Source organism: Podarcis vaucheri, assembly GCF_965113315.1.
Source record: "Podarcis vaucheri genome assembly, chromosome: 4".
In the NCBI taxonomy this organism is placed as follows: domain Eukaryota; kingdom Metazoa; phylum Chordata; class Lepidosauria; order Squamata; family Lacertidae; genus Podarcis; species Podarcis vaucheri.
The window spans coordinates 27,038,006-27,182,184 of record NC_138762.1 but is presented as its reverse complement, the minus strand read 5'-3'; the positions used below and the strand labels follow the sequence as shown (position 1 = coordinate 27,182,184).

General features: G+C 44.1%; 5 protein-coding genes across 16 annotated transcripts in view; 3 read left to right on the top strand and 2 right to left on the bottom strand.

The window, feature by feature from the left end:
* The window catches only part of ATP8A2 (ATPase phospholipid transporting 8A2), a 325,713-nt gene extending 291,456 nt beyond the window's left edge, over positions 1-34,257 (top strand). For 7 of the 9 annotated variants that reach the window (XM_082220253.1, XM_082220252.1, XM_082220251.1 and 4 more), the window contains 4 exons: positions 9,507-9,595; positions 14,382-14,486; positions 29,219-29,310; positions 33,453-34,257. In XM_082220253.1, the coding sequence (XP_082076379.1) occupies positions 9,507-9,595; positions 14,382-14,486; positions 29,219-29,310; positions 33,453-33,550 (384 nt within the window). In that variant the 3' untranslated portion in view covers positions 33,551-34,257. The remainder of the gene's footprint in view (positions 1-9,506; positions 9,596-14,381; positions 14,487-29,218; positions 29,311-33,452) is intronic. The other 2 variants (XM_082220254.1, XM_082220250.1) reach the window with 1 other exon arrangement.
* SHISA2 (shisa family member 2) overlaps positions 1-67,337 on the bottom strand; it is a 455,435-nt gene extending 388,098 nt beyond the window's left edge. Inside the window, exons 1-2 of one of the 2 annotated variants that reach the window (XR_014219008.1) lie at positions 66,308-67,337; positions 56,901-59,279 (exon numbers count right to left, since the gene is read on the bottom strand). Coding sequence is in view for 1 of the 2 variants with exons in the window: in XM_082220341.1 (XP_082076467.1) it covers positions 58,726-59,279; positions 66,308-66,626 (873 nt within the window). In the remaining variant the exon portion in view is untranslated. Of the gene's footprint in view, positions 1-55,373; positions 59,280-66,307 lie in introns of those variants that run through there. The other variant, XM_082220341.1, reaches the window with a different exon arrangement.
* Positions 66,757-73,316, top strand: LOC309531605 (uncharacterized protein; the record flags this gene model as incomplete). The annotated part of the gene is made up of 3 exons (XM_082221194.1): positions 66,757-66,851; positions 67,376-68,773; positions 71,618-73,316. 2 exons carry the CDS (start codon positions 66,757-66,759, stop codon positions 68,445-68,447), a joined length of 1,167 nt encoding a protein of 388 aa, XP_082077320.1. The 3' UTR covers positions 68,448-68,773; positions 71,618-73,316.
* Positions 73,317-83,192: 9,876 nt separating this feature from the next.
* NUP58 (nucleoporin 58) lies at positions 83,193-121,838 on the bottom strand. Of its 3 annotated transcripts, none has more exons than XM_082220285.1 (19): positions 121,660-121,838; positions 114,612-114,748; positions 113,461-113,496; positions 109,482-109,631; positions 108,614-108,745; positions 107,858-107,968; positions 105,726-105,750; positions 104,468-104,533; positions 103,479-103,653; positions 102,814-102,893; positions 101,678-101,796; positions 100,917-100,999; positions 99,217-99,418; positions 93,927-94,025; positions 91,808-91,903; positions 85,657-85,746; positions 85,429-85,515; positions 85,217-85,297; positions 83,193-83,362 (listed from the first exon to the last, which is right to left on the bottom strand). In XM_082220285.1, the coding sequence occupies exons 1-19, from the start codon at positions 121,731-121,733 to the stop codon at positions 83,283-83,285; spliced, it is 1,923 nt and encodes a 640-aa protein (XP_082076411.1). In that variant the 5' UTR covers positions 121,734-121,838; the 3' UTR covers positions 83,193-83,282. The 3 variants fall into 3 exon arrangements, with proteins under 3 accessions (XP_082076411.1, XP_082076410.1, XP_082076412.1); XM_082220284.1 differs by lacking the exon at positions 121,660-121,838 and adding an exon at positions 117,180-117,519; XM_082220286.1 differs by lacking the exons at positions 83,193-83,362; positions 85,217-85,297; positions 85,429-85,515; positions 85,657-85,746; positions 121,660-121,838 and adding exons at positions 87,531-89,765; positions 117,180-117,517.
* Positions 121,839-122,808: 970 nt separating this feature from the next.
* On the top strand, positions 122,809-143,175 carry MTMR6 (myotubularin related protein 6). The gene is made up of 14 exons (XM_082220288.1): positions 122,809-122,983; positions 128,792-128,908; positions 130,489-130,651; positions 130,921-131,078; positions 132,264-132,392; positions 133,226-133,360; positions 134,329-134,461; positions 134,950-135,059; positions 136,046-136,171; positions 136,798-136,847; positions 138,452-138,652; positions 139,374-139,508; positions 139,621-139,747; positions 140,610-143,175. Exons 1-14 carry the CDS (start codon positions 122,960-122,962, stop codon positions 140,862-140,864), a joined length of 1,863 nt encoding a protein of 620 aa, XP_082076414.1. The 5' UTR covers positions 122,809-122,959; the 3' UTR covers positions 140,865-143,175.
* The last annotated feature ends 1,004 nt before the right edge of the window (positions 143,176-144,179 follow it).

Genomic DNA, 144,179 nt, shown 5'->3' with positions numbered 1-144,179 from the left:
CCTCCTTCCCTATATCGCTGACTCTCTTAATAACGGGGTCTTCATTGCAGTTCTCTGTTAAGAAAATCTTACGGCGCATCGTGCTCTTTGCAAACACTACGCACAAGCAAAAGGGTACATTCTATGACTCCTTTAGGATTCTGTGTGTCTACTTGTTATAAGCCATGACAAAAACAGCCCAGTTGCACATTTTCTCCCATAAGTGGAGAAAAATAAAGTTGGGGTTTTGTTCTATGCTTCAAATTCAGTTCAGCTATTTCAAATGGAAACGATACTCCACACCTGTGCAAGAAGAGGGTATGTGGGACAACCAAAAGGGCTGGAAAGGGAAATAAAATGAATCCCTCTTGAATTTTGTCTCCTATAGGGCTTTCTTTATAATTGCCAAACTCCAAAGAATAAAAAAGTAAAGACAATCTTGAGATACTGCTTTATGTCTCTCATGGGTGGGTTTAATAGCTGGCTAGTTCTTTCCTGTGCATTAATATTTAAAAACAGATGTCCGGACAATGTGGTCACTCTTTCCCTCAAACTTGGTTACAAAAATGAGACTAAAAGCCTTTGAGGAACTTGTAAGGAAATGAGATGTTTTTCTTTTAGATTTAGCAATGCTCTTTTTAGGCCTTCTTGTCTTCTTCTTAGCTTGCTTGTGGATGACCTGGTCCTGTGAAGCTACTTCAGCTTTTCCCTTCAGTGCTCTTGTAAAATCCATATTTGGTTAAGAACTGACAAAGTGTTAACTGATGCGTATTCTGTGGTTTCTATTTTGCAATGTAGAAAAGAAAAGAAAAGGCTGTTTTACAAGCATTTTCAGTAATGTGCCCTTTCAAGATACTTGACACTCCTTAAAAATCCCTGGTTTGCAAGGGTTGTTGCACTACAACCACTTTTTCCATGATAAAATATGCATTTCTAGCTCTCCAGGTGGCAAGGGAAAAGTGCAGGTTAGATTTGTGAGTCCAATAAAACAAAGGCTATAAATATATATATGGGACACAGCTACCTTCTTCGACATCTTTATTGTTGAGAGGGATCAAACAGAAAATAGAAAGTATAGTTCTCCCTGGAACAAAAACATTCAAAGATTCAGTGGAACAAAAACATTCAAAGATTCAGTGGGATAAAATATGGGGAAGAGCCATAAACTCAGCGGTAGAGCTGCTGAACTAGCTGCAACCCTCTCTGTGTGGCGATAGCTTGGCTTCACTTGTCTAGGTACTGATCACCTCCAGGTTAGACTACTGCAATGCATTGCACATGGGTCTGCCTTTGAGCAGCAGCTGCTTTCACAGAGTGGTCTAGACCAGGGGTCAGCAAAGTTTTTGTGGCTTGGGCCGGTTCACGGTCCCGCAGATGCTGCAGTGTGTGTGCATGCATGCGCAAACGCTATTTCCGGTGCTCCTTCCGGCGCGGAGGAGGCGTGCGCAGCTTCCCATTGGCTGCAGGAGCTTCCTGCAGCCAATGGGAAGCCAGCCAGCTTCGCGGAAGGCGGTCCCCGCTTTGCTCAGTGCCGCTTTAGCGCGGCGCACGGGAGCCGACCGAATAGGTGGCAGGGGTCCATGGGCCAGTTAAATGACCCCCCATGGGCTGCTTGTGGCCCATGGGCCTTAGGTTGCCGACCCCTGTTCCAGAGAATGTACATTGTATTTTGGGCTGCAGACATCTGCCACAAAAATTATGCACTGTTAAAACTGATTCCAAGGTTGGAAGTTGTTTGCTTCTTGCTCCACTGGGTCCCAAAGTATTCATAAATGTTCAAGCAAACAGCATATCTTACCTTTTGTAGCTCTGGAAGATTTACCACTGCTCTGCCATGCTGGCAATTGCGTGCAGGATTTAGCATCAAAGAACTGATGATAAATGTGTTGAAATAGCACCTGTCTAGCAGTTGTCCTGCTGCGACAGCTTTGTTGCTAAATGCAGTTGAATTTCAAAGTGTGACCACCAGCAAAACATCCAAATAGATCTGTCATACCATAAGACATATCAGTCACAGGGACCAAGGGATGCGTTTAACATCTATTCTGGCTTATCCAGCCTATGCCATACAGCACTGGTCGCCAAGCTTTTGGCAACAGTGGACACATTTCAGCATTAAGATTGGCACTTTCTGATCTTAATACAGAATTTATATTCCTTTAACATCTGCCAAATCAAACTCAATGCCAAAGGTCACCTCTCTTCCAACATCCCTAATGCGAAAGGTGTAAAACATGGGTGTATCCTTTTCTTTTTAATTTATTTTTATCAGATCTTCCAGATCACATGCCCCCAAAATCAGTCAAAACCCGGTTCCACTGTTACTGTATGTGGATGATGCGGCCTTATTATCACTGACGAGGTTAGGCCTGAAATGTCTTTTACGCTCCCTGGTTTCCTGTTGTGAAATCAATAAACTCTCAATAAATTATGAGAAGACAAAAATTCTGGTCTTCTCTAATTCCCAGAAATTAGAGAAATGGAAAATTGCGGTTCAAGGACCCGATCTCCGCATAGTGGAATGAAAACACAAGGACACGTGATATAAGGTTAATGGGCAAGAAAAGACCACAACTTTATTGGTTACAGCAAGTGAAAAGGTATTGGCTTAGGCATTGGATTACATCAGCTGACTCCACCCCCTCAGAGAGGGGGGGGGTCTGAAACAAGGGGGGTTTATTCACCAGTAGGTGGAGCCTGTTGATGCTAATCCAACTATAAGCTCTCCCCTGATGTCACCGAGGGTCGTGCCATGGCCTCTCGCCACGCAGGCATCGGACAGAATACATGACTGCCGGATTCCTTTAACGGAATACCCAAAAATTGAAGGTGTAGGCGATGGCCACACCTAGCCCTTCGACACACCACAACACATTATTCCAATGCCTAAGAGGCTCGCCGCCAATACCCTCACAGCTGTAACCAATCCCTGATGCTGCTGCTGATGCTATTTAACCAAATGGGTCCCTTGGTCTGAAAGATGAACCCCATCATTCCGGTACAAGGCCTGGTTGCCAATCCGGATATGGTCATGAGAAATGACTCGGCCATTCACCCAGCGGGCTATTGCACGATTTAAGAGTTTCCTGGATTTTTCAATGGCCATACAGTTCTGCACACCGCGCCAAACAATTCTCTTCAGGAAGGAGGACCAGAACACCGTTGTTCCGGGACACAAGGCAGCAGTCTCATCAAGATCTCTTTTTATGTTCCACGACAAGTCCGCACTTCTCCTGTTAACAAGGTCATTTTCCCCCAATTGAAGGATAAGGATGTCAGGAGGGCCAAACACGGCAACTCTCTCTCTCAGCAACGGCATAAGCTCCTCCCAACGCATGCCTCGCCTCGAAAACCAGGAAACTCGCACTCCAGGTGGCAACCCAAGATTAGGGGTGAGGCTGCAGCAAGCAGACCGCATGCGGGCCCAATGGACTATACTGTGGCCGCAGATCCAAACAGTTTTTCTGAGAACGACTGAGAATGAAGGAAAGAAAGAGACGGGTAAGTAGCGGTAAATGCAGAAGAGCGCATTCTAGCGAATGTAACTTTTATAAGCATCGGATTTTCACCGGCCCATTTCTTTAATCTTATCCGCCGGCAGTCCCAAGTGCGCAGCTGTTGTGGCGGCGCCAATCCTGAATGAGTGTGCTGCATAATCCTGGGAAGATAAACCACAGGCATTAATAGCTTTGTGGAGTACCCTTGTGAAGTGGTGTCTCGACAAAGGTGACCCATCCTCGTGAACCAGGAGCGGGCCAGGACTGGGTGGTCTGGGGTAAAGGTACCTATTAGTGTCCTTGACCGGGCATGGGCCCTGCTGCGCTGAAGCTGTAAGTTTAACAAAGGAACCCCTACCAGCCTGATCAGTTTTGGATTGACGTATCCGCACCGTCAAGCTAGCTTTGGACAGCTGCACGTCCTCCATGAGGAGGGCGCGCGTTGAGCCACTTGCATTAACCTCGGCTACCACTTCACCAACCCTAAATGCACCCAAAAAAGGCGATAGCATAAGCGGCGGAAAAGAGGCGGGCCTCGAACTTGGTCCAGCAGATTGACCTAAGCTTTGTGCGTATCTGAGAGAGCAGCCCGTAAGAAATTGGCTTACGGCCCTCGGCTCTAGGGGGTTGTAGCCTGCTCCAATTCTCTATGGCTCTGCGGATCGGGAAGTCACTGCACGGGTCGGAGGAAAGCTTAGCTTTAGCGAAGAAGCTGATGGCGGCTACGTGTATCTTTAAAGTTTTGGGGGCCTGTCCCAAATCGTCAAGATGGGAAAGGTATTGCAGAACGTCATCCGTGGTGGGTGGCACGCTAGGCGAAAGCCCCAATATCCCTGACCTGCAGCCCATGAAATCACACCACGCTTTTTTGTAAGATCTGAGGGTGGAGGGTGCGACAGACGCCAATACTCCCTTAATCACTTTGCGTCTCCAAGGTTCCCCAGGTGCCAGGGACGCGGACTTATAAAAAATATTGGGGGGGCCCGGGAAAGCTCGTGAAATGTAAATAAGCTCATGAATATGCAAATAAGCTCATGAATATGCAAATAAAGTGGCGCAGCCCCCTCGTGAGCGAATAGGGGAGAGCGTGCTGCTGCCTATTAATCAGCTCCGGAACAGCTGATATGCGGGAAACCTGGGGCTAGAGGCAGGAGCCCCCGCCCCCGGGGATTCCCTAATCTCGCGGGGGACGGCCGGGGCTCTCCGGCTAGGGCGCGCGGCTGGCTGGCTGGCTGGCGGGGGGTGGCGGCGGCGCTCTGCTGGAAGGGCGCCCGAGATTATTGGGGGGGCTGAGCCCCCCCCAAAATTTTTTTGAGGGGGCTCAAGCCCCCTCAAGCCCCATGGAGTCGGCGCCTATGCCAGGTGCTCCAGAAAGGGTTTGGGCAACAGTTGAGCTCCAGGGTGCTAACAACCGGAAGGGAGGCATCGGAGGACGAACGACTGTAGCAGGGACGACACCCTCTCAGAACAAGATGACTGCCTAACCAGTATGTTCACCACCGCCTGGTTATCAGTTCTGAAACACACCCGGCGATTCCGGAACTCCTCCGTCCAGATATTCACGGCCACTACTGTGGGAAAAAACTCAAGAAAAGTGAGATCCCGTGTGATAGCCTCGCCCCGCTACCCCGCTGGCCATTGTTGAGAGCACCACCGACCCCTGAAGTACAAGCCAAAACCCAGGGACCCTGCTGCATCTGATTGAATCTGGAAATCTGAGGACAAGTTAAGGACCTCCTGCCATAAGGATACTCCATTGTAGCGGTTCAGAAATGTAATCCAGATCTCTAGGTCAGCCTTGGCTGACTTTGGAAGTCTGAATTGTTGGTAAAAGGTTTGAAAAGCAGAGAAAACACTGACTAGGCCTGTGGTTTGCAGGGCACAGGAGGCTACCCTGACCCATCTTGAACACAGGACCCACTTGTATTGGGGAGGAACAGAAGATTGTACCTGATGGGTTCTCTTGGAAGCCATTATATCGCCCGCACATTAACCCTTGTACGCTAAACTTCAATTGTGCAAATTGGTCAAGCAGGCCAGGCACTGTTTAGAACCGCCAGCCTGTGTCTTTCCCTTTTAACTTAAGCCTTTCTTACAAGAGGACACTTTAGCCCAGCCGGCCTAGTTCAGCATTGATTAAACAGACCACACTTGGAAAGAAATCGGATTCAAACCACTAATCCCTAATGGCAAATGAAACTGGGATCAATTGTTTATTATTTATGTATTTTAAAAGGGTCCTCTAGTCCAGCCCCCTGCAAGGCAGGAATCTTTTGCCCAATATGGGGCTCAAACCCACAACCGTGAGATTAAGAGCCTCATGCTCTACTAACTGAGTTAACCCAGCTGCTTCGAATCTATAACAACTCAATAATGAACAGAGTTGTATTACCTTTCCCCCCCAAAAGGGACGTGAAAGATACTAAAACAAACACCAGCCTTTAACAAATAACTCAAATCACTTAACATGAATTAATGTATTCAAGTAAACTGTGCTGGGCGTAAGGCAACAAAATTGCAATGAAATAATTATATTATTATTATTATTATTATTATTATTATTATTATTATTTTATTTTATTTTATTTTATTTTATTTATTATTTGTTTGTTTGTTTATTCATTTTTATGGTGTGCAGTCAACTGCGTTCGGTTCAGTAGACATGCCCCTAATGACTACGCCCAACTTCGGAAATAAATTGTAGAAAACAAACTAATTAAAATGACCCTGCCAACATCAATTAATGAATGTATTAGATTAGGTTTGGTTAGTGATTACTTTGAATTGCAAGGAAATAATGTACCAAGCAACACTTGTGCTGTGCTCAGCTGTACCCAGACCAGTGTAACTTCAATGCAATAAAGCCAAAAAGTGCAGCAAAGCCATCAAGACTCACGAAGACAAAGTTACTAGTTCAAATATACAATCCCCCCCCCACTGGTCACGAGGTTACTATAAAGGGGCACGCCGCCTTTTAATAATATACCCGAAAACTTAAATAAGCTGCATGAGCAGTCAGTTGGCTACTATGAAATGATAGATGTATGAGCAGCCACTCGGTTTCCTTTAAGCAACAACGCTGAAGCACTATATAAATCTTGCCGCAAAGTAACAAACCGAGGAGCGGATGCTGCGAAATGTGACTGGGACCTAGTCCGGACTGGCTCTGCCCTGGTGCTTGCACCCGCCCTTGTCGGTTGAGAGTCACCAGAGAGTGCAGCCGAGGTGCCGGGAAGAGTCATCCCGCTGAGAAGGAGGAGGGCTCTCTGGAACAACCTGAGAATAGGCTCCACTCTCTGCGATTGTATCAGGAATGGCATCAGGGGATGGGGGTGGGCTGGGGTTTCGATCGGGAAAACGTTGCTCATAATCATCTATAAATGACCTAAATGCCTTGAGAAAATGGGAAATGGGCTTTGGTTATTATTCCTTCCACGCTGCCCCTGTGATGGATTTCCCGTCACATTTCGAGTCGCATTACGTGCTGTTTCTGATGCGCACTTTCTTTACGGCGCCATGAGCTGTGCTGTGCACTAATAAAGCATAGTTGTTATTTATTGAGTTGGGTTGTTATTTAATATTTATTTATTTATTTGTTTTACTTTCTATTTATTCTTTATTTTTTATTTATTTATTTAATTATTCATTGATATTTATTATTTATTATTATTATTTATTATTATTAATATTTATTTATTACTTTGTTGTTGTTGTTATTTGTTCTATTATTTATTTATTTATTATTACTATCATTGTTAAAATGATCAATATTATTATCAGCAATCAATTAATCACTTGATTGTAATGTTAATATGTGATTACTGTATAGCCTATAGCATCCACAGCAAGGTAGATGAATTCAATATTAAACAATTGTTATGAGTTCCTCAAGTAACCCCCAATGAAATTGTATCTATGACTTGGTTTTAATATTACTGTTATCAATTGCAAAATTAGAGAAATTAGAGAAATGGAAAATAAGAGGACAAGAAATCCAGCAAGTAAAGATGCATAGATATCTCAGAATTTTATTCCAGAGCAACTCAGGTTGGTCAAAACATCGTACAAGCGCTATGAAACAGGCAAAGTGTACCTCCTCAGAAGTAGTTCACTTTTACTTTCAGAAAGGTAACCAATTTATACCAGCTGCTATTCTAATTTTTCAAGCTAAATTGTCGTCTCAGCTACTTTTTGGGATCCCAATATGGATACAAACATATAATAGTCATTTAGATAGGATACACTCAAGTTTCTTGACGTATCCTGGGGCTCCCAAATTCAATCAAGTATGAGACGATGTGTGCAGAGCTAGGTATACACACGATGGAATACTGGGTGTGAGGTAGCACTATAAAATGCTGGTTGCGTTGCCATTTCCATTGCCAACCTTTGCGTCTGCTTTCTGAGTTACTTAAGGACTCTTATAAATCCAGATGGTTCCAACTCTTACATAGCAAAATCAGATCTATTGGTATTGACTTGGAACTTTTGTATAAATCAAGTGAGCAATATATTTATCATAATATTCAAATCAGATTAAGGGAACTGAAAAACAAAACATTGAGTCAGCTGTAAATAAAATTTGCTCCAAGTTTTATGGTTTAAATACAACAGATAACAGGGTCACTTATATTTCAAAATTAATAATTGCCGTCCAATGCAGGGCCTTTATGTTAGACCAACTGAACGTTTTCCCCTCAGCTTTTGTCAAGGGCAGATATTTAAACTTCCCCAGAAATGATAGACATTGTGGGTATTTTTTGAAGTGCCAGACACAGTAGAACATATTCTTTTCTACTGTCCATTGTACAACCAGCTACCCAAACGTGTGCTATCCCCTTTTTTTTTGGTAGTCTAACATCATGGCACAATGAAAATATCAGATTCTATCTGTCTGACATTAACCCAGAAGTAGTTACAAGGGTGGCTGAGTTTTTATCAGTAGTATCTCTTAGGGTGATGAATGGCACTATTTAGCAGGAAGAAACTCCAATGAAAATCCTCATTATTACATATTTTTACATAGCTGTTCATTTGTTTATGTTTTAAAATTTTATGTATGGATTTTTTATGATGGCCTATATTTGTAATGCCTAACAAAGGTTTGGCAAAGTACGTAAAAAAGATTTTGAGAGAGTGTATGCGGGAGAGGAACTGATGATAATATGCGTTGGGCCTCTGAAGAGCTATACCTTGGTGGTGGTGTTTGCTTTGCATGCAGGAGCCAAGTTCAATTGACTTGGAGAGCCACTGCCAGTCATTGTAAACCAGGAATAGCCAATGTGGTGTTCTCCAGATGTTGGACTATAACTCCCAATGGCTAGTGGTTAGGGTTGATGGGATTTGTAGTCCAACAATGTCTGGAGGGCATCACTTTGGCGATCCCTGCTGTAGGCCATGCTGAGATAGATGAACCGATGGTCAGACTTAGTATAAGGACCACTCCTCTGTTTCTGAAGTAGCATTAAGCAACCTAGCATTTCCTCCTGAAGCATGCATTTCCTTCTGAAGCATTAAAAGGGAGGGGGGTCACCAGATGCTGTTCAATTCCAACTCCCATCCACCCCAACCATCATGGCCAATGGCTATGGATGGTTGGAGTTGGAGTTCCACCAACATATGGAGGACCACCACTGAGTTGCAACCTAAGAGTAGCATCAATCACACAATGCCATTGAATGTCAAGAAATATTTGCGACAGTTATTATGGGGAAATAATAAAGGAGGCAAGTTGTGTTGTGCTGTGAGAACTTGTAATGTTTGCCTTGTAATGACCATAAGCTTCTCTGAAGGCCCACTGAGTTGAAAGGTAGGGCTTGCGAATGAATAACCAACAACAGTAATTGGGTGGCAATTCTTGGAATGAAATAAAATCAGTAGATCAACATGCAATACATTGCCTTTCAGTTGCTTTTATTATATTCCTTTTTCACGTAATGTTATTAACTTACCCTTTCATTTCAGCCAGTGCCTGCTACATTGTGTAACGTGATCATGATTAACTCTGCATTTATTTCTCCCTCCTTACAGGCAGGAATGGTGCTGAGGTGTGGATACTTCTGGCTCGGTTTATTTCTGGTGCCCACAGCGTGCCTTGTTAAAGATGTGGCGTGGAGAGCGTAAGTTGGGGAAATGCCTCATTAACTGCACCTCTTGTCGAAAAGAATGTTGAAATTCAAAATATGAAATTCTCTCTTTTAATCTTAACAGCCACTAATCTTAATCTCGGTGAAAAATTGCTGCACATCTGTTGAAGTGGTGGTTGCAGCAGCCATACAGGTTGCTAGCCAGCTTCACCAACACAAACAATAAAAATATTCCAGTAATGACAATAGTCATAAAGGCGGATGTTGCAACAAGACTGAAGACCAGTTTATATCCTGATTAGAAATAGTCATATCTACTTGCTACGCTTGTTGTGACAAAGGGCTGCACAGAGGAATATGTTTGTGTGGGTGTTAAAAGCTTATATATGTAGCAATTTATTTTCTTGGGTCCATCCACTCCTTGTCTTAAAGTGCATTTTGAACCACATATGGTTCACCACGCACATTAAGCCAAGGGGTGGATAGGACCTTACATAGCACAGAAGTTCACCTTCACATCTTATTAAAAACACTGCTATTAAGATGACTGTGAACGTCACACTCCCATCTAGGACGGTGCCTAATGATAATGAATGTTTACAGCTTGAACAACAAAAATATTAACATGAAATCCTGAATGGAGGAAAAACCTTGTTTACTTTTAGCTTTCTTTCTCTCCCCCCCCCACTAGAGCATTTGTCTCTTTTCCTCTCTTTCTCTTTGCTACTGTTTTATCTGAACTAGACAGCATGTCTTTAAGCCCCATGGCTTTTCCCTGCTTCTATTTGAAGGGATATGTCAAGATGCTCCTTGATAGACTGAGCAACAGACATCCCAGCTGTTGCAACGGAATAAGGGGGCTGTGCATAAAAAGGGTTGCACATGTAGCTTCCGTGCCATGAAATCAAAATATTATAACCCATAATGCTGTCATCTCGTGGCAAGATACATATTTAGTAATCTTATGAACTGATCCTTCTGTCTGGGTTCCTTGCCAACACCCCCAGCAAGACCATTTTTTGGCATTTTCCGGTGAAGACAGAATTGTCTTTACATTTAAGCCTCCAGCTATCCTTCGCTCTGCTTGTTGGAGGAAGGCCTTCATAAAAAAGAAAGAAAACACAGCCAGGACGGAACAAGCCGTTTCCTCCACTGGGCCGTTTTTCTGTGGACATGTGTTGACTGGAGTAAGGAGCTAAAGGTTTCTAATTTAGTGGGTTGACAACATTGGGCTTACGAGGAAGGAAGGAAAAGACCTGTTGGAGCAAAAGCTGTGCTTTACAGATTACTAGCAAAATGGCTGCTGTTCTGATAGGCATGACGTACCTGGAGGGAGAGGGCTTTTATTTTGCAACGCCCACTGGTGGTGTGTCCCTGTCAATGGCAGTCAGGCCAGTCAGGTAGGTTTTGCTGCCACTAAAACGACAGTGTTTTATCTTCCCGCCTCACTCAGAAGTGAAAGGCAGTATTTAATATATATGGAAGAAAATTAAGGAGTGCACTTCAGGCCACTGTTAGGGTAACCAGTTTCTTGCCCCTCATGGCTCCCAGTCACCCCACCCAGTTACAATAAGCCTGGGTCCATCTGTATAGTTTCATTGAGGGTTTTGTTTCTTGGCTGGGCTAGACTCACAGCGTTCTTCAGCCTTAGGTCCCCAGATGTTGCTGGACTACAACTCCCATCATGCCCAGCCAGCATAGGCAATAGTCAAGGATGATGGGGGCTGTAGTCCAACTCCATCTGGGGTCCCAGGCTTGAAGAACCCAGTGCAAGAGGATAATGGAATGTCACCATGTCAGGAATTTTGGCTATTTCTAATATCTATACTGGTGGATGTTCTGCTACAATATCAGTATTGATCCCATATGAAAACACCAGTCGTCATGATAGGCAGGGCATGTCTCTATGAAAGGAAAGTGTATGTATTGCATGGGCTTCGGAGGCTGGAGCTGCAATGTATTTGTTCTAAACATAGGGACATGTCACAACCTTCTTGGGGCTGGTGCCAATATCATTCATCTCTGGGCCGCCACCAGGACTCCAGTAGGATTCCACTGCTTATGCCTCCTATGACCACCTTTTTTAAAAAAAAACAAAAACAAAAACCCAGCATCCACACTGGGTCCAGGCGACTGCCATATTTATTTTTGAGAATGCCACAGGAGAAGATGAGTTGACTTCTAAGGCAATGTGTGCTTATTTAAAAAACAAAAAATAAACATACCATGGCTGCCGTCACAAAACTTGGGTGATGATGTCATTGCCTGGGAATGCTCCAGTCCTGAGCCTCTTAGCTGGAAAGAGTTTGGCTCATTAGGCTAAAAGAGGTTTGCTGCTCTGATCAATGGATTTCATTTTAAGTTGACTGGAGTGCTGATAGTGAGAGACGGCTATATAACTTGATAGAGGGGCAAGATTCAGCTGTTACCTTTTAATTGGTCATAACAAGTGCCTCTTTTTGTATTCCATTTACATACATCAGTAGGATTTTTGCAAGGACTATTGTGGAAAAAGGAGATCAAGCTGTTTTGTAGTAAATACCGATTTGCCTCTTGTGCTGTTACAGACAGGAGATGGAGCAGTGTCTCCCTCTCTACAGAGTTTACAGCTCAAGATCTTATCTGATAAACGGACAGTTTACAACCCTTGTAGGCAATCACCAAGCTAGGTTTCTAAATAATGGTTCGGGACGTTTTATTGCTTTACTTACAAATATGATCATAACATACAAAATAAAAAAATTGTTCCCACCTTTTCCTGCTCTTATAATTTGTGCTTATCCAAATGCATTTCTTTATGAACCCATCCTTTGAAAGTTGAACTGTTACATCTAAGATGATGTGTATGTTTTATATTATAAGTCTGCACAAATGGTGACCTGCCAAATCAGATACAGCCCATTGAATCCAGCCCTGGATGTGTGAAGTGACTCATTGAAAAGTATTGCGTCCACAAACATATGAAATGCAGGTTGTGGTGCAAACAATAACTTCATCTTGCAATCATCAAGTGATAACGTGAATCAGCCTAGCAAATACCCTCTACTTCTATACTAATGCACGACTGGTGTTATAAGGGTGACCAAACTTTATTAAAACCAAAGCATGAGAACAGTGTCTAAATTGTATAATCTTTTTTAAAAAAATATATGAATGATGTTGGCAGCATGTGAGCAGAGATGGGGAACCTCTAGCCCACTAGACATTCCTGGACTACAACTCCCATCACCCCTGACCATTGACCATACTGGCTGGGGCTGATGGGAGTTGAAGTCCAAGAGTGTTTGGAGGGCACCAGGTTTGTCACTAGGTAAACACTACTAATACCATTTCAAGGCATTATTAAGATTGGGCAGTTTAGATAGTGGTCCTTTTGCCTACAGTTAGACACTTTCAGGACATGCTAATGTTATTTGGTCAATTAATAGTTGTGACTGAGCCTTGAAAAGTATGTCACAGAAATCTAATCATCAAGTATATTTATTTACAGAATAAAGTCTTGGCTTACTGATGGACAGTTGATCCCACATGTCCATGCAGTTTTCCCACATGAGATTTAAATAGACATCATTTGAAATTGGCTCCTCTTGTAAGTGGAAAAAACCCCTGGCTGTGGTGGCCCTTCCATTTCTTTTCTAAATTCTCTCCTGCATTAACAACATTCACGCCAGCCAGGGGGGGGAATTGAGGAAGCTTTCAAGTACATAATAGGGTGTCGTGAATGAAAATGTGGATATTCTTTTGCTGGTGCGACAGTAAGCTGAAACCTGACACAGATGAAAATTCTATAATTTGTGTAGTCCAGTGAAAATCCTTTCATGGCTTGCTTGTGACTTTCCCTTTGGAGAAAGGTGAGGGAGCAACAGCTAGAGATGAGCTCTGCTCTTTAGTGAGAACAATGGATTCTTTCTGAAAAATAAATGAATCCAGGCATTAAGGTTACCAGTTGCTCTGAAGATGCAGATGTTTGCACCTATTGTTATTGTGTGCAGTTAGTGAAAAATGGTGCACTCTTTCTGCACAGAAGCAGAAAATTCTGGCTGCAGACACCCTTTTCTCTCTCCCTCTGCAAGTGGCATGTTGTTAAGGGAGAAGAACCACCTTTAGGAGGCCGTGATTTAGGGAAGAAAAGGCCACGTAAACCAGAACATTTGATTGGCCATTCGTTATCAACGAGCCTCCTAAGGTTTTCTGTGCTGCTCAAAGGACAAAATGGAATCGGGCTCTGCTTCTATGGATATTCAATGAATTCCTTCTCTTTCTGTTGAATGGCCGACTCTTGATCAGTCCAGTGATGGCAGTAGCAGATCCCTGCTCTGTAACCCATCCGTTAATTGGGCACTGGGAATTATTTTCTGATCAAAGTCAAGAAGAGCATTCTGTTAAAGCAAACTGCTTTGTCGTCGCTACGTGGATGCTGTCCCAGGTACTGTCAAGCTGAAAAGTGCTAGCATGCTATGCTACTGCACTCTTTCTTTCCCCAATCTTCAGTGCTCACCCAACTGCACACACAGCCTTTGCCAACCTGGTGCCTCCAGGTGTGCTAGTTGGGGCTGATGAGAGTTGAGATCCAAACATAGGGAAGGCACCAGATTGGTGTAGGCTGGAATAGCGCCACTGAGAAGGTAGCATGCAACCCATGCTTTGCAGTCCAGCGTCCTCTGCTGGACTGCATCCTTGAAAAAGAACCTGGGGCGGTAGGGTCTTGAGCCAGCCCTACTGACTGTCTAACTCCGTGTGGGGAAATTGGAGTCTTTTACATCCAATGAAAGTTGATGTATTGGTGTCTTTGTTTTTGTGTCTTTCTCCTGCGATACAGGGCCAAGCATACCTACCATAAAACTTTGCTGGAGCAGGTTCAAGAGTTGGAAGCTAAGTCCAAAGAGCTGGGGAAATCTATGCTGCGTGATAGTAATGGAAAGAGGTGGGGGCAATTCCATCTTAACTGGAAGCATGCCAGATCAATATTTTCCCCCTTCCCCACCATCATTATTTTTTCTCTCCTCCGTGCATGGGAGATCCTCCAGACTCCTCAGCAATTTTATCCATTCATCTGCTTTATTTTAAAAGGAGGAAAGAAGAAAAAAAAAAAGCTTCCATCTTTCACTGCTCCATCCATCATAGTTTGGTGCTTGTGGCTAAGGCCCCATTTAGTGCTTCTCGCATGATGGCATGTAATGTTTTCGTTGGGTGCTGGGGCCGATCCAAAGATGTGCTTCAGGTGGCTTCTTTGTTAAATTGATGCCTTGCCTCGTCTTGTTGATTTATTGTACCGACTGACAAAAAAAAAAGCGTCAAGACCATATTTTTACAAAATTAGGGATAACAGAATCCAGTGGGTTACGTCAACTCAAAGCCTTTTGTTCCCAGGCCCCCTTGAAACGAGTTCAAGTTATGAAAGGGGTGTGTCGATCCACTGAGTTACTGGTGTAGCTCAGTAATAGAGCATTTTCTCTGCATGCAGAAGGTCCTTGGTTCCATCCCCAGAATCTCAAGATAGGACTGGAGATGTCCCCTTGTCTGAAACCCTGGCAAGCTGCTACCAGTTAGTGTACTTCTCTAGATGGACCAGTGGCCTCACTCCATATGAGGCAGCTTCCTACGTTCTTAATTTCCACTGGGCCTACAAAGGAGAATTTCTCATGTTATGCCAAAGATCAGTAATAGTATTGGGCGCTATAGTTCATGGTCAAAACTCTTGGTGAAAGTTACTAAGTCACGCCTAACCCCTTATCCACAGTGCCCAAAGAGATCCAAAGAGCTGCTTTTGGCAGGACTTGGTTGTTCCCAGTAGGATCTTTGACTTCCCCCCATTTAATCGTAGATTCCACCATGCCATATGCTTTTATTTAACCTGACTACTGAATCCGATTTACTATTCTTCTTTATTTATTTACATAACTTACTTACTGTCTGTTTGTCTTCCTTTTGAGACATGACTGCCACCTCTGCCCCCCAAAGCAGCTCACGTCAAAGAGATTCCTAATATACTGGGTTGGGGCATTTATGTTAGTATCTGATTGCTGTTTCGATTGGGGTTTTTATATGCCGTAAGGCGCTGCAATAACCATTGGCTGGTGGGGGTCGCACAAATATTTTAACTAAATAAATTCCGTAAAACGCTTTTCAGGCCTCGCTCAAAAGAGGCTTGTTGTGTAACGCAAGGAGCTGGGAGCTGCACAGAACTGCTGGACCAGACAAAAGGGGTCAACTGCTCCATCACAGTGATGAGCTAGATGCCTTTGGGAAGCGAGATGTGAGCTCAATAGTTCTCTCCCCACTTGTGATTCCTAGCAACTGATAGTCATGAAGTTTTTTGGATCCAGGGCAGTGTTCATGCATTATCAAAGGTAGTATTCTGCCCCCCGCCCCCCTCTTTGTTTCAAGCATTCACAATCCTGCTGGGCTTTGTTAACTGTCACAAACCCAGTGTTTAAGGGCTGCCGTGCAATTGTCTGGATAAAGCAAGCAGTGATTACCTCTGCTATGAATGGAATGCTTCGGCACAGCAAACAACATCCTGGTCTCACCTTGTGGCTTGTTACACTTTCAGCCTTAAGCTGTCCTCGCTTGTCCATTGTGTGGCTAGACCATATGGAACCCACCGCTATTATTAAACGCCCCATTGTACAGGAGTGTTATGTGCTCTGTGGGGACTTTTGTCCGGCCTGAAAGGCTTGGGAGAGAATTCTAGCGAGGCTTCTCCCCTCCCTCTCCCCCCCCCAATCCCACCCCACTTTCAGAAGGGTTCATTTAGCCCTTTTTAGAATGCAATTGTGCGTCGGCAAATCGAGGAGCTGAACAAGTTCAAAAAGGTTTTATAACTAACACTTGTGTTCTTCAAACAATATGGCACCGTGTGACCCGCCGAGGGACTTCATGATAATTAAATGGGATTTGACCAAACCGTCTAAACTACCAACCTGAGTGGAATGAGACTTCAAAGAAAGATTCCATTCTGGTACGAAAGGGCAGCCTTCTGAGGCTTTTATGCCCATTCTGACAGAAACTAATTGCCATATTGTAGCTGCTGCTGAGGCAAGTGGAGGAGTAAACGCATCACTTTTATTTCCTTAAATAGCCAGGCAGCAACCTTGGAACTCTTACTAATTAAACTGTAAGGTTTCGAGATCCTCTGGTTTGTATTTAGTCTATTTGTAGTGTCAGACTGCGTTCACACCACTGTGATTCCACTTTGAACTGCCATAGAATCATAGAGTTGGAAGGGACACCGAGGGCCGTCTAGTCCACCCCCTGCAATTCAGGAATCTCAGCTAAAGCATCCATGGCAGATGGCCCTCCAACCTCTGCTTAAAAAAACCTCCAAGGAAGGGGAGTCCACCACCTCCCAAGGAAGTCCATTCCACAGTTGAACAGCTCTTACTGCCAGAAGGTTATTCCTGATGTTTAGCCTGTTGTTTAGCTGTTTAGAGTTCTGGGAGCTGTAGTTTGTTCAGGGTGCTAAGAGTTTATGAGGGGGCTGTTTCTCTGACAGAAATGCAATTCTCAAGAGTGGTTTAACAGCCATCCCTTCTTAACAGGGAACTCTGGAAATTGTAGCTCTGCAATGGGGTCGTTTACGAACTCTCAGCACTTGTAACAAACTACAGTTCCCAGAATGCTTTGGGGCAAGCCATAGCTGTTTCTAATAGTATCTTAACATACAGTATGAATGTACCAATATTCATGGTGCAATATTATGCATGTCTACTCAGGATTGGAGGAAGTCCTACTGGACTCAGTAGGACTTACTTCCAGTTAAGCATGTATAGCATTGCAGCTTCAACTATGCCAGGACGTCTTATGACTTTGGGATTAGCTGGATAAACATTTTTGACATACAAGAAACTGTGTGGATTCCTCCCCATTTGACTCTCTCAACTCTGGTTGTACAATTTCTTATCTTTGATATGCTGGTATAATTTGTACAGCAAATGTCAGGTCATTTAGCTAGTCATCCATTCATTCTTCAGCATGGATCATATTCTGTTGCAAGACAACTTATTCTGTGTTTGCTCTGTACTGAACTTTTTCACTTTGATCCAGCCAAGGACCATACCGCTACCCAAAACAGGATTCCGTACCTGGAGATTCAATTCTGTGTGTGGAGACTCTAGTCCTCAATCCTGCTCCTGGTTCCATGCAGGATTTCTTTTTACAAAAGCTGAAATCTGCTAATCGGCTGTTCAAGGGGGTTGGTTCTTGTTCCCTGCTAATCTGAGGGATCTCAGCTATTTAAAGCTCTATTTAAAGTTATGCAGCTCCTACTGCTTCTTGGGTTCCCCCTTGTATCACAGCCTTTGTTTACAAAGTCATCATCTCTTGATCATTGTCACCTGGAAGGCTGTGTGCATGTGTTAAGTGTAACGCAGTGTGTGTGTGTGTGTTTCTTGTCTCTTGTGTGATCTGCTTTCCCCAGTCATGTTGAGTTACTGTTTTGGCATTCCCCAAATGCAACTGCCATGCTGTGATTCATTCCTCGATTGTATGTTTTCATAGCCATTTATTTCATTACGTTCTCTTTCCCAAATGCTTTCATCTGTACTCCTCCTCATTACAGGCTTCCCTCATTCTCAGAAGGCTTCCATGCAGGACAATACAAGGAATCACTGCCAGCTCCTTCGGTCCATTCCCTTTTCCCCAAAGGATCCCCCTCCTCTTTCCCCCCAACACACATTTGTTTTTTCTCCTTCCTAATTGCACCCAGGTTTTCTGGGTGGTCCATCTGCAAACTAGATAATAGTGGAGTTTCTCTGCCGGCCTTAAGTTGATGTGTCATGCTTATGATGAGGCCTCTTGTGTGCCTTCAGAGAATTGTTCTGTCTTTTATCGCCTTGTTTGAGTCCTGGCTCTTTCACACCTGCTTGGAAACATGTGCTTGTCTTTGGAGAAGGGAGGCCGTTGTGGGGGGGGGGGAGGACCTATACACTGGGAATTTCCTGATGGAGCAGTCTGTCTTATTTGGATACTAATTTTGGGGGGAGTGAAAATTGTGGTGTGTTATTTTAGTTCTTCTAACTCACATCTGCTGTAGGCCTGCACTGATAACTATGTGTTTTCTGTGTATCATTAAACCTAGGAAGGTGAGTGTGTAATCACCTTGTTTCTAGTGAGTTATGAATAGGATGGGTGTGCAAGCAGTTATGCTAAGGTTGCAGTAGCGTTTTCCCAGTTTCTTCTGCTGAAATGTTAGTGTTCCTTGGGAGGATTCTTGCAAGTATTCCCACTAGGGGTTAGCTTTGTTCAGGCAGTTCTGGAAGATAAGCAGACTGTCATCACAATCAGCTTCTCTGGTCCTATGTGCTAAGCTGCTTGGTCCTTTTCGTTGAGCTCCTTTTGCAGACTAGTACAGTGGTACCTCAGGTTACAGACGCTTCAGGTTACAGACTCTGCTAACCCAGAAATAGTACCTCAGGTTAAGAACTTTGCTTCAGGATGAGAACAGAAATCGCGCAGCGGCAGTGCAGCGGCAGCAGGAGGCCCCATTAGCTAAAGTGGTGTCTCAGGTTAAGAACAGTTTCAGGTTAAGAACGGACCTCCGGAACGAATTAAGTATGTAACCAGAGGTACCACTGTATCACAAAATAGGTAAGAGAACTTCTTTTTTTTACAACATTTTTGAGTATAATAAAACCTTAACGTGGTTTACCAAAGCAAAATGAAACTATTAAAATTTTCAAAATTAAAAAAAAGCAGGTGTTTACAAAGATTTGTAAAACTCGGTTGCATTTATAGTGCCCCAACCACACCTAAATAACTAAGATTTGAAATCCCTCTGTGAAAAGCAACACTACATAAAAAAAAAGAAGCAAGTCCCAAAATCTATAAATGCCGGCTTTACCAATACACCCTTAAGTTGGGTTCTTTCTTCCTCATAGCTTATGTGCTGATGTCCTCAACCTCTACCAGAACATATGCTGATGTGACTTGAAAACACATCCAACCACACCCATGTCCACAACAATGTGCAAATGTGTTTTGAAATTCAACAGGGAGGAAAGAACCTAGCTCCGATTTAAGCCAGTAATATGTGCACCACCTGCTCCTGCTGCTCTCCACATGTACTGCCTTTATGGGGCATAATGTAAAGCAGGGGTGGGCAACCTAAGGCCCAGGCGCCAGATCACCTTCTCAATCCGGCCCGCAGATGGTCTGGGAATCAGCGTATTTTTAAATGAGTAGAATGTGCCCTTTTATTTAAAATGCACCTCTGGGTTATTTGTGGGCCTGTCTGGTGTTTTTACATGAGTAGAATGTGTTTTTTTATTTAAAATGCATCTCTGGGTTATTTGTGGGGCATAGGAATTCGTTCATTTCCCCCCAAAAAATATAGTCTGCCCCACCATATGGTCTGAGGGATGGTGGACCGGCCCATGGCTGGAAAAGGTTGCTGACCCCTGATCTAAAGGTATAGAATGGCTTTGCTGAAGTGAAGCAGAGCTGTGTCTGGTCAGTGCCTGGGTGAGAGACTGTCTTGGAACCTCATGGGTGCTACTTTCAGTTCCATGATGGAAGAAAGGTGGGCAATAAATGTTCTATCGCAGGGGATTGGAACAAATGACCCTATGCATCCCTTCCAACTCTAATATTTCATGATTCTGTGATGTAAATCCATCAGCGCTGGGACCGAGGGTCTCCTGGCTCTCATAACAGCCACACCTAGCCCCTTGCACATGCATTTTCTGTGAGGAGTAGCCCCACGCAGACAGAAATAAGCCTCAAAAGTGTCAAGTTGCTCCAAGTTTTCGTTTGCCTCCTGTAACTGAAAATCTTTCAGTTCGCCACCACAAGGCTCTGGCATTTTTAGCTGGCTCTTTGATTTTAATCAGGCACAACAAACCTGATCTTCCTTCATTCTTAGGTTTAAAAACCAGAGATCCCCACAGTCTCCACACTGTCTCTGCCCAACAAGGAGCGATGATGTTGTGGCGGGGATTCTTTTCCATCTAAGTGCTTCTGGTTGCACCTTGTTGCTTTGGTAAAAGGAGCTGCGTGACCAGCTCTTTATTTAACTTCTCTTCAGTGTGTGGGGGTTTGTTGTTGTTGTTGTTGTTGTTGGGGGGTTTACTCAGGGCATGAATACAGATGCCTATCTGGTCCCTGAAATAGTAGTGCAAGATACACCCCCTCCCTCAACACATATATACTCCAGCAATGGAGCCTTGCTGACATGAGGGCTTAGAAAGACCCTCTCTTTTGAGAAGACCCCAGGGACACAAAATGAAAGCGCCTGAGATACATCTGATTCACACCACTGCCAGGATGCCCTGATCAAGTCTAGTGGAGGGTATTTCATTACAGTGGAAAGGGCAGTGCCCCACTAACCTCAGTCTGCCCCTCAATCAAAATAATAATAATAATAATAATAATAATAATAATAATAATAATAATACAGATACAGACTGGGAAAGAGCTCTGCTTTAAAAGAGGAAGGTCTTCTTACCAAAGCCCCATCCAGACTATACATTTAAAGCACTATTATACTACTTTAAACTGCCATGGCTCCCCCCCCCCAAGAATCCTGGGAATTACAGTGTTATGGGTGTTGTTAAGAGACTTCTATTCCTCTCAGAGAGCTACAGTTCCCAGAGTTTTCTTGGAAGAGGAATAAATTTCCATCCTGATTTATTGCTGAGACCCCCTGCAAAGACTTACACAGACATGGCAGCATTACTGCTTCCTCTTCACAATTCTATGCAGAGCAAATCTACAATTCTATGCAGAGTTTCCTGGAAATATGCTCTTTGGAACTCATCCTGACGGCATAGGTTGAGCCTGTAAAAAATGTTGAGCTTTGGCAAAATATCCCCAGCCAGAACCCTTGTGGCTTTTAATAAGAAGTGCAAACAATTCTGCAAAACAATGTGTTTCCGTTTAAACTGCCGGCGTGAAGTAGGAACACCATCAAATAAAAGGAAAGAAGTATCCAGCTAGATTATTTCCCTCCTACTCTGGCCTCCTCAGTGCTAAACAGATAGAAACAGAGTAGAAAGTCTCAGTATTACTTAATTCACGTGCCAGAGCAAAGAGGATCCCTCAATAATCCTCGTGTTCCAAAAAATAAAAATCCCAGAACTGTGCCCCCTGCCATGTTCTCTCTCGTCTACACCACTAATGGTCCTCATAACCTGAGGGAAAGCTGGTAAAATACCAGGGGTGCTGCTGTTGGTTGGACTCACAACTCCCATGAGCCAACAAAGCCAACAGTTGGAGGTGATGGGACCTATAATTTAACAGCTGCTGGATGGCACAGTTTCCCTCACCCTGATTTAAGTTCAGAGAATTCGGTCATAGAATCGTAGAGTTGGAAGGAACCCCAAGATCCTTCTAGTCCAACCCGTCGCAATGCAGCGATCACAACTAAAGCATCCCCGGTCCTCTTTTGAGTTTCTGAATCAGATATCCCACTTAAAAGCTAACCATTGGAATAGATTTACCAGAGCAGCAATTTGTTAATATACCTAAAAAGCCAGCGTAGCAAAATGAACAGAGTGCTTAATTTGAACCGAATAGACATGGGTTCAAATCCACACACAACATGCTCAGGGTAACTGACAGTTGTGAGGATAAAGTGGGATGGGAATCCCTTGATTCTTTGAAAGAACAGAATACACATGCAAACAAACAAAGGCTAGTCGAAAGCCTTTCGCTCCCCATCTATAGCAATTATAAGACCTATACTTTCTCGCCAGATAATTGATAGTCTATCAGTGTCAGTGATGACACCAGCAGTGCAGCTAAAATAATAATTAGGATCATTGCTAGTTATTATTTTAGGGTTGTAGCTTAGTAGAAGAGCAATCTTTTGCATGCAAAAGATCCCAGGTCCATTACTCACAGGTAGACCTAGGGTAGTCCTCTGGATACTCTTTGCCTGACACTGTACAGAGAGCTAGGTGGGCCGATAAATGCTCTGACTCGATATCAGGTTGATTGAAAATGGAAAAGAGTTCAAGTTCTGGTAACATAAAGCTGATTTTAGGCACCTTGGGCAGGACTCACATACACCAGCCTTTGCTAACCTTGTGCCCTCCAGATGTTTTCAGCTCAATGGGAGCTGTAGTCCCAACACATCTGGAAAGCACCAGATTGGTGGAGGTTGCCATGCACACTTACCTGGAAGTAAGTCCTGTTGAACTCGACAGATATTCCTTCTGAGTTGACATTGTACTGGATTGCACTGTTGGCTAGAGAAAAGTCCTTCTCAGAAACAAAGCGACCACATCTAACCGTATCCCCAGTAATCCTGTCAGTGTTTTGTTAGACCATTTAAATTAAGCCCATCAGCAAAATCCATGTCAAACTAGTCTGGAACCTCTTAAAGGCAAATAAAATATCAGTAGCAAGTAAATGGTGTCGCTGTTAAATTCTTTCTCTCAACAGCACGACTGAACCAAAGCTGGAAAATAGCTGAAACGGCAAATTTGACAGAGTCTGTGAAAAATGGGAGAAAAGGCAAACAAACCACAAGACATTTTGAAAGGCCTTCATTTATTAATTACTGGAGATTGAAACGGAGATGAACACATATATATTTATTTGATATACGGTACTTATGCCATGCCTTAAAAGAGACCATTTCAAGGCGGCTTTCCAAATCAAGTTATACAATGAAAATACAATAAACAAAAAAATAGATTAAAAAGTCCAAATCAGTCATCTAAATAAGCAAATGACCCTGAAATACTAGAAGCGATGGCAGCTAAAAAATAAAATGTCATTAGAAGTGACATTGATTTTTTCTTGTTTGGTTTTAAACCAATATCCTGAAGTTTAAAAAGCATGGTAAAATAAACATGTTGTCATCTTGCATGTTAAAAACTCCAAAGGGTAGGCACCAGGTGGATGTACCTGGGTAGGGAGTTCCAAAATTGGGGTGGCACAGTAGAGAAGTTGTGATCCTTGGCTCTCCACTTATAGTTTGATTTCCGTAGGTGTGGTGCCCAAAGAGGACCTTAAAGCAAGGGTTTTTTCCTCCCTTTATAAATTGTTATTCTGTGGCTCATGCATTTCAGTGAGTTAGCTCAGAATGTTTGTGGCTTGTTAGGATTAGGTATACTTAGTTAGCACTTTTAAACCTAGAATGACTGTGAGCTTCCTGTAAAATTATACATGTATGAAAAAAGGCATACATTGTGAGTTGTGTTCAGCATAGCACTAAATTAGTCTCCCATCCGCTTACAAAATGGGACTCCTCCCATCTCCCCCTTGCAGTCCCTAAATCTGTTCTGGGGACTCCTCCAACCCTCCAGTGCAGTTGTGGGAGGCAGGAGAGATGGAGGAAAGTCCCATTGCATAAGTGGAAATCCTTGTGTTGATAGAGACATGTTAGTTGGGTACTGCCCTGTCCATTTATACCTCGGAAGCACAGTCCAGGTATGGAGAGCAAAAGCATGAACAGCCAGGAATTTACCATTGTCTGCCTACCTTTTAAAAATAAAAGCAAATGTAGCATATAAAAGCAGTAACATTTCAGAGGCATATACACTTTTAGAATTTGGGTTCAGTTCTTAAACAGGGTATCTTATTTAGCTGGTCAAATCATGAAACTCCCTCTGTTAAAGAGAAAGAAAGAAAGAAAGAAAGAAAGAAAGAAAGAAAGAAAGAAAGAAAGAAAGAAAGAAGGAAAGAAGCAGACATGGTAACATTCCATGTTACCTACTGAAATCATACTGGTGCATGCATTCCGTTTGGACTTGCCAGAAAATAACAGCCTAAATCGGAAGGGTTTCAAGTAGTAGTAGTAGTAATAATAATAATAATAATAATAATAATAATAATAATAATAATAAATAATTTTATTATTTATACCCCTCTAGTAGCAATAGGCAACCTGGGGTCCCGAGATCTTGTTGGACTCCAACTCCCATCAGCCCCCAACAACATGGCCCATGACCAGGTAGGATGAGAGTTGTAGTCCAGCAACATCTGGAGAGCCACGGGTTATCCATTCCTGCCATATAGAAATTTTAAGGGGATAGTCAACCGACTTTGAACGTCAAGGACCAGGCACACGGTTCCAACACTTCTGATGGTTGCAGATAAGATCACAAGAAGCTTCAGTTTGGGCAGATGTTCTCAGTCCGGCCTGAAGAGATCCCATAGTGCCCTGTGAGATGCTACTCCTTTCCCTAAACATCTATTGGAACTTTGTTCTCCAGTGATGATATGGGTACCGACTTAATGAGGTTTTAAACTGAACAGAAGAAGTTCATTACTTAGTTTCGTTCTGAGAGCTGTCACTTTACTGAAATATCTATATAAATTAAAATCCAACCCATAACCACATATGCTGGCAAATGGAAACCTTTTTTTTTTTTTTTTTTACTATTATTATTAATTATATTTTTGGAAAAGAACCAGAGGGGAAGTGTAAGGCTAGAGACAACGCTAAAGTAGGCCATGTGTCAGCCTGTATTTCACAGTGGAAATGTGCTTATTTCACAGAACAATTTGCATATTTAAGGGGGGAAATTGCTTATTTCATGGCATGGCATTAATAAATGCAGAAAAGCCTGATAGCATATATATATCTGAGCCAGGCACTTGAGTGCATTTCCCTGTCCACTCCAACACTTCCTTGTTCACCTAGTTTTTCTTTTGTTTAATTACTCGAGCGGATGTCAGCAGGTGAGCTCCATCCCTTTACCAGCAAGTTCACAGGCTGCTGCTTGCTAATGACCTCCTCTCTTCTCAACTCATTTCCTTGGAAGTAAGCCCAACATAAAACGCATGAAATGTGCATAAGAAATCTTGCACGTTTCAGTGGGGTTTGCATAGGAGAAATCCCCAGTAGATGGGAGTGACTTCTGTTTGTTTGTTTTTTAAAAAATATCCCCCTCCCGTCACCAGGATCCTGTCGCTTTGCTCACAACATGTCAGAGCACAGCTTCTAACTTGCTCTTTTGTTAGGGGCCAGAGCTGGGGGAGGGACAACCTGAATTTTTTAAACCCCGGCAGAGGCGCCCAGTTTCTCAGGATGTGCCTGTTCTATCACCAAGACACCTGCATCCACTTTAACCTTCCCTTCTGTCTGTGTCTCGCTTTTGCCACCAGCCAATTAGTGAACTCTGGAGGACATTCTGGGTCAAGCTGCAGCAAGTGCCTCGAATCCTCATTAACACTAATTAGCGCTCAGTAGGTTAATTGGTGGTGAAGCTCATCTTTTTTTAATTACTCCAACGAATAAGCCAGTGGGACCCTGTGGTCAGCTTTGAATTATTCTGTTTGTTTTGATGCTTGTCAACTGAATGTGTAAAGACAGATGTTCTTTGCCCAGGCTTAGGGACTCCTTTCCTTTGCGGGAGGGGCTGAAAAGACAAAGGATCCTTTTTACCGTTGTTAATTGGGGCTTAGCTGATGCCCTAGAACAATTATTCCCAACCCACCCCCTTTTCCCAGGTGGAAAAGAATGCATCATTTGGGGGGCAGCGAACAGGACATACGCATCACTAGCAGAATTGATAACTTTAACATTTCCCACACTCGCTAGGAGCCCCATCACATTTCGCAAGCATTTGTAACAGTGACGGTGAGATTTAAATTCTAAACAATGAACTGCAGAACCTGAAAATCATAGGCTTAGTTCGCACATCACACAAAGCCAAATCATGGCTTAGTGCAAGCACATGAACTCCCAAAACAGAAACTGAAGCTGCTGCATTGCTGTGAGCTGCAATAGTTTAGCTTAGTATGCCATCCAAACCTGTGATCGTGGTTTATCTCCTCCAGATGAACCACAAGGTGCAAATGAAGAACAGACCGTGGGTGCAGCTGGTTTTTGGTCTGGAGCAAGACAAACCATGTACATGGGCTCGAACGACACAAGTTAAGCCATGTACAGTGGTACCTCGGGTTACATACGCTTCAGGTTACAGACTCCGCTAACCCAGAAATAGTGCTTCAGGTTAAGAACTTTGCTTCAGGATGAGAACAGAAATCTTGCAGCGGCAGCAGGAGGCCCCATTAGCTAAAGTGGTGCTTCAGGTTAAGAACAGTTTCAGGTTAAGTACGGACCTCCGGAACGAATTAAGTACTTAACCTGAGGTACCACTGTATTAGCTCCCAGAAGCCTCAGGACCAGAGAAGGAGCCAAGAGGCCATGATCTCTCCATGCTTGTTCTGAGCCATGATTTGGCTTCACATTTACATGCAAACGGGATCAGTAACTTATAGATACTGGCCCAAGACAAAGGACCAAATCCAGATAAGCTTGGAACTAATAGAGCTGCTCCCCAGCAAAGAGAACTCCAAAGGGCTCTGACTGATGTTTCATTCTTCCCTGCTGTCTTGCAGCATCTGTCCTGTTGCCCAGTTCAAGATTTGTAACAACAACAAAAACCCCATGAGGATATCTGTAGTTCTATGTGGCAATTCCATTTCTTCTATAGGGAACGGTTCTTGGAGAAGACCCTTGAAGGTTTGTGCCAGAGGGAAAGGTAGTTTGAAAGAAAGATCACTGTCACTTTCTTCTCTGGTCCAATATGTTACTCTTGGTATTCTGAAAACCTAGTTTGACTAGAGGTGAGAGTAGAACAAAAGAATTGTGCACATACAATGTAGGGGTAGCCAACGTAGTGGGCTCCACATGGTGTTGGATTACAATTCCCATCATCCTTTGTCCCCAGGGAGGCTCGCATGCCACCATCATTATATATCTTGAGGTGCCAGGCAAAAACTTTCCTCTATAATCATGCCTTTGGCCTTTTAACTATCTGGCCTTTTGTTTCTTTCTTTTTATTTGCTTTGTTTGTTGCACAAGAAAATCTTTTATAAAAACTAATTTTAAAAACTACCTGGCCTTTTAGAAGTGAGTGGGATGTTTTTTATTTCTTTTTCCTCTTGGTTTCCATATATCTCGGGGCCGAGGATTATCTGTCTGTTTGGTTGGTTCTAAATTGCTTTGGGTTGCCCTGGGCAAGATAAAGCGACTTAATTTAATAAATAACTAAATAACTAAATAATCATATACAAATTTAATAAATAACTAAATGAGCATATACAAATCCTGTGCAAATCTGTATCTCTCTCTCTTTGCAATGGATTTCCTGTTGCTGTTGTTGTTTTTACTATCCTCTATTGTCACCTCCAGCCTTACAAACAGCTGGCTGTCTTCAGTCGGTGATAATAATAATAATAATTTTTATTTATACCCCGTCCTCCCCAGCCAAGACCGAGCTCAGGGCAGCTAACACCCGATATAAAAACAAATTGATTGAAATACAACTTAAAAACAAGGTTAAAATACAACATTAAAACATTAAAATACAGCCTCATTTCAATGGAAACTCAAATCAAAAACTTTTGGGGATGAAAACGTCATGATGATGGAGGTCATGTCATCATTAGAGCACTGATGATTAAAATGCATAGATGAGTCTTTGTGGAGAGAACTGAGATTACACCCAGGAGTTCTGCTGTGGGTTCTTCTTCTTGTGTGGCCTTCCACACCTTGGTGCCCTCCTGACATTGTGGACTGCAATTTCCACCAGCCCAGCTAGCATGGCCAACAGGCGGGGATGATGGAAGTTGCAGCCCACAACACATCACTGAGCAGCACTATGTTGGCTACCCTTCCATGTATTGACTTTATTAGGCCTTTATTAGTGATTGTCCATAGGCTTCACTGTCCCCAAGGTGCTGCACTCACCACGGCCCACACTGAAGTAAGAAGAGATGGAGACGCTGGCATAATCCACCAACTCACAGGAGCCATGTTGGTGCAAGGATCTCCCTCAACATTTTTCTTCCTGCTCACGTTGTAACATGTTCTGCAGACAAAGGAGAAGCATACAGGCAAACCTTTCTGGACTTAGGTTTTTTTGCCTCGCGTGTCGGGATGGAGGGGAGCCGTTACAGTTTGCATAATATCCTGAGGAGGAATTAGTATGTTTGTGTTGGCTTATCTGCTGGAAGCCTAAACGCCATGGATTTTGAGCAGTGCAATAGTCCTGGCATGCGTTCTTTCTTATGTTTACTGTTCTTTTCGGGAGCAAAGGAAATGATAGAGTTTACTCTCCTAGTGGAATGAAGATCCTTGGCGAGTTTATCTGCTGCCTGCAGTTCTGGGGTTCCCGCCTTGTGAAGTTTTAGAAAATTGCACTTGGCTTTTCTTGGCTGCGACTCGGTGGTTGAGTATCTGCTTTGCAAGCAGAGAGTCTCAGGTTCAGTCGTCAGCCCTCCACGCAGGGCTGGGAGGTAGCACGGTCTCAAACCCTTGACAGCCACTCCAAATCGGTGCAGACAATACTGAGCTCAATGGACCAGTGATTTGACTTTTTAAAAAAATCTGGAAATATTCCAAGGCCAGTACTTCTGAATAGAACAGTTTAACATATCCTACATAACATCTTGTTGCCCTTTCACTGTGCAGCAGTTGTGACCCTAAGGAAGTTTGCATGCCATGCAATGAAAGTTTATAGAACCTTCCAACTAACTTGGAATATGTATGTTCTCTAAGCAGCGGTGGCTGACTGCCATGAGCATATTAGAATTGGCTGGTTGCTTGTGTACACTTAAAAGGTATCGGGAGAAGCTATATAGATCCTGCACCATCACTGTTGTGTCCACATCTTGTTTTCTTCTTTGATTTTAAAAGAGGCCATTTAATGGTTCGTGTTGTGAGTGTCTCACTGGCTTTGTTCTTTCTTCTTGCAGCATGAACGAACGGGATCACTTGTTGAAAAGGCTTGGCAGAAAAACCCCTCCAAGTCTCTTCCGTGCTCATTCTGTCCAGCAAGGTGTCTCACGTAAGTAACAGAACTCAGTCCTGAAATGCTGCAGGAGGAACAGGCAGGGTTGGGTTTGCATGAAACTCCCATCTGAAAGAAACTCCCATCTGTAGAAATGAATGGAAAGCAGAGAGCGGCACACTATGGTCAAATTAGTAGCTTGTACCCTTTTGCAAAGGGGCGCAGGTGGCACTGTAGGTTAAACCACAGAGCCTAGGACTTGCCAATCAGAAGGTCGGCGGTTCGAATCCCTGTGATGGGGTGAGCTCCCGTTGCTCGGTCCCTGCTCCTGCGAACCTAGCAGTTTGAAAGCACAAAAGTGCAAGTAGATAAATAGGTACCGCTCCAGCGGGAGGGTAAACAGCGTTTCTGTGCGCTGCTCTGGTTCGCCAGAAGCGGCTTAGTCATACTGGCCACATGACCCGGAAGCTGTACGCTGGCTCCCTCAGCCAGTAAAACGAGATGAGCACTGCAACCCCAGAGTCGGCCACGACTGGACCTAATGGTCAGGGGTTCCTTTACCTTTACCCTTTTGCAAAATGAGGGCTAGGGAGAGATGATCCGACAGAGAAGCAAAGTGGCTGACAGTGACACTCCAATTTGGAACTGGAATTAGGGTCTGTGCCTTTCCCAAGATTTCAAATATCCTCAGACATTTGCAAAAACTTTCATTCCTCCATATCCCACCAACACTCAAGGCCCAGGAGAAACGTATTACAGTACGATCGCTTCTTTAAACTGTATTTCAAAGAGATGCCAGCTGAAGTTTAAAATAATCAAAAATGATATTTTAATGCTGCCATTGAAGGGCAGAGTCACACAGCTTTCTGTGCCACCTTTTAGTCAGCCTGACCCTGTGGCAACATCACTGCACTATTTACTTCCTCAGTGCGCTCATTGGCATGCAGTAAGGTTTACCTTTATGCATATTGTTTCAGCATCAAATGGTGTGCAGTTTGGGGGTGTTTTGCAGCATAACTTACCCCCTGCCCAGAGTATATACTGTTGTGCATTTTCACTGGGGGGGGGGCACAGCACCAAACAGCTGACTTCCTATCAGGGGCACCTCTGCCCTTTTAGTGAGGCAGAGGTCGTGGGGAGATCAGCGCACTGTAGATACAAAGATGGGAGTGCAAGGTTGGCTCTGCACCATACTGACCTCCTCACTTTCTCTCTCCTGGTACACACAGCGATGCCACTGCTGGGGAGGCCAGCAGCATGCTTGCACCCCCTTCCTGCCAGCTACCGCCAGCTATTCATTTTGTGTGGGTGGCTCTTAAGTATTTGGAGGTTTGTGCAGCTCAGGAATATCTACGTAGTTTAAGGTGCTTGCAAGAAACCTCCTTCCAGCCTATGACCTCATTGGTCAGGTATGCATACAGAGAATACTATGCAAGTGTGTTGTTCCCTGTTCAACCTCAGGGAGTCTAGGGCAGGCCGAGAATATTGCTGGACTACAACTCCCATCATGCCTGAGCTTTGGCCAACAACACCTGGAGGGCCACAAGTTCCCCATCCATGTTATAGACCTGGGGTCCCCAACGTTGTGGCCTTGGGCATCCTCATTTCCAAATACGTATATGTGGGACATTGGTTTTTGCTCTCTTTATTGGGAGGGAGTTTACTGTCACACTTGGAAATGGGCTCCCTGACTATGCAGACCACCATTGGTCTCATCATATAAGGCTGTTCTTATGTCTATCCTGTTTAGGGAATTTCCCATTTAGAGGTTATTTTTTTGTGCAGGGTACAGAGATGTAAATCATTGCTGATTTACACCCTTAGGCTTTGGACTGGTTCCAGAGTTGCATCATTTGAAAAGCAGGTGAAAACAATGAAATGTCCTTCCCCTTCAGACACGCTCTGAATGCGAGAGGCTGTTTGACCCTCCAGAACAAAAGTGTGAAGAAAAAGAATGTTCTGGCACACACAAGAAGAAAGCTTGTGCTGTCAGGTGTGATCTATGAGGTTGTGCACACTGTTGAAGGCATCCCCGAGCTTTTAACAGGTTGATAAGCCACAGGAAATAAGAAGAGGGTACTAAAATAAATTTTACCTCTGTTAGCATGTCCCCCATAAATACTAATGATTAAGCGTTAAATGAGCTGGGCCAGTTAGGCTTTGCTGCAATCCTCACCCACCTGTTTTTCTCATGAGCATAAATTTTCACTGTACTTTTAAGACTTTAAAAAGGGGCTGATCCATTATCCTCTACAACTTCTGTCATCCCTTATCAATAGATACTGTTAAACAGCACACCAGGAAAAGGAGCAGGGAAAAGGTTGGGCGCCCAATAATAATTAGCAGTGCAATTCATGCAACAAAGAAATGTGTATTGTATAGTAGTACAAAAATGGTCTGTTACCAAATCAGATTGCCTGATTAAGCAGGTAAAAGACTATCGTCCCCATTGAATTGCAGAGAAAATATAGAATATGGGTTGTTTAAGGGCTTTAGCTCCGTGATAGAGCATCTGATTTGCATGCAGAGGATCCCAGGTTCCGTCCCTAACATCTTCAGGTTGGGTTGGCAATGTTTGCCCTCTGGAACCCTGGAGAGCTGCTGCTAAATGGGCCAATGTTCTGATTCAATATAGAAGGCATCATCCTATACTCCTTCCTATGAAGGTCAGTGTGGTGCAAACACACCAGTAGCAGGAGCACATGATTACTGATATTTTTCACACTGTGCTCACCTCCTCTCTGCCTCTCCCCTCTCTTTGTAAGTAGCAACAACTGCCCTGCCAGGAAGTTACCCTAGCAGCTCTGCCCTACCTGATGAGCTGCTTCTGGGTACCTGCTGCACCTCACCCAATGGGAACACTAACAAAATGATCAAGTAGCTGTACTGAGAAGGGTCATACTAACATATCTCCTTAAATGGGAGATAAACTTGAATTGTAATCTCTCACCCAGAAGGGTATCCAAGCTAACAACAATATGCTTCTAATACTTCTGCACTGATATCCTCCAGAAAACCTATAGTTTCACAATATTGCAAGCCTTACTTCCCACACACCATCAGATAACTTCTAAATCCTCCTCAAGTCTCAGATGATTGAAGAGGCTGAGAATTTGGGACCTGTGTTATGCCAGAGCCTCTGTGACACTGCTCGTGCACTCCTGGGCAGCTGTACATGCTCCAAACAATGGGTGGCTTGTTCCAGAGAATGGAATAATAGGTGCGGCTTTTAAAAGGGGGGAGGAGAGTTGGGGAGACGTTCAAGCTTTCAATGGTTCTATTGTAAAGCCAGAGATTGAATCTTTCATTGTTTGGTTTCTAAAGATAGCGGAAATGTGCAATTAGTCAACTTTTGGGTCACATGTAAAGGAGATGGGGAAGACAGAAATATATGCCAACAGTTTTTCTTTGTTTCTCCGATGGTAGTGAAAGGCAGAGCTGGATTAAACATCATGCTAAGTGCTGTATCTGGTGGTGTCCTGGTCAAATTTGGGGGGTGGAGTGGAGGAGGGCTCAGTCTACGGGCCTCAGCTCTTAAGTTTCCCGTTGTGAAAAGCGTGTCCCTCTTGCTTCCAGCACATGGTTTCTTTACAGTAGCATAGACTGGTGCCTTCTGGATATTGGATACAGCCTGGTGCCTTCTGGATATGGCGGGCTACAACTCCCATCAGCCCCAGCCAGCACTGCCAATAGCCAGGGATGATGGGAATTGTAGTCCACAATACATCACTGGAGGGCAGCAGATTGTCTACCCTGGGTGTATCATCTTTATTAGGGCTTTATTCATGATTGTCCACAGGCTGCCCTATCCCATGTGCTGCAGAGCATGGCGGTCATGGCAAGTACCATTAATTGCCTTATCCTCCATGAATTTGTCCAATCCTCTTTTAAAGCCATCCACATCTAAGTGGTGTGCACCTAGGTGTCACAGGTCCATTCCCACTCTACTGTTTTAACTATTTAACTATCCTTTTTACCTATTGTCTTCTGTTCACGTTTAGCTTTCTGGATATTATTTCTGCTTGTCTTGATTTTTGTGAGCCTCCTTGAGTCCTGGTTCTGGAAGAAAAGCAGAAGGGTGGTGGTGGTGATCATGGAACTGTTCTAACCATTCCACCATTGTGGCACTTTCTTTTAACTATTGACAAGGTATGTTCTTTCATTGACTTCCCCTCTGCGCTGCTCCTTCTCTTCTCCAGACGGGTATGCGTTTTCTCAAGAGGAGCACGGGGTCGTTTCCCAGTCTCAAGTCGTCCGATCCTACGACACGACGAAACAGAGACCTGGCGTCGAATAACGGCGGTCCTTTTGCTCGGCTGGTGGCTGGAGTAATAAGATCGGGATCAATGCGTCCACTGTTAATACTTCCTCGACTAAGGTTGGCAACAGCAGCGTAAACACCAGAAAAGAAAACCCTTTTTACTGTGGCCTTAGCCAACGAGTTTGTTATGTATGCTTCTCGCAGACCTTGAGCACACATCGTAGGGCAAATCCCTCATCTGAAGCCGGCTGCCTTGCTCTGCCTCACATTTGTTTACCTTGTTTATGCAGCAATTTGGCTGTGCTCCACGAGGTGTGAAATTGAAAACCATTTTGTTTTTGCCGCGGTTTTAAAAAGAAAGGGAAGCGGAGGGGTGGGGGGGAGCAGAAGTAGTAGTAGTTCTGGGGAAAGAAGTAACAGAGGTTGTATGTTCTGTGAGAGATCAGCCAAATTTGGATAGGAGCGCTGGCATTTCCTGTTTTGCCATGCCCAGATCCAAGCGCGCAAAGGGTGCATGTATGAAACCTTTGTAATGTTCACTGTTTATTTGACTGAAAGGCTCGCGGAGAGAGCTGGGAGGCCAGGAAAACAAATGCATCATGGAGAGAGAGTGAGTGCGGGAGGGCAGGAATGATGGCCCCAGCAACAAACGTGGCCAGCTCTCTTCAGGAGATACAAGCCAGCATCATATAAAATAGGTCGCAGAGACATTGGCTATGTATGCAGCAGCTTAGTGGGCGGGGGGCACCACTTACCGTAAGGCCTGCAGCATGCCCGAGCCACAAGTCTCTCCTGGGAGTGACATGGTGGCTTGGGCGCATGCAGGCACCGTGCCGCCCAAAAGGGTGGCATGGGGCTCACGTCCGCCCACCGCTGTGTCCTCATCTGGATGGCAACTATGGCGGGGAGGAGGCGGGCAGACTCCATGCAGGCCCCAGCCAGAGCACCCTGCCCGGCTCGCCTGTCCCCACAGGTGGCTCACTCCGGGCGCCCGATCCGCTAGCTACATCGCTGTGTGTATGCACACCTACAGAATCCCCCTTGTGCCGCAATATCTATCCATCACCCTGGTCGTCTGCATGGAGGGACGTGGGTGATGTTTGCATGGCGTTCTGCTCAAGAGGCAGCTTGAAACAGCAATTTAGAATGCAGCCTTTTCTCTGGGCACCCAAAGCACCAGCAATTCTAGTTGCTCTGCATATATTTCCTGTGATCCACAGGATCCCATCATATGCAAAGAATGCAAAGGGAACAACCCAGCTTCCAAAGTGTGGGCTAGATACATGCCATACATTTAAAGCACATGACTTGTGCCCCGCCCCCTGCAGAGGATCCTGGGAACTGTTGTTGGTTAAGGGTTCCAGGAATTGTAACCCTGTGTGGGGTAAACTACAGTTCCCAGGGGTCTTTTGGGGAAGCTACATGCTTTAAATGTGCCACAGATGTATGCTGTGTAGGCAGCCGTGGATTTCGGCATTTTGTTCTGCTTTGCTCGCGCTCTTCATACTGGCCTTTCTGAGAAGGTCCAAACAGCTGGTGCCTTAACATCCTCTGCTTGTAGAACCAATGAGCACTTCTGGGAGGAGAGGGTAGCAAGAGCCCATTTTGGACGAACCTATGCTCCCTGCAGCAGAATCTTTTCTCCACCAGATTGGTAAAATATTGCAGATCCTTTATTTGTTATTACATTTAGGTACCTCTTTTCCTCCAAGGAACTGAGGGCAGCATACATGGTTCTGTCCTCACAACAACCCTGTGAATTAGGCTTGTTGTAAAGGGGAAGCCAATGTGGGGAGAAAGGATCTCCCAGAAAGAAAGAAAGAAAGAAAGAAAGAAAGAAAGGGTAGAGGAAATGTACAAATCAGATACGAATGAACCTGATGCTGACCTAAGTTTCTCATTTTCTGTTCAGCCCTAAGAGAAATGGCTCAAGAAAATCTTGAACAAGAAAATCTCCATCCTGGCATAGCTACTTCAGGGAAATATTTTTCACAAATAGCCAGAGATTATATCTTACAAACAGCATTGGCTTTAAGGTTGCCAGCTTTTTTTTCTGGCAGGGCTCCTGTGCTTTAACAGCAGGACCACAGGGCAGCAAAGGAGGTAGTAATTGGGGGGGACGTGCCAGATTTCCCTATGTTGTGCAGCTGTTGAAAGCACAGAAACACACACACACCCGCCGCCGCCAGAGGGGGGGGGGGAACGTTGACATGCCTAGTTAGCATTACAGTTGGCAAAGCACTGGTTCACCGGGCCACCAGAGGCTAGTTCCCACAGCCCTTGCTGCCTGGAGCATGCAGCATTTTGGTTTCCAGGTGTGTTTCTGAAATGACAAGAAACACAGAGAACTCTTGCTTTGTTGATTGTCTTGCTTTCTGGATGCCCCATCCAGTCTTCTTCTAGAGCAGGAGCGGGGAACCTCTCGCCCTCTGGCTGTTGTTGCGCTGCTGTTCCCATCACCCCTAAATCCATTGGCCATTCTGGCTGGGAGTTTGAGTCCAACAGCATCTGGAGGGCAACAGGTCCTGGAAGAAGCACGAGCCCTTGGATTCACCAAGTGCTGTTCTTCAAACAATCCTTATTCATTCTTGTAGCCAGACTACGTTTCTGAATAGCATAATGTAAACACTGTTGCTTGTCTTGAGCCACATTTCTCGGTTACCCCATGCGCTGTGCATAGGCCCTTAAAATGCCGGCTTGGGGTTTGTTTTTGCCCTTTCCTTGACCGCCCTCTGGAGCTTAAATATTGATTTAAGTGTATCCGAAAAGCTATCCGCATATGAATATTTATACTCATCCAGCCAAAGGAAAACAGCCTCTTGGCTCCCTCCCTGGCCGAATCCTTCGGAAGGATGAATTCCAGTGCTTGAGTGCCACCATCCAGTCCCTTCTTGGTGCCACCTCTGGCCTCCCCTCCCCACACGGAACAACGCAGAGCTTAATGATCCAGCAGCCTCCTGCATGGTTTGGCTTCAACCATAAATGGAGGGGGGAGGTAGAAATCTCGCCATCCTGCTAGCTTGCATTGCTAATGGGGCAGGCGAGAAGGAGGGAGACAGACACATTTATGCAAAAAGGGAAAGTTGAAAGAAAAATTGCCAATAGTTGTGGATGTCAAGGGGCCAAATGTGAGTGTGAGATTGTGTTTCCATGTGTTTTTGTAAGCGTACGCCGAGGAGAAGCAGCGTGACGAAGATTCCAAGGGAAGTGAACAATCTGGTCAAGGTGGAAACAAGCTAACTAGGACTTCCTATTGAACTCACTGGGACTTGCTTCTGAGTAGCGCTTCATAGACTCACGCTTCAGAATCACTCTAGCATTTTCTAATTTACAGAATAGCTTATGGGTCTCTTATTCTCTAATTAGTGCTACGGGATGATGAGAGTTGTAGTCCAGCAACATCTAGAGAGAGAGGGGCCAGCAAAGATCAAGCGTTGTAAAGCCCCACTAATTTCAGTGCATGCAGAGAATGATTTTGCAGTTGAGATGGACAGGATTTAAATGCAGCTAAGCTTTGGCTGACTCATGCCCTAAGTCAGCATGGAGACTGCAGGCCTGGTAGCACCAGGCAGTGTGGTTGGCCAACGGCCTGGCACCACCTCCTTTCCGCTGCCTCCATCCACATTGCCCATCTGTGGAGAAGGAGATGCTTGGAGGATGGAGCATGGGGGGGGGAGGGGAGATGCGAGCACCCATCACCCATGAGAGGAGGGCATACTGAGGACCCATGCCAAGGTGGGGCCGGTTCCCCATTAGTAAGTTTCGCTTTCTACAAGGGAAAGCGCAATACCAGATGAGCACCTAAAATCTGAGAGAGCCTCTGCCAAACCTGACGACTTCCAGGTGCTTCGGATTGCGACTCCCATCATCTCAGACCATTGGCCATGCTGGCTAGGACTGAAGGGAGCTGTGGGCCCAAACACCAGGTTGCAGAAAGCTGATCTACAACTAATTCCAGATACTCAGCTATTTCCATGCAATATTCTTAAATACAATAGCCCCCTCCCCCTTTCTGGATACAATGAGCATTTCTGGCTCATGCAGTGAGACAAGGGTGTGTGAGAAAGAGAGATAGCACAGAAAGAAATTATTTTACTCAAACGGGAGGCAGAGGATAGCTGAAGGCAGTGAAACAGGGATCTCTGCTTGTCTCTGGTATGTAGGACGTGCAGGGCTTTCTATTTTGTTTCTGCAATAACAACGCTGATTCCGATTGTAACGATACAATCCAGGTAGGACGGGGAAAGGCTCCTGCCTAACATCCTCAAGCGCCACTGCCAGTCAGTGTAGTGCAAGGTGGACAAATGGTCCGGCTCAGTACAAGACAATTACCTATGTTCATTAGAGAAGGTCAGTATTATTATCATCCCAGCCAGGTGGGTGGGGAATAAATAATAAATTTTATTTATTATTATTATTTATTATTATTATTATTATTATTATTATTATTATTATTATTATCATCATCATCATCATAATCATCCCTCATATTGCAGCTGAGGCTGAGATGCAGCATCCTACCTTGTGAGATTCAAACCAGGGAACTCCTGATTTGTAGCCCAATGGCTTGCTTCTCTGCTACACATGGAAAACCTGCTTGACCAGTGGAACCAAAGAAATGTATACTGTATTTTCCGTCTGTAAGATGCCCCCATGTATAAGACGCCCCCTGTTTTGGGGGACTCAGATTTAAGAAAATGGGAGGGGGAGATGGCCCAGAATATAAGACACCCCTAATCTTTGACATTATTTTTTAAGGAAAGGAACCTAGTCTTATACACAGAAAAATACGGTAAGTGTATGGGCAATCGGAAGCAATGTGGCCCCTCTCTCAAACCCTTTCCAACTCTCTTAAAAAGTACTTTCTCCATCCTGCCCCAGTTATTCGCTTAATCAGGCCAAGTGAGCAGGGTTGGGAAGGAGGGGCTGTCTATTGACATGATTTTCCTACCAGAGGCGATGGGGGGGGGGGTGCTGTCATTCTGACCTGTCTCTAAACTGAGGTCAGCCAGTGTCACATTCAAGCTCTCTGCAGAGTAACTAGTGAGATACTTGTGTTAGGTGCATGCTCAACTGAAATTACACTCAGTTCTTGTCATGCGGCTATATAGTATGTGACATTAGGCCCAGCAGGTCAAACCTTTGTCAGCATGGGAGGAGACCTTAATCTGGATCTGGGTTAATCCTGCAAAACCCGCCCAGGTCATGACCTGGCATTCTTCACGTCCCCTGAAATCATTCCAAACGCAAACCTATCCTATCATCACCTTCCTTGACTTCTCATCTTAGTGAACAAGCCAATTGTGAAGGAGAGAGAGAGCGCATCCTGACCACATTATCGGCCAAAGGGAAATCAACCCCTTGTACAAACATATTCCGCATTCATTGGCTGAGAGTCACCTTTGAAAATGGTTGCAGAAAATTGTTATCAGCTCAACAGGGTAGCGAAGCAGAATAAGATAAAGCTTTCTGCTTGGCAGTCTAGATTGAGGATTCCATGCTGATAATTTTTTAAAAAATTAAAATGTTGAGAAGAAAAGGAAAGGTCTCCTTAGCAGCTCTCTGCATTGACCAACCTGCCAGCTTTACTTGAACAGTCAGGGGAGAAGCCAAATGCCTGCCTTCCCTTGTTAAAAAACAGATACGGCTTGTTCCTTTGGACAAATATATGATGCTGTGCCAGGGCCAGCATGCAAGAGATGCCATTCCTTTAACAAGTGTCTTGTCACAAATTAAAAAACATGGAGCAGCGTTTTGAGTCAAGCTCTGCTGAGAAATCCATTGACGTTTTCTGTTTCTTGACAGGGCTCCCGGTCTTGCTGTAGGGAGCTACCAAGGGAAGTCAGTAATAACTTGTCAAGAAGAAACAGTGAATTGCTAATAAAACTATCGGAGTCAAGGCCGGTTGCTAGAGGAATCTTTTTTTTTAATGTGCCAGCAGAGCAAATGTGAAGTATATGGACTGTAAATTAAGATAACAGTCTAGCCTTGCTAATCTGCACTTTGCCGGACCACACACTTTTTAAGGCACAAAAAAGAAAATCTATACTTTCTCTCTAGTTCACAGCCAACTGTTTTAAACAGCAGATGCTGGAGCAAAGTCTCCAGTTACTGCGGTTACATTATTTTTAGAACAAGCAGGGCTGTGTTTACCAGCGGATGATTGGTTGTTATCCTAAATAATTAAAACCAAAGTAAGTTTGACAAAATAGTGCGGTTCGCCTTGCATTATTTGTGGTTCTTTGCAACAGAATCCCCTGAGCACAAAGCTGGCAGAGAGTTGTTGGGATGCCCCACACAGAACTGAGATTTGCTCTGCGGTTCTTGCACTGGGAAGTAGACAGATCACTTCAAGGAAATGCAGACATAGCAGAAGCAGGAAAGAGCACAGGCGGAGTGGGAAGAGAAAGGTGGAAACTGGAGGAGGGCAGTCCAAGAAAGACAAAACATAATAAAGTCCTATAAAGAAAGAGAAACATATTGGGAGAAAAACTGTCAGAGGAAGATTTCTGAAAGTATGCTACGTGTGGCTTGAATTTGCCACCAGGATCTGCAAATATTAATTATCCTATTTACAGCCCTGTCACTTTGGACTACATGGAGTGTGATTTGCTTGAGTGTATTTACATAGGAAAGCAGGGCAAACATCTAAAGCATGGCCCATAATTTAGAACTCAAAATGTGATGGATCGGGGTTCCCAAACTGCAGGCCACCAGCTTCATCCATGTAGACTGTGGCACATGCATGTTAAATATTCATATCGATTTTTAATAGTATTTGTACTGCTTCTTGTATTTTACAGAAGCACAATGAATGCACATTGCAGAACAATACATACAACATAAGAAATAAAAGAAGCAACAAAAATTCAATTAAAAACCATACAGAATCTAGCACAGTGCATTGTGATGGCTATAGCGGGGGGGACACCATTAGCAATTTTCAAGTGGTCCATGGCGGGGGGGGGCAGGTTTGGGAACCACCCTAACAGATGAACAGCAGCATCCACAGTGCAATCCTACCCAAGTCTACTCAGAAGTAAGACCCACCGATTTCAGTGCTGCTTCTCCTCCCTTGTAAGAGGGTAAAGGATTGCAGCCTCAGGCAACACTACCATGTCGGTGGTTGGCTAAGCCACCTCTCCCTGAACACCCAGACTTCTCATCAACATCACTTCTTTTTGGTCCGGATTTAGATTCTGCCTGTTCATTGTTGCTCATCTCCCTAACCACTGGCCCCAAACATTCATTAGAACGTATCTGCATGATTCCATCCCTCTTTTCGTTCCACTTTAATGACATTTACACATGGCCTCTCTAGCATAAGCAAGAGTGGGTATTTTGAGAGTGAGGGGGGTGACACATGTGAAATTGGTCCCAGTTACGTTTGAGGAGGCATGAACAGGAGAGAAAGAGAAACCTAAAATCCACTGTTCTTATGTAGTCTTTCACAAACTGTAATACTTTGTAATGTTTCTGTGTAAAGGAGCAAGAGCATAACTGTATAATTTCCATACATACCTGGCTTTACTGCACTTATCATTCATGTAAATAAAAAGCCTTACCTTTATTTAAAAAAAAAAAGTACTCTGAGGAACTATTGTCTTCTCTTTCAGCTTAAGGCTCATGTATCTGAACTTGAAACTTACATTTAGCTTATGGTGGAAGATACTTGCTCCTGAATGCCTGCAGACTGTTCCACATTCTTTCCTCTTCTAAATGCATCAGGGCTTTTTTCTTCTAAAGTACTGTATGTGTACTTTAGTGCTGGGCCAAAATTTCTCAGAACTCTCTGAGGATTTTATTTCTCAGACATCCCTCAAACTGTTGGAGTCAGTCAGCAAAATGTTTATGTTAAAAAAAAAACAACCCACAAAAACTACAATCAAATTGAGAGATACATTTTAATGATCCCCAGCACACTGGACCCCATTTTGTGTGATAAGTTGTGATCGGAACAATTGAAGAATTTCAGTCCCGTCTCAGAGAATACCTGGCAAAAATTTCCCAGCAACTCCTCCACCTAGCAAGGTAGAGAATTTCAGGCACAGCTGTGTTTCTGGCCCCTGCTCCCTGAAACCACATTGCTTCCTTCATCCGCTTATATGAATTAAAAGTAAAATTTATCAGTATTAACTGTGCCAAAAATTTCTCAATAGAGATTGAGAACTTTTCTCAAAATGTCCATACAGTGCTTATGAGACGATTGTAATTAAGTAGCATATAAATTGTCAAAATAAATAGACAGGTTCCTCCCTGTGCTTTCAAGTTAGACTTGAAATATGCATTCTATTGTAGTCAATAGAAAGGAACAAATGATGTTTGCCAAGCCTCTCTGACTGACCCTTGGGAGTTTCCGTAGCCCATCCCCCCTCCCCAAGCCAAGCCCCTCACTACACCTGCCCTAGTCTTATTTGGCTGGAATGTGTCTTGCTGGCTTAGATGGAGTGTGTGTAAAGAAACCTTGCTTTTCTCATGGCTCAAATAAAGCCTACTGTACAAAGGTAAGAGTCGCATCTATTGCTCTGCCCAATTTTGCCTCTGGCACCACCCATTACTGCAGGAATTCCCCACAAGGCTCGGGGGGGGGGGAGTGCCCTACCCTGATCTAAAGGACTTTGCCAAGTTGCATTATTTCATATTAATTCAAATGGCATGGATTACTTTCCTTCAGGAAGATGCAATGGAGTTCTACCCCATTAAAACCCCATAGTGCATTGTCTCAATATGCTACAATGCCGCTGCTGCCCCACTATTTGATGCAACCATTCGCTCCTTGATCAGACACGGACTACGCTGTGTCCTGGTGAGCGCTGCTACTGAACTGGGATGGCCAGAGAACTGGATGTAGAGTGGAAAAGACAGAGACAAGACAGACAGACAGACAGAGACAGAGACAGAAAGACAGACAGAGAGTGAGTTAACAGTAGGAGCCAGTTGTTTTGTGTCTTGACTACCTTACTGGGTGGTTTCGCTGAGAAGATCTTCCAGATGTAATTTTGGCATTAATGAATCTATTCAGGAGAGGAAAACATCTGCTGGGCTGCTTAGGAAACACAATGAAACAGCTGTTGTGTCCACGGTCTTTGCTTTCCACTCTGGTCTTCTTCCTTCAGGAAATAGATGGAGGCTATTTGAGTTCAGACGCCATTAAAATTACTCCTTGCCTCACTTCCAGAAACAGGATTCCAGCTCAAATTAAACAATTTGGCCTCTTGAGATTTATACAGGGTGGGTGGTGGGAAGCAGAGTGGCCTCCCTTCAAGTTCAAAAGTGCATCCCATTACACCAACACCCTCAATGTAGCCCACGTTATACAGGGGTCAAATATCAGCCATCTTGAGGAAATATATATATATATTAAAAATTGTCCAGTAGCACCTTAGAGACCAACTAAGTTTGTTCTTGGTATGAGCTTTCGTGTGCATGCACACAAAAGCTCATACCAAGAACAAACTTGGTTGGTCTCTAAGGTGCTACTGGACAATTTTTTAATATATATTTCTAGTGCGTCAGACCAACACAGCTACCTGCCTGAATCTTGAGTGGAAGAGTTCTTCTGTATCTTTTTTTTATAATTATTGGAGAAAGGAGGTCTGAGCCTCCTTGTCTGATAATATGAAAATGCTTAACAGTGTATTCCCATCATTGTCTACTCAGAAGTCCCATTGAGTTCAACAGGGATTATTGCCAGGTAAGTGGCCATGGGACTGCAGTCTAAATGTTTTTTTCAGGTTTAATTCTGGCTCCAAAGAGAATGCGGCAGGAGAAACATCTCTGATCTAAGGAGAACGTTTAAGTGGCTCCCAGAAACTGGGAGAAACTTCTTGGCGGTTGAGTGGGACTGCTCCTCAATTCCTCAGGTGTTGTCGTTTTTCCCTTCAGTGAATGCCCTCTGGTAGTTTAAGTACAGCACTATATTACAGTTGGGGTTGTTTCCCTCCCGGAGGGACCAAAGAAAGATCGTTTGTACTTCTACTTTGTGGCAGTTTGGCAGGGAGGGGAATTAGCAAATCTGTAGCTTTGAACAAGCTGTTGTGTGTATGCGCAAAAAAATATTTCCAATAAAACTTTTATTAAAAGAGTCAAGAAGGGTTTTGCTTATTTTGGATTTTTCATTTGTTTTCTCCCCCGTCCATACAAACTCCAGGCTAATATGAAATTTGACATCAAATGCACCCAAGGGGTGTGTCTATAAATTGGGCTGTTATTATTAAATACAGTGGTACCTCGGGTTACATACGCTTCAGGTTACATACACTTCAAGTTACAGACTCCGCTAACCCAGAAATAGTACCTCGGGTTAAGAACTTTGCTTCAGGATGAGAACAGAAATCGTGCTCCGGCGGCGCGGTAGCAGCAGCTAAAGTGGTGTTTCAGGTTAAGAACAGTTTCAGGTTAAGAATGGACCTCTGGAACAAATTAAGTACTTAACCCGAGGTACCACTGTACTCTAGTCATTACCTTCGTCACAGAGGAAGACAAGAAGGTCTCAGGTACCACCAGCTGAGACCAGGTTCCGGATACTGAACCCAAGGCTGGCAGTCAGGAGCCTGGAGAACCCAAGTGAGGACTCTTGCTGATGCCTTCTCCCAATCTTGAGTGGCCTGAGGAATAAGGAACTTCCCTCTTCATTATATGTGCCTGGGAAGCCACCCAAAGGAGGAAATGTACTCACCTTCAGACCGAGGAATTGGCCCTTTAAGGAGTCACAGGGCTGAAATTTGAGGGCTTGATTAGGGGTCCCTCTTTGAGCAAGTGTCTCCCTTGGAACTCTCCATGGTGCTGTAATCGCTGTCCTACTTCAAGGGTACCTGTCATGGACAGATCAAAACAAAGGTGTGTGTGGAGCAGTACCTACCCTCTAGGCCAAAATCTTCTATGGGTATTGTTTTCTGGCTCTTAAAAATCCTACACCAATTCACCAGCCAGGGTCGCACACCTCATGCTGTGCTGCTTCACCATCTGCCTCTTACACATCTTCACTGCTCCTTTTCACCACCTAGAACACACACACACAAACATACTTCCTACAAATGCCCAGTTCTTCTCTTCTTCAGCTCCACCCTGAGATAACTGAGCCCACTGCAATCAGGGACTCCATCCCTTTCAGAAATCTCACTGCAGCTTTTACCAATATGTTAAGAAACCCTGTGATTTTGCTGTTTATAGACCCATTACCAAAAATACAGGCAACACTGGCACTTTACTACCTCTGCTGGTGGCCAGTGTGTCCTGGCTCATAACTTTTTAGTGGGCAGGGGTGCCAAAGATACATATAGGTACAGGTGAATCTGTTGGGAGGGCAGAGCTTGGAGATTCCACTCTTTGCACGCAGAAGGTCCCAGGTGTAATCACAGCATCTCCAGGGAGGGCTAGCAGAGAACCCTGCCTGAAATGCTGGACAACCAAGCTTTGATTGATTGATTGATTGATTGATTGATTGATTGCATTTGTATCCCACCTTTTTCTCCAAGGAACTCAAGACATCGCACATGGTTCTCGCCTCCTTGTTTAATCCCCACAACAACTGTGTGCGGTAGGCTAGGCTGTGAGGTGTTGGGAGTGGCACAAGGTAAACCAGTGAGCTTAACGGCCGAGTAGGCTTTGAACCCTGGTCTTCTGTGTCCTAGTCCAACGCTCCAACCACAACACTGCACTGACTCTCTAGGTGGACCAATGGTCTGACTTGGTATAAAGCATGTTCCCGTGTTCCTGGGTGGAAATTAATGGACACAAAAAACATTCAGTCCTGGGCCTAAAAGTCCTGTTGGCAATAGGGAGGCAGCGTGTCCCGTTTCACAATAGTAAGGAGCCACTCCAGTGGCATAGCGTGGGTTGCCAGTGCCTTGGGCCACGCAGAAGGCCGTGGGTGGGACAGGGAGAAACAGACGGAATACACATGCACATTCAATTGCCTCATGGCATCCGCATCACCCAGATCACAGCTGCAGAGATAAGAACATAAGAGTTGTTCTGTTGTCTGGAGAGGTCACTTCCTGGTTGAGAAGCCTGGCAGCTGTTTTGAGATAGCACCAGATGTTGAAATATTGCACCCCTCACAATTTTACACCCAGGGCAACTGCGCCTGGGGCCCCCTTCCCACGCTACACCACTGTGCTGCCCCACCCTACTGTTGCTGTGGCTGTGCCACCACCAATGCCTCCCACACGTGGGCTGCACAGCATTGTGTGTGCATTGGCTGTGACAATGGCAAGTTCCGCCAAGGTGTCTCAAGATTTCAGCAGGATCTCACTGAAAACCACCACCACTGTCGGCTCTGCTTCTCCACTGCGGGGCACCTGTGGTGTGCCTCAGCCCTGGGAGGTGGCTGACCCTGGGCTCAAGAAACTTTTCCTACATCCTCGTTTTGCAAGACCTGAAAAACTTTTGGTTAGACTGAGGTCCCACCTCCCTGCCTTTACCCCCATGCGCTCTTCCCTCCACGTTTGCTGAACTTCAGTCAAACAGACTGTTTAAATAATAAAGTGGAACCCTTGGCTTGTCCCCGATGTCGAGCTTCTCCCCTCCGCTTTCCAAAATAGCCTCTTGTGCATAAATTACACTTTTCCATTGTTTTGATTAAAAATTCTTTTTGCAGCGCACGCTGCAAGGGGCGCTACCGGCTGGCAACCTGCGATCTGGAGGAGCTGCTGGAGTCGGCTTACAGGCAAAAGTTGGCTGGGTGGGTCTGGGTTGCTGCCGCTGTCAGGAGAATGAGAGCAGTTCATTAGTCTTGAACAAAGCAGCGGCGCTAACTATTCTTCCTTCTGTCGCCCAGCATGGATAACCGCGGCTGGCTTCAAATCTTCTGCAGCAGGAGAAGGGACTTCCTCTTTTTAAAAAAAGGTGGGGAGGGGAGAAATATATTGGATTTATAATTGAGCAGGGAGGAGGGAACCTCTGTGCTAATCTTGAAAGGAAATAACACCTCCAAGCAAATTAATTTAGTATTTTAGCTTGGGGGGGAATTAATGTGATCCTGCTTCTCAATTAATTTAGACATAGAGACCACTATCAGAATGTGTCTGATAAGGAATGCTGAAAGGATGCTCCAAATTCCCCTGAAGAGCCATCCACAAAGGGTTTTATACTTTCTCTTAAAAAAATACCTTTGCAGCCCAATCTTCTGTCCCTCCCAAAAAAACTAAGACAATAGAAAGAAACACACACACACACACACACACACACACACACACACACACACACACAAACATCCTTCAGCTGTTCCTTAAGCTTTCATAAGCTTTACTTACAGTGCAAACCTGTGCATGTCTACTCAGAAGTAAGCCCTATGGAGGCTGATGGGGCTTACTCCCTTTCTGTGGAATTGCAGACTTAATGTATTCCATTATACTGTGTATAGAAAGAAATTTACTTCTTTTTTAAAGGCACGGAACAGATAACATTTTAAAACACACAATCAAGACCCTTAAAAATAATCCAATTAAAGAATCCACCTGCTCATATCAGGGCCCCAGAGTTTGCCTGCCTGTGCATAATTTCAGGAATGTACAAAGTTTGGGCTTCCTGATTGCTTTTTCTCATGATGCTCATACTGCTCTCTCTTGTCCAACAGTGATCTACTGGAAACTGATTTTGGAGGAGACTTGAGAAGCAACATGCCTTCTGCTTACATCCAAGAGACATAGGGTTTGTTTAACTTCATTTAGGCCTAGCTCTTGCAGACTCTCAGCACCTCTAACAAACAGCTCCCAGCAGTTGGGGGGAAAGCCACAACTGTTTGAAGTGGTATCCTAGTATATGGTGTGAATGTGGTTGCAGCAAGAACTTCGGTTTGCACAAAGGGGCTTTCTCCCCTCTCCCCTCCTCCCAGGCACTCCCCAAAATTGGCTTAAGAGGGATTGGGAGAACCGCCCCCCTTCCCAGATCAGCACATGGCAGGAGAAGAGGGGCATCATTGCGCATGACAAGCCAAAATGCTTGCAGGGATGGAATGTTCATCATAGCGCAACACTGAACTCCAACCAGCATTTCTAAATTTGCATATGTATATTGCAACGTGCACATTTTATGTACATCTGGATCCTTTCTTTTGGTGCAGATCACTGTTTTTGGCAAACTCGCCACCTTCTATCTCACCAAAATGTTTACAAACAATGCAGCCTGCACAAGCGCAAGGGACGTGAGGCATTCGTGGCCCCAGACTGCTCTAAGAAGCAACATGAAAAGAAAAGACTTTCCAAATATAAGGAACAATTGGAGGCAGAAAATACAATCACCACTATCCAATTGCAAGACTGCTCAAGGCAGAGAACAAGGTGGGAAGTAACACCTTGCTAATCCAGGAAGTCCCAAATCCTGCAACAGGAAAAGATTTCCTGGTTTGCTACTTCTTTTGGATTTAAAGATTGAACTAGATCAAGGATTGTTAATGTGACAGCACAGTCTAGCAACCAGCAAATGGAGATCCGAGGGCCAAATCCGCCCCCAAAGGCTTGTCATCTGGCCCCAGCATAGCCCTTGATTACACACACTCATGCACACACACTTAAAACATGCCAATTATTTTCCCCAAGCTGGGGCGCAGGCAAAAGGGCTCTAAGTTCCTGTCTCCCAGGATGAACAACAACAGAGGCTCTGTGAGAGTTTGCCACTTGTACACCTCAGCTGCTCACTCCTCAAAGCAAGCCAGGACACAGGCAGATGGGAATGAGCCCAGCTGAAGTATACATGGGGGCGGGGATCTGAGAAAGACTTGTGCTGTGGTTTCTGCTAGGCAGCAGTGGGTTAAAAAGCCCTTTCCCAATTGATGGAGCCAAGGTAGGCACGTGAGCCCTTCCCTGGTTAGAAACAGGCTGGCACCCATTGAAAGTGAGTCGTCATCTGGGGGGGGGCATACATAATGTGAACCAATCAAAAAGTGCAAGTTATTCCATTGGTGCAATAGTAGCTCCTTGTGCTCTCTAGGTAACAAGCACTGAGCAAGCCCCTCAGCTGACGGATGATAGAGACACAGCAATCACCAGCATAAGGAGAGGTTTCAGAGGAAGATGTTTCAAACAGGCCTGATGTCAATACCCATGCAGTGTGAGTGTGCCCACCCAAAAAAAAAATTGCATTGTCAGTTTCATTGCTTCACTTCAGGGGTAGAGAACCTCAGGCCCAGAGGAGTACATGTGGCCCTCCAGGCTTTCTATCTGGCCCTCAAAACTCTCTCCAAGCCACACCCCTCATCAGTCTTGCTGCACACCCTCCTCGAGTTCTTCCACCTGGCTGGAATGTGTCCTTGGAGTGTGGCATACTGGGATGGAAGCCAGAGAAATTGGGGCTGTGGGTTTCTTCTCAAACTCTTAACTTTTGCATGGTTAGAACGCAGCCTACTATACAAAGATAAGACTTGCATATGTAGCGCCACACACTTATGCTTCTGGCCCCACCTACCAGTTGCATGAAGATTCGCCCACCAGGGAATGTGGTCCTCAATTTGAAAAAGGTCCCCTACTCTTGTTTTACTGGAAACGCAAGAAGTAACAGAGAAAGGAAATAACCCAGGAACCTATGAAGGCAATTATAATCAACACGTGGAACAGAGGATAATTACAGTGCCAGCCAGACCCACCCCACCAATAAACATTTTATGTATACTGATCTATATATAGAGAAGTCCTAAATAACATTCCCACTCAATTCTGTCTAAGGCCCATTAAATGAAATGGAAATAGTTTTACTTATTAACATAGGGGGAAAGCTCAAGTGCGCAATCAGTGCTGAAGAACACTAGAGATGTTTCTTCTGGTGCATGTACATTATCAAAGCTGCAATCCTATTATCCACTTGCTGGCAAATAAGGCCCACTGAACTCCGTGGGACTGACTTCTGAGCGGTCGTGCCTAGGATCGCAATGTGGGGCGAGAACGTGTTCTGTCGCAAACACCAATATGCAAGAGTTGAGCCAGATACTGCGTTTTCCAGCCAGAGAGCTGTTTCCAAATAATTTCCATAGATGGGTATCCATGAAAATGGAACAAATGAACGAATAGGTGGAGGAATGGCGCCATGCTTTCCTATGAGCCTCAGGCAGCATTGGATTTTACGGAGCTGTCCGCTGTGCATATCACATATGTTCATGGGAGGGGGAAATATACAGCTTTGACATTTCCAAAAATGAGATGAGGTTGTGCATCTGGTGCCGTGGAACAACCAAGAAACAAGCCCTTCCCTGTATAAGCTTGGTGGTGTCAAGTCAAGGACACAACATACAGTCCTGCCAGACTGCAGAGAGGAAAAAGAATTAACTAAGCAGTGGTTCATTTATACAAACAACGGATTAAACCTCTGTGGTGCCGTTGAGTTATGTCTAAGGGGAGACATAAATCGAAGTAGTGTTAGCACCAAGTGGCAGGAGGAGAGAAATGGCTTAGGGTGGTCCAAGAGGACAGCCATGAGTAATGGGAACAACATTTGGAGCAAACAGAAAACATCGGCTGCCTTCCATTTCCTGCCCTGTCTGAGTCACTGGCAGTGAAATCGCTCTGGATCAGGATGCTGGGAGAAATTCTGCACCAGAGAGGAGATGGCTACAGAGGCTTGAGACATGCTGTGTTGTAATGCCTGAATGTGCAGATGTATCGTGTCCGGATGGCCTTAAAGAGTTGTCCTTACCTAGAGTGCATAATGAATATGCACTCAGAAACCTCTAAAAGTCCTGTTTTCCAAAGCTAGGAGGCAGGAGAGAAAGACAACATACCTGTTTTAAAGCTGAACTTAGAAAATGACAGCCAAACATCGATAATATTTAAAATATTCCTGCTTAAAGCTTAAGCGTAATTGTTTCCCTTGCATTGAATGACAGATTGTTAGTTCCTTGGGGCAGAGATCAGCCCCCTTATAAAACACCACACACAGCAATGAAGGAACAACACCAACTATATCAATACTTTTAACACCTTCTGTGCTCTAATTCTGCAAAACCTTGCTGCTGCCATGGGGGCTCCAACGTGCCTGCAGAGTTCACTGGTTACTGGTTTCATTCTTTCCCCCATTTCATTTAATATCATTTGTAAACCACCGTTTTACGCTGCCTATATAGAAGGTAGCTAAGAAGCCATCAGAAATGACAAAATACAATGAAGATCACACAACCTAAAAAGTTCTGATCCATTACATAAATTAAGCCATAATGAAAAGCATGACTACAAAAATAAACAACTTAAAACAATTAAAGTAATAGTCAGTACTAATCCATTTGAAATATAACATTACAGGATAAAAAGCCAACTCTCAAAATCAGCAAATAAACAGAAAATCACCCCCCAAGAATCATAATAAATCATTACTGGGCTATAATCAATAAAAATGACAGCAAATTCACAACCATGGGCATAGCCAGGGGGTCGGGGGGCATCTAACACCCCCATCAAGTAAATCAATAAAAATACTTAACTGAGGTTCTGTCCCCCCTAACATGAAGCCGCCCCTCCAACATACAACCTGGCTTTGCCCATGTTCACAACACATAAACTACTACAGTCCTTGAAAAAATAAAAAATAATCTGAGCACCAAAGTCACATAGCTTATGAAATTGCAAAATGCACCAAGTTCCACAAAGCCTGGACATTTATTTCAATGGAGCTGAGCAAATGGGTGCTAAGTACTATTGGGGTGCTTTAAATACATACATCCTTCCTCCAGCAGTACACTGTGCTTTTGCTCTGTCTTGCACTCCCCATAGAGGGTACTTCCAAACTGGTGCGATTTTCAGGTGGGATTCAGTCACAAACCAGCAAATTCAGAATTGCACAAATAAAGCTGATTTGGAGTTCATGTACAACAAGCCTGTGTCCCCAAAATATTAATGGGGAGCGATGGGAGCATTATTTATTTATTTATTTATTTATTACTATAAAAAGCATATCCTGCTTTTAACCATCAAGGCCTTAAAGCGTCTGACAATGATAAAAATATACAAAATGCAAAGTTTAAAATTCAAATTTAAAAATGCACCAGAAAGGATAACACTTGCCTGATCGGATGCCATCTCTGCATACAAACTAGAATTGAATGCTCGTTAAATAGCCAGCTTTATCTAATCTCCCAGCAAACAAATCAGAACGAATGCTCACTATTTGGCCAATGTCATCTAATCTCCTTGTAAACAAACCAAGATGAATTCTCAGTGAGCAGGTCATCTGGAAGTAAGAGGACTAAAAGATGGAAGTAAAAGGACTAAAAGATGCAGAGGCAATTGGCCATTAAGAGACGGGCGGGGCAAACACATCTCATGAGCTCTGTGCTGGTGTGACTATGCCTACATCTCAGGAGAGTTTTGCCCAAGTCTGTGATTGATTAAGAGTAAAAGAACATGTGAGCACAAAAACTAACGATCAATGGAGATATTCTAAGAGACACCTGTCAATGGAGAAGTAACCACTTGGATTAGTGTGATTGATCACAGTTGTGTAAATGGGAAGATTCAGAAAACTACGGTACCTAATCAAGCTAATCCCGGCCAGGGATGATGGGAGTCAAAGTCCAACCAAAGATTCACCAAATCTGACCTTTCTGTTCTTTCTTTTGAGCCGGTTAATGTGCATCCATGGATGCCCAGGATCATCTCACCTGATATGTTTTAACTAGGTAATATCTGCACAAGATGACATGGCAACTGCATTCCCATGATAGCTTGACTGTGCAACATATCTAAATATTCCGAGGCAAGCAACCATGGTTAGAGTCTGTACTAGGGTAATATAGAGAGGTTGGCTTGTACATTGAACTGGCTCATTGGGCGGATTTACACAAGCAAGGACACACAATGACTCCCATTCTCTGTGTGAGCATCGCACCACCACCAACCCCCCAATCAAAATGTATTGGCTACACACCGGGAAGAGAACACTCTCCATCTGTGGCCGCTGACATTGAATCAAAGTTTACAGCAGCCTGGGTTTCTCTATTAGGGTTTGCTGCAATCCTCGTGAGAAAAACACAGCGCCGTGAATGTGCACAGCGTCCCCTCTTTAATGGAAACATACATTTTCCCTGAGCTTGCTAAAGCAATTATCTCGACTCGTTACTGTGGAAATTAGTACTAAGGGAAGCTTCGCCCTCCCTGCCTTCTTCCTTGCACCTTTCCTGGGCCCCTCAAAATGCCTCGAATTTAGGAATACAAATTTTAAAGAGTCTGGCAAGCTATTCAGCAAACGATATCATTTTATACCACCTTTTTCCCTGCTGAGAGGAAAAACTGTACGTGCTCCGGCTCCAGTTGCAGCCAGTGGCAACATGCCCACAAGACTTCAATGGCAGCAGGATTTGGGTCCTTCATGTGATACTGCCAGGTGCAGGCTGTAATGTGAACGACCATAAACGATCTGGATGCAGTGGGGAGCTGCAGCACAGCAGCTTTCCATGAGAAACAGTTTAGACATTAATTCAGCAAGGAGACTAGCGCCACTGTAATCAGGGCTTAATTGCACGCTTCAAGTTAAAACGCACGCTTGAATACCTTGGTGAGCAGGGCTCCGAGTGAAAGCACTTCCTTTTCAAAAGAAACCTCATACCCCAAAAGCTGCGTTTTGTTCCTCGCTTTGTATAGGGTTTCTGAAATTTATTACTGAAGATGTACGGCTTCCAAGGCCACAATGCCTTGTTCTCAAGGAGTCCGGGAGAAACTCCGCCATGAACTGCCGTAAAATGTGTTGCAAATCACCAAGTAGCTGTATAATAATAATGGGCGCATGAGCAAAACGGGTATGCATTGAAATCGCTGCCCTTTCCCAAACAGCCTCATACATTGGTACTCACTGAAGAATGTGGTTTAAGTGAAGAAAAACACTTTCAGTTCAACATTTTATTGGCTGAACCCCTAATTCTCTCTCATGGCTTTAAGCATGTTGCATCTCACAAGAAATGACCCTGAAAATTGTACCCTATTGTTTATTCCCAGCATTAGGGAATCAGAGGTAAAGGAACATGGGAAGCTGCCTTATAGTCAGCTCATTGGTCCATCTAGCTTAGTACTACCTGCACTGACTGGCAGCAGCTCTCCAGGTTTTCAGGCAGGGAACACACCCAGCCTGACCTGGCGATGTCAGGGTTGCACCTGGGACCTTCTGCATGCAAGGGCCGCTGAGTTAGGACCCTTCTCCCATGTTGCTGGGCATGTGGGGTCCATTTAGCTACCATGGCAGACAGCCACGGATAGACCCAAGGCAAAGCATAGCACCTGTGCCTTTTAGCTGGGTAAAAAGAAATGCCAGTTGTGGCAGGTAAAGCTTAACTTGGAGGGGTGAAAAGGCCACACCTGCAGAAACAGCCTCTTCCATGAAGCCATGGAAGTAATGGGGCCTCTGGGCACCCACAGCTTATGGGGCACTTCAAACCACCCCACCGGAGGCAATGGCAGCAGTAGGAAACAGATGTGGCATCAGAGCCCGCAATAGACTTGCCAGGGCTGAGATCAGCTGGTTAGTACCACCTCCTTTTTCTCCTCGTTAACAACCGTTCAGCCTTGCGCTCTGCCCAAGAACTGCCATTTTGCAAGCTCCGGCTGCACTCAACTTATTCATTTGCGCAGTGTGCTTCTGGACCCAGGTGTTACAATTTTTTAACGACCCTTATCCCTTGTTGTCTGGTGAACTTGGAGAAGAGACCAGGGTGGCATAATGCTTGGAAAGTGGGCAGAGCAGGAGGGCAAAGCTGTGGGGAGGGAGGGAGAAAGCAACAGAAAGCAGTGGAGCAGGCAGGCTAAACCCCAGAGGACTAGTTGTGGGTAACCTGGAGGGGGGCCCTAAATGCAAGCGGTGGGTGGAGCCAGAAGTAAAAAGTGGGTGGAGCAATGGATGTGATTCTGACCTTTGTACAGTAGGCTGTATTTCAGGGATTTCTACACCTACAGGCAAGCAAGAGGCATCATCACATGTCACAGATCATTCCATGCACTCAAAATCGATTGAGGGTTGTGTAGTAGGGCTAATGAATGGGGAAGGTGGCCTGGAGAGTTCCGAGGTCCAAACAGAGAGGTCTGGAGGGCCACATCTCCAAACTGCCCCTGAGCTTAATGTTCCCCACCCTTTCTCTATTAATGTCTCATCTAGTTTTGAATCATCAAAGCTCATGTCTGCCACCGCCACACCTAGAGACAAAGCAAGGGACCTCTTGGGCTACTTCTATTAGGTATCAACAACTCAAATTATCATCATCCTAAACTTTTAACTGAAGTTGTAGCTCATCATCCCTGACCACTGGCCATGGACTCAGCTACATTGGCAAAGAAAAAACGCTTTATATGCATTGTTTTATACATTCTAACATAAGGTTACCAGATTTTTTTCAATGAATCCGGGGACACTTCTCAACTTCCTACTAAATAGATAGATTTTGTCAGGGGGCTGATTTGTAAATCCGGGGACTGGCCCCAGGAAATGGGGATGTCTGGTAACCTTATTCGAACACCGACACCAGATAGCGCTGCAAAGTTCCGTTTTTGCTAACCCTATTTCTCAAAGTTTGCAACACATTTAACTGAAACGCTTCTTTGATGTGTGTAGATCCAGCCCATGCTGGCTGAGGCTGATGGGACTTGAAGTCCAACAAGTCTGGAAGGCCAAAGGTTCCCCATCATTTAACATATACATGCAAATTTTAAGAATTCAATTTCAGTGGGAAACTGAGCCTGCAATCCTGTACCCACATATCTGCAAGTAAGCCCCACTGAACTCAACAGGACTTCATTTTGAGTTGATTTTTTAAATAGGACTGCACTGAAGTCTCTCCCATTAAAACCAATGGGATTTCTACATTTGGCTGGATCATGTCTTATCTACAACTCAAACAGTAGATACACCCTAAAGCAAATGAGAAATGAGTAACAAACTCAAATAGAGAGAAAAATCACACCATAAAATATTTAATATGAAACAAAAGATCTTTTTTTTTTCTTCACTTGTAAGAATCACTTACTCAAGTGCCCTTTAAGAAATTTAAAAAATTATACCAAACATTAACATTGGTTTTACATTATTATACATGACATATAAAACACCACATGTCACAAACTCTTTTTTATTACAACTCAAAAGCATTTCCCCTGTTCAATGTAAATTAATTTCTACATACTTTTGATTTAACTTATTCATTTTTTAAAAAACCAACAAGTAAACAAACAGATTCACCTGATTTTCATATAAGTAACACGGCATGTGCAATGAATACAATGAATTCTGGAAAACAGAAGGGTGCAATCCTATTCATTTCTACTCAGAAGTAAGTCCTACTGAGTTCAGTAGAACTTGCTCCCAGGCAATTGTGCACAAGAGTGTAAACTATTTTTTTTTCACAAATGGAAAAAGCTAACATCGGTCTCTGAGCCCATCTCCCAGAAGTGAAACAGTGGGCCCAATCCAGGAAACTGCTCAGCACCTTCTGTTTCTTTTCAAGCAGACGGCATATCAAGGGCATCCATTGCTCTGCAAGAAATTCCCGGCAGCACTTCTCAAACTGGGAGCTAGACTTTACTAAACAAACATGATAAGCAGAGTAAGGTAGCTGCAAAGGTACCTATTGGACAATGGATCTATACCAGTGGTTCTCAAACCCACCATTTGAAAGCTGCTGCACGCCTTGGCAGATCAGTAAACTTCACTTTGCTCTAAAAATCAAAGCACACACATAAGTCCTATTTAATAGCTAGGGAAATATTAGTTGACTGCATCAGCACCTTATTGTGAAAATCACAGGTCCTAGGCTATGGTCTTCTTTGCCTGTTCAATAAAACTGGCAATGGCCAAAAGGGACCAAGTCTTCGCCATCAGAAAAAAAAATAAAAATCAAGTGCATGAGTGAGTATAGATATCCTTGCAACCACATTAATGAAGCTTGTAGACCACAAACCAGCGTTTGGGAGCCTCTGATCTAGACCCTGTAGCACTCCGAGGACAACAAGCAGCAGACACAATGAATTCAATTAATTCCTATGGGTGCAAAAGCACTTATGCACACATGAAAGAGCTGCATGGGTAAATTCCATTTAGTTCAGTTCCCTGGATCAGAGTATGCTGGTGCAATGTGCCCATTCACTTCTGTTTCATTGTTCAAGAGCATCTCTTTCTCCTGCATTTATCTCTTGTGCACAGAGCATCAGGAGTGAGGCAGAAGGAACAAAGTCTTGGCACAGTGTCAATATGCAAGTGTCAAACTTCAGCAGACAATATAAATGAATTATATTGCTACATAGTGGTGTGGTTTTTTTGGTGGTTTTTTTAACGAGAAAGCAAATCCTGGATTTCTGAAGCACAAAATACATTAACAATTAACACAGACCTTCCGCTTCTTTTATAACGACTGCCAGAAACTTAGCTGCTGATAAAGATTAAATCAGCCCGGTTTAGTGCAATATCATCCCTTGAGTCGCCCAAAGACCTTTACATCACGCGGAATTATTTCGCTAATGAATGAATCTGTACACAACGGAAATGTGTGGTGAGGTCACGCTTCTAATACTTTTACAGGCAGCAACTGGTGGTTAGGTGCGTCTGATATGTGCATGACCACATGCACATGCATCGCGCTGAACCAGGAAGGGATTCAAAAACATCACAAAAAGGGGTGGAATGGGGCGGGGGGGGGACACAGGGTGTTTGCAGGCTTTTTCAATGGGTGCTCCAATTGTGCACCACAGAGCACCCCCCGTGCAACCGGGGAATTGTCTGTACTTTGACAAAAAGAGGTTTTCCAGGCATCCGCCTTTTCTACCTCTGCAAGTCTTTCCCTGCTCTGTTGTTTGGGCTGACCACTTCTATCTGCGTCAGATACAAATCCCATTTCCATGTGCTCCAAGCAACCAGGGCCTGTCCGTTGAACTGGAAATGGGGATAAGGAGCCATGCTGGGGGAAAAGTCTTGGCTGCAACCCACTTAATCTCACACCACCAATGCCCAAATTCCAAAGGCGTTTCTTGAGCATTGCAAGTGGCGTTTGCAAAGAAATGCAGCTACACTTTTGTTGGCATGCGCAAACAAAGCGGGTACTGAGGCTATTGTGGGTACTTCAGCTGGAATAAAAGCGAACCCTTCACATTCACTTCTGCTTTGAAAATCGCTGAGGTAAGCCACACTTCTGCAAAATGCTCGGCTCCTGAGCACTGCCAGGATCCAAAGAAGTATGTAGCTACATCCACGCACCTGAATGGCTTCTGGGCTTGAGCTTCTCAAACAGCTCCCTTACCAATACCACACAGCCAACTGTTTCACGATGCAAAAGCAGGCTTTCAAAAGCAGTTTGCGATATGGCAAGGGGTGTAGATAAGATACTAGGAACGTAGAAAGCCGTCTTATATGAAGTCACAGCTGTTTGTCCACCTAGCCCAGTGCTGCCTACCCTGATTGCAGGCTATCAGGTAGAGGGTCCTTCCTTCACCTGCTGCCAGGTCCTTTAATAGGGATGGGGAACCTCTGGCTCTCCAGATGTTGCTGGACTGCAACTCCCATAATCCCGACCACTGGCCATGTTAATGGGAGTTGGGAGTCTAGAAACAACTGGGGGACCTCAGGAGAACTATCCCTGCTTTTTTAAAAAAACAACAAGAACAATTGGATATGCGAGGGTTTAATCACGGGACCTTCTGCATGCCAAGCATGCGCCCTTCCACTGAGCTATGGTCCCTCCCTGTAATTTCAAGTCAAACGTCTAGGACTATGTAACTAACCAGGATTGCACTGTTCATCCTTCTGTCGTCAGTGTGATTGTCGGAACAGCAATACGAAGGGTAGTTAAAACTCTGGGGGAAAGACACTTCTAAAACAATTATTTCGTACCATTTAACAAGCTGGTTTTCTATTCACTAGGTAAATACCATCGACTGTGTAGCACCTTCAGGGGCACTTAGTGGCTCAGGCATTTAATCACTCACACTCACACACACTCACACACACACTTGTCTAACCGAAATGTAAATGCCTCTTCAGCATAATCCTTTGCCCCTGTAAATCATGCACTGGAATGGAAGTGTTATCTGGAAATGTTAAATCAAAGGTATCCTCATACAGTTCTTTTGGCAACTGAACTGAACGAAAAGAAAACTGTCTATAAATACTGTCCCGAAATGCATGAGCCTTCCAAAATTATTTACAAATGAAGTTCGGCAAGCTTCTTTCCAAAAGCGTTCCTTTCCTCTGCTCACAGTCTGTTGCGGCAATATTTTTATTTTATTTCTTTTTTTGCTTGGGTGTCTGTTGCTGTTTCTTCCCTACACAGTCACTGCTGGGTACATCTTCTGTTCGCTATTGCTGTGGGGATAAGGAGACTGAATTGGCCTGTATCCACTTTGCAGGCCGTCAAGGAAAGGGGGCACAGGGGCCATGGGCATAGAGTCGTGCGGTACAGCGTAACCCACATACTGTGGGTGCAAATACTGGCCTTGGTGAGGCACTATCTGCGTAGCCTGCTGGCAGTTCAGTACTGAGAAATTAGTAGGCATGTTGACGTATACATTATTCATGGTCCCTTCTGGTAAACAGCAGTTGGTTTGCGACCTGGTAGGGGGAGGCCTGGCACCTGAGTTGGCACTGGAGCTGGAGCTGGCAGCGGTGCTTGATTGACGTGACGAGGATCCGCGGGAGGTGCTGGCACTTGGGATCATGGGAATAGTCTCCATTATCCGGTTGCCTCCAGGAGGCCGGCTCTGCTGGGGCTCTTGCTTGGGGCGCAGGCAGCGGCAGCAGCAAGCTGCTACGAGGGACCCCAAGATGATGAATGCGACGAAAACAGAGCCCACGATAAGGAAGGGCACGTAAATAGGCACTGCCAACAGAAAAGAAAAACTCTTTAAAGGAAACAAAGAGGTAAGCAAGTTTTTTATTGAAAGCGCATAATAAACTGAGAGGGTAGTAGCTGTTTTTCCTTCATTCTTTAGTCACAGCCAGTGTAGCGTAATGGTTAGGGTGTTAGACTAGGACCCAGGAGGCCAAGGTTCAAATCCCCGCTCAGCTGTGCAGCTGACTGGGCAAACTTGGGCAAGTCACCCTCTCTCAGCCTAACCTATCTCACAGGGTTGTTGCGAGGGCAACATGGAGAAGGGAAGAAGTATTGACTGTATGGTATCATCCTGTCATGCTTTCCCCCCCACGGTCATTTCACGTATTTGACAGCCACTGTGAGAAACACACTGCATGCTAAGATCATGTCATCTGGCTTCCATTACTACAGGGGAGAAGGGACTCAACCCAAGCATGCCATTTTTGGTGGCACCGCCATATTTTGGGTACCATCCAGTTCTGCCCTTGTAGTAGTAGTAGTAGTACAGTGGAACCTCCTGTTACATGCCGTCCTCCTTGCGAACACTTCAGGTTACGAGCTCCGCTAACCCGGACGTAGATGCTCCCAGTCGCGAACTTTGCCCCGGGATGCAAGCGGAAGTCACACGCCAGAAGCGCAGCGGCAGCAGCGGGAGGCGCCATTAGCGAAAGCGCGTTTCATGTTAAGAACGGTTTCGGGTTAAGAACGGACCTTGGAACGAATTAAGTTCGTAACCAGAGGTACCACTGTAGTAGTAGTAGTAATATTATTATTATTAATAATAAATTTATGTATACCCCACCCATCTGGCTGGGTTTCCCCAGCCACTCTGGGCGGCTCCCAACAGAATATTAAAAATACAATAAAACATCAAACATCCCTAAACAGGGCTGCCGTCAGATGTCTTCTAAAAGCCAGATAGTTGTTTATTTCCTTGACATCTGATGGGAGGGCATATCACAGGGCGGGCACCAATACCAAGAAGGCCCTCTGCCTGGTTCTCATTACACCTGTGTGAAAGTGGCCTCTTGAAATTATTCACCCTATCTGTGAAACTCCAGGGAAACTGGAGAAACAGCATTTCACTGAAATGCCCCAACTTTTGGAGGGGAGTGGGATTCTGCAGTTGGGCATGGCAGGAGCTTAAAGCCATCTTAAAAGTTTTCATTTGTGACAACTATGAGCAGCAGCAGAAGCAATTTTGCTGGAAAGCTGGCCAACATTGTGCTGCTTCCTCCGCTGAGTGGGGCATTGTTCAAGGGCCTTGAAAGGGAGTGGAATAGCAGATACCACAAAACACTTAGTAAAGAAGAGTATCTGGAGAAAATTCTTTTTTAAGTGGCCTTTTTCTATGGGGATGGGTGAGTAAAAGTGGGACACAGATATTTAGTAGGGGGAAAAGTCCAATAACGGATTTCAGCTCTTCTCTAGTTCACACTAAATTGCCTTGTTGCTTTCTTATGGCCCCTGCATTGCAAGATAAAGGTAAAGGGACCCCTGACCATTAGGGTCAGTCGTGACCGACTCTGGGGTTGCGGCACTCATCTCGCTTTATTGGCCAAGGGAGCCGGCGTACAGCTTCTGGGTCATGTGGCCGGCATGACTAAGCTGCTTCTGGTGAACCAGAGCAGCACACAGAAACACCGTTTACCTTCCCGCCGGAGCGGTACCTATTTATCTACTTGCACTTTGACGTGCTTTCGAACTGCTAGGTTCGCAGGAGCTGGGACCGAGCAACGGGAGCTCACCCCGTCGCAGGGATTCGAACCACCAACCTTCTGATCGGCAAGTCCTAGGCTCTGTGATTTAACCCACAGCGCCACCCGCGTCCCTGCATTGCAAGATATGAGAGGAGAAAAACCACATCTCTTTAAACATGAAGGCAGCAATCTTGTGTGTAGTTACCTGGGAGTAAACAGGCAAACTCAGTGAGGCTCACATCTGAATAGCTATGTACAGGATAGCACTGCTGCAAAGCCTATAAAAGCTGGCTCAATATGGCAATGAACTTCTAGAGAAAGGTGGTTTATAGCGAAGTGTTGCTGTTCTTTTTTTAAGTAAACCCCGAAGCTCTGCTGTTGTGCACTCTCTCCATTAATTTCAATGGGGAACAGGCACCCTGTTACAAACCTTATTGAAATTAATGCTCTCGCTGCAACAAGCACACTTTCCGGGAGTAAACCAGCTCTAACTATAACATAACTTCAGGCTAGTTCTGATGTGTTTAGGATTCATGAACAGCAGGGGAAGTGCTGGAAAGCAACTAGGGCTTTCCCAAAGAGGGCTGAAGTTTACCTTTTGAAATCCAATCACATAAATACATGATTAGGAAGTGGCGCTGTTTATTCACACAGCAACAGGTAGAGTTTGGAGGCGAAATGAAGTGTCACGTTGCTTTGGGGGGGGGGGGGTCCCTCCGCCAGAACAACTTGTCTTTCCTGGGATTTTCTTGTTTAAATTGGGAGACAAAAATCAATGCATGCTAGGATGTCAGGTCTGAAATACAACTCATCTTGAGATATTCTGGGTAATGCTGCCACCTAGAATACTGAGGCTAACACACCATACCCTATCAAAACAGGAATAAAAGGTTAACTCAGAATTCTGACATTTGTAAAGCATGAATGAATGGCTGAGTAACATTGCAGCTCTGCACTCAAGCCACTGGTGCCTGCCTATTCCCCACTTCCCTCTATTTCAGCAGCTACACAAAGAGGAACAGCTTGTATCATATCGTATATCAGCTTATATACAATCTCTTCTGTTTCAGAATCATTTTATTCTCTTTCCCCTGAACAACAAGGTAAGAACAATCTACAATGGTATCTCAGGTTAAGTACTTAATTCGTTTCGGAGGTCCGTACCTAACCTGAAACTGTTCTTAACCTGAAGCACCACTTTAGCTAATGGGGCCTCCTACTGCTGCCGCGCTATCGGAGCACGATTTCTGTTCTCACCCTGAAGCAAAGTTCTTAACCTGAAGCACTATTTCTGGGTTAGCAGTCTGTAACCTAAAGAAGAAGAGTTTGGATTTGATATCCCGCCTTTCACTCCCCTTCAGGAGTCTCAAAGCGGCTAACATTCTCCTTTCCCTTCCTCCCCCACAACAAACACTCTGTGAGGTGAGTGGGGCTGAGAGACTTCACAGAAGTGTGACTGGCCCAAGGTCACCCAGCAGCTGCATGTGGAGGAGCGGAGACACGAACCCGGTTTCCCAGATTACGTGACTACCGCTCTTAACCACTACACCACACTGGTAGCGTATGTAACCTGAAGCGTATGTAACCCGAGGTACCACTGTATATGGTTACAAGCTAGTACGGTGACTGTTCATTGCTGCTCTGAGGCTAGCTGGAGATACGCATTCCCTTCACCTTAACACAGTGGCTAAGAGACAGAATGGGGAAGTCTTGGTTCAAATTTCACCTGTGCCATAAAGCTCAGTAAGCAGCCTCAGGAAATACGGCTATCTCTTAGCCCAGGGAAAACCAAAATGGAGTCCTCCATATGTACAATGGTACCTCGGGTTAAGTACTTAATTCGTTCCAGAGGTCCGTTCTTAACCTAAAGCACCACTTTAGCTAATGGGGCCTCCCGCTGCTGCCACGCCGCCGGAGCACGATTTCTGTTCTCATCCTGAATCAAAGTTCTTAACCTGAAGCACTATTTCTGGGTTAGCGGAGTCTGTAACCTAAAGTGTATGTAACCCGAGGTACCACTATAGTTGGATATCATCCTCAGCCAGCACGGCCAATGTTCATGGATGATGAGAGCAGCAGTCCAAAACATTTGGAGGGTACCACGTTGGGAGGGTACCACGTTGGCTACCCCAGTCTTACCGCTTCCTGATTGACTCACAGGTAAACCTGCTTCAGATCCTGGCTGTTTTCCATAACTTGGCTCTTCCCACTGAACTAAGTTGTCATTGCTATAGTTGAAATAATAACCACTGCTACTACTATGACAACCTGCATCACAACATGGATGGGAAGGCGCATCCACACTGTGCAACCTGAACTGAGCATTTGGAACTGTTTTGCACAGGATTATCCGATAGCTGATTTGCATGCCTTATTGGATGAGCAGTGTCCTGTACAGATCCCAATTCAATAACGTTCCTTCCCGAATTTAGGCTGTTGTGGGTGGGGGCAGTTAGTCAAGCTGGTAGCGGGAAGACCAAGGTTGAAATTCCTGCTTAGCCACGAGGTTATTATTTCCTCTCTATTTGCTTATGATATAGCATAAGAACTGTTGTGAGGCTAAGGTACTCTGTTGCCCAGTTACAGAAATCTCAAGTCAGTCAGTCATATCATGATTAGTGAGTTTATTTATTAAATTTGAATGCAAGTTAAAATAATAATAATCAGTTCAGAAGTAAGCAGCATAATTTCTATGGTTAGGGTCTAGATGGAAGAGCTCCATTCATGGAACGCACTGAGGTCCAGTGGAGACTCCCTGCTTATTCCTGCCCCCACCTGTCAATCACCTCTATGCAACCTCTCATGCTGCTCTGGGGAAGTTCTCCCACAGCAGCTTTCCAGGAATGGCAGGGGAAGGAGGGCATCACAAAGACCACACACTGCCCCCTTCCTTCAGCAAGAGCAGAACTGAAATGAGAGCAACCCTGGACCCAAGCCTTTCATTTTAGATGATACACTCATGACACAACAAGCCGCCTCTTAGAAGGCAAACTCCCAATCGTGCATGCAATAAAAGAAAGATTGGGATGACACTTCTCAGGTGACGTTTGCCACCTGCAGTTTTTATTATTATTTGCTGTGTTGATTTTTTTAAAAGATGAGCATTAAGAAAAAAGCCTCATTACTCAGATACTGGAAACTTAAGTGTTATTAAGTTTTGATGAACAATGCTTCATAAAAATCCTAAGCACATTGCATAAGACCTACTGATTTCAGTGGAACTTGAGCTGAGGTATTGGTCACTACCCAGCAAGGAAGTACTCTTGGGCTCATTGAAGTCAACAGCTTAGCTGCACCAGCCTGTTTTATAACCACTGTGCTTATTAGCAGTGTGTTTGTCACCTCATCTATCTTCTCAAAAATACTTTGGCAGCACTGTATACACTTTAGTTCAAAGTCATTAAAGTTATAATGGCTTCGTAAGAAGGTGGACTGCAGAGCTCGGCTCCAGAATTTTTGAACTTATTTAGAAATTCTTAGTGGGCTGTCATAGCTCACTAAAATAATTACATCATGAGTAAATAAAATGAAAATGTGATCCAGCCAAAGTTTTAAATCCCATTTATTTCAGTAGGAGAGTTCAGCAGAGTGTATTTAGCTTTGTGCTTCTCTTTCCCTCTGAAAGCAGTAAGGCTTACAGTCCTACATGTGTCAATTCAGAGGTAAGGCCAGTTGAGTTAAGTCAGTGATGGCCAAACACAGCTCTCCAGCTGTTTTGGGACTACAACTCCCATCATCTCTAGCTAACAGGACCAGTGGTCAGGGATGATGGGAATTGTAGTCTCAAAACAGCTGGAGGGCCGAGTTTGCCTATGCCTGTTCTTAATATTCATGCACACAAGCAGGAATGCCAGCTTGGCCCTGCAACCATGGGTGCCTGTGGCCATGGGTGTCATGTAGCGTTCATAGCCCTAGTAGTGAAATTTGTGGGTGCTCAGGCACCCCAGGGAGTTGGCACCTATGCACAAAAGGAGCAATTTGCAATAACTAACCAACTTCCCACTTCAAGGGAAATAAACTGGCTACTACTTCCTCAGTGTATCAGCATGGAAAAGATCCACCTATTTGTTTATTTCTCCCCCCCCCCCAAGCACTGAGGAATAGAAGGTTTTCCAGCTGTGGGAACTGAGAAAGGGAAGGGAAGGTTACTGCTTCACATGCTTCATCGACTCGAGAAAAACAACACCAATCATTAATGAAAGCACCAAGGTAACATTGACTTATGTTGGCATATAAACAGGGCCAGGGGCATTTTTTGAGTGGCCTCTACCTGATGGCCCCCATATTGCAATTACCACTCTGGCACTGCTAAACTTGATAGCCTGTTGTTAACTTCTACAGGCACGTGTGCGAGGAAAGGATGAGTTTGAGGGGAAAGGCAAGGTAGGAGCTACCTACCTACAAAGCCCAGAAAGGACATCGTAAGATTTAAAAATGTCTTTCAGCCCTGCATCAACAACATTCTCCTGCACCTAAATAGCACGTGAGAAAGGCTCAAGTGCATTTCTTTAGTGTCATGTGTGAACCTGGCCCTGAAGCAGCTTGCGAATTACTATTTCAAACAGAAGTCCTAAATTGGTTGCAACTTGCATAGTCCACAATATTTTTAATAAAAATTCTTTCCACCCCACAAAAACAACATTCACAAGTGGCACATGCCATGCCTTATGCATGCCACATGGGTAAACCCCGAGAGACTAGTCAAGTGCTGCATTGATAGACCTGCTAAAGAAACTTCTCTGTGTTAAGTGGGCAGGTGAGAGGTGGGTGGGTAGAAATCTGTTGTCTGCGGTACTAATGAGCACAGCAGAAGAGTACCTTGTTCTCGGAGTCTGTGGTGGAATCTACGTACATATTAAAAACACTGTGAAAATGCTTTTTTAAAAAGTTTCAAAAAATACATTGGATTTTGCATAGCTCACTGTTGCCATCTAGTGTCTCATTTGTATATTGCAATTTCCAACACATTTAAAACGTTTTATTTGCAGCTGCGTAAATGAGTCCTGTGTGTGTATCTTCCCTGAGTGTAGGATAATAATAATCCTGGGCCTTGAGACAAGATGGGGGCTAAGATCTAGGAATAGATGGGTTGTCTCGTTTTTAAAGAAAGCAATGCAACTATGATAAATATGGGAAGGGCTGTAGCTCAGTGATAGGGCAGCTGCTTGGCATGCAGAAGGTCCCGGGTTCAATTCCAGGTCGTGCTGGGAGGGACTCTGAAATCCTGGGGATGCTACTGCCTGTCAGTGTAGGCAATACTGAGCTCAACCAAACTAGCTCACTCAACACCAGGCAACGAGACAGCTTCCCGTGTCCCTCCCCTCCGCTTTGTACCTGCTGCGCCGTCGGGGATGTCCTTGTCGGGCCGGCCGTGCTCGGCTCCCCCTTGCTGCCGGTCGTTGTCGCAGACGCCCTGGTCCAGGCGGGCCTCCGGGCGGGAGCAGCAGTAGCGAAGGGCGCACGTGCCGCAGCAGATGGTGGCGTCGCCGTCGTCGAAGTGCTCCGGGCACTGGAAGCCGTCGCGCCAAGTCGCCCCGTCCTGCCAGCCGTGGCAATACTCGCCGCTGGCCCGCGCGCTCGCCGCCAGTCCCACAAGCAGCAGCAGCAGCGACGCCCCAGGCCGCCCTCCCAGAGAACAGCGCCCCCTCCACATGGCACCGCGAGGGGGCGGCAGCAGGCGGGCGCCCGCAGGCGGGCCTCGGAGACCAGGCAGGCGCCCCTCTCCTCACAGCCTGGGTCGAGGCACACTCAGTGAGTGTGCGGGGAAGGGCGCGCGCGTGTGAATGCAGCAGCTGCGGGTGGTTATGCAGACACGTGTGTGCCACAAGCCCCGCTGTGCGGAAAGCACGTGGCCGTGGGCGGTGGAGGACAGCCACGCGTGAGAGGTTGGCGCCGCGTGTCCAGGGTCGCCTCGCCTGAAAATGGGCGCGCCAAGTCTGTGCAGGATATGGAGCCGGCGAGCCCTCAAGAAGCCGCTAGGAACAAAGTCCCGCAGTTGCTGGGCAGGAGAAAGGAGCGCAGAGAAATATCCAAGCTCCCAGAAAGGGCTCGAGTCCGGCTGAAGTAGCGCGCTAGCCTCCCGGAGTCCGTCCCCTCGCCGGCGACGGGCAGCAAGCGTAGCCCTCGAGAAAGAGTCCAGCCTTTCTGTCAAGCCCCACGGAATCCCGGACAATCTCCTAAGGGGAGGAAGCGGCGCCCCACGGCGGAGTCATTCGGCGCTAATGGAGGTGGCGCCTTTGCCGCTCTGGGTACTGCGGCGCGAACAGTTGGCTGTCGGCGAGGCGCCTGGGAATCCCGCGCGGGACCTTCCCTGCTCAGCAACCCGAGCCGAGGCGACGAGGGGAGGAGCGCGACGAGGGAGCCGGCCGAGGAGGCAGCGACCCCCACAGCCTAGTTCTGCAGCCGGGAAGGCAGGAGAGCCCGGGCTGTGGCGGGCGAAGAGAAGAGGCGCTCCGGCAACCATAACACAGCGAGGGTCCGAGGGGGCGCCTGGCACGCGCCTGCGGCGAGACGAATCCGTGGGCAGACGGGAGATCCTCCGAGGGAGACCCCAGCCACTGCCGCCGCCACAGCGGAGCGTCACTCCCCTTCCTGGCGCTTCGCCTTCTACCCGCGCGCACCGTCGCGGCTGCGCCTCGTTTGGCCCCTGTCTGCCCAGGGAGGTCCCGCTCGCCTAGGAGTCGTTGCTCCTGGTCCGCATCTCGCGCCGGCCTTCCAGGGAGTTAACTCTGACTTCGGGGCAGCGCCGCGGGGGGAAGTGGAGCCGGGAAGGAGTTCTGGAGAGCGGAGTTTCCCTTCTTTGCCTCTGGTTCTGCCTCCTCTGCGCGCTGCTTGGAGAGACCAGCAGGAAACTCCGGCGGTCTGGCTTTTTCCAACGCGGGCAACAAACTCTGCTTCTATCCAGCCAGCCCTGCTCGGCACGCCACCAGCAGCGCCTGCAACACAACTCCAGGCTCCGTTTCCTGGAGCTACTGGCTGGCTGCTTGTGCGCGCGCGGGGCTCCCTTCGCTACTCCCTCGCTTTCTCTGTTATTATAGGCACCCTGCTCTCGCCCGGCGCGCATGCGCCTACAGGCCGGCGGCGCTCAAGTCCTCCCCTTTTCTTAGTGAATGCCGGAGAGATCTTCGTTTTCTTCTCACCGGCTCTACAGACAGGAGAAAGAGCTGGTGGAAAGAGATGGGCAACGAACAGCAGACAGGTCGTAAAGCAGATGCGTGTTAACTCTCCAGGACGTGGAGGGGACGGCGGTTTAAGACGCTCTCTTGTTACTCCCTTCGCCTGCCTTGCAGCCGAGGTTGAAAATGACCAGGAGTCAGGCACACACCCGGCCAAAAAGTTGCTGGAGCTCCAACTCCCCAGGGGCGCCTCCTCTGAGTTCTGCCACTTCCAGGGTGGGAATGTAACTGGGAAGTGTGCGAGCAAGAGAAGGCAGCTGTTGTTCCTACTTTCTTCCTCTTTGGGCAGTTCCACCTAGAGAGAAAGTAGAAGGAGCCCCGGAATTCTCAAAAGTGTGGGAATGGTGGCACAAGCATCGGTTTCACAGCAAACACTGCCATGTGCTCTTTGCACTTAAAACAGCAGGGTGAAGTCTCCTTTGGATGTGGGGACACTGAAGTGCACTGCAATTTGATAAAATTTGCTTTATACTAGCAGAGCGCAAGTGGAGACAAGAGTGTCACTCCTATGTGATCAGCGTTCTTGTGGCACCTTAAAGCCACAAATGTTTATCATGACAAGCTTTCATGGACTAGAGTTCCCTTCAGCAGATGCATGAAATGTAACTCTCAGTTGCAGATACTGGTAGGTATCCGTGTTGGTCTTCCGTAGTCAAAACAAAATAAAAAAAAAATCCTTCCAATAGCACCTTAGAGACCAACTAAGTTTGTTATTGGTATGAGCTTTTGTGTGCATGCACACTTCTTCAGAAGAAGTGTGCATGCACACAAAAGCTCATACCAATAACAAACTTAGTTGGTCTCTAAGGTGCGACTGGATGGAATTTTTTTATTTTGTCTCAGTTGCAGATATACAGGGTGAGTCTTTTATAAGAGGCCCTGTGGAACATGTGTACTCTCTATCCACGGGACCTCTTTTAAAGGACTCACCCTGTACAATGACTCTAGAGGTCCCATCATCCCTGTAATTTTTATAGCTGTAAGATTGTATTCTGCAGAAGAGAAATACTACAATGACCAAGCAAACAAGCAAATGGCTTTGTCAAGTAACTAGCCCTGGTCAGGACTGTGAATTATCTCTCTTTTGTAATGATGTTGTTGTTGTTTAGTCGTTTAGTCGTATCCGACTCTTCGTGACCCCCTGGACTAGAGCACGCCAGGCACTCCTGTCTTCCACTGCCTCCCACAGTTTGGTCAGACTCATGTTTGTAGCTTCGAGAACACTGACCAATCATCTCGTCCCCTGTCACCCCCTTCTCCTTGTGCCCTCCATCTTTCCCAACATCAGGGTCTTTTCCAGGGAGTCTTCTCTTCTCATGAGGTGGCCAAAGTAATGTAAGCTACAGCAATAGGTTGCTACAGAAACTAAATATCTGGAGACACTTCAAGAAGATGACAGCCAGTATGACAAATAGGGCAAGTCTCCCCCCCTCCCGACTGAAAGGTGGTATTGTCTGTGTGCAGAAGAGGCCAATTTGAAGACTCAGAATGAGAGAGGAGCAATGATTCGTCTCTTTAATTATGATGTCAGGATTGCTTCCGAGCCTGTGGATGGCGTCAGGTTCTGCTTGGCTGAGATCGTGTGGTAAAACTATTTTGTTTGCTTATAACCTCATTATGAGCATGGCAATGGAGGTACTCTTACGTCAAAACTAGTCCTGTCTTGAGACCCTCTGGACAGTTCAGTGTGCAGTTTGCTTTCCGCGTGGCATTGAGACAATGTTTGCAGTATGCAATGGCAGACTTAGGGCTTTCGAATTTCAGCGGCACCCTGTGCCTCTCGCCTTCTAAGTCTTTGTTGCAGCGCCCCCTGCAGCTCCCTCACAGCTCTCCCCTAACTCCACAGCTTGTCAGCGTACCTCATGGTACCTGCCTTTGAGATCAGTTATAATGACGACTCAGCTTTGAGAGATAAACAGCTGGATCCTTCAGTTAAAGCTTTTAAGAGGGTGAAATGTGATTCTGTTTTCCTTGCCTTCTAAATATTTTATTGTTCTCTGGGCAGGTGCTGGTTGTTTGTTGGTTCTTGTTGAATTTTGCTATGTTGGACTTATTTAAACCGGCCAGTTTATGGTGATTTTTTCATTGTGTGTTTGTTAATGCTTGCTTTTAATGAAACTGTATCTTTCGTATTAACGTAAACCTCAGTAGGAAGGCTGTAATCTGGGAAGCTGACGGAGAAATATCTGAAATAAAGCAAACCCCAGATCAGGGGTTCCCAAAGAGAAGAAGAAGAAGAAGAGAAGATTTTGGATTTGATATCCCGCTTTATCACTACCCGAAGGAGTCTCAAAGCGGCTAACATTCTCCTTCCCCTTCCTCCCCCACAACAAACTCTGTGAGGTGAGTGGGGCTGAGAGACTTCAAAGAAGTGTGACTAGCTCAAGGTCATCCAGCAGCTGCATCTGGAGGAGCAGAGACGCGAACCCGGTTCCCCAGATTATGAGACTACCACACTGGCCATCCGCCTCAAGGTGCTGAAGGTCACAACATGGCCCCTTGCCTCTCTCTCTTCCTCTCTTCAAAAACTGTCACACTTGCCAGATCAAGCTATGGTTTTCCTAGTAGTGATGTATGGGAATGAGAGCTGGACCATAAAGAAGACTGATCGCCAAATAATTGATGCTTTTGAATTATGGTGCTAGAGGAGACTCTTGAGAGTCCCATGGGCTGCAATAACCTATCCATTCTTAAGGAAATCAACCCTGAGTGCTCACTGGAAGAACAGATCCTGAAGCTGAGGCTCCAATACTTTGGCCACCTCATGAGAAGAGAAGACTCCCTGAAAAAGACCCTGATGTTGGGAAAGATTGAGGACACAAGGAGAAGGGGACGACAGAAGACGAGATGGTTGGACAGTGTTCTCGAAGCTACCAGCATGAGTTTGACCAAACTGCAGGAGGCAGTGGAAGACAGGAATGCCTGGCGTACTCTGGTCCATGGGGTCACAAAGAGTCGGACACAACTAAACAACAAGAAAATCCTCATTCCAGACACATACCCCGAAAAGGGGAACTGCCCATTCAGAGAAATATCCACAGCCATCATGGAACATTAAGGTTCTTTTGTCAAGCCCAGGAACTCCCTTCCTGAGTCGCTTAGGCAAAACCAGTGATCAAGCAGCAAACTCATAATGTCACACTGGGCGTATTGTGCAGAAAAGCCTTTTGTCTACAGCTGAGAGTGAGGGGCATTTAAAACAAACCAGATTCCCTACGTAGGCGTAATAGGAAATTGCATGTACCATTCATGCACTACAAGGTGAGAACTTGAACCAATGGCTTCAAGTTACAATAAAGGAGATTCCGACTAAACATCAGGAATAATTTTCTGATAGTAAGAGCTGTTTGACATGGATATGCTAACCTGGGTTGTGGGGAGGGGGCGGGTTGGGGGAGGAAGTGGAAGAATATGTGTTTAAAATTTTAAAAAAGAAATAAATAAGGATCTCACTTTTTCTTTTTCACAGTGGCAAAAAACCTTCCTGAAGACTAGTGGATTCCTGCTATGTTTGCACAATGAAAGAGACACGTGAACATTCATGACACGTACTTGAGGGTGTTGTACATGTTGAGAATTCTCCAGTAGGAATATCATTCCAAACAAAGCACAAAATAGCTGGGTCAGGAGTTAGAACCATGCAAAGTCATTTGGAAGGTGAGATCAAAGCTGGCTTTTGTAGACAGCTGGACAAGTTCTCTAGTCACTTACACTAACCACCAAGCTGCTTTCGAACTGTACAGGTTGGAGAGAATGAAATAGATTTGGATATGCTGCTAAGCTCTTGATCTTTCTCATTACGTTAACACGTGACTTCCATACCATAGCATTTCGCTATCTCCAGCTATAAGCATTATTCTTTCATAATGCATGGTGTCCACATCAGTCAGAATGAGGTGTGACAATCGTGTCAGAAAAAATAGAGAGGAGTTAATGCCAGATAATTAGCCTTAGGGCAGAACTAGGGGAGGTGAATCCATCCGTCTGCAATATTTAAACAGATTATTATGTTTCCTGAAAAGCATTTGACTAAGACTGGAACAAAATGAGAATTCTTAAAATGCTATGTATTCCTTGTTTAGGATTGACATAGGCCAGTTTCCCTATAACATTTTAAAATGTGTCTCCTGCAAGTTCTTGAATATACTCTGCACCAGATCTTCACCAGTTTCTATTTTGGGGGGTCAAGCTAACAATTTCTATGGGATAGAACATTTTTCTGTAACTAGAGACTTTTAGATTGTGAAGATGCTCACCTTGTCGCCATCTTGTTTGATGCTGCTATTAACTAGCTGCTGCTTCTTACCACAGTTCCCAACACACACAATCATACATACATATTCCCAAACACCCAAAAGCTGGCTGATTTTTCTTCCTCCTTTCGGAATAATTTCACATTCCCAGTCAGGAATCACAAAGTGAACAGGATGACATCACAATGCTGGGGTTTACGTGTTGTGTTTATTGGACATCAGTAAATAAAATAACAACCAATTGGGTTTGACAATGTCACTGGGAACAAATTGTTGTTATTATTATTAGTAGTAGTAATATATTGTCCTATACCCAGAGGTCTCAGGGCAGCTCACAACCTAAAATCACAATACAGTAGCACCTCTGGTTACGTACTTAATTCGTTCTGGAGGTCTGTTCTTAAGCTGAAACTGTTCTTAACCTGAAGCACCACTTTAGCTAATGGGGCCTCCTGCTGCCGCCGCGCCGCCAGAGCACAATTTCTGTTCTCATCCTGAAGCAAAGTTCTTAACCTGAAGCACTATTTCTGGGTTAGCGGAGTCTGTAACCTGAAGCGTATGTAACCTGAAGCGTATGTAACCCGAGGTACCACTGTATAAAGACACAAAACACATATTAAAAACAAAATCAAATTAAAGCAATTTAGGGCTGGTAAAATGAATATGCAAATACGTTCACTCCAGGAGTATTTTTAAATCTCTGTGGCACAGGCCCATGACACAAATTTGCATAAAATGTATGTATCCTGATGTATACAAATAGATGCAAATTCAGGCCATCAGCTCTGGGGGGCTCAGAGATCTATGATTCCCAGAGTTCCCTGTGAAGAGGGATTGATGGTTAAACTACCCTGAGAATGGAAGCTCTGTGTGGGGAATGGGGTCCTCCTAACGACCCTCAACAAACTACAGTTCCCAGAATTCTTTGGGGGAAGCCATAACTGTTTAAAGTCATATCACAGCACTTTACATGTATGGTGTGAATGTAGCCGAAGAAAGAAATGGAAGATTGATGTTGGCTCTCTGTGTGTGTGTGTGTGTGTTTGTGTGTTTGTGTATGCATGAGGCTTAAGGTCAAGAGGGATTGTGCATTTTGGATAGAAAAGCAGATGACAGTGGGATGAGGTCAGAAAAGAGGCCAAGGCACTCTTTGTGCACATTGGGGGCGGAGAATCAGTTTCACATGTTGATTCAAAATAATCCAGCCCAATCTCTGGCCGCAAGTCCCTGTTGGTAATTTTAATTAATTATTGCTCTGAGGTTAAATATAAACACCACTTGACTTCCTAATGTTCAAGAGAAAATTGATTTTTTCCTCCTGCCTTTCATGCAAGATATTGGAGAGATGTGGGAGGTCATACATTTAATGCTCGCCTGCTTTGGAGGATGCAAAAATGATTAAACTTTAATGACAAATACCCCTCAAAAATCCAACTCGGCATAATGTGGTTTTATGAGTCTGTATCCAAAGGTGCCCTTTCACTTGCAAAAGCCGTCTCTCCCCTTGCCCCCCCCCCCCGCCCAAGAAAGAACTGTTTACATCTCACAGAGCGCTGCATGTTGATAGGGTAGTAAAATGCAAAGCTATTCATTTGCTTGTACAAGTGGAAGCCTGATAGCTCCTCTAGAACCTACTTTTCATAAACAGTATTCTTCAACCTTGGGCCCTTGGATGTTGTTGCATTACAACTCCCATCATCCCAAAACATTGGCTAAAATGTCTGAGGAATATGGAATCTCTAGTCCAACAGCATCTGAAGACCCAGTGTTGAAGAAGCCTTCTCCTTACAGGTTTTTGGATACCAACCCGTTCTGTAGTCATGGCACAACAATAGTTCACTTTGACTCTTAATATAGTTTTCGGACATCTGTCCTAGGCTTGCTTACTTATTTAATATTATTATTATTTTTAGGCCCAAACAAGCCCTCACAAGGCAGTTTCCAACATGTAAAAACAGGACATACATAATCGCTATGTGTTTTTATTGATTGGGGGGCGGCTGCCCCTCCCTGTCCCCCCTTGGCTACACCCATGAGCCCTTCCCCTCTCAGTTTCCCAAATCTCTAAGCCTACCTGAACTGGAAAGATCAGTTATATTCTCAGAATATGCAAGGATAAACAAGACATGAAGAAAAGCACCAGTGGTAGGATTCTGTTATATAACAACAGAACTGAGGAGACACAGCCAGACTCACTGTTTTTCTCTCTTTCTAAAAATGCCATATATATAGCCTGCTAAATTCAACACGGCTTGTTTAGGATGCACCAGGCAGGCAATTTGCACTTAATAAATTAAATACAGCGTGGGCAGTTTGCTATCAGAATAATATGCTCCCTAATAATCCCTGGGACATTTCCACCCAAATACATGAAGATGGCTGCATAGAACCAAAGATAGATACCCTCCAGAGGCTGCTTTTCAATATTTACACAGAGCCAAGTGCATGCTGGGAAAGACTTCAGGAGTTCACATAGCATTGTGCGAATCCTCATGGAGGCTGTGCAGCACAGACATGATCAATAAACTTCATAGTCATGTGTCTCTACGTAGAGTCTCGGTTCATTGATGTAGAGAGCTCCAGGGATTGGAGGACACAGAAGACTCATGATGTGGAAAGAAACTAGAGGGGAAACCCTGAAATAATTGTTTTCGGGGGGGGGCACTAAGAATTCTGTAATAAACTGAAGGCTTGTGCACCATCACTCGTAGAAATACTTGAACAGAAAGAGAGAGAGAGGTTTTATCTGATTCTTCCTAGAATTCTAAAGAATGAAAAAACCAGGCCTTTTGTTTTTCTGTTCTTTAGGTGTGGAAAGTGTCAGATCTGAGGGTCAAGTGTGGCTGTCCAGGTTCTCTGTCTGGACTGTAGAAATCTCAGCCCACACCCTCTCACTGGCCCTATGCACCCTGAAAGTTTTGCTAGACTGGAATGTGTTGCTTAAACTCTGATAATGCCTCTTGCTTGTCGGGGCGCTGAGGGGTGTGTGAATGTTTGCAGAAACTTGCCTACTGTACAGAGGTAAAATATGTGTTGGTTGCTGCACACACATTTGCCTCCGACCCTACCTACTACAGCCACGAGACCCTAGGAAGGTTGACTAGCAGGGAACCTGCTTTCTGCCTACTCCTGCGTCACACCGTGCTTATATTTTACACAGCTGTGAAAAGGTCCAAGAGCTCTGCCACCCTTTGCATTGGGTCATTCTAAACGTGGGATGGGAAACCTGGCTCTCTGAATGTCATTGGACTACCACTCTCACCATTGACCATGCTGACTGGGCAGTGGTAAATTATGAAATGCAGGTGCTCATTATTATGACAGCCCCAACATAGTTACCTGTCATCATCTCCTGCCAACTGGAGAGTCCAAAAATACAAGGCAGCTGTGTCAGTCCATTATTTTGTACACACACACACACACAGAGAGAGAGAGGAGAAATAGCAGCAATGGATAGATAAAACCCAAATCTGTGCATGATTTCTTGGGAATAACTGCTGAATTCAGTGGTGCTTGCTTCGATCTACCTAGGATGTTCAGCCAGCTGCAAACATCAGCTTTCAATTAGAAATGCAAACAGTCTCCTAAAAAAGTGTTACCATTTAAACTGCTAGCATTTAGAAGGAATCCCATCTAAGAAAATAAGTCTCTCCTCAGTTCTGCCCTCACCCCCACCTCTCACTTCCTCTATGCTAATCTGACACAATCAAACCTGAAAGGTTCATTATCACCTCATTCACACTTGTCAATGCCAGGAGGGTCCATCAATTAGTCTGGTGCTCTGGCTGGTGAGGAATCACCACTGCTGCTCAGGAAAAATAATAATCTCAAGAGTTGCATGTTTACTACTTACTACACCATTGTGGGTGGGAATGATGGATTGACACACAGTCCAGCAACACCCAGAGGCCACAGGATCCCCATTCCTGTCCTAAATGCTACCCATCCAAATTTGAAGGGCTTGGAAATGCAAATGAGTTCGTGATGGTTTTTCTTTCTAAACAAACACAGTGGACGTGTGTGTGATTGTGATAAGTGATCTTCATTAAAACCCTAAGCAGCTTGAGCTCCCAAGCATCTGACAGAACACTTCTATACCAACCTGGTACCAGCTCACCTGCTTAGTATGTAGAAGGTGCAATCCTCAGCATCTCCAGATAGGACTGTGAATTATCTCCTTCTGAAATCTTGGGAGATTTCAGTATAGGCAAGTTCTGAGCTGGATGGACCAATGGTCTGGCTCCTTAGAAGGCAGCATCCTACCTGTTGGGGATGCCCTTTTTTATAATATATATTTTATTCAGGATTTTCTTGTTTTACAGAAGTGTAGTGCCTCGTATTTTTTTTTCATGTAACATTTTTACAAATCCATTTCATTTGTTGAGGCATTAGGGGGAGAAGAAAAGAAAAAAGAAGGGGGTGGAGAGAGGGAAGATGGATAGGGGTGGGGTCGGGTGGCGGTGTTTCTATTATGTTTAATGTATGTAGATTGGGGGTGCCCTTTTGAACACCCCCACCCTTGGGAGTCTATTGGAGGGCTTCCTCAATGGTAGCTGCTGGCCAATGGAATTGACAACTACCGTAAATTCCAACTTTCAGTAAGTATTACAAAGAGCCTTATGCCACTTGAAGGTGCCACAAGACTCTTCGTTGTTCTTGCTGCAAAAAACTAGCATAATAAGAGCCTGCTGGATCAGAGCAATGGCCGATCTAGTCCAGTATCCTGTTCTCAGAGTGGACAAACAGATGCCTCTGGGAGGCCTAACAAGCAGGTCCTGAAAGCAATCTCCCCTCCTCCAATTTCCAGCAGCTGGTATTCAGAAGTATATAGCCTTCAGGCGCATCTACCCAACTGGCAATTCTTTCAATAAACGGGTTGGCTGGTGTTTTTCCTTTCAGTCTTCTTTAACACTTAAGTGTTTTCTTCAGAGCTAATGTCAACATCTGAGAAAACCAATCCAACATGGAATGGTTGAAGATCCCCAAGAAGCTGAAATAGATATTCCACAGTTAGCAAAAATACTATCAGTTGTCTGCAAACTTCCTCCAGAAATATATATCTTCACAGCTCTAACCTTGAATTAAATGAATGTTACCAGTGACATCCTTGTCCAGTGTGCCTTTCCAAAAGACTACAATTATGGAACATGATCAAAACACTTGCAATGTCCTTGCAGTGAAATACTATTTTTTAAATCATCTAGGTTGCTTCAAGAGTTGGACATTGTTGCAGGAAGATGAAATCAAGAATAGGATAAAACTGTACCCAAACAAGCAGGGAACGAACAGGGTGCATGTAGGCAGTCCTTATGTTTTGAAGCACATTTTATTTTGACAGTTTGCAGCATCTGTGGCAATACATTTGTTCTCAGTTTCTGTGCCACTACAACAAATCTTATGGCTCTGGGTGACACATATTACTGAGCTGAAATAATGTTCCTTCTGTCTGTATTATAAGAATTGATTGACCCAATGGTTCAATGTGTTTCCTGGATTTTGTGCAAATACCACAACAATACCACAAGAATTGGTGACGGCAGATGTTCTTAAACACTTCAGCTCCACAAAACTGAGTGGTCTGAAGGGATCTTCAGATAGGGTCCCTCAGGATGCTTGGAATGAACCGTCAGGATTTCAGAGCCAAAGACTTATATGGAACAAAAGATTCTGATTCATGAAAATAACTTTCAAGCAGATGCTCTGCTTTTATGAAACAGGAGCGGGGAACCTTTGGCTCACCAGATGTTGCTGAAGTACAACTCCTATAAAAGCCCTTGCCATTGGCCATGCTTGGTAGGGCTGATGGGAGTTGTAGTTCAGGAGCATCTGGCAAGCCAAAGGTTCCTCACTCCTGTTGTAAAATATAAATATATGAGCAAAATTATTTCCATAGCTTGATTAGGAAAATGCTCCCATGATTTGGCTTCTTGGACTGGCTCCAAATCAAGTTGTATTTGCTTTTGTAGGATTCTTATTAATTCTGAGCACTTTCTGTTCACGTGGCTATTCTCTTGCTGCACCAAACTATAGAAAACAATAGCTTTTTATTTTCCTTTAGTTTGCTTTTTTTTGTTGTTCTGACTAGTCTGCTGTGTAGATAAAAAAGAAAAACTCTCATGAATCCCAGCCAGCATGGCCAATGGTCAGGGATGATGGGAGTTGTAGTCCAGTAATACCTGGAGGGCCACAGGTTCCCCATCCCTTCTGTAAGAGAGAGAGTGTGTACTAGTGTACCCTGGTTTGGATTTCCAGCCACAAGGCTAGAAAATGCTTATGTTTATAACCGGATATAGAACAGCCATGAGTAACCTGTGTCGCATCAAACATGACTTGACTACAGCTCCCATCATCGATAACCACTGATCATGTTAGCTAGGACTGATGGGAGTTGAAGTTCAAAACCATCTGGAGGGCCACAAGAGTCTTCATCCTTGACTACAAGAAATGTTGGGAACGACTCCTAGTTTTCACTTGTATGCTTTAATGCTTATTGTGGCTTCCAGACGTTGCTTCAATTTAGCATATGCAGACTATAAGATACCAAAAACAGGTCATAACCAACACTGGTGGGGGGCATATGGGCTGGCATTTGATGTGAACAACACCCTGTGTTTGCTGCAAAAACCTCACATGCATGAGGAATCCTCATCTCACAATAAATATGATACATGTCTTGGAGCACCTGGAGTCTCTTCCAGACAATCTGCTTCTTGAGCATCCATCCTGATATGAGATTGTCCGGGTCACGAAGAGTCAGACACGACTAAACGACTAAACAACAACAACATCTTGTTTTTGGGGAGATTAGATGATGTTGTGTCAAGGCAAATGCTACCCCACACTATCCAGCACATTTCCCTAGCAATTATTGCGGGGGGGGGGGGTTTCCAATATTTGGGGGAAGAGGTTTGTTGTGCAAGACCTCTCAATCAACTTAGCCTTAATTTGCTAAGATGTGACTGAATCCCACCCCAAAATTGTGGCCGTCTGGAAGCACCCTGAATGTCCACTGCAATAGGTATATAATAGATGATGGGAGCAGCACTAACAATAGAAATATTGGAGAGTGTCTCTATAAAATATTTATGTTTGAGTGATTTCCCTCCCCCTGCCCCTGTTTCCTTAGTCAGCAGCAACCCAAGATGGGTAAATATTCCTTTCTTCCTCAGCAACAGATTTGAATAATACACAGAGCTAAAATGTAATTTACATCTCAATAAAATGTGTTTTCTTTCTTGACTCGTTTCCTTTGCTATTCCTTAGGAGGGCTGAGAAATGAAGGCAACAATCTTGGGAATAACTCTGTGTAATCATTTCGCACAATAACACTCCGTGTGCCTGGGTATAGACATGTTTTGTAGCTTGCACTGTATGGCTGCACTTACGTGGGAGTAAGCCCGATTGAACATAGCAGGATTTACTTCTGAGTAAATAGGCTTACCAGGATTGCAGTGCAAAATGACTATGCAGCTACCTTCTCTCTTGTAAAACCCAGCCTTTTCTCTAACAATTTCTGCAGTAGCCATCACTCTGAACTACTTTTCAATCATGTGGCCTCCCATAGCAAAGGCTGGCATGCTCAGCCACAAAGAAAATAAATAACATAGGGATATACAGTTCCCCCCTACCCCACTTATGTGGCGGTTATGTTCCAAGCCCCTGCGTGCATAAGTGAAATAGCATAAAAGGGGGGGGGGGACAAACCCACTTTAACAGGAAGGGCACATGGGGAGGAGACAGAGTGAGTGTGCAAAGTGACTCCAGATATAGGGAAGCTTGGAAGTTGGTGACCCCCCCCCCCCCGCGTGTGGACAGGCAGTGGTAGGGGACAGGCAGAGTGAGTGGACCAAGCGAGCATCAGGGGGATGAGGCTGGGACAGACAGGTTGACCTTCCTGCCCCCTCCAGTTCCCTGCTTCTCCACCCAAGCCCAAGCGAGGTCCGGGAGTCAGAGCAGGGAGTACCCCTATGCCGGATGCCTGGTGGGCAGTGTCGGAAATTAAAAATGGTGGCTCATAACCAGCTGGCATGGAGGTCCCAGGGCAGATGCCAGTGTTCATTGGTCTGTTGGGGTCCTAGGACCACGGAAGTTAACTGTTGGGCCCTGACATTCAGCCTGCCCAGATCAATGTTATACCTCAGAGGAGATAGAATCAGCCTCCCAATACAGTGGTGCCTCGCAAGACGAAAAGAATCCGTTCTGTGATTCTCTTCGTCTAGCGGTTTTTTCGTCTTGCGAAGCAAGCCCATTGATGGATTAGCGGATTAGCACTATTAGCGCTATTAGCGGCTTTTAGCGGCTTATCGGATCAACTGATAAGCGGCTTAGAAAAAGGGGGGGAAAGGAAAAAAACCCACAGGAACTCGCAAGACATTTTCGTCTTGCAAAGCAAGCCCATAGGAGATTCGTTTTGCGAAGCACCTCCAAAACGGAAAACTCTTTCGTCTAGCGAGTTTTCTGTCTTGCGAGGCATTCGTCTTGCGGGGCACCACTGTAATACCATCTTGGTACAGTGGTACCTCGGGTTAAGAACCTAATTCGTTCTGGAGGTCCGTTCTTAACCTGAAACTGTTCTTAACCTGAAGCACCACTTTAGCTAATGGGGCCTCCTGCTGCCGCCACACCGCCGCCACATTTCTGTTCTCATCCTGAAGCAAAGTTCTTAACCTGAGGTATTATTTCTGGGTTAGCGGAGTCTGTAACCTGAAGCGTCTGTAACCTGAAGCGTCTGTAACCCTAGGTACCACTGTATTATGTCTATAACCAAATATAAGCTTTAGGTTTGGTTATGTTTATGAGTTAACTGCTTTTTCAAAAATGGGTTCGTTTGTCTGTGTTTGGTCCATTTAGTTCACTGGCTTACTTTTAAGAAAGAACGCTGGGGTATTATAAGCGTGTTAACTCGTTAATTAACGGTAACAACAAGTTACACCTAGCATAGTTGAGAGGATGAGTGCGGGAGAGACTTTGCATATAAAATACTAATTCATTTCATGAATAAACATGCGCGTGCACACAACCTTGGCAATGGTGTGTGTACTCTGTGTATGTTTATATACACACAGAGAGAGAATGACACATAAACGCACAATGGCAGAGCCCATACTGCTTTCCCCATTGCAGATGTATTTGAAAATTGGGGTGGAGGGGAGAGAAGACCTTGGTCTTGTTTTATTTAGCAGCCACAGAGCTTGTGGAAGGTGTAAAATTGAGGGCACTTGGAAATGAGATCATCTGTGTCTCCACATATGAGATGCAGGATGGGGCTATGAGTTAAACTAACATGAACCCAGCTGCAATTTAAAATTAATTTCGAGAGTGCCTTAACGTTTGAAATCAACACCATAGAATTTTCATCCAGCCTTTAGCCGGTTCGAAGATTTTATGTCAAGTGCAATTATTAAAATAAAGCCATGGTTTAAAAGCCACAAATGTTTCAGAAAGGAAAGTCATGGACCTAGGGTTCTATTTCGTTATAGAAAGAAGCTGAGATCCAAGGAAGGAGTTGCTTCTTGTTTTGCTACAGCAGCAATGCAGAAGAGGCAGGGCACTTTTTAAGACAAATAGTGGGCTTGTCTCTTCAGCTGCAGAAACTGCTGTTTTCCTTTGTTCATTTCATAAACCACGGTGGTCAGTCTAAATGGGCAGAACTGCCACCCAAAGGTTCTGCACAGTTTTCCAGGTCATGCAAAGCAAGTTACCATCTGGGTCACCAAGTTACACAAATAATTTTCATGCCTCAGTCTGCAGCATCCAGCAGTAGCATGGATATTTGTCATGTGTTTATCAAGATTATGAAATACAATTACAGGAGGAAAGGATACAATTTTAAGGAAAAGTTGTATGCCATTATTATTGCACTGGAACCAACATAAAAAAGAAGGTGTAACTATGGATGCATTGTGCAGAACATGATTAATTACATATCTTCATACATTTATAATAATGAATTACGGGTGTATGTCAGAGTTGGGGAACTTTTTTCAGTCCAACCTTCCAGAGGTCACATGATAGTGGTTAACAAGGCCAAAGGCAAAAGTGGGTGGAGCAACGAATGCAAAATTTACCTCTGGATAGTAGGCCACCCACTCACACAACTCTCCCTAGCCTATATCCAGGCAAGCAAGAATCAAAGATACATTCCTGTCAGGCAAAAACACTGGAGGAAGGTGTAGCTGTGGAAGGGTGGCACCTGGGGAGAGTCCTGAGAGCCAGATAAAGATTCTCGGAGGGCCACATTTGGCCCAAGGTCCCCCCGCCCTACTTGCCTGGAATGTGGAAAAAATAAAACTCATTGATGGAAAATATTTGTTATGTGAAACGGTCAATTCACACACCAAGAAAAGCTACCTCAGCTGGCCTTGAGTTAGAAAGTGGGTCCAGGCAACCATGTTATTCTGAGAATGCTTGCAGTTCTACCACAAAGCAACCCGGTTGCTCTGGGTTTTCAGGATAAGGCAAATAACTGTATCCTTGCTTTCCTAGGAGACAGCCTGCACATAAATGCTCAACATGTGACTTTGTTCTGGACTGCCAGCTTTTCAAACTGCCTCTGTAGCTATGCTTTTAACAGCTTATTGAGATGCAGGAATTAACAGGCAAAGCTTCCCATAAACACAGAGATATCAATTGCTGCAGAACCAGCTGCTGTTAAAGGCACAGGAACATGCCAAGAAGTTATTGGCAACCCTACCTTCATTTTAAGCTTTGCTAGGGATGTAATCACAGATCAAGAAGCCTAGGTCACCATTGTAATAACTCTTGAGAAAAAATGACAGGTACAAAGTCTGGTCTTGGTATCAGTGCTGTATTAGGATCAAGGCAAGGGGGGAGGGGGGAGAGACTGGCCATTTCTTGCCCAGGAGATGAATTCTATGCATCTTAGTTTAATTTCGTTGGTGTAACCTCCCCATTTTCTAGGATGGTGCTAAGCTCTATGGGTGAACGCCGCTTAATGATGCCTGAGGTAAAGAGAAAAAACAATTTAGGCCAGGAGATCGAGAATAATTTTCATGCATTAGGCCACCTTCCCTTCCAAAAGCAAACTTCCAGGAATCACATGCCAGTGGTGGGTGTGGCTAGAGACAAAGGTGGGAGGAGCAATTCATGTAAATCTCATCTTTTCCCCCTTTTTTTTACAGCAGGCCAGCTTCTACACACACACACACACACACACACACACACACACACACACACGACACACCTCTGTACCCTCCATTAGGGCAATAAAGAGGCATTATCAGAGGGCAATAACACATTTCAGCCAAGCAAAAACACTCAAGGAAGGGGTGAAGCAGGACCAGTGAATGGCGTGGCCTGGTGAGAGTCCTGAGGGCCAGAAAGGCCGGAACGCATTATTTGTCATTATTTATTAAATTTATATACCACCTTTCATCCAAAGTTCTCAAGGTGATTCACAAGACAAGGTAAAAGCACAAATAAACAGAAAACAAAACAATAGCAACTCTTCTTTGAGAGTTGTTAGAAAGACCCACATTCTCCTCACGAAGCTACAATTTCCAGAGTTCTCTGTGGAGAGGGATTGATTGTTAAATTAGTCTTGGAATAAGGGTCTATTAACAACTCTCAGCGGCCTTAACAAACTACATGTCCCAGGATTCTTTTGGGGAAGTCATGACTGTTTAAATACTGCTTTACATATATATAGGGCAGAACAGGTGTCAGTGCAGACGATATTGAGATAGATGGTCTGACTCAGTATTAAGGCAGCTTCCTATATTGTATGGGAATTCTGTGGCCGGAACTCCTAATGTATTTATTTTCACTTAAAAGCAGAAGGTGCCTGCTGAATTGGAGCCGAGTGTGGAGTTCTGCATGGTGGGTAGAAAATCTTTGGTAGTAGTAGCATAAGTTCAGAAAAGCAAGGAGGTCCTAAGTCTTTCCACTGATATTGGAGTGGGGCGGGGGACTGGACTACTAGGCACTTATTGCCACCTAGTGGTAATGATAATGTGTGGCAGGATTAAGGCATGTAAACAGCCCATTTTGCCTCCTGTGGTGAAACATGTTCTTAACCATTGGAAATTGCAAGTAAGAGAATCTTGGGGACAGTCATAACCGTAAGAGCTGTTTGACGGATTGCCTCAGAAGATGGTGAATTCTCCTTCATTAGATAGCTAAGGAAGGTTGCAAGGTGGATATAATGATCAGAGGGGTTTTTTTTTGGGGGGGGGACCTCAGAGTTCCTTTCCACTCTAAAAAATGTATGATTCCGTATAATCCAGTGCTTTCCTCCGTGATCAAAGACTCAGACAGCAAGTTTGGGGGTGGGGGAATAATCCCACCTCAAATCTTTTAGCTGGAGTTGCAAGAATTGAGCCCAAACTTTTCTCTTTTGGGTGGGAGGGAAAACAAAGCATATTCTGTACCAGTGGACTATGGTCCACTATTGCTGGACAATGCATGTCTTCAGGTAGGGTAAGATTTGTCTTTAGCTAGGAAAGACCTAGAGAAAAGTTATCTCAGGTGCAGAGAGCATTTAGCCCTCCAGATGTTGTTGAATTACAACTCCCCTCATTGCTCACCACTGGCCATAGTTGCTGGGGCTGATATGAGTGCAGGCCCAGAGGTTCCTCAAACCCCAGTTATCTACACAGCTTGCCAAGCAGATTTCAGCAAGCTAATATTTTGTAATCTGACATCTATCTCCTTATCTCTGGGGAAAGTCACACGAGACCTGTAAAACACTTTGTACAGTGGAAACCCATTCAGAGTAAATGCCCTCCTGCACCAGCTACCTCTGAGCTGAAAAGCATATAAGAACCAGAGCATAAATGTCATAGAAATTATCTAACCTGGCACATTCTTCATTAAGTGTATGTTTGGTGCAGATCCTATTGAAGTACATGATCCACTGGGTGCTGGGCCTGGAATTCCTGCATAAGTGCCACACAGAAATAGAACACAAACATCTGATTGTAAACAATTTCTATGGGTGGGGTGGGGGTGTTTGTGCTACAGCAAAAAAACCAAACCGTTGCAGCACCTTACAGACTAACAAATTTACCTAGCGTATTCATCGTGAATGGGTTCGGTGAAAATCCTACTGAAGTGCACGATGCAGTAGGAGTCAGACCTGGTGAACTCGAAACCCCTGCATAAGCACCATAGAAATAAAAGTCAAACACCTGTTTTTCTTATCCTGATACCAAATTGAAACAATTCCATGCAGAGTTGCTTGGTGCTGCAGCAAAAACAAAGATCCCTGCGGCAACGTTAAGGTTGCAAAATTTACCTGATGCATAATCCGTTGTAAATATCTTTGGTATATTTCCCATTGCAACAGGTGATGCACTAGGAGCTGGACTTGAACCACTGGGCAATCCTACATAAGCACCACAGAAACAAAAAGTCAAACATTTGATTTACTAATCCAGATACAAATTATAACAATTTCATGAGGAGTAGCTGTGTCTCAGAAAAACAACAACAAAGAGCCCTGGGGAAAGGGCTAGTGTATTCTTTGTTGAGAATATGTTCAGTGCGTATCCCATTGAAGCACACAATCCATATGGAATTCCTGCACAAACTACATAGAAATAGTACACAGACATTGCATTTCCTTATCCAGAGATGTTGTAAACCATTTCAGGGGGGAAGTAGCTGTGTGTATATAGACTGCAAATAAGGATTCCACTTCATGACTAAAATTAGCTATCACCCAAGGTATTAAAGTTACCAAACGTCCAATATCAAGTACAGTGGTGCCTCGCAAGACGAAAAGAATCCGTTCTGTGATTCTCTTCGTCTAGCGGTTTTCTCGTCTTGCGAAGCAAGCCCATTGACGGATTAGCGGATTAGCGCTATTAGCGGCTTTTAGCGGCTTATCTGCTGATCGGATCAGCTGATAAGCGGCTTAGCGGCTTAGAAAAAGGGGGGGAGGAAAAAAAACCAGCAGGAACTCGCAAGACATTGTCGTCTTGCGAAGCAAGCCCATAGGAAATTCGTTTTGCGAAGCATCTCCAAATGGAAAACTCTTTCGTCTAGTGAGTTTTCCGTCTTGTGAGGCATTCGTCTTGCGGGGCACCACTGTATAACTTTTTCATGATCTTTTGTAATGGCCAGTGGTTGAAACAACAAATGATACGGATCATTCAGTATTTTAATTCATCTATCCAGGTTTTGAACTGAAGACAAAAAATAAAGGTTGTAAGGTATGGTGTGAGATGCCTTAGAAACTAACAGATCCCTGATACCAACCCTATACTGTAATTAAAAAAAAAAAAAAGGAACATGAAGCATAGAATTGTACTGAGTTTGTCAAAATTTTAAAATATTTAAATGCTGAATTGGGATCTATCCAACCCAAGTGCCAAATCAGTAAAATGTTCCTAAGTGCAGGGAGGACTCAGGGTGTTTTCTCCACACTCAGTTCCACTGTTTTTCAGCAACACAACTGTGGATGTGAATATAATGGACAAAGGACACCAGCAACTCCAAGTATTACAATAGTGCATTTTTCTGTCCATTGTGATCGAGGCTTATAAAGCCTTTTAAAGGCTCAGGACCACAATACCTCAAGGACTGCCTCTCCTCATATGAACATACCCAGACTCTGTGTTTATCACCTGAGGTCCTTCTTCATGTGACTCCCCCATGAGAGGTTGGGAGGACACCAACACAAGAACAGGGACTTTTCTGCAGTGGCTCCCCATCTGTGGAATGCTCTCCCCAGGGAGGTTCGGCTGGCATCTGCATTATATGCCTTTAGGAGCCACACAAAAACTTTATAACCATGCCTTTGGCGAATTAAACAATCTATGGCCTTTTAAACTGTTGGGGATGCGTGTATTGTTTTTGTTACTGTTATGTATTTTGTGTTTTTAATACTGTGAACCGCTCCATGATCCTCAGAAGGGTAGTATAGAAAATAATTGAACTGAAAGGAATTGCTGTTGGTTAAATCCAGGGATTGGATTGGTTCATATGTTACACTGGCCATACAAATGCATATTGGGAAACATTCAGGGTTGTTCTTATGTAACAGAAAACATATTGTTTGAATCAGTACCACTGATATTCCACTGAGTACAATATCATGTGTGGGGGATCACAGCCCAGGAGGAATGAAAACACCATCCAGAAATAAATGCAAGTATTATTGACACATCACACTTCAATCCGTTTTATTATTTGTAGAACAGAAAAGATGCACATATGGACAAAGACAACACAGTTAAAAAAATAGGTTCACAAATTATATACAAAGAAATTTTAACATTTTAATATTGTAAAAAGCAGTTAACATACATCCAAGTTTGCACATCTTTTTTGCTGGAGCCCAAATACAAATTCAAAACAGAACTGTGGCCTGAAATTTGTTTTTAAGTTTTCCTTAATTCCGTCAAGTTTAATTTCTTCCTCCTTCCAAAAGAAAAACGGCCCATACTTCATATATAAAGGTGAAAAGACTTGTGTTAAGTAAGCTATTCCCCTTACTTCTGAATGCATCACACTCAGGACTCACACATTTGCCAGATGACTTGCTGTCCAACGAAGACAAAAAACGCTGGCAGAACTTGCAAAAATAGTAATGCCTGAAAGCAACCAACTTCAAAACCAGAGAATACATATGTGCACGACTTATCTTTTTGTTTTTAAAGGTGCCTAGATGAGAACTACGAATATCTGCTTGGAGTTATATACAAAATATTCTTTGTGTAAAAAGGCTAGACCTCACAAAAATTCTGTACACAAACACACACACGCGCACACACACACACACACAGAGCAATGATATGATGGGCTAATTTACAGCCCGGCCCTCAAAAGAGATGGCCTAGCACAAGCCCCAGTGAAGTGAATGGGGTCTGTGCTGGCAACACAGTTCAAGGACTATGACTGTAGTCCCTCATTTAAGGCAATAAATGTTCCTGTTGTTTCTGTTTTAAAACATTCACTGAGCTGGAGATACAGCTCAACTAATGCAAGGCTATTACTACTGTAATTGTGTCAAATATTGTAGTTTACTCTCAAGTGTCCTGCCGTGATTGACCCTTCGTAGCCTCTTACCATGCCTAAGCATCAATTCATGCAGAATGACGAGAGAAGCAGAGACTGTCTGCTCTAGGATGGAAGTGAGCCCTAAGTTTAAGTGGACCCATCCGTTCCAAAACATCCCCATCTTATGCAAACCACTTGTGCACATGACCTGCTCATGTGAACAGCCCAACATGGGAGAGCAGCACACTGATTTTTATGGGCAGACATTTCTGCATCTTCAAAGCATCCTTTGGAAAGCATCTGCGGTATCACTCCCATGTATTCTTCTCGCGAGACCACACCGCTTGTGTGAGCTGTTTGTGAAAACTAAGGCCGTTTCAGAATGCACTAATCGGTCATCAGCTCTCCAAAAATCTACCTGCAGTTCGCGTGGCTGCAGTTGAGCAACTGTACAGCAAAGACACACTGTCACAGCTGAGAACCAAACCGGTCTGAGAACGTTTACATTGAACATCCAGTTCATTTAAAGCACTGAATGGAAAACAAAACAGAAATGGAAAACAGACAAAACAGCCCACAATGTCTCACATGCACTAGTAAATGTTACAGCTGGTTTTCCAATATGCTGCCACAACATGGGAGGGGAGAAAGAACCCAAAACACAAACTTGAAAACGTTCTGTCTTACAAGACAAGGTCTGAAATGCATGGTATGTACCCATATACATATCCGAGTGTGCGTTTATACTGTATATATTTACACACATATTCACAAAACCACCCTGATGTTTTTTAAAAGGCCATATCAAGAAACAGAAGACATGGACTCAAGCATTTGTACTAGAATATACTTTACCTGTACAAGGAAACCAAATATGCATCTCTCTATATGGTTTAAAGCATATTAACAAAAATATCCTGTTACTAATCTTAGGTTAAATAGATGGTTTTACACAGTTTCTTAATAATGAAGTGCATATCTAAAAACTATGATCCCCCACCCACAAAAAAGGATTCTTACGTGAGTTCTGAGTCACCCAAAAAATAGCTGTTTGTTACAATTACGTTTTATAATCCAGAATGGGAAGAAGTAGCAAAATGTTATAAATCTCCAAGGACACAGAGCACCTACTATATATCAGCTTAAAAAAATAGATTTCCCCCCAGGATGACTTAGGCCAATGAGTTGTCCCTTTTCTCTGACCCTAGCCCTCCCACCCCCCTTTTCACATTTATCTTTTCCCCCTCTTGTTCCCAGCTGGGGGTTTCTTCAGCTGGAGAAGCTGTCCTCCTGTGCCAAAACTTGCAGAAGCTGGGTTGGACACCCCAAAAGTCAGGCCAGCAGATGCCGTGATGCCAGGATTGCTGAAGTTAAACCCAGATGTGCTCGAACTGCCAAAGCCTTGTAGAGGAGGGGAAAATATTTGAACGTGAGAGACTCTGTGATCACATCAGTCTCCTAGCCAAGGCAGCTAGGGACAGTCTACTGTACTGAAGCTGTGGAATAAATTTCAGGCAGGTCATAAGCAAGTTCTGGTTCTTTAAACCAGGCATGGACAGACGCCAGGGCTTATGGGATGTACTTTTTTCTTTTCTTCACTAGAACTGACAGGTACACCAGCTGGAGCCAGGTGGGGGGGGGCATGCCAAATGGAAATGGGCAGCTCAGGGGGCAGAGCCAATTACATATTGTGCCCCTGAGCCAGACACTGGGATCACCCGCATATACAAAAATATCTGACCAGACAACAGAAAAGGAATGGCAACAGCTCAATTTAGAAAAACAAAAAACAGAAGCTCTTCTTATCCCAGTAACTGGGACTAAGAAACCTGAGGCCTTATGTGCTGCTTCTAGAGAGAACCAGCTGTTAAATGAAGCAGCACATTAGAACCCTTCTGCCATGAAGAGAAGCTCTCTTCCTTTCCGATGAGTCCAGAAAACAGGACCTGGCATGTCCTGAAAAACTAAGATACTTAAGAGAAACACTAAATCTGGATAGTACCATCTTTAGCAGAGGTATGTTATGCTTTAACAAAGGAGGTTGTCAGAGTGCCACTCTAGAACATCTGGCACTGATATTACCTGGTTTTCAGTGAAGCCTTTCCCATTTGCCTAGGGCATTTTAAATGGTTTTTCGAATTGTGTGGTATTCTGTTTTTAGCTTTGTTTTACTTTGTTACATTTATTGGTTGGCTTGAAATTCTATTTGCATGTCATGAAAATTAATTTTATTCACCCTTCTGCACACCACCCTGGAAAGCTTTTAAATGAAGGACGGATTAGAAATATTCTAACGGTAAATAAATCAATAACATGAAGTGAGGAGCAAGTTTATGAAGCTACCTGATGAGAAAAAGTTCCTTCCACATATTGTCAATAGTTGTTAAGCGTTTTCTATTCCACCCTAACATTAAACCCATCCAAGGAAGTTAATAATTAAGCTGGAAATCCAATTAACATTGCAACCATGAGTTGATGGTGATAGCCAATTAGCTTACAATAACTTCAAGGAAAGGTGTTTTGATTAAACATCAGATCTACATTCAGTGGGGCGGGGAGGAAGAGTCTATAGTGAGGGTAGTTGATTCTGCAGGTGCAGTTAAGTTCTGAAGCATATTCCAATAGGGCTACTTTTGTATTTAAGTAGTTTGTACATAAAGACTACATAATCCAAAAACCTGACCTTATCCACCCTGAGGGGTACCCAGTTTGGGAAACGTATTAGGTACAACTCTTTCTTTTAACCCCAAAAGTGCAGCAGATACTTCGAGTCCTTTTAATGGACAAAGGCTAGAATATGAACCATCATACAGCTAGTCACATGCACCCAGAAGAGATATGGATTTGCTTTTCTCAAAAGTAAACTTACAAAGTTACTGCCTAACTACAATTAAGAGGCATAAAACAATTGCCAATGCTTCAGTGAGAGGTGTGCAAGTGGTTCAGAGAAATAACTGGTTTAGATTAGCTAGCAATAAATGAGGTGGCAGAAACTGGTGCTTTTGAAACAAGCTAGTATGCAAAATTGCATTCCAGCGAAAGGTATGGCTGCATCTATAGCTAGCTCATCACCATGTCTCTATAAAGCTGCTGAAATGACTTCTTCCTTTTAAGTAGCAAATCTATCGTATCATACCCTACAATGCCGTTTTCTTCATTTTCGAAAGATTTGCTATGCAGCATTGAGGGAGACAGTATTTGAGAAAAGCAAGCCCAAAGTTCCCTTGGAAGGGCCTATGGATTCGCACTACTGAGCTTGCGAGAAGGAAATGAAAAACACTTTTCTAATCTACTAAATTATCCTTCTTCAAATGGGAGCTTCCAATACCATTCTGAAAACTATAATTTCCACAAACAGAAGATTTGAATGCAATGACTAAGGTGGATGCCATGCGTTAGGTATTGATAACTTATAATACCTTAACACTCAGAACAGAACAAACCTGCACTAAGGCTTCCTGAAGGCTTATTTGTAGCTCCAAATCCAAAAGATGGTGCACCCGTGCCACTGCTTCCAAAAGCAGAGCTACTTCCAAACCCTAGTGGAACAATAGTGAAGACAGGGAACACACGTTAAGATACACACAGGGCTAGATTGCTTTCAAGAATTGGCCTTCCACAATGTCTCTTCAACATATACTCTGCAGCATTGGAGCTATTGTTATTGAACTGCCATGGGAAGGTTAAAAAAGGGATTTATCTGCACGAGACTTTGTTATTAAGTCTGATTAAATAGAAAAGTCTGCAGGCAGACATACATGCTACAATTGCTCTTAATAGATTAGGGAAGTTAGGGAAACGAGATGCATAGTAGGTTCAGCTGATTAAGTTAAAGGACCAACTTTGTCAACCCTGGATGTGTTTGCAGAAGGCCGTGTGTTTGACTAGACATTTGGGGACAGACACAGAAGGTAGTTTGGCATTCTTGTCAAACCCAAGGTTGAGTAAATAACAAGTAAGATTCCCTCCAATGTTCTGCTTTGGGAGACAAGGGTTTTACCCCCACTTATAAAATTTACTTGTAAGAAAATAAAATACTGCTATGATTTCAGCAGACCTGCTTTCAAGCAAGCATGCATAAGATATCATCAGCCTTCTCACTAAGAAGGCAATAAAACGCCCACCTTCTTCCCCAAACATGGCTGGAAAGGAAGTCTTGCATCTCAACTCCCACACTTCCACTTAGGGCAATAAATGGGTGGAGCATCTCCCATTGCTGGAAATAGCAATAACCTGGCAAGAATCTTCAGGAAGGCCGGTTTCACACTCCACTTGCTCCCACCACATAGGGCTGGTAGTTTACTGAGCAACAGGAATATGTATACTCAGAAACTACAGAGAGCTGCGCTTACACCTCCATTTCTGGAAACGGGAGGTGAAGGGAGAATCATGACCGAAACCTAACACAAATGGCAAAGTAGTACGCTGCAGCTCATGCAAGTTTAAAAAGATTTGATATCCTTTAACAATGCTTTTTGCACCTCTCGGTTTCCTATTCTATTCTTGCAGCTAATCTCAGCTACTTTATATGGTGGGGTATCTTCACCAGTGCTTCTTGTTGCGTTTCTGACAGCTTTAGGTTTATTCTCCTTTTCTCCACGGATTTCCTGTACACACTCACACAATAACTAGCATTTACACGCACAGAATATGTGCAGACTTTAAAGACCAGGAGATGGCAAAGGGGTCATTTCTTCAAGGGAAATTTGCCAATGCACCAGTTTAGCAACACATGCTTGACATGGAGTTTTGCTGTGACTATTCTAAAGTATCCGCAGAGATCTATCAACCTCATGGTTGCTCAGGCATAATGGAAAATGGAACACATCTCCGTGCGTATCAGCAACAGGGGATGAAGTGTGTGCTGTACCAGCCAATTCCCAGAATAGATCCTAAAACATATAAACAGAATAGGCCAAAAAGCTGGTACCGACAACAGTGAAATTATATTTTTGTGAACCGTGCACTAATTTAGGTTCCAAATGCATCCTATTCCCTACGATCAAGGCACATGTCAAATAATAGAAGCATAGCTATGTGCAAACACAAAAGAACAGAAGCCTAAATATACATTTAGGCAACCAGTCATCTCTATCCCACAAAATGTCTGTTTAAATAGAAGTGGTTTAGATGAGATGCCTTGATGTATTCTAAGAAGGATAAAGTCTTGGTAATCTCACACTATCAAAATCTATGCCCAAATGAGCATAGAGATCAGGGCAGATTAAGTGGAAGGGTGCATGATGGAGATGACAACGCAAATGAATCATCTTGGCTGAGAATAGGGAAATAAGGACTAGAAAGGTAGATTTGTCCCACTCTCTCAATGGGTGCTTACAATTGCAATAGGCTTTCTAATCCAAAATGGAAAGTTGAGAGTACAGAACCAGAGGCTGGTGGTGCTTTTGTATGAATTCATGTGGATTGCGGGGCTTGATCTTGCTTATTTAGCATAAGACATTTAAGAATTTAGTTCTACGGGTGACGTGTGCTGCCTAGTTCAATTCAGGAAGTGCTGTATAGTAGTAATTCAGTGAAACATTAGAAAAAGTTAAAGTGTACCTCCAAGGCTTGAAGACCCTAAGCCACTTGATTGCAAGCCAGTGCCAATACCTGAACCGAATGGCGTTCCAAAACTAACTCCCAGAGACGGCTGTGGCCCTGGTGTAAAAAAAATGAAAACAAAACTTGCCTTACTCTTTCGCAACAGAGATCCATGATGTAAACCCTTCCATTAAAGAGAGTAAATAATCACAGCTTAACAAACGCTTTCTGAAGCACCCAGACTTTCATAATAATTCCTCCCCAAACTATCTTAGCATCCGAATCAGTAATTTCTTAAGATACGAAATGCAATACAAGATGAAACTACTGGTAAGCCTAGCATATTACGCCACAGCATGAAACCATGATATTATGACAACTCAGCATGTAAGTTAGAATTTCTGCTCCTTGCTGGGATTATATCTGAATATCCTACAAGCAGCTAGAAGTGATTCTTTAAAAATCAAGTTTTATAGGAACATGGTTAAAATTACCACGTTATAAATGTCTGATATTAAATACTCATTTGAGTATTTTATCCAAGTTCTTAAAAAAAAAACCCAACCCACCAAAAACAAAGTGAAACAAGTTGATAAAACACAAGACAATGACTTTGTTTTATTAAATTTATTGATCATTTTAGAGCAAGTCAAAACATGACAATTAAAACTGGTTCACACAAAAAAATGATAGTTACTGAGTTGTTAGAACTTTGCTACATTTACAACCATTTTGCCTGCTTAAATAAACATTTACAGAAAAGGCACAGATGTGTACCTTAACCAATACATTCAAGATTTCAGATTCAGAAATTTCTAACATCATTTAGAAGATTAGAGACAGTGGTTTCCCTACATATGCACACTGCCAAAATCCATGCTTATATGCCAAGATTAAATGGATATTTTTAACCCATTGTCCTGTGCGGGGTGGGGTGGGGAGGGAACTATGTACTAGCCCCTCATTATAAATAAGTTATAACAAAATATCTGGAGGTTAATTTCATAACTTATAAAAAGCTACTTAAGAGTTTTCACAGTACAGTCAGCATTCCTACCCTTAAGCACAGCAAACAGTGCATTAGTTAAACTTGAAGGATTTGACAAGTTCAAATACTGTGCCTGCGTCTTCATATTTGTGTATTCCTGCAATGACTCTAATGCATGCTAGTAAAGGACAACTGGCAATATGATCACCAGCAAGTTTTTTTTTTAATTATCAAAAGGTACTCAGGATTCTAGGGGTTCTCAATTTTCCTTTTTGGATATTGATCTTCCCAATTAAAATTTGTCAAGTTCTTCTGCCTCGTTATTGCATTACAGTACATTCATCTACCATGACTGCCATTTGAAAATAAAATAAAATAGTTGGTGACAATTTTTAGGCTGCATTGTACAAATCAGACAGTGTTCATGGTCCCCTTCTGGCCTTGTAAATATACAAACACTTGAGGTTCAAGTTCTCACAACTGCTAATTAAACAGATAGCCAAATATCAAGCAGAAGGCACTGTTCTGCATTGCATCTTTTGAAAGGAACATCTCCAGACCTTAGGCGATCCAATGCAAAAATGAGGTTGTTATATTCAAGGTAGAATTATGCTGTAAAGGGCAACTAGAGTTGTGAACTTGCAATTAGTACTTAGCACTTATTTGGCAAGTTGAGGTTCTTTCTGTATTCCAAGTATGCACTATACACTAACTAAAGATTTTGGGTCAGATCCAGACCAAGCCAGTTGGACATAATTTCTACTGAAAGGAGTAGGAAGTAAGGAAAGTCTTGACTAATTTATCCCACCAATTTCAGTGGGAACCAAGTTCAACTAATTTAGCCAGGATCTAACGTTTTATTCTTTTCAAAGAACAAGCATTGCATTGACAGATAAAAACTAGATGTAAACAAATTGATATACTCTCTACCTAGCAGCTCCTTTAAAAAATTCCAATCCAAAGTAAGTTAGGCTTCTAACAAAAAAAGTGTCCAGTGTTCTCTTTTAAAGGAAGTGTCTCAGTTTTCCATCCTGGGAGGCACCATTGGTGGAAGACCTTTAAACAGTTTGATGACACCAAAGTCCCCCAAGCCAAGCTTGCATAAAAAGCATGCTCTAGATTTTAAAAATAGTTCAAAACAGACCTATATTCAAGTTACCGGGGGGGGGGGGACAGGATTTCATAGTTAAAGCTGACAAACTTTCAACTTAATGGCAATCTCGAATCAATGCGACTCCGCCAGAAAACCAAATAACTTCTCATTTAAAAGTTAGGAGTACATAATTTAGGTAACACTAGAGATAGTCCATGCCAAAACATGAAAGTAAACATTGTCACCTTTGGATCACATGTTATGAAATAGTTTAAACTATAATTACCTGCATTATATTTTTTAAAAATTATATATTTTTCTCCTAAGGAGCAATTTTAGTTTAAATAAATAGAGCTCACTACTAAGAGCCCGTTTACGGTAAACATCAGCAACGCTCCCTACCAGGTTTGCAAGATATCATTGCTCAAGTCTCTTCGTACTGACAATAAAGGTGCAACCAAAATTCCCTAAGCCTATTTCAAAATAAAGTGAATTAACCCTAGCTTAGCTTCAATTTGTGGCAAGGCATTGGATTTTAACTACACAACTAGCTCAAGCACAGGGTCCTATGAAGTGTTATGATTTGGACAGGCATTCATTCCAGCGAATATATTTCCAGCGATTGCACCCTTTGCAGAGTCAAATGGCACAACAAACCAGGGTAGCCAATGCTGTGCTCTCCAGATATTGCTGGACTACAAGTCCCATCATCATTGACCAGGCCTGTTGGGACTGATGGGAGATAGATGAGTCCAACAGCATCTGGACAGTAACATGTTAGGGTATCCCTAAAACTTTAGGTGCTAGAAGGTGTTGGAACACAGCAAGGCAAAGTGCTTTTTAGGTAAGCCAATCAAATCTTGATTGCTTAGTCAGTAGCAACACACACACTTAAGGCAGTAACTACACTAAACTATTTTTACTTGAAAACGTCTTGATGACACAGCTATCAAAGGAGACAATAAATTATTTTAATTCCTACTTTACCTAGGCTAAATAGCTTTAATACAACCTGTGCTGAGCAGAATGTGAGGCGCTCTGCTACAGTGGAGCAGTTACCATTATTCTCAGCTATTCAACCATTTCACAGGCATTTGTTTCCAGTTAAGAAAATATCCTAGAGCTGGCAAAACTCATTAACACTGAATGTTTGACTTCTGAAAGGAGCGTGATTGCAAAAAACAAAACCAAACCAACCCTATGGCCTCTGCTGCCATACTTCAAGGAAGTTTACTTTTCTATTCCAGGGAAACTCCCCTATGTCATAAATACAAGAATCTTCACAAATACCAGACCTCACTAACATTTAAGTTACAGAATATTCTTTAACACAAATCGAAGAAGACAGCCAGTTAGTTCACAGAACGAGCAATACCTTTTGCGACCTCTTGGCTACTTTTGGTGGAAAACCACAGAGCCGCAAATGGCTGTGGCTGGCAGCGAGTCCCCAGTGTCTGAGGCTTTACTAACCCTGCTGTCCAAAAACCTCAACCTTTACTGGACTTAGAACCTCTGCATGCCAAGCGTATGCTCTGCCCACTGAGCTACGGCCCTTCCAAATTCCGTCGACACTTTCAATATTCACAGTTATCTACAGCTATATCATTTAGGATACACTGCTATAACATTATCACCTGCACCTCCAAATTAACGGCCTCCTCTCTGCTTTTTTTTTTGCAATTTTCTCTTTTCAAGGCCTAATACAATTTACAGTGATGGCACAAATTCAAATACTCGCTTCCCTACCTTGCTGCCTTTGTACTAGAAGAAAAGGCAAAAGGTTGGATACAAAAGGTGCCTTTTCTGTTCTGTAAGGGGCAGCTGCCTCCCACTCACAGAAGCTCTGCTCTATGCTTTACACTACCGAAGTGCAAAAGAAAATCGAAACTAAACAGGCCTTTGCATCCATCCCACTTGCAGCAATCCATCACACACTTCTAAGGAAGCAGGCTCCACTGAATCAATGGATTTCACTTCCAAGGAAGGATATTTTGGATTCTGAGAGAGGTTTCCTACCGGGTAAAGTGCTTTCCCCTTATTTTACAAAGTGTTTAGGCAGCATTGCTGCAACAGCTTTGGGAAAGGATTTTAGAGGACTATGGTAGTTAAAGATCAGATTCAAACCTCCCTCCATAAAAAAACCACAACAACTGGGGAAAGCATTCCAAAGTTGTCATACTTCGGCACACTTCTAGGGAAAGAATAAATTGCATTGCCACAGTAAGCTAGAAGGATGTAGCAATCCTTTCGATCATGTTCTATTTGGATTCACTTATTATAGTATCCAGCTGTCAACAGTTAACTGTATGTTAAAGCTGGAAATACCCTGTAGATCCCAATACTTACAACAGCAGCACCTCATTTAATACCTGCATTTAATGCTCTGCGTTGCTTTTTGCCCAGCATCAGAAACACAAAGGTGTGGTTGATGGAGACAGGACACCAAGAGCCAAGGAAACTCTCTGATATGTCCAGAAGGGAGACTGCTACATGGGCTCAGACCCATGTTTAGGCAAAGTCATCTAGTTTCAGAGTTTCTCTAAATGCAACCTGCAGATCCCAAACTCCCTGGAAGATAGGCACTTTAAAAGAAGCAGCCACCTAGCTTCTCACTTCAAGCACCTAGACTGCCATATGTCAGTCAGCAAGATATCTAGCTGGAGTATTTTATAAAGTGTAAGTCAACATCTCCATCCCCAAGTTGTTTAATTTCTACCCATGTTTTGCTCACCCTTGATCAACAACTCAATTACACCCCCCCCCCAATTTCTATACACAGTTCTGAACTACTTTAATCAACTCTCTTAATATTTTTAATGGTCCTTACATTCGTCTACCTTTTGAGGCATAATTCAAATTACAAAGTGCTATAATGGAAAACAAATTTGAATTAGGATTTCCCAACAAATTTGAAAGTTTATACAATAGTGTCATAATTTTAGAGATAAGGCTCTCCTACGTGTATTCAGAGATGACAAAGACTCACATTCGAAAGGGTTGAGTAATACAGTAAACAAGCTACTACAAATAAAAAACCACAAGATTAAATACTGGGTATATAATTATTGCTAAGTCTATCCCGCTTTTTCTATTACCTACGTTTTGATGAACTGTTACTCACAACTTTTTTAAAAAAATTCCAACACAAAGGAAGACCTCATATAAAACATCGTACAAGTTTACCGTTTGTGTTAACACTAAAAGCTATAACTTGAATGCACTCAGACCTGTAGCAGGCTGTTGCTGCTGGGTAAGTGTTGCAGCCATGGCAACAGCTGCGGCATTTGGTATGCTGCTGAAAGGGGTCGGTCCAGTAGTAACACGTGGAGCCGTCTGCCACTTCTTTGCTTCCGCTCGCCTGGCCTCAAACACATCCACAGCATCCCCCAAAAAGGTTTTTCTGTAACCAAGATACTGGTCTTTGAGCATCTGAAAAAGACAGCAAAGGCTATCTTAGTTGATCATACAGTTTTCAAAGGTTTGCCATAGAATGATAGACTTGTAGAGTTGGAAGGGATCCTGATGATGTTTTGGGACTACAACTCCCATCATCCCTAGCTAATAGGACCAGTAGTCAGGGATGATGGGAGTTGTAGTACCAAAAACGCCTGGAAGGCCGAGTTTGCCTGATGTAGACCAACCCCCCTGCAATGCAGGAATATTGAATATCGGGGATCGAAGTTGCAACCTTGGCATTGTCAGCACCACGCTCTAACCAAGTGAGCTAACATTTACAATGGCAACGCTACAAACTGGAAAACAGGCCCTGAAGTGCATTGGCAGTTATTAAAGATAAGAGGCGATCCACGGAACCAAAATACTAGAGATGTATTGTTTTTTAAAGTATATTCTACATTTCCATAAGCTCAAAGTGGCTTATTATATTAAGTAAATGTTGAAGGTATTTCCAGTTTCCAGGCTTAGTTTGGAGTGATTTTGACCTTTAAAGCCTTAATATCTACACCACTATCTTCTGCTACATGAACTTTCTTGTCAGTTTAGGTTCTGGAGAAATGCAATACTCCAGGCACTGCTGAATAACTAACAGAGAAGGGGCCTTTTCTGTCGTGGTACCCAGATAAGCAACTCCCCCACCCCCATTTGCCTGCTGTCAACTCCATTATCTTTCAAAAACTGGGCAGAGTTCGTTCTGTTTTCTCAGGCATTTAAGTAGTATGCAAGGTGTTTTAATGGCCTTTTATCTCCTGGACTGCTGTTTTATCTTTTTGGTTTAATTGCATTTGTTATATCGTGTTTTACTACTGCAAGTCACCTTGAGTTGGTTTATTGTAAAAGGCAAGAGAGAATTTTTTATAAATATGCTTCCACAACAAAACTAGCTAGGATTTCCCTTGCTGAACTCACAGTAGATATCAACACAGCAGGTGACAGAATACAGTATGCTACTAGCAACAGAAATAATCCTTGGTTTCCCTAGTTTAAATGCCTAGTAGGTGTATAGCGACACCTACTGTAAATATCTGGCTACCTCACAATAAATGAAGACAGAAATCAGCTCCACTTCAAAAATATTCAAGATTATCAAGTACTATTTTGAATGATACCTGGTAACTTGAGCACCATGAAAAGAAACAGTGCCTCTGAAAGCCCATGATTCTCAGAATTAAAAAACTTCACATTATGAATTTAGCAGGCCATCAGGAAACAGCTGCTAGACTAACTGTCTGACCTTTGGGAAAAAAAACACTTTCAAAAACTCCTAGCTTTAATGTCCCTCAAGGAACATTTCAGCAACATGTTCCATTTCAAAAGAAAAAGTAGAAAGTAATCTAAGAAGATACAACAATGCAGGAAGTAAAAAGGCACTGGAGTCTGAACTAGGAGCCAGAACAATTCATCAACATACTTTTTCCATAAAGAAGCCAGATAATCGTGTCACAATTTTACATTATAAAGCAATCTTTACCTTCACATTTTCATGTACGGATTGAAGTTGTGCAGCTAAAGCTACAAATGTCTGATAGATTTTCTGCATAGCCATGGATAAATCTGTAAGACAGGGAAATTTGAAAATCAAGTCACATTGCAATATAAATTCACAGTGAAACCATGTAATTTGCCATAAAGCTACCACATAAAACCACCACTGCATTAAGGAAGCTGTGGGGATTTGTCAAAATATGATGGGGGAAGAAAAGGTGTCTCTAAACATACAGAGAATGGAGGTGACAGTCCTTTTGATGTTTGATCACCAAGATTATTTCTTTCTTTAGACTTAGGCCATCATTTCAACTAACGTACACACTTGAGAAGTATGATGCAAAATCCTCAATGTAGTGATATAGGAACTCAAATAATAGTGGAATATGTAAACAGACTCAAACCTCCTCTAAGCCTCTCTTCACGCGGAACATTGGTCAAGGGGATCCTGCAGGATCTCACTCAGATTTTTTAAAAAATGCTTGGGTTCTGTAGTCAAAGGACATATATGTGAAGGTTGTTTGCAAGAAAAGAAGTAATGCTTTGGTGCCAGCCCTCACTTGGGTGTGTGAACCCACCTTATGGATCCCAGCAATTATGTTAGCTTCTGTATCTTCGGCCCTAAGGGGTGTCCAAATTCTACTGCCTTGGCAACATCTGAACACAAATCCCTGCGAGTCTGCCAGATGCAAAAAGTGCGGTATGACATATCAATTAAGGCAACTGGTGAAATCACTAACTTTTTACCTTGTGGGGTTATATGGGAATTGTTTGCCTGGGTGGCAAGATGGTTTTCCAGTTCTTCAATTTGTTGTCTGTACTGCTGCAGTTGTACTTCAAACTGTTCAACCAAGATCCTGAAGTAGCTAAATTAAGTATATTTTAGAGCATTTAAATGATGGGAGTGAATAAAGAACTCTACAGAAAGTATTCATGTCTAATTTTGAACTTTCAGAAACGGTGCATGAATTCGCTTATTTTCTTTTTATTCTGTCCAATTCCCTTTTCTTTTTTTGTCACGTCTTTCAGATGGTCAGCCTGTGGGCAGGAACTGTCTTATTTTAATTATATAAGCTGCTCTGGAAGCCTTTTCTGCTGAAAAGCAGGATAAAAAAACCCCAGATAACCTGTGTACACACTGACTGCTCTCAATCACGAGTAGGGGAGGAGAAGTCGAGTTCCCTCCATCAGTAGAGTGCGAGACTCTTAATCTCAGAGTCATGGGTTTGAGCCCCACATTCAGAGAAAGATCCCTGCATTGCAGGGGGCTGGACTAGATGAAGAACATGCTTCCTTCCAACTCTTCAATTCCATGTCTCTATATACACCCCCTGTTAACAAAGCCAGGGAAAGCCTACCATATTACAGTAACCTTTTCTTGTAAAAGGCAATTTAAAGAATTTGTCTTTCCAGCCAGCTAAATTATTTTGGCCATATTCAAATCATGTCCCAAATTAAAAGGAAAAACACTAATTATTTCTCAGGAAACATCTCCCATTACAGCGAGGAATCAGTCCAGCCAGAATCGAACTATTACACCCTTTGGTATCTATTTGAAAGAAGCTCAGAAGGCTGATCCCTTAGAACTATGTGCAAAAGAGAAATAGTCCCTAGAATATCTCTGCAAAGGATGCATAGCAATTATCATACTCTGCTTGTGGAATCAAAATAATACATTCGGATTTAGTTTACTTTCCCTGAGCAGTATTCTAGCATGAGATACAAGACAGTCTGAGTGAACCAACTATGCAGATACAAAAGTGTATTTTATATTAAACCCATATCCAATATAAGGCTTGAACCTGTATACAATATATGACTAACTATAGAACATGCAATATAAAAACACTTATTATAGGCAAGACATGCAAGGCTGTACTCACTCTGCTGGTGCTGAATTTTCATGTTGAAGGCCAGGCGGCGTTTTCTGTGTTCTTAATGCTATTTCAGCATTTTTAAGCTCCTACAAAAACACGAGGTGGAAAAAAATGGCTCTTGTAATTCTTGCAGTTCAATAAAATGACACACCTGTTTAACTGAACAATTTATTCCTGATAATTTAATTAGCTAATATCTGAAGGATGAACTTTACCATGTTCATTATTATTGGGAGGGGGGGCGAAGGAATGGGATGTAATTACAAATCAGACTATAATTTTAGACCAGGGGTTTTGAAAAACAAGGGGACACAGCACTTAATTGGGGACCACTGCAATAAAATTTTGCCCAGAGGCTTCAAAAACCTAATAGATGGGAGCTGGAAAAGACTAGACCTATTGAACTCTACAGGGAAAGCACACCAGAGGGAAGATATGATACAATGCCAGATACCAAGTGATGAGTTTTCTTTATAACGGAAACAACGTTTCAGGAAGCAAACATTATACTGTTACAGTTGTACGGTAAACAAAGTTCTCAGCTGCTTCAAATCAAGGACTGCCCAGCACACCTGCTGGGCAAGAAGACCTGCATTTTCCAAGAGGATAGGAATATTATCATTTTTGCTAGCTTTAGGCTAACACGTGATCCCCAGCAGAGTTGCTTATACCTGAGCAGTTTCCACTTTCAGCTTATCAATATTAAGAGTGTTTCTCTGTAATCCACTGGCAGCGACTGATAAAAGTTGTTTCAAAGCTTTAATGTCTTCCTGCACTTTGAGCATTGCTTTGGAGGACATTCGACTAATTTCTTCCTGGACCTGCTTCTGCTCTTTTACAAACTTCCTGGGAGAGGAGAAATCAGAAGACAGAATGAATCCATGCAATGCCCCCAACCCCAACTCTTCATTCAGAACTACTGCAGGACTAAGGAACCTCTCTCACCTCAGAGCTGGGAAATCTCAGAGGAAAGTAGTCAGGGCTGCGTACTGATGGTGGTTTGGGGATAAAGCGTGTGTGTGTGTGTGTGTGTGTGTGTGTGCCCACTCTCTCTCTCTCTCCACATCTCAAAACACAACAAAGACCCCTCTCCCCCATCCTCTCTCTCACACACTCACACCTCTTTCTCCATGGCCAATTCAGTGCTTGTCTTCTGCATCACACACTGACAATACGGACTTCCCTTTCTTAACGCAAAGCATGGAAAAGCAGTTTCCACCTTTCCCATTCCTGAGCTGCAATCTCAGATCTGAGCTGTGCTGGGGAGAGGCACTGCAAAGAGGGGAGAAGCTTAAGTCTCCCCCCTCCGTCATCTTCCCCTCTCCCAAGAGAACTCTCCTCACATCACCGAACAACAGGAAAAGCCATGGTAGAGTGGACAAGGATTAGGGCTGTGACGGAGTTATCATGGGCCCAACAGAAGGGCCTTGGGGGCTGATTCCAGCCTACAACCCACCAGTTACATTTTACTGAAGTGACTGCAAGTAAGCAAGACCTGAGGTACCTTCAGAGCATCTGCGGAGCAGTATACCCACAGCTGTCAAAACCAAGTGTTTTGAAACTGTGAACAAAAGAGTACTCTTACTAGTCCAAGACACCTTCAAGGTAAATTTCAGTAACAAAAGATATCTGGAATTCCAAGGACCCAGGAAATACTTACTGAAGATTTTCTACATCTTGGCAGATTACGGGAGGTAGATTTTCATCTTTCAGGGCTTTACTATCCCTGCCAACAGACATGTACATCATTATTAGCATGACACTCTCTAAACAGCAGTAGCAGTAGCAGCAGCTTTTATTTAACACAACAGATGCAAAGAACTGCACTAAGCCCATTAACCACTGAATTTTCTGAATGTTCTACCCCAATTATCATTAAGCAGCAGAAGAATAAGGTTTTGGAAAACCTTCTCATTATTTCCCCCAGCAACCCCAAATATCTTTCTCCTACAGAAATGAGAAACTAGTGTTGAGAATGAACATACTATTTGAAGCGGTACCTTCCTCTCTGGAAATTACAACATCACAGTCAAATCTGCACCAACTTCATCATCCTAACTTGTTATCACGAAGATTAAACCCAATCAATTTAGTCCACTAAGTGTAAACAATTTGGTACCCTTTAGGGGTCACCGACATAAACTCCCAACAGCCTCAGGGATGATGGAAACGGGAGTCCAACATCGGGGAAGCACCATGAACCAGGTGTGGCCATGCAAGCCCTGGACCAGGGTCCAAGTGCAGTGGTAGCCTAGATGAGGGCCAATAAACTAAGCTGGAATCCTGGCAATATGCAGGCTCCGTGGGTTGGCCAACTTGCCTCTTCTGACCAGGGTTATTGTCTCTGTAGCAGGTTAGGAGCTTGGTGGTGCTCCTTGACAGCATGCAACACCAATGCTGAAGAATCTCCTCTCAATATACTATCTGGCCAGATTTAAGGTGCAACTGTTAACGTATAAAGCCCTAAAGAACTTGGGACCAGCCTCCTTGAAGGACCGCCGTTCTCCATACATTCCTGCCTATTTGAGATCTGTTGGAGAAGCATTACTAACTGTCCCTTGTGATATACGCTATGCAGCCATAAGAATGGGGTACTTGGGATGGGATAGCAGCGCCGATATTGTGCATTGCCTTTGTATATTAGGCAGGAATCTTCTGGGCTTCATTTAAGACACCACTTTAAAACATTTATTCACACAAGCTTGCCTTTCCATATAACCCATTTTATGTTCTTCTGATCTCTGTCTTTTTTTGTTTAGTTTCTAACATTGATCTTACGTACCTTGGTTTGAGAATATTTAGCGGTACAGAAATTTATGTATGCTTAAATAAAATAAGCAGCTATTGGTTGCCTTCCATTTAAGAGGCACCTAGTCCCAACAGGTATTTTTCCAGCTATGAATATTTGGTACACTTACTCTGGTCTCGTTCCTGTTTTGTCACCTGAGGGGGAAAGGAAGTTAAAACTCTTAGTATAAACAAAAACATGCTCCTAAATTTGAATTATGAAAATATCAATAGCTTTCTTATACTGAACACTATTGATGACTCTCTTTTCTAAAAAGGATACCCACCCCTATTACCCTCGGCTAAAAGCTTCAAATATTATTTGGGAAAATGCTAGCTTCTGGGTCACCGCTATCGAACAAACAGTAGCCAGTTCCCTGACTTGTTTTACTTTAAGGGTCACCAGATACGGGTAGGATTGCACTGATAGTGTCATTTAACCAATTTCAGGTCAGACGTTTTCAAAGCATATTTTGATAGGTAGCAATTATTTCATTTTGGAGTACAGACTAACACGTCTGCATTAAATTCAGATTTCAAATAGTGTATTTTTCGGACTTCCGGGTTAGCGCCATCGCCGAATGGCGGACTCCCTCCGAGCTCCGGAGGGAGTCGGCTCGGCAGGGGCTGGGTCCTACCGCGCCGGCGACGTGGGGACCCTTAAAAACCACGGGCACGGAGCCCGTGGACATGGTGACTCGGCTGGCACCGTTAGCGCCCTCCCGACTTGTGAAGGAGCCTTTTTAAAGGCTACGGATCGGGTGCCGGGGAGCGGCGTGGTGCTGTGAGTCCTCTGCTTCCCCTGCCGAGCGCAGCCGCATGCCATTCGACGGAGAGCGCTGGCTTCTTCCTTTGGAAATTTGGACAATTGGCGACAACCCGTGAGTAATTGGGTAACCGGGTACAAAAGGAGAAAAAAAAGGAATTTTTTTTCGGATTCGGTACGAGCGGGGGGGATCTAAAAAGGAAGTCAGTAAACATGCTAAAACAAGGACTGGGAAACCAAGATCGATCCAGAAGTTTATTGATGACAAAACTATTAACTCCATGATGGGAAACTACAAGAATTGTGCTGGAGGAGAAGAGGGTGAGAGGGGGAACTCGTGGAAGGAAATGAGAGCTGATCTTGGGGGGGAAATCTTGTTCTATTATAAGATGAGGAGTGATGTTAAGATTGTGTAAACTTAAATTGGTTTATGAGTAAAATATATTAGGTTTAAATTGGGAATGAGAGCTTGTGGAACCAACTTAGGGAAAGGGGAATACAGTCGGGTGGGGAAGGAGGGAGTCCCAGAAAGAAGGCTATGAAAAGAAGGGTCTAAACTTGTTTCTTTTTCTTTCTTTCTTTACCTTATCTCTTCTATTTTTCTTATTTTGTTATTATTGGAAATCTCAATAAACATGATTTTAAAAAAAACACAAATAGTGTATTTTTCTTTTTCTTTTTCTTTAAAAAAACAGCAATTCTCTAACAAAAATAACCTGGTATTTTAAAACCACTGTTATTATCCATCCTATGGGGGCTCTAGGCATAGTTTCAGATGATGCAGGGAAGGGTGGAGAATGTATGGCCCTCCAAATATTGCTGGATTACAATCTCACTGGTCAGTCAGCATAGCCCACATTCAGGGATAATAGGAACTGTAATTCAACAACATATGGAGGGCTACAAGTTTCCCATCCATGCTGTAATAGGAGCTTCAGTCAGAGATAGAGACAAGGGGGAAAGTATATGGGAGGAGGAGGAGAAGGAGAATTGACCAAGCAGAGTTAGGGATTTCCTGGAGAATGCACTTGAGCACCTGAACCAAGCAGAACTGAATTTTCTGTGCATCAACTGGTGCACAGGGAGCTGGATCCTGCTTTTTGCAGGTTTCAGGTGTGCAGGCAGCTGATCCAGCCATGTCTCTGACCTGCTCCACACCTGAGATCAGAGGTGATGTGGCTGCAGATTTGGGGAAATGGCCTGGGGGTAGAAATCTGGCTAGAACAAAAATTCCCTACTCCTGGTGTATGGAGTACTGACGTGGACTGTACTGGTGAGCTGTGGGGCAACTGGGAACACACGTCTCAGCACCAGGCACCAAAACCCCAGAGCAATAGAATCATAAAGCAGTTAGTTTCATTAAATAGTTTCCTATTTAAAAAGATAGATTTAGAATTTGTTGTTTTAATGAGTCCCCATGCTGTTACAGAAAAATGCCAGTGCCTAGTAAGTATTCTTGGAGAAACACCTTTCCAAGCTGCGTCCACAAAAACTTACTCTTTTTATCTGAAGAACTACTGAAGTCTATGCCCCCAAGACCTTCATTAACTGTAGTAGCAGGTGCTGCAGCCGTCCCTAGAGTCAAACCGAAAGCATTCTGTCCGAGCCCTGAAAGTAATCCATCAACTGTATCAGAGACTTCTTATTGTCATGCATCAGTATTGAAAATAGTCTGAATATAACATTTTTGAAGCAATATATCCTCAATGAATTGCCAGTAGTGAAAATCAAAGGCATGTTATGTCTACATTCACCAGCTAGAACCCGTATGTAGATATGGGGAAAACAAGACTTGTAGTATGTGTAGACAATGAAAAATTGTGTTCATCATCAACCCTGCCCTCCAGCCAAAAATGGTAGGGATAAGGCCATGAGCTTCAGATATCTTCCCAGAAACATCAACACCCAACTATGTGGGTGTTATTCCAACCTCTAAGGTGGGCAGAGGTTCGTCCTTGATTCACTGAGCTCAGAAACTCTCAGAAAGCAACTTAACTACTGAGAACTCTCTGTTGACCTTGAGCCCCAAACTATTTCTAATTTTCAGATAGGAACACAGCAAGGGATGCTGTTCATTTATTAGTTGTTAATGTAGATGACCACAAACCCAAGCACTTCAAAATAAAGGACCAGGAACAATTACTTGGTTCTAGCACAACAGAATTAGCAAAACACACAGTATCTCAACCGTCTTGATAAGACACACATCTTGGACAAATCTGAGGAGGTAGATGCACATAAAAGGCTTGTCACCTGTAGCAGCTGAGCTTGCATTTGGGAAGAGTGTCCCTCCTAAACCAGCTAAGGCTCCCCCAAGAGAAAGTCCTGTGGATACTGTTGTGGTTGGAGCTGTGCCTCCCAAGTTCAGCGTAAAGCCAGTGGACCCTGAATATTAAGCAGAGGTGTAAGCTGAAGACATGCATGCTGATTTTCCTTCACAATAACAGCTATATTATTACCTGCTAAATAGACAACTCTTTATTGGAATTCAGTTGTGGACAATATGGCAGAAACTTTCACAAATTCTACCTGCTGTTACCGCTGTCATTGTTTATTTGCATGGATTAAGCACTCTTGCACTAAATCATGCGGAAGACTTGGGGCAACCGACATCCTTTTAAAGGAAAGCAAATTTTTGAAAAGTATCTGTGGCCATGCAGATGCTGCTCAACTCCAACTCTACCCAACATGGCCAAGGGTTAGGAATGATACATGCTGTAGTCCAGCAATATCTAGAAGGCTACAGATCCCACACACCAATCTTACAGCATACATTCTAAGGCAAGTATTCCTTAGGCATGATGCATATGCTCCAATCTTACATCACTGTGCAGTTAAAGGGATTTTGATGACAAACAAAGCAGAGTTTCTTGGCACTTTTCTCCTCTTATCAGACGTAGGGCGCTTCTTTCAGCATCCTTCATACTGGCTTCCCTATAATGTACCATGTTCTCAAGTTAATTCAGTGTACCAAACTAAACTAATACCATTATGTGAACGTTCAATCATCTTTATCAGAACTGCACTGATTCACCTGTTTTCTTTTTTAGGAACAATTACGATTATGTGTTTGTGAACAATGGAAATTTGATTTAAACACAAAACTATAAGTGTATATTACCTGATGCTGGAGCAGATGCAAGAGCAGAAGAAAGTGAGAGGCCAGAGGCAGCAGAAGAGATAGGCAAAGCAAATGGTGTGGCTGATCCTGCAGGTTTGCTGAATCCTAGACTAAGTCCTGGGGTACTTGCAGAAGTAGAAGCAGGTGTGCCTATAAAAGAACAATAAAATGCCATTCTTGTTTTGATCTACTTAAACTGGGTATGTTCAGTAAAATTAAGAATTCTAAATTTGTTACACTAGATCTGTATATAGCCAGTGAAAAGTGAGTGAAGCCACATTAATTTTTTCAGTCACTCTTCCATTAGACTCAAAGCAGTGAAACACATTTAACAATATGTACTAGCAAGCAGTAAGAGATAGCCAAGCTTCCCATATTTTGAATGCTTCTGAAATTCTTTTTAAAACAACAACCAATATATGCACTTACAGATAGGTAGCCGTGTTGGTCTGCCATAGTCAAAATAAAAAAATTCCTTCCTGTAGCACCTTAAAGACCAACTAAGTTAGTTCTTGGTATAAGCTTTCGTGTGCATGCACACTTCTTCAAGAAGTGTGCATGCACACGAAAGCTTATACCAAGAACTAACTTAGTTGGTCTTTAAGGTGCTACAGGAAGGAATTTTTTTATTTTCAATATATGCACTGCTTCCCAACACTGTTGTCAGCCGTTCCCAGGGGATACGATGAGAAAATCATCACCACCACTGGGGAAGGTCAACCCTAGGCACCTGCAAGATTCATGTTTTTAATATGTATCACCTGAAACAAGGTTTCTGGTTCATCTCAGAGCATTGGAGAACCTAGAATATAATGGGTCCAAGCTATTCACTGCTTTACAGGACAACCATCAGGACCAAAGATAGTAGCCAGAAACTGTAGACAGATCAAGTGGACAATAAGCGACACAATATACTCTTTGGGCCATTCCAGTCAAAACACAGGCAGAAGAATTTGGCACCAGCTATCACTTCCCAGCTTCAATAGTGGCCCGACATAGAGTACTTTACTGTAGTCCAACTCAGAGATCACCATGCATAAGTGACAGTGGCCTAGTTCTTTTAACTAAGGAACAAAGGGATGAATAATCAGATGCACCTGACAAAAGTATACTTCTGACCACTTCTACAACCTGGATACCTGGAAGCAGGGCCCAGTCCAGGATGGCACCCAAGCTGCACCAGGCATGGGATCACAACCAAGGCATGCTAGCATTCTAACTCATATCAATGGTACGCCCTTAACAGATTATACAGAATTGTTGACAGCTATGGACTGTGGCCTGAATACAGGACCTTTGAGAAAAATGGGAGGAAGAGACAGGCTTGATAAAGAGAACATGAAGAAAATGAAGAAAACAGGGAAACAAATAGAAAGATAATGGGAAAATATCACATAGGCAGGTTATAGAAATTGAATAGCACATATCATAACACATGAATAGCCAAGAGCTTTGAAGACTGGGAATCAGGAAGGCTAACAAGGCCATGGAAAGGAGGTGGGGAGCTGAATGTTACATCTGGATTTGAACCAACCAAGTAAATATTTGAGTACAGTGGTGCCTCGCAAGACGAAATTAATTCGTTCCGCAAGTCTCTTCGTCTTGCGGTTTTTTCGTCTTGCGATGCACGGTTTCCCATAGGAATGCATTGAAAATCAATTAATGCGTTCCTAGGGAAACCGCCTTCAGACGAGGTCCGGGGACAGTCTGTCCCCGGACCTCTTCTGAAGGCTGGGGGGGGGGACAAGGGCTTTTCTTCCCACCCCCAGCATTTTAAAAAACCCTGGGACAGCGGAGGACTTCTCCGCTGTCCGGGCGATCTTAAAATGCTGGCGGGCGGCATTTTAAAATCGCCCCGGACAGCGGAGGACTTCTCTGCTGTCCGGGGCGATTTAAAAGCCCCTGGGAAGGCAGGCAGGGGGGACAAAGACTTTCGCCCCCTGCCCGCCTTCAGAAGGTGTTCCCGCCCCCCGCCCGGCTTCGGAACAGCTTTCCGAAGTGGGGCGGCTGGGGCAGGTGTCCCCCCCTCCCCGCCCCACTTCGGAACAGCTTTCCGAAGTGGGGCGGCTGGGGCAGGTGTCTCCGCCCCCCTCCCCACTTCGGAACAGCTTTCCGAAGTGGGGCGGCTGGGGCAGGTGTCTCCGCCCCCTCTCCCCACTTCGGAACAGCTTTCCGAAGTGGGGCGGCTGGGGCAGGTGTCTCCGCCCCCCGCCCCACTTCGGAACAGCTTTCCGAAGTGGGGCGGCTGGGGCAGGTGTCTCCGCCCCCCCGCCCCACTTCGGAACAGCTTTCCGAAGTGGGGCGGCTGGGGCAGGTGTCTCCGCCCCCCGCCCCACTTCGGAACAGCTTTCCGAAGTGGGGCGGCTGGGGCAGGTGTCTCCGCCCCCCCCGCCCCACTTCGGAACAGCTTTCCGAAGTGGGGCGGCTGGGGCAGGTGTCTCCGCCCCCTCTCCCCACTTCGGAACAGCTTTCCGAAGTGGGGCGGCTGGGGCAGGTGTCTCCGCCCCCTCTCCCCACTTCGGAACAGCTTTCCGAAGTGGGGCGGCTGGGGCAGGTGTCTCCGCCCCCTCTCCCCACTTCGGAACAGCTTTCCGAAGTGGGGCGGCTGGGGCAGGTGTCTCCGCCCCCCCGCCCCACTTCGGAACAGCTTTCCGAAGTGGGGCGGCTGGGGCAGGTGTCTCCGCCCCCTCTCCCCACTTCGGAACAGCTTTCCGAAGTGGGGCGGCTGGGGCAGGTGTCTCCGCCCCCCCGCCCCACTTCGGAACAGCTTTCCGAAGTGGGGCGGCTGGGGCAGGTGTCTCCGCCCCCTCTCCCCACTTCGGAACAGCTTTCCGAAGTGGGGCGGCTGGGGCAGGTGTCTCCGCCCCCCGCCCCACTTCGGAACAGCTTTCCGAAGTGGGGCGGCTGGGGCAGGTGTCTCCGCCCCCCCGCCCCACTTCGGAACAGCTTTCCGAAGTGGGGCGGCTGGGGCAGGTGTCTCCGCCCCCCGCCCCACTTCGGAACAGCTTTCCGAAGTGGGGCGGCTGGGGCAGGTGTCTCCGCCCCCCCGCCCCACTTCGGAACAGCTTTCCGAAGTGGGGCGGCTGGGGCAGGTGTCTCCGCCCCCTCTCCCCACTTCGGAACAGCTTTCCGAAGTGGGGCGGCTGGGGCAGGTGTCTCCGCCCCCTCTCCCCACTTCGGAACAGCTTTCCGAAGTGGGGCGGCTGGGGCAGGTGTCTCCGCCCCCCCCCGCCCCACTTCGGAACAGCTTTCCGAAGTGGGGCGGCTGGGGCAGGTGTCTCCGCCCCCCCTTCGGAACAGCGTTTTAAAATGCTGGGGGTCGGGAGCGAAGCGCTGCCGACCCCCAGCATTTTAAAATTTTAAAACCTCCCCGGGACACGGGGAGATTTTAAAATGCTGGGGTTCGGCAGCGCTTAGCTCCCGACCCCCAGCATTTTAAAACCTCCCCGGGACACGGGGAGATTTTAAAATGCTGGGGGTCGGCAGCTAACGCTTCGCTCCCGCCCGCCAGCATTTTAAGATCGCCCGGGGCAGGCGGGGGGGAAGGCAGGCGGGGGGAGCAAAGACTTTTGCCCCCCGCCGGCCTTCAGAAGAGGTCCTCTTCTGAAGGCCGGCTGTGGGCGAAAGTCTTTGCTCCCGACCGCCAGCATTTCCCTATGGGCTTTCGTCTTGCGATGCAAGCCCATAGGGAAATTCGTCTTGCGAAGCGCCTCCAAAACAGAAAACCCTTTCGTCTTGCGGGTTTTCCGTCTTGCGAGGCATTCGTCTTGCGGGGTACCACTGTATATGTTCCTAATGTATCATTATCTACAGTTTTTACTTCCATATTTTTCTTCTTGACACTTTAGTCATCTTTGGGGTTTATCCAGCATTCCTAGTCTCTCATCATCCAAATCCAGAACTTTTCGTTTCGGCAGCTCTGAAAGTCACACCCCATTTAAAGAAAAAGCAAAGCTAGCTTTGAAAATATAGCACTTACCAAGTGTCAATCCTGTAGCCATGGTGGTTGCTGTTCCTGTGTAATAGTACAAAAAAACCTGAGTTTAATAAACCACACTTCTATTGCCAGTTGCCTAATAGATTTATCACTGACCCCAAATTAGTGACTTAAAATCCATTATCAGCAGATCGAAGGGACATTTATACACAAGTGGTGGGGTTGTAAGAAAGCCAGAGAGTATTGGGAGATGATATACTCAGAACTAAAAAAGATGTTAAGGGTCTCATTTCCCAAGAAACCAGAGATGTTCTTACTGAGTATAGTAGAGGGAGAAATACCCAAGAAAGTACTTAAGTCTTTTTTCCTCTATGCAAAAACAGTGGCCAGAATAATTTATGCCCAAAGGTGGAAGGAAAAAAATAGACTGGCAGAATAAGCTAATAGAATATGCGGAGTAGCAATGTTGACTGCAAAGGTAAGAAACCAAAATGAGTTGGATATAAAAGAAGAGTGGGAATACTTTGGCGAATATTAAAAGAAATATAACAATCAGATAAACTTCCAAGTGGCGTTAGGTATATGAGCAGCAGATAAAATAAGCAGAAGAGGGGCGGTAATTAAGGAGATGCAGCTTAACAAGGACTAAATAGGACCCCACAGAGGGATGTGTGTGGAAGTCAGAGTGTGAGATAAACGATGACAACTGTACAACTGATATATTAAGATATGTAAAATGCATAATTTTTTAAAAAATACATTATCAGCTCTCTAATAATACTATATAACCAGAGGGTGGTTTTAATAATGAAGATATAAATATTTTTGGCAAGGAGCAAAATTACTGAATATTATCTGAAATTTTAGCTACTCCTGCATTTTGCCACTAATTCTCATCACTAATTCTCAAATCATTTATCAGTTCAAGGCTCACCTTTTTTATTTTTCAATTGAACAAAATAAAGTAAAAATAAAAAATGCATAAAGAGAAAAGAAAAAAAGGTATATTATATCACTATACAGTATATGCAAACAACTACAGTTCCATATATGCTTGTCTAGTATACAGGTATATAAAGTGTTATTTTTAACCAAATGCATATATGGCTACTTATAACCTACTATATTTTTTACACATTTCAAATATCATTATACTTGTCTCATCTTAAAAGTGTAGAAATATAATATTTTACCTGTATTAGCCCCTCCCAATGTAAAACCAGTGGCAGGTTTTGAGCTAAAAAGTCCAGTTCCAAAGCCTACCGATGAAGCGGTTGTAGTTGCTGTAGCTGTCGAGCCCAATGTCCCAAAATTAAGCCCTCCAGTTGAGCTACATTACAAGACAAATAAATTAACACACATTCATTTTTTTATTTCTTCATTGCAGTAGTTCTACAGAACAGTTTGAAAGTCAAAATGCCTCTTCCATATTTCTCTCTTTAATATGCTACCAGCAGATATTTCACCCTCAAGTCAACCAAGATTTATGTTGCCTTTTGGGGGTTTTTTGTTGCTAACTATCATTATTTTAACACAGACAAACACTTAAAACAACCAATTGCATTTGCAGTGTTAACATAATCAAGTAACTAATTATATGTTTCAGAATCCTATATGGAAAAGGACAGAGAGAGATCCAAAGACATTAGTGATTTCAACTCAAGCTGAATCAAAAGCAGTCCACTAGAATGAAGCGGCTCTCAAACTAAACCTCTGACATTACTGGAAATATTTTAGGAAACACAAAATTCTTTACATTTTCAGTCTGAAGGGTAGGGCCTGACTATCCCGGAGATACACAGTTAACTTTATTTCTCACATCCCAGAACAAGTTTTAAAAGAAGTTATTAGCAGATTAAAAGTGAGCTCTTTTTCAGACTGAAGTAGAATAAAAATATCCTTATAGCAATGCAACACATTTCATACATGGTTTTCAATTTCTACTATTGTTCACTCACCATCATCTATCAGGCAGAAAAGTTTACGAGATGCTGTTGGCTCTCCAGTAATAACACAACAAGCAGCTTCTATAATTGCTGCCAACTCTGTTTTGGATCTCATATAACATTTCAGACATGGAATGTCTGTGTTGCAAAATTAATAATGATGTAACCAGCAGGTTTAAATGGCTTAAAGTTACGACAGTACGAATGTAATATATTATAAGACAGTGCAGATGAGCTCTATCATAGCCACAATATGGAAAGCAGCTGCAAGTACAACACAAATAAAATCTGACAGCTATTCTTATCAGGACTTGTAAAGTTTATTTGATGTTTTAACACCCTGAGTGTCAGACACAACGCAATCAGGGTGGGATGAGGGGAAAAAGAACACAAAAACATAGTGTGTTCAATGTGATGGTGAACTTAGCCTAAACCCCTTCCATCATTATTATCCTCTATGCTAATAGTGAAATCAGTTATCTTATGCACTTAAAACAGCACCATCGAAAACACAAGAGGCTAGTGGAAATCCTGACTGCTGGAGAAGTACAGGAAAATTTAAGAACAGAAACTCAAGAAGATATACAGAGAATAAAAACCAATACATAAATACCTCCTAAAGAGCTGTGAGGAATGAGGATGCTCAGCAACAATAAAATAGTGGCTGGCTGCTGCAGGGGGAGCAAGAGAGGTGAGGGGGCTGAACAGGAACACTCTGCATTGCAACATTATGTAGCTGTTTATTATTATTTAAATGGCAAGTGAATTTCCAGCATAAACAAGCATGGCCTTATCAGTTTGCATTTCTTGGTACAGAAAGTATTGGTCAGATGTGTAGAGATCTTTCCTATTCTAATTAATTCAAGAGGGTTCTGGAAGCTTCTCTATGTGAAAGAAACAAGCAGAAGGCTCATGATGTTTGGATTATTCCTTCAGAGAAGCTGAGTAAAGCTGGCTTAACTACAGAAGATGTCTGAAGAAGTGTGCACGCACATGAAAGCTCATACCAATAACAAATTTAGTTGGTCTCTAAAGTGCTACAGGAAGGATTTTTTTTTATTTTGTCCCAAAGAAAACAGCCAGCAATCTGCAGATATCTAACATTCTTCACAGGACATACTTGTTTCTCCCCTAGATTCACCATTCCAGATGCACACTTACCCAGAAGCAAGTCCCACTGAGCCCAATGGGACTTAACCCAATGTGTGACTACAATTGCCGTCTTAGGTTTTGCTTTTGAGTTTAGCTACTATTTATTGTGGCTCTTTCTGAGACATCCAAAATCACTTCACCCTGCAAGCTGGACATATTGTGGCAACTATTATATATGGGGGTTATTGGGTTGTTTTTGATTATGTTTTTTGTGGTTTTATATTTTGATTTTGTTCTGTGAACCGCCTAGAGACCTCTGGGTATAGAGCAGTATACAAATTCAAATAATCATAATCATGCTTTTATCGCTGAAATTCTAGTTGAGATTTTTTTTTAAGTACTTCACTTCGGCTGCTGTTCACAGCACACTTCAAAATAAATCCCAGCGTGGACTCTGGAAGACCCAGGCTAAAATCCCAGCTTCAGCCACGAAGCTGGAGATGGGAGATATTTTCACCGCACAGCATAGCCTACCTCACAGGGTTGGGGTGGGGAGGGAGCCACGTGCGCAGCCTCGAGCAACTTGGGCGCGCGTGTTGTACGTAACAAGACGGGGATAATAATGGCAGGGAGGCGATGCCCTCAACCGAGCCCTGCCGGCCAAGTCTGCTCCCCGCTCTGCCCGAGGTGCCTCCACACTCCCCCCCCCCACGCCCTGCTTACCTCGGGGTGCCTCCAAACGAGAAGCCCCCTCCGCCGCCGCCTCCAGTACCAGCAGCAGCTGCGGTAGCCGAAGGCAGAGTCCCGGCTCCGAAGGAGAAGCCCGCCGACATGGCGGCGGCGAGGGGGAAAAGGAGACCCCCCCCCACTCCCAAGCGTGGGATGTGGGGTCGTTATGGCCGGAGCTCTCTGGACTGCAGCCGCCCTGTCAGGCTGCGGCTCTTCGGAGGTCTCCCCGGCGGGAAGTTTCAAAAGGCGGCAAGATTCGGGAGCTCGAATTACGCCACCGGCGGCGCCGCAAATAAACGTCGTAGGGAAACTCCGTCGCACGTTCTCTTCCCTTCGCGCATGCGCGCAGCCGCACGGCACCATGGGATCTTGGAGGACTCTCTCTCTCTCTCTCTCTCTCTCTCTCTCTCTCTCTCTCTCTCCCCCCCCCCCCCAACTTTCGATAATCCTACTGGACCGCAAAGATAAAGAAAAAGGATAGACTGCTTTTTTTTCATTAGGATAGGAAGGTTCCGGGGTTCACGTTATAAACTGGCTCTTTTCTCCTCTTGAGCGGAAGTGAGAGAAAGCTCTGTTCGTAGAAATTGGTAAAGTCCGTGTTTTAGGGCAGGTGTAGTTGGGCAGTAGCGCGTCCTCCGCAACAGGTAGCAGGAGAGTATTTATGTTCTGGGAAGCCAGGCCTTTTTCGGAGTGCGGTGGGCATTAAGGCATTTTTTAACATTAAAAAAAAAATTAATCGCCCTAACCGTGCGACTTCAAATGTAGACTATGCTCATAACAAATACATTCGTACCTCTTTGCCCGCCATCCTTTTAAAGGTGAGGGATGGTAGCTTGAAATTCTCATTGTTGCTGTTGTTTAATTTGTATGAAGTTTATGTTGGCCTGGTTTGATATTCTCATTTAACTTTGGCCTTATGTCATTTCTGCCCAGGGACCTTTTTTTGGGGGGGGGGGATTAATACGGAAAATAAATAACATAAATGATGAGTGGAAGTAGAAGCTGTGACACAGTAGTTTAGGAACTGGGCTCGTTTGGACTTCCGTTCAAAATTCCCACCCGTGAAACACAAAAGTTGCAGAAAATGTCCACTTAAATTGTCCCACTTGCGCAGATCCAGCGCTCACCTGCATAAAGAACTCTAATATTTCATTGGTTTGCATGTGGATGGGTTAGATGTCTACTCACAAGTAGAGTTCAGTGATGCTCTAAGGTAAAGGTAAAGGTACCCCTGCCCGAACGGGCCAGTCTTGACAGACTCTGGGGTTTGTGCGCCCATCTCACTCAAGAGGCCGGGGGCCAGCACTGTCCGGAGACACTTCCGGGTCACGTGGCCAGCGTGACAAAGCTGCATCTGGCGAGCCAGCGCAGCACACGGAACGCCGTTTACCTTCCCGCTGGCAAGCGGTACCTATTTATCTACTTGCACCTGGGGGTGCTTTCGAACTGCTAGGTTGGCAGGTGCTGGGACCGAGCAGCGGGAGCGCACCCCGCCGCGGGGATTCGAACCGCCGACCTTTCGATCGGCAAGTCCTAGGCGCTGAGGCTTTTACCCACAGCGCCACCCGCGTCCCTCTAGTCTAACCTAAATGTTTAAAAACGCTGAGATAATTATTATTTTTTACAAAATAATACCTAGCAGGAATGCCCGCCTAATACAACTACTTGGCTGTACTCATTGGTGTGTGGAGTGACCAGCTGTTGTTCAGATATAAACTAAGATAAAATCATCGAGTTCTCTATTTGATTTCTATAGGCAGCTCTTACTTTCTCCCGGTTAGCAGAGCGGGGAAATGTTTAGAAAAAAAAGTTGAGTCCTCAAGATGATGTTGGACTACAGTTCCCACCAGCCCCTACCAGCATAAGCAGAAAGTTAAAGTCCAACAACATTACAGTGGTACCCCGCAAGACGAATGCCTCGCAAGACGGAAAACCCGCAAGACGAAAGGGTTTTCTGTTTTGGAGGCGCTTCGCAAGACGAATTTCCCTATGGGCTTGCTTCGCAAGATGAAAGCCCATAGGGAAATCTCCGGGGACCTCTTTTAAATGCTGGTGGTGGGGAGCAAAGCCTTTCCCCCCCTCTGGCCTTCAGAAGAGGTCCAGGAAGGCCGACGGGGGCCGAAAGGCTTTGCTCCCCACCGTCAGCATTTTAAAAGCAGTCCGGGATAGCAGGGAAGAGCTTCCTGCTATCACGGACGGCTTTTGAAGGCAGGCGGGGGGGAGCAAAGACTTTCGCCCCCTGCCCGCCTTCAGAAGAGGTCCAGGACCTCTTCTGAAGGCGGACGGGGGGCGAAAGTCTTTGCTCCCCCCTGCCTGCCTTCCCGGATGGCTTTTACATCGCCCCGGACAGTGGAGAAGTCCTCCGCTGTCCCGGGCGATTTTAAAATGCCGCCTGCCAGCATTTTAAGATCACCCCGGACAGCGGAGAAGTCCTCCGCTGTCCCGGGGTTTTTTAAAATGCTGGGGGTGGGAAGAAAAGCCCTTGTCCCCCCCCCCAGCCTTCAGAAGAGGTCGGGGGACAGACTGTCCCCGGACCTGGTCTGAAGGCGGTTTCCATAGGAACGCATTAATTGATTTTCAATGCATTCCTATGGGAAACCGTGCATCGCAAGACGAAAAACTCGCAAGAAGAAAAAACTTGCGGAACGAATTAATTTCGTCTTGCGAGGCACCACTGTATAAGACTACCAGATTGCCTACTTCCTCACCTCTATGACAGCCTTCACCCTAGTGCCCTCCAGATATTGTTGGACTGCAACTTCCATCAGTTGCAGCCAGCATAACCAATGGTCAGGGACTATGGGAGTTGTAATCCTAAACCTGTGGAGGGCACCAGGTTAGAGGAAGAAAGACTGGTTTATTTATTTAGTTATTCTTACATTTACATACATGGTTCTCCCACTCCACATTTTATTCTCGTAACAATCCTGAGGAGTAGGTTTGACTGAGAGACAATGGGTGGCTGGGCAAAAAGCACCCCATGAACTTTGTAGCCCTGTGTGGGATTTGAACCTTGGTCTCCCAGGTCCTAGGAAAACATTTTATCTTTCACACTTCTTGCCCATTGGTGGGTTGAGGAGATTTCTTCAAAATGGCTTTCAAAAGAAAGGATAGAGGCCGGCAGGTGATCCAACTGCTTGTTCCTCGTCATACTGCTAAGCCTCCTGCTTTATGTACTAGTTGTGTTTCTGTGGCAAGATAAGATTCCAATGCTTAAACTAGATGACAGAGCCGTGGCTGCAGGGAGATAACTTTGCTCAACTGGCAGCTGCTCTGGAACAACAGATGTGAGGGGGAGGGAAGATTCTGGCTTCTGCCAGTGGCCAGAGGAACAAAAGCCACTGTGTTGTTGTTTTGTACTGCTGGGTAAACTGCCTTGGAGATAATTTGATTAAAAGTTGCATCAAAAATCTTTGAACTAAAGACATAAAATGTCTCTCAAAGTAATTTGAAACCTAATTTTATATTCATATCTCTTCCCCACCACCAGATGTTGCACAGTATGGTTAAAAGTATAGCATGCATTTAAAGCACAACTACACCACTTTAACAGTCCTGGGTCGTCATCATCGTCACCCCCCCCCCCAATCCTGGGAACTGTAGTTTGTTAGAGGTGCTGATAATTAGGGCTGCCATAAGTCCGGAATTTCCCAGACATACCCAGGATTCATCCATCGAAAATAGCATCCGGATGGAATTTTCAAAAATCGTCGAAAACCCGGGCATATGGCAGCACAACAACTTTGCCCAAAAAACTCAACAACTTTTGTATCTGGCTTTTCACTTTTTGAAATACGGCAACCCTACAATAATTGATGAGAGACACCCTATTCCTTTCACAGAGTGATCTCAGAAGCCTGAAACACATCTCACTCATCTCACGCTGACTGTACAGTCTTGGGACTGTATTCTAGAACTGCACATCAAAGGCACAAATCCCACAGCTTAGCAAATTGGTCAGGTGACTGGACTTTCTCATGAACAATACTATAATTACTATCAGGAATAAAGAAATAAGCTATGGAGACTCTTAAAGCTGCCTCGGTAGATCCTGCCTCTAGATATAATAAATCTTACCCCCATGTCCTGATCTGACATAGGTAAAAAAGGTAAAGGACCCCTGGACAGTTAAGTCCAGTCAAAGGCAATTTTGGGGTGCGACACTCATCTCGCTTCAGGAACACCGTGACAGAAGCCAAAGTGCATGGAAGCACCGTTTACCTTCCTGCCGCAGCAGTACCTATTTATCTACTTGCAGTGGTGTGCTTTCGAACTGCTAGGTTGGCAGAAGCTGGGACAGAGTAACGGGAGCTCACCCCATCGTGCAGATTCAAACTGCCAACCTTTCGATCAGCAAGCCCAAGAGGCTCAGTGGTTTAGACCACAGAGCCACCCGCTCCTTATTCTCCCCCCTTTTTTTACCTTACCTCTGACATAGCACCTCTGATCCTTAGTATGTAATGAAGCTTTTTACCTGCCTGCATTGTTGGTTTTGGGGCCACCCCTCCAGAGAAGCCCCAGATTACAAAAGTCATTCTTCCTTGACATAGTTGCTAGTGTGACTCTTTTCTAAAAGTAGTTTCATCTGTGTAAACTGAATCAGAAAATGCCCTTAACCCTTTCCCAGCTAATCAGCGTGACAGTGTAACCCAGATCCCTTTGTTGTTGGAAAATTCCCAGTTGATTGGCCAGATGGATGATGTCACAAGTATTCCAGTTTACCAATGGCTACCCTTGTGTCACCTGAAACATATTTATTCTGGCTTCATGTTCCTTGGAGTCTGCCAGATATATGATCTTCAGCAGGTGTCTATATAAATATATTTAAACAAGGATACAAAGCCCAGGATATGCAATACAAGAACGGGCCTTTTCTGCAGTGGCTCCCTGTTCATGAAATTCTCTCCCGGGGGAGGTTCATCTGTTGCCTTCGTTAGATGCAGGATAAAAGGTTCCTCTTCTCTCAGGCCCTTGGCTAGTTAAGTAATCCTATGGCCTTTTAATTAATTAATTAATTTCGAAACAGCTTCATTTATTTGGTTTTTCAGATTAAAAATTTACAGTCACATATCCAACATACAATATAGAAACAAGATTCCAAAGAATCTTCTGGGCTTCCCTCCTCCCCTTTGTGGGTCCTATAGTTAACCATTTCCTCCTGCATCTTTTATAAGAATCAAAATCTTTTACCTCTCCATTGTGTCCAAAATTCACCATTAAACTACAAGTGTTATTCTGATCCTACGAACGATTTTAACTGTTTACAATGGTTTTTTCTTAAGAAATTATAAATTCCCCCCTATTCCTTATTAAAATTTTGGTCTTCCTGATTTCTGATTCTTCTGGTCATTTTAGCCATTTTTGCATCATCGCATCCACTTGATCTGCCCTTCTTCTCTGGTGGGGACTTTATCTTATTTCCAATCCTACGGCCTTTTAAACTGCGTGTGTGTTTGTGTGGCATTGTTTTTGTTTGCTATTAGGGTGCATATTTTGTATGTGTTCGTATACTGTATTGGTAAACCGCCCTGTGGTGATGGGTGGAATGATGAGCAAGTAAATAAAGCGGCCTTTTGAGAATTCTCTCTTATTTGACTGGGTCTTCCACCCGGCAGGGGTCGCTGTGGGACGGATCCGGCCCTCTTGCAGGCCGCTTTGGTCTCTCCACCTCCATCCCCAGCACTCGATTATCAGGAAGTGTCTCCAGGAGACGCCGGCTGAGCGGCCAGTCGGAGAGGGGCGGCGGCGGCGGGCAGCTTGGGCGCGGTGGCATCATGGAGCACATTCGCACCACGAAGGTAACTGAGCGGGGCCTTGCTCGGAGGCCGGCCTTGTCCGCCGCCGGAGGAGCGTGGGAGGGAGCCTTGCAGACCCCGGGGGCTTCCTCTTGGGAGGCTTGAGCACCCGGTCGAGCTCGCTCCCGGATCGCAGCCTTGCCGTGAAACCCTGTGCATGCCTACTCAGACGCAAGCCTGTATGTGCCTTAGGCTGCAGTCCTGACCGACCCATATCTACCCTAGAAGTCATTCCCATTCAGTTCGGCGGGGCTTTAAGGTTGCAGCAAAACATGCACAAGAAATAAGTCTTATGGCACCATGGTCAATTCTGCTGTCGCCTAAGCTCTTTACTTGTTTCCATCCTATCTAGCCACAATTTGAGGAAATTGGTTCCGAGGCCATGATGGTTTATGGCACAATGCCTTGGGTGGTTGGGCATTAAGATTGCTGCCATACTTGCTGGAATGCAGCTAAGTTTTACTCAAGAGTAGGCCCACTGAAATGAACGAGCGTGACTAAATATTCAGTGAGTCCACTCTGAGTAAAACTTGGATGAATGTCAGTCACCCTCTGGGTTTCTTTTGCTGTTTGCTGCAGCAGGCTGTATCTGAACTTAGAATTACTATTTTTAAAATATTTTTATTAACCAATTTCAACATAACAATTTATCAGTCCTCTTAATCAATTACATTATTTTCCCCCCCAACTCTCCCTCTCCCCCACCAAGGACTTCCTTCAGCTCCCCTCCCTGATTTCTTTACATATATTGTTTTCTGCGTATCTGAACTTAGAATTTAATGGGATCCTTAAGTTTTCATGGACTAGTGCTCCCATGATCCTATGTGTGGTGATAGTGGGCTTTAGGCCGCAGTAGTTTAGGCCGCAGTAATGTGATGCTATTTAATCTTACAAACTGCACTAATCTCCATAGTACTTACTGTCTGTTAAGGTTGCAGCCATATAGCCCTATCTTATTCATGTTTATTTGGAGGTTAAGTTTTCAATTATATATGTGTGTGTGTTCTGTGTCAGCGGGCATGATATCTTATGAAGTTCAAGAGCATAGTTCCTGTCCCAAGGAGCTTGACATACATAATTTGATGGGAAACCATGGGGGGGGGGAGGCAAATGGCAGCAGGAGAAACAGGATTGGGGAGTGGACAGGAAGCCAGTGTAGGGGTTTAGATAGAGGTATTGCCTGATGTAAGGCGAGAGGTGGAGCATGAGAATCTTAATCTCAGGGTTGTGGGCAAAAGATTTCCGCATTGCAGGGGGTTGGACAAGATGACTCTTACGGTCCCTTCCAACTCTACAATTCTCTGATTCTAATTTTGATGTGTTTCCAGTCTTCTTCTTGTAACCTACGGGGTGATATTTTCTGACAGGGCTCTCAGCCAAGGGTGGGGCCCATTTGATTTTATGAGATCATGTCATGAGATAGACAACGAATCCCATATTATCTTTTCCATCTCTCTTGCCAGGTCTTTTGGAAGGGCCATAGCTCAGAGGTAGAACATCAGCTTTATATGCAGAAGGTCCCAGGTTCAATCTCCAGACATCAATGGGAAAGACTCTGAAGTACTGGCAAGCCACTGCCAGTCAGTGTAGACAGTACTGAGTTAGATGGGTCAATGGTCTGGCTCAGTAGGAGACAGTTTTCTCTGTTCCTATGTCTTTTCAGTGGAAGTCATGTAAGGGTTACATGACAGTTTTAATGCAGCTCATTTCCAAATTGAATTCAAAATATTTTCTTTTTAAAAATGACATCATCTTAGATTGCTGTGCTCTTAGGGAAGTTTTATCACTGTATAAACAAGCATTATACAGGGATACGGGTGGCGCTGTGGTCTAAACCACTGAGCCTCTTGGGCTTGCCGATCAAAAGGTCGGCGGTTCAAATCCCTGTGACGGGGTGAGCTCCCATTGCTTGGTCCCAGCTCCTGCCAACCTTGCAGTTCAAATCATGCCAAAATGTGCAAGTAGATAAATAGGTACTGCTCCGGCAGTAAGGTAAACGGTGTTTCCGTGTGCTGCTCTGGTTTCGCCAGAAGCTGCTTAGTCATGCAGGCCACATGACCCGGAAAAACTGTCTGCGGACAAATGCCAGCTCCCTCGGCCAGTAAAGCGAGATGAGCGCCGTAACCCCAGAGACGTCTGCGACTGGACTTAACTGTCAGGGGTCCTTTACCTTTAAAGAAGCATACCTGCAGGCAAAAAAACTTCTTATCTTTCTCTACACCCCCACCCCAATTGTTTCTTTCTGAAGCTAAAGTAACTCAGTGTTTTTGTGAGTAGCTGGAAAACAGTGGCTCAATATGAGTTTAAATTGTGGAGAATCAAAAACAAAGATTATTGTGTTTAGACCTGAGAAGCTTAATACTGCCCTTTGACCATTTACTACTTTTCTTAAGTAAAAGCTCTATTGCATTGTAGAGGATCACTGACCTTAGCCTGAAATGTGATCTGTGGGCTTGGATCTCAGAGCCACATAGACTGTTTGCTGTTGTAGCACAACCTGTCCGCAAAGCAAAACCCCTCCAGAGTATCAATCAGTATTTACTCTTGCTGTGTGTGACCTGCAGTATTTTTAACTTCTTAAAAATTAAACCTTCCACTGAAATTCAGATATCCTTTGAATGAAACTTTGTATGGCAGCGAGAGAGGAGGAAGCAGATGACTTATCTATAGTAATCTGCAAGTTTCAAAATGCTAACTGAGGCAAATTGCTGCTGTTCCAGGCCGGGTTGGGGGGAGGTTGTGGAAGAAGTCTCTGTATGCTGCAAGTGCCATTAGTCACAAAAGCAATTGGGAAATCATCAGCTGAAGAGGAAAGACCTGCACCTCAAAAGGAGTATGGAACGTATTCAGGGCATGCCCAATCACTAGGCAGACTGGGGCAGCCACTTGAGGTTACAGATGCTGGGGTCCCTGATGTTCCTCTGAGTTTCCTGGCTGTCCTTTTTTGTTGGAGGACAGACCTATGCAAGGGGTACCACTGTATACCTTCACTTCAGGCAGGAAAATGTTTTGGGCTGGATCTGAGCCAGTTCCTTTTGGCTTACAATGGTTATCTTTCAGAAGGCAGAAGCACCTGTCATGCGATTTATGCTGTCTGTTCAACTCTCTATAATGCTACAAGGCTGAATATTCTTTGGGGAGTTCCTAAGAAGGAAGAAATTATGTTACCATGCTGAAGTTTCCTTTGGGGAGTTCCAAAGAAGAAAGAATCACCCTTAAAAAGCAACAAAATGCTCACAAAGCAACCTTGTAAATAAGCCCACAAAAGTTACTAGCCTGCAGAGTGTTTTAATAGCTTGCTTGGAGCCCAGTAGAGAAGAGATAAAGAGCCCACCTCATTCCTATACTGGGTGCAGAAGAGAGCCATTCCCTCCTCTGGCAATCTATAGTACTTGGTTTCCGTATTGAGTACAGAGGAATGATAAGTCACCCATCCCTCCTCTGCCAGCTTGCTCGTTTTCCTGGTCACCTATTACTACAAAGCTGGTGCAGCTTTACCTTTATGCTTTCCTTGCTCTTCACCAGTGACCTCTACGCTACATTGGTCCTCAGTGGCCACTCCTTTGGCCCACATTTTCACGGGTTGTCTTGTTTACTTTGACACGTAGTGCAAATAATTCAACAGCTCAAAGTGACTGGCTATGTGCGTAAGCTACTGTTTCATCCTAAGGGCTGCACATGTAGTAACATGATAGCAGCCATAAATTAGCTTATGGAGAAATGGATTTATGCCACGTTTATACTTGATACTTTGCAAAAAGCTCAATCCTTAAAATTAAATAAATCCTGCCCTACAGTTACCTGTTCCGTTAGACTTCATTTCTGAGGATGCTCATGTTTTCTTGTTTATTGGTGTACAGTTGTGCTTATCAAAATTGGACAGGGTGGCTGAGTAAGGGGGGAAGTACAGTTCACAAAGTGGCAAGTCTCTGCCGCTTAAGGGCTTGCTTTACTTTAGACCCTGGTCATGTGACTTTGACCTGATCCAGTCTGCCTGTGTAGCTGGTGCTAATTATTTTTTAACATAAACATGCCTGGAAGGCTGCTTTGGTTGAAGCTGCTGATTTTCTGTTTCCTGCAAATTAGCACCATCATATATCTGAAAGCTACTTATTTAAGTGATGCTTACTGATTTGTATTGCCTGCATTTTTCAAAAGCAAAGAGCTGGAGAATTGGTTATAAAATGTTTCTTGTAATCTAGCCAGGTCAAATATTGACGTTGAGATAGAATTCAGGAATTGCAGATACCTGCATGGCTGATGCAGGAAGTTCCATTGTTGTTGCTGCTTTCTCCCTTGAGTTCTAATTCTGCTGGACTGTATGAGAGATGCGCAGACTCATTGTTAGAGCTCTAGGAGCAGACTGGTGAATTAGTGCTAATGAGCCAATCCTGCCAAGAGAATATGAGGAACGCATCCTTGCCAAATCTTCCCTTATTGCCTCTTTGTGGTAGCTTTCCTGGCCTGCTCTTGGGATTCAGACAAAACAGACCTGTAGAACATTCAAAGTCAATTTCCGATCGGTTAAAAGCAGCTAAATTTCTGAGTGTACCTTCTGTAAATTGCTCTCTGCTACAGCTGAAAGCTTCCTATGTTATTTTGAAAGACTACTGCACGCAAGACCCTTTATCTCTTCTCAGCCTTTGTGTTTTGAGGAGCTTTTTCATTTTTTAAGAAGGATAGATTTCCCCTCAGGCTCAATTCAGAATAGGCCTTATAGGACATATGTGGCATAACCACACAGCACCATACTTTCCCTCTTCAGTAACATATAGCAAACAACACACCTAAAAAACAGGCACCCACATTCTTCCTTAAATATGTGGGTTACAACAGAACCCTCTGTTTGTCTTAGCATAGAGAAGCTGTGTTTGGTTCCATGTATAGGTATGGAGGTTGCCACCCAAGGCCTATGGCCTTTCTTTGGTTTTGCTGTGTTATCTGCTCAGCAGTTCTTGAACTGTGCTCCAAGTTGGATGCAGGAAAAGGAGCCCTTGGCTCTCTCTCTAGGAGCAATCTTTCCAAGTAGTCTTTCTGAGATCATTGCATGATGGTACTATTTGAAATGAGAATTGTGGGAGAGAATTTGTTCATGGCAGAACTGTATTGAAAAAACACAAGAGGCTTAATAAAATATGGAGCAGAGGTCAAGAAGGTTTATCTTGCCTGGGCTGGATCAGTCCCCCGCAGACGCGATTTCTGGCACCGTGGAAGTGAGTCCCCATGCTGCACTGCGCCGGTTTAGCGCAGTGCGCAAGCGGGCAACTCGGTTTGGGGGTGGCTCATGGGCCAGTCAAACGACCTCTGCAGGCCAATTCCGGCCCATGGGCCTTAGGCTGGTGACCCCTGAAATAGAGTATCCCATTTCTGTTCAGGAGGCTGCATTGTCACCTTTGCAAACATAGCCGCTGGAACCAGTTGATCTTGAGTTACCACTTCGCCAGGGTTTTACTAGCCCAACCAGAATGTTGTCCTCTTGGGTCAGCAGTCAGAACGGGAAGATACAAAGCCAGAAAATGTTCTGGCCGAGAGGTTCTTCCTGTTAGCAGGCACATGTGAGCTGCTGCAGCGTAGGCCGTGCACGTTAGGGTATCTATCACATGCCTGGTGGCTGCATTTTGCATTATTGGTGCTTTGTGAAGGCTAAAGGTTGTCCTTGCAAATGCACGCACACTTTGTTGCCAGACAGCGATCTGCCCCTTAAGAAGGAGATAATGAACTGAATGACCGGGCTGCTTTTATGTCAAGATCATATGTTTCATAGCTTTACTTCATGGCAATGTGTTCTCTTTTCCCCCCTTGCCCTCACAGGTCGAACAGGTGAAATTATTAGATCGTTTCAGCACAAACATCAAGTCACAAACAGGAACGCTCTATCTCACGGCAACTCACCTGTTATTTATAGACTCGAGCCAGAAAGAGACATGGGTAAGGATTCTGATGGTTTTCTCCAGTGGGGCACCCTTTTTATTTTGTGTCGCTTTATTCTGATGTAGAGGACTCCCCAGGCCAAGTCTCCTGTCTTGCAATAACTGGGTAATTGTTGCTGTAAGCTGTTTTAAGTATGCAGAATGTGAGGTACAATTGTTTTAAATGGGTATTGAACCACATGCCTCCTTCAGGTTGACTTCTTTGAGCTGCGCTGTTCCAATGTTTTGCAGGGCACTCTTCCAAGAATCAGAGGCTTTAGTTCCAGCCTCCTGGGAGAAGGCTGTGGTATTCTCACTTCATTTGGGCCAGTTGCCCAGATATCATTCCTGTGCATGCGTGGAGATTAGCACTGGCAAGTGTGTGAAGTCAGTCTCCCACTCCCAGGTCTAAGGCACATCATCAGTTCTCTTTGCCCATTCTGCCACAGTTAATAGTTTAATTTTGCAAACTGTGTTTTTTTAAAGTGCGCTGTATATCCTATAATAGTCTAGCTAATTAAACTCCATAATTTTATTGAGTTATGAATAATTGGCATCTCCCCCTTTGGTAGTTTCTTAATTTTAGTCTTTGAAAAGAGAGATAACGCTGAGAGTTTCATTAACAGGTTTCTGGCTATGTATAGCTAGTGTTTTCCCTCAGTGTGTTGGTGTGTCTGCATTTGTAGCCTGTTGAAGGTCACCTTCAGAAGCAGGACTAATAGAATATAGGTTAGCTAGCATCCCTTCACCCAAAGGGGCTTTTCACTGCGTTCTCAAACAGCAGTCCCTGCTCCTCATTCCACAAGGCAAGTTGCTTTTGATTCTGACAGAGCCAGAGAGAATTGGAGAGCCAGTTTGGTGTAGTGGTTAAGAGCAGTAGACTCGTAATCTGGTGAACCGGGTTCGCTTCCCCGCTCCTCCACATGCAGCTGCTGGGTGACCTTGGGCTAGTCACACTTCTTTAAGTCTCTCAGTCCCACTCATCTCACAGAGTGTTTGTTGTGGGGGAGGAAGGGAAAGGAGATTGTTAGCTGCTTTGAGACTCCTTCAGGTAGTGATAAAGTGGGATATCAAATCCAGACTCTTCTTCTTCTTCCTCTGAGGGGAGCTTGGAGTTATCTGAATACCAATTGCTGGGAACCAAAGATGCGGAGAATGCTGTTGCTCCTGTGAGAGCAGGATGCAGGACTTAGATGGAGCTTTGGCCTGATTCATCAGGGCTCTTCTTATCTTCCTAACTTTCAGATACAGTTTGCAGTGGAGTATGAGAAAATAAAAATAAATCCCACCGGGGTTACTCCTCTATTTAGTATATCAAATTTATTTATTTTTTTCTTCATACAGCTGAAAGAAGTCCCAAAGCCAGTTAAAAGAAAAGCAAAATACAAAATTTCATATTAAATGTCCAGAAAAGCAATAGAAATATGTTAAAAGGTTGTTAATCAAAAATATTGCGGACAGGATCTTTGGATACTGGTCACAGCATTAAGTAGTGTAGCACATCCAATAACAAGCAAGCAACTTGAGATAATGTCTGTGGTTCTTCCGTGGAAACCAAGAATTATGAAAATGCCATTGTGGGTTTTCTGTGTGCTGCAGATACTGCACCATCATATTGCTGCGGTAGAGAAACTCGCCTTGACCACGTCCGGCTGCCCCCTGGTGATTCAGTGCAAGAACTTCAGGATAGTTCACTTCATTGTTCCCAGAGAAAGGGACTGCCATGATATTTATAACTCCTTGCTTCAGCTGTCAAAACCAGGTAGAGTGGCTGCCTTTCTCATTACACAGGCATTCCCCTTTTACCTGATTCTCCTGTTCAATTGCTCTGTTGTTTTATCATGTAACTTAACTGTGTCTTATTATACAACTTAATTATGAGTGCTTGTGCAACTGCTTTTAATACTTTGTAAACTGTTTTGACACTAAGCAGTATATAAATTAAACAACAACGACAGTGTGGTGCCTCTGGAATCCCACAGCAAGGCTCAGGCTCCTTCCTCTTTTTCTCTTTCTCCTGGCTTGTTTTAGCAAGATACGACGAACTGTATGCCTTCTCATACAACCCGAAGCAAAAGGAGGAAGAGAGAGTGCAAGGCTGGCAGCTCATAGACCTTGCAGAAGAGTACAACCGGATGGATGTGCCTAACTCTGACTGGCAGCTATCAGATGCAAATCGTGATTATAAGGTAATAGATTGCTAACATAAAATAAAAATGAAATGAAAGACCAAAGTGAGAAGTGGCATTTTCCACCTCATTCATGCTGGAATAATTGTTGGTCTGTTCCTTTTCCTCGTGGGAATTCAGTTTCAAAGGTTCGCTAGGAAAACATTGTTTCTTGCAACTGTTTTGCAGCTGCTTCGATTGAATTCACACTCAATTGCATGCAGGAGGGACGGATGACTCAACTTGTCATTAACTGAGAGAATGTATGCCGCAATATAATTAGGCCCCCTCTCTCCTTGCTGTAGAGCTCAGTTCAGTTTTGTGTGCAAGGCTACATAGAAGGCAGCAACTTCTTCACTTCTCTTCTAATTACTTTTTTCTTGCTTGTTGTGCCTCTAACTAAAGAAGAGGCAGTGTAGAATTAACACTAGGAATTAATTCCCCCCCAGGTTTTATTTTTAAAATCATGCAAGTATTTTGATGTGATAGCCACCAACCTGAATGGCTTTAACAGAGAAGTTGGCAAATTTATGGAAGCTATGGTTATGTGCTACCTCCAGCGTCAGAAGTTGCTGTGTAAGACAAACAGGAGAGGGCTCTTTGCACCCATGTCCTGCTTGCAGGCTTCCCACAGGCATGTGGCTCGCCATTGGGAGCACAGAAAGTTCAGACTAGGCAGGCCTTTGCTCCGATCCATCGGGGGTCTTATGTTCCTGACATGTTTCAAGAACCCAGTCAGTGTTTTTCTGAAGCCCTGATACTTCAGAATTCTTCTAGGCAAGGGTTAAGCAATATCCATTGTGAAGATATGGGGAAAGGCCTTTCCCACTGATTTCAATGGATGCCACCAGTTGCATACCATATCTTGAGGAGGGGAATATTTTTCTTCCTGGGGGCCATATTCCCTTGTGAGCAAAGATCTGGGAGTGCGTACTATTGGTTGGTCAGGGCAGAGGCAAAAGTAGGTAGAGCTATGGCTGTGGCTCTTTGTACCAGAGGCTACCTTCCCACTGCACACAAGTCACTTTAAGGACATTCCAGCCTGGCAAAAGCACTTGGGCCCATGGAGCAAGGCTGGTGAGGGCCATGGCTTAAGGAGAGTCCCAAGGGGCCAGGTAGGTTTGGAGGTCTGCATTTTTCCCCGGACCCTGAGCTTCCCCATCCCTGCCATATCTAAATGCACTGTCCTTTCCTTTCCTCCCTCAGATCTGTGAAACATATCCCAGAGACCTCTATGTTCCCAGGAGTGCAAGCAAGCCCATCATTGTTGGCAGTTCTAAGTTCCGAAGTAAAGGAAGGTTTCCTGTGCTGTCATATTATCATAAAGATAATGAGGTATAGTCTGATTTCCATTCAGGGGAAATGGGCTAAAGGCTATTTTCCATCACAGGAAAAGACAAGAAGGGTAAGTACAGTAACCCAGATTCATAGATCTGTTGCGGCCCATCAAAAAAGGGCTGTTAGTAGAATGTAACATTGGGGTAGGCCCCACTTCACTAGGGCTGCAATTCTAGCCCCACTTACTTGGGAGCAAGTCCCATTGACTTCATTAGGACTTAACTTCTAATTAGACATGGTTATGGTTGCACCACAGATATCTGTCTCTATATGTTGATTTTGTCAAGAGTTCCGGAAGTAGAACCTTTACAACTTGTCTTGTGTTGCAATTATTCACACTGGTTTGAAAATTCAGGACTTAAAGATTCAAGTTTTTGCTTCCCGTTTATGGGGATGTGGGGAAGTTGAAACTAGAACTAATAATAGCATGCATGGCACCAAGAAAACAAACTAATGTGGTTTGGGCATTGAAAAATGCTCTGAGTTGATAGTGCATAATGCAAATGTGTCTTGTCTCTCTTATAGAAACTAATTTTGTGTCTGCCACCTTATATCTCCAGCTTTATCACTAAAATTTGGGCAAACCGTCTCTGCCTATAACAGAGGAAACCATGAACTCTGAAACATTTTGGCTTTCAAGTTTCCTTCTGGAGGTTTTGCATCTTCAGAGTCCCATGCATCATGCTTCTGGCTTTCATCTTCCCTTCTTGCAGCTACCAGAGAACTAAGAACTGTACTTAAAATTCAGACCACTGTTCATGTCCTCTAAAGTGCTCATATAGACCTTTCATTATCTTATCTTTATATTTGTCCCTCCATCTTCTAACTAGGCTGCCATTTGCAGATGTAGTCAGCCTCTCTCGGGATTCAGTGCCAGGTGTCTGGAGGATGAGCACATGTTGCAAGCGATCAGCAAAGCCAATCCTAATAATTGCTATATGTATGTTGTGGACACCAGGCCTAAAGTAGGTACCATTCCCTTTAGCTGGTTTCCCATGTGATATAATGCTGTAGTTTAGAGATGGGAAGGGGTGATGTGCAATTACTGCTCCTTGACTGCACCATATCGTTAGGTCGCTGTTTCTGTTAGGACCCAGTTTGGTGAACAACCTGAGAGTGGCAATGGGATGAATTGGAATTGGAATGGGCCTTAAGGGTTGCCTAGTCCATTCAGGAAGTTGATTACTGCAGCATCCCTATTAGCTAGTGACTCTGCCTCTAACGAAGAAGAACCCAACGCCTTCCCAGGCAGTCTGTTCCACTGTTGAGCAGCTCTTTCCATCAGGAGGTGGTTCTTAATGTTTAGGTTGCGTCCTTTGTCTTCATGAGTCCTTCTAGGTTCCACCCTCTGGAGCAACAGAGAATAAATTTGGTCTACCATCTGTGTGTGAGACGGCCCTTCAGATGTTTGCAGATAACAGTCTCTTCTCCAAGCTAAAGCATACTTGGCTCCCTCCTTATAGGATTTGATTACTGGATTCCTCATCATCATTAGACTGGCTGTTTGTACTCATGAACTAATTCCCCCCCCCGCCCCCGCCCCCCCCCGATTTTGGAGGAGTTGCTTACCTGACTCAGGCCCCTGGCCAGGATCCAATGAACAATGCAACTGATTGAATACCTCCAGAGGGCTTTGTACTGATGCTTCTCAAAGTAGCAGCTTTCCATGCCACATAGCATATTGTGATTATGCTACTGGGAGCTGCTATTCAGGGGTCAGGACAAATTGTGGGGGGTTACCAAGTGAGTAGGATGCTTTCTGATACTTCATATTCTACGTGATTAATGGTTTGGCTTAGAAAGTAGGAGGTCATGAAGGGAGGAAAAAACCCTGTCCTATAGAACTGGAAACCTGAGCAATCATAACGTTCCTAATATTTATCAGATGGGAGTTCCCACACATTTTAACTGCTTTACCTCCTTTTTCTTCAAGCTGAATGCACTGGCCAACAGAGCAGCAGGTAAAGGCTATGAGAATGAAGACAACTATTCTAATATTAGATTCCAGTTTGTTGGTATTGAAAACATCCATGTAATGAGATCAAGCCTGCAGAAACTTTTGGAAGGTATGTATAAATTTGCTTCTAATTGGTAGAAAGCACTTGATAATTACAAAATAGACTCTTGTAGAGCCTTCTCCACCCCCACATAGCCATACCAAACAGCTTATTGCTTGAAGTAATAAATTCCAGTATCCCTTATGTACCGAAGGGTTAATACATTGGTTTCTATCTTTTTTTGTAAACCGCTTTGAGTTTTTTCTACTCTAAAGCGGAATATAAATCTTATGAAAAAAATATCTGGAATGCACATCAATTTCAGGTCCCTCTCTTTTTGTTTCATGTAACATTTTCAAGCTTTCAACAACACGCGTAGTTCAGCATCCTCTCTTGCACAGCCCCCATGGGATGTAGATGAAGCTCTGGGAGGAAAAGGTTGTTCATATCAAGCCTAGGAATTGATTTGTTCAAAAGTGAAAGTAAGCTTCAGTTGCTTCCCTACAGAGGAAAGTGCTGCTGTTTGAATTTAACGACCGAGTATCTTTCTATTTCAGTCTGTGGGACAAGGGGCCTGTCGGTCAATGATTTTCTGTCTGGTTTGGAGAGCTGCGGATGGCTGCGACACATCAAAGCCGTGTTGGATGCTGCTATCTTCTTAGCCAAAGTAATTTGCTTTCTTCAACTTGTGGCCAGTGGTTCATGCCCATAATAGTACACCAGCAGGTGCAGCCTGCATTCCGCAAGCTTAGTTACATTCCAGGATAAATGCTCAGGGGCACTACCCCAACAACACCCAATTTCCTTTCTAACCTAGTAAAGGAGGGTGGAATGCTCCCAGATCCAGTTGGCTGGGTGTATTTAAGAAGGTGCTGCAATTGGCTACTCAGTTCATGGAGTCCCTCCACCCGCAGGTGGTGCGGGTTCTTAGCTCAAGAGTAGAGCAGAAGATCCCAGTTTTTGTTTTTCAAAAGAAAGATCAGATAGCAAATGATGTAAAAGGCCTCTGCTTGATCCTGAATTCCAACTCCCTTCAGCCCCAGCCGGCACAGCCCAGTGATCAGGAATTACAGGAGTTGTAGTTCTGGAACTTCTGGAGGACCACAGGTTTCCCATCGCTGGTCTAGATAGTTACTCCCGGCTTAGGGCAGCTTTCTGTGTTCTTAGGGTAACTTGGTCAGTGTTGTCAACTTCAGACGTTCCAATTGCCTTTTGGCACTTGGAAGGAAAAGAGTGTGGACTGAGTAACTTACACCTCCCACTCCCCAGGCTGTCAGGTATCGATGCACATACCACAACCACCTGTTTCCCTGTTAGGGCAGTTCCAAGCGAGGAGATATCTCGCTGTATCATGGTGCCTGAGTGCAGCAGCAGGCTGTATATTTGAATCAAATTATTGCTGCCGTTTGTTGTGATTTGCTAGCTGCTTTATCATCGGAATGTTTAGGGAAGCTTTTAATGTTTGATGCATTGCTGTATTTTAATATTTTGTTGGAAGCTGCCCAGAGTGGCTGGGGAATAAATAATAATAATAAGAAGAAGAATAAATTATTATTATTATTATTATTATTATTATTATTATTCAAAGCTGGGTTTGTTTTCCTTGTGATACAAGCGCACAAGCATCAGTCAATCTTCTTGTCTTTTTCACAGGCCATAGCTTTGGAGAGTGCAAGTGTGCTAGTGCATTGCTCCGACGGCTGGGACCGGACGTCTCAAGTGTGTTCTCTGGGATCTCTGTTGTTGGATCCCTTTTATAGAACAATGAAAGGCTTTATGGTGCGTACTTGGGGCACAATGAGTTGCTTTCAGTTGGCACATGGTACAACCGAGTTACTTTGGTGCAATTGCTCTTGTTTTACTTCCTATATACCATTTTTAAATGACACTTAATATCCTAAGTATGTCATAATAAACATTGGGGGGGGGAATCTTTATCCTATAAAGGTACATCATTAACATTCAACACTGGTGTGAATATCTGCAGTGTTGGGTTGTCGCACCAAATAACTTAGCAGCTGCATGCTATGCTAGCTGCAGCTTCTGACCCACGCACAAGGGTAGCCCCTCATAACAACACATTATAGTAGTCTTAATTTTGAGATTACCAATGCACTGTGGCAAGGCTATCTGAAGCGCATGAGGCTGGGGGAGAAGCCTCTTTTGTTTACAGGACTAACTTTAAGTAGTAAACACACCAGTTGAATCAGTTCGATTTTTTTAAATTACTCTGACATGAGACTTAAATCTAATGTATATATTTGAGTTTAGGATTATTTTGGGTACTGCTCTGATATTTTGGGTTTAATTCATCAAAACCAAGAACTTTGACCTGGGTAATATAATCCAAACTTAGATCCGCAGCATAAAAACAGATGAAAAGCTGATGCCTTGTTTTCTTCTAGGTTTTGATAGAAAAAGACTGGATTGCGTTTGGGCACAAATTTTCAGACAGGTAGGGTGTTTTGCTACAAAGATGCTGTACGTTTGAATTAATTATGTAACTCATTGTGTTACTATTCAATTCATATGCTTACACGGATCTCATAATCTTATAAGGGACCTATATACGTTTAGTCCAGAAGATGCATTTGCTCTGTTTTTGGAACCCCTCCTGAGCTGGGACACTCCTCAGATGACTTTTTCTGGATATCAGCCCCAGTCCAGTCAAGCCCTGGTCTTGGATTCCCTACTTCCCAACCCAAGACCCTGAGGAAAGCTCTGTTCCTTTTTGCCTTGCAGAGACAGCTCCTGGCTTTTAGCATCTACCCTGAGCTTTGTGTTGTCACCAGTTAACTTAGACTTGGTAGCCCCTCCAGGATGAGCTATAAGTCATGCTCCTATACTTACTGTCTTTCTGTCCCTCTGAAAAAAATGTGTCATTTTCTTATGTACGTACATATGCTTGTACATGCATGTCAGACATTTTTAACTGGTCCAGGGTAAGCTATTGGCATCTAGAAACCTGACCTAAGCTTAAAATACCAGTTGAGAGCTCATCTTCGTGTGTGTGTGTGTGTGTGCGCCCCATTTTATTTGTGGTTTTTATGTGACTTGGCCTGTGCCGTTCAGAGCAACATAGCAGTAACTTGGGTAGGGCGGGGTCCAAAAAACTGCATCCCTACTTCCACATCCCAAAGCAGGCTTTGAGCTTGTGTTTTTCAAATAGCAGCCTGTTCCACCTCCACCATATCTCTGCTGCACAACAAACTGGCTTGGAAACAAGGTGGGACTTCCAAAGAGCAATGGAGATGTGCTCCTAAAAGTCAAAAAATCCCCTTTAGATCACATTTGGTAATTTTGTTTTCTTTGTGTCCACTAAGTGTTATCATAGGTTGAACCCAACTTCTTGGAGTAGACCCCTTGATATTAGCAGACCTAAAATGAGCCAAGACCATTCAGATCGGTGGGTCTACTTTGAGTAGAACTTAGTAGGATTCAACCCCATATATTTATTATGCTAATAAACTGCTTTTAGTTCTTTTTTTTAAAAAAAAATCCTAAAGCAATACACAGAAGAATAAAAAGCATATGATGGCTAATAAAACAATACAAAATATAATTCCACAGCTTCCACAGAGACCAGTAAATATATGACAAGTTTCTCTACTCTGCAAATACTTGGGTGCGCAGAAAGGTTTTTAGCATATCCTGAAAACATAGATAAGACCCAACTGAACCTATGAAAGGAGGAGGAGGTTATGTCGGTGCATTGAATTTTTGTGACTACCCAGGGTTAGTTTTGCCCACCATTTCCCCCACGTATTTATCCTGAAGTGCTTTTGCAGCAGCTGGTCTTATTTTAATGAAAATGAAATGTAGAAGTTGTCGCATGCTGCTTACTGGATCTGCTCTGCTGATGATCTTCATAAAATATGAGGGGAGTGGGGGAGTTCCATTCTGTCTGTCTGTCTGCCCCATTAGGTTTTATTGCTCTTGTAAATATTCTAGATGGTTGTGATTACAATTTTACGTTGCCCTTCGTTCTCTGTTGTGACCCGCAGTCGAACAATGAAAACTAACTGGCTGACCTCTTTTAATGTGGAATGTATTTTATAGATGCGGTCAGCTGGATGGAGACCCAAAGGAAATCTCTCCCGTGTTCGCTCAGTTTTTAGAAAGCGTCTGGCACCTGACGGAGCAGTTTCCGCAAGCCTTTGAGTTCAATGAGGCTTTTCTCCTTCAGATCCACGAACACGTCCATTCCTGCCAGTTCGGAAACTTCATTGGGAACTGCCAGAAAGAACGAGAAGAGCTCAGGTAAAGTTTCATATTAGCTCTCTTAACCGCTAGGGCTTAGAATCACCTTTCTGGTGTGTGATGGTGGGGAACCCAGCATTGCAAAAACACTAGATCTTTTGCACTCCTTAAAACATGAATCCTTGAAAAATCTTCTTGAGAATATAATCGCTTTCAAGAGAGAGAGAAAGGTTTATGGGAGAATCGTTCTCCCTTTGGTTTAGAAATACACACCGCCCCAGCATGCCATTTCACTACTTTAAATTCCACACACCGTAGACTGCAGTTTCCCATCGTCAGATAAAATGATTTATATCTGTAGTGATAATCCATTGTCCAACTCTGATTAAAACTTGGTTAATCACCACCCTATATCACCTTCTACCCCCACCCCCACTTTAAAGTAAAGAAACAGCATGGGGGGAGGGGGGAGGGAAAGACTCGCCCCAAAATACTGCAGGCACAATCCAGTTCTGTTTCCATTCCCTCCCCACCTCACCCCCAGTGATTGCTTTCTGGCCATAGATCGACCTTTCCTAACCTGGTTTCCTCCAGTTGTTGGACTACAACTCCCATCATCCCTAGAGCTGATGGAAGTTGCAGTCCAAAACATCTTGAGGCTGCTAGGTTGGGGAAGGTTGTCCTAATATCTCCACTGTGTGGGTAGCTTTGCCATTGAAATATGGCATTAGTGTTGTTCAGGCCCTGACTGTGATTCACTCAAGTTCTTCTTCCCTTCAAGATTGAAAGAGAAGACGTATTCACTGTGGCCTTTCCTTCTGGATGAATGCAAGAAGTACCTAAACCCCATCTATAATGAGAATTTTTCTCAGTCGCTCACAATTCTGGAGCCTGACACAGTATCATTTAATTTTAAGTAAGTTTCAATGATGTTTAAAGAGTAGTAATAATAATGATGATGATGATGATGATGATGTTTCAGCTGCCAGAATGGTGTATTAAAATACTATTGCGATTGGCACGTGCAGGTTCTGGAGGAACATGTATCATCAGTTTGATCACACCATGCATCCCCGGCAATCCGTAGCCAGCCAGGTCATGAGCATGAGCGAGCAAAATAAGCTGCTGGAGAAAGACATTAAGGAACTGGAAGCTGTGAGTATTTCCAATAACTATTTTGTCTTCAGACAGGCCTGCTTTGCTCCTAAAAGGCCAGAACCGCATCCCATCGGATCCTTTTTCAAATGATGGTTTCTTTGTATTGCTTTTGTGAAGATTATTTTTGCAACTGGCAAGAGAAAGATGGCACTCCACCTGCTGGGCCATTCAATAATACGCACACACAGATGGACTGGAACATGTCAGAGAGCAGTTTGCACCAGAGGGAGACTTAGAAGATGCTCTTGAGGGTCAGCTTTTCACCCCCATACCATAAACACCAGTCCTTTGTATAGTGTAACTTGGTATCCAAGTTGTGAGTCTTGTTGGTTTGTTGGTCTCTTGGGCTGACCTTGTTAATAGGCTCCACATCCCAATTCCTGCCTTAGTGCATGTACTACAGCTGTTCAGGAACAGCAGAGGGTATAGAAAGTATGAAGGACCTGATACTATAAGGAAGCAAGCAGTGCCACTGATAGTGGGGAGTAACAAAGCTGCTGTGTGTGTGTGTGTGTGTGAGAGAGAGAGAGAGAGAGAGAGAGAGTGTTCAGAAGTTGAGTGCATTGACCGTGTTTCCCAGAAGGCCCCAGGTTCAGTCCATGGGATCCCCAGTTAAAAGGAACTCTGGTCACTAGCTGGGAAAGACCTCTAGATGAGTCTGGAGCTCCACTGCCATCAGAGAAGATGGTACTGAACTGAAGGAAGGAATGGTTGGACTCTGTAAGGTAGTTTCATAGGTTGATAGGGAAGGTGAGGAGTTCAGTAGGTTGGGGGCTGGATGTGAACAACAGTTTCTCAGGCTCCAAACGATCGCAAAAGGAAAAAGGAGCCTACTCTGAAATACTCCTTTTAATCCCAGAAATTAGGTCACCGTGTAAACAAGGAGCTGGATGCGGCCTTCACCAAGGAACCTTTGCGGCCTGTGTCACCAGTTCTTAAGACATCCCAGTGCTTTAAGAAAGAGCAGCCTCTTCTACATGGGAATGACTGTATTCGAACAATAGAGGGCTCCAACGCAGCAGACAATCGGTACAGCGAGTATATGGAAGAGCTCTCCAAGACAGAGCCTGGTGTTGTCAGTCTGGAGTATGGAGTGGCAAAAATGACGTGTTAAATGTCACACGGAGTATCGCTGTCTCTTTCTGAAAATACTGACGGCGCATTGTGAGACTGGTCTCTTGGAGCGTGACCAAAAACCGGATTTGTGTAAAGGAGAGCCTCATTGATGTAGACTAGCATGGCACACGAGTTGCTAAGGAGAAATGCTGTTCTTGTGAGAAGTAACTGAGTTTAACAATACCGAAAGGAATGTGGAGAATTTAGTAAAAACTTTTTTTGGCTTAAAGAAATGAGGAATGGAAGTTGTTGTACGTGTCTAGAGGAAAACAAACTTTAGTTTGCACTAGATAACTTGGAATGTTATTTAATATATCAGTTGCCAAATGGTTTAATGGGCTTTGAAGATCTACTTCTAGGACACAACAGAATACTTACCGGGGCCGCTGAAAGTATATGTATATAGATAGAATGTACTGTGTATGTGTACTCCTATTTAATCTGTTGCCTGTTGCTAATTTTGATGTCTCATGTTGCCATTGAAAGTACTGTATATCACATGCAAAAGATGGAAACTTATCATCCCAAGTTCATAGCATGATGTTTGGAGACACATGAGAGAGGCACTCAGCAGGGTCTAAGTTTGCATTCATAACTGGAATTCCAGCTCTCCCCTGCCTCTTGAAATGTCCTTTTACAAAAATCAGGAAAACTGGTTAAAACTGATTAAAACTGCACCCCTAAGGGCTGTGAATCTTCTGCAGAAATCTAGCTACAAGCCTTATAGTTACGTTCCAAAATCCATGTAAGGACAATGCATTTATTATGCCATCAAAAGTGTCACAATATAGCATGCAGGCCTTTGAGTTCTCAAGAGCACTTTCAAGTTCTGAAGAAGTACTGGAGAACTTGAAAGCTTTACGTAACATTTTGGAACATTCTGATTGGCCAAATAAAAGCCACTGGCCCAATGTGGATTTAAAACTTGCCTTTTATGTGCCAACACAACAGTCTTTACATTTATGTAATTGTGTGTATTCCTACAAAGAGCCAAAACATTTGTGTGGGATGGATGGGTGTTCATCTCAATGAAAGCAAATGTGGTTCTAATTTTGTGTGTGTATTTCTTTCAGATCAGTGAGGTTTCAGAGTTTTTGAAAGAATTAGATATTGTAAGCTAATCAAACAAAATAAATGCCGTAGAAGCAGTATCACTTTTTCTGAGTTTGATCAAATTAACGCTTGTCTGCAGGGTTTTTTGTTCAGTTTGCAAATCTTTCTTAAAATAAATTTAGGGATTTTTTTTTTAAAGCACCTTAAGCACCTCAGCAGAAAAACTACGTAAATGAAATCTTCAAATAAGTCTCCTTGGATAGCTAAGGAGGCAGCCGCTCTTTGTTGTGAATGGAGAAGAAACAATAAACTTTAGGTTTGCAGGCCAGCTGGCTGCACGTTTTCTAAATCCACTTGCTTTAAAAACCTGATAATGCTCATATCCTCAGGATACAGGATGCCACCTGGGATTGAACTGATCTCTAGTTAACTAACAAGAAGGGTTGGTTAGGAAGATTATACTGTTCCCCTCTTGCATATAGGCAAATCACATGTATCCCCAGATATCATTGTCTCGGCTTCATCAGAAAAGAGGGTGGATTTGCTTTCAGCCTGTGATCCTGCTTCTGTTCACATTTTTCACGTTAGTTTTTATTGTCTTAATGAAGGAAATGAAATGAGCTTTGAGAGCCAAGATTATAAACATGCACGCCTTGGGGTATTATTCTCCCTAGGTGGTATGGTAGGCTAATTTGTACCTGAGGGATCAAATGCTTATTTGGCTCAGAGTGAAAATTAGTTTAGATTTGCTCTAATCCCTGAAGGCTTTTGATCAAAACTGCCAATACGCAGCATGGAACTTGACACAGTTGGCCGTGTTTCCCTCTTCCCTAGTTGGGATCCAGGCTGGAACAGCAAGGGCAATGCAGGTCATAACTTAATGGAGTTGGCAAAATTGTATAGGGCAGGAGAAGCATTAACCTTTTTAAGTGGCTACTGGTTTTGTATTGTAATATGTTTAAAGAGGGAACAATGTGAAGGGTATTTTTCAACGTCGTCTTGGTAGTAGATGTTCTTGTCCACGGCTGGTTGGTGGGGTGGGATCCTGCATTCAGTGTAGTAAATGCAGTAAAACTGTACATTCTCATGTCTTCTGCCACTTTAGTGGATGTTGCATTGATACTGACTTTCTGAAAGTATGAGGACAGAAATATGTGCCTTCTGGTTGTTTCCCCCTCTCCCGTTTTATGCTGTGGACAAATAATCTCCATGTGTTACCATAAACACTGAAAATACAATACTAAATGTTGCCATAACACACGTTTCTTGTCGTCTGTTTGTATATTGGTAAGGAATAAGCTGCACATTGGGCTTATTGTGGAGCTATGGAATTAACAGAGTTCTCCATGTTGATCTGTTGCTGCAAAAGCAGTGATGTTTTGTGGCACATGAAATACAAATCAAGTCAAGCTTTTGTGCGTGACAGCTCACCTCGTCATGACTATTAATGATTAAAAAACTTAAAAGATGCAGCGTCAAGTGAAGTGTTCAGGGTCCTCTCGCTTGGTCCTCACTCTTTCAACCAAAGTTCTCATATAACTTGAACAGTTGTTAATTGATGAGTGTTCCTGTTGAGTATTCTAGTCTGCCAGCCATGGCTTCTTGCAGAATACCATTCCACCCCAATCAACACTTTCGTTTTTCTTTCCCATCTGACATTCAACATTCTGTTGCTACTAAATATGTTCAGTCCTCATTTAGGCTACTTTGGGGTTGGGTTTCTGCTTTAGGTTTTGCTTTTTTATAAATTGGACTTCTGTAGACCTCAGGGCTCTCATGAGCAAGCTGGTACCTTCCACTCTTTCTCAATATCCCTTATATAGTTATTCAAGTAGTTTTCCCTGTGGTCACAGAGCTCTAGGAAGTGGAGCTCTTACATGATTAGTGTGGAATCCTTCTGGCCAAATTCTTTCCCCTCTATGTTCTCCACCTACATTAGGTGAATGGTGTACTTCAGACCTGACCTGCATGCCACACAAGTGTAAACTACAAAAGAAATTGGATCTGGACAGATTTCATCATATTGATGAAACTGACTCTTGACGCAGAAGCTTCTGGAGTTTTTTTAGATTTTCTTTCTTTCTTTTTTAAATAATCCTGCAAACATAATACCTTGTTCCAGGAAATTGTGTCTGTTTCTTTACACGTGTTTGTTTTGTTTTTTTAATTAAAAAAAATGACGCTTCCCCTGGTGCAAAGAGGTACCATTTTGATAGAAGCTGTATGGGTGAGAGTTAATTGTGTAGTGGGATCCTTTTTG

Coding starts and splice junctions, on each gene's coding strand:
- NUP58 (XM_082220284.1), bottom strand. CDS start 117,289: ATGTCGGCGGGCTTCTCCTTCGGAGCCGGGACTCTGCCTTCGGCTACC. Junction 104,534..105,725: donor AAAACAGGAACGAGACCAGA/GTAAGTGTACCA, acceptor GTCTGTTGGCAG/GGATAGTAAAGCCCTGAAAG. Junction 103,654..104,467: donor CAAGATGTAGAAAATCTTCA/GTAAGTATTTCC, acceptor CTCCTCTCCCAG/GAAGTTTGTAAAAGAGCAGA.
- MTMR6 (XM_082220288.1), top strand. CDS start 122,960: ATGGAGCACATTCGCACCACGAAG. Junction 136,172..136,797: donor GAACAATGAAAGGCTTTATG/GTGCGTACTTGG, acceptor GTTTTCTTCTAG/GTTTTGATAGAAAAAGACTG. Junction 138,653..139,373: donor AAAGAACGAGAAGAGCTCAG/GTAAAGTTTCAT, acceptor CTTCCCTTCAAG/ATTGAAAGAGAAGACGTATT.